At 40.7% G+C, this 143,065-nt stretch overlaps 5 protein-coding genes across 17 annotated transcripts; 3 read left to right on the forward strand and 2 right to left on the reverse strand.

Moving 5' to 3' along the window:
• Nucleotides 1-4,454: 4,454 nt before the first annotated feature.
• Nucleotides 4,455-20,691, forward strand: CFAP206 (cilia and flagella associated protein 206). 4 transcript variants are annotated; one of them, XM_032105013.1, is made up of 12 exons: nt 4,455-4,685; nt 6,001-6,084; nt 6,381-6,471; nt 7,530-7,718; nt 7,989-8,147; nt 8,614-8,822; nt 9,542-9,661; nt 12,139-12,337; nt 13,061-13,198; nt 15,160-15,353; nt 16,376-16,519; nt 18,964-20,691. In XM_032105013.1, the coding sequence occupies exons 1-12, from the start codon at nt 4,578-4,580 to the stop codon at nt 19,192-19,194; spliced, it is 1,866 nt and encodes a 621-aa protein (XP_031960904.1). In that variant the 5' UTR covers nt 4,455-4,577; the 3' UTR covers nt 19,195-20,691. The 4 variants fall into 4 exon arrangements, with proteins under 4 accessions (XP_031960904.1, XP_031960906.1, XP_031960907.1 ...); XM_032105015.1 differs by lacking the exon at nt 6,381-6,471 and having other exon boundaries at nt 4,644-4,685; XM_032105016.1 differs by lacking the exons at nt 6,001-6,084; nt 6,381-6,471 and having other exon boundaries at nt 4,666-4,685.
• Nucleotides 19,493-37,467, forward strand: SLC35A1 (solute carrier family 35 member A1). Of its 2 annotated transcripts, none has more exons than XM_032105024.1 (9): nt 19,493-19,580; nt 20,792-21,081; nt 24,283-24,460; nt 28,769-28,928; nt 29,293-29,445; nt 31,172-31,238; nt 34,560-34,736; nt 35,138-35,272; nt 36,609-37,467. In XM_032105024.1, exons 2-9 carry the CDS (start codon nt 20,826-20,828, stop codon nt 36,737-36,739), a joined length of 1,257 nt encoding a protein of 418 aa, XP_031960915.1. In that variant the 5' UTR covers nt 19,493-19,580; nt 20,792-20,825; the 3' UTR covers nt 36,740-37,467. The 2 variants fall into 2 exon arrangements, with proteins under 2 accessions (XP_031960915.1, XP_031960914.1); XM_032105023.1 differs by lacking the exon at nt 19,493-19,580 and adding an exon at nt 19,667-19,755.
• Nucleotides 37,468-38,560: 1,093 nt separating this feature from the next.
• Nucleotides 38,561-70,129, reverse strand: RARS2 (arginyl-tRNA synthetase 2, mitochondrial). 5 transcript variants are annotated; one of them, XM_032105018.1, is made up of 20 exons: nt 70,027-70,129; nt 69,278-69,351; nt 68,571-68,676; nt 65,178-65,261; nt 63,752-63,849; nt 62,570-62,625; nt 60,956-61,039; nt 57,410-57,486; nt 55,758-55,913; nt 54,192-54,298; nt 53,503-53,598; nt 51,444-51,504; nt 46,949-47,025; nt 45,524-45,648; nt 44,181-44,248; nt 43,972-44,081; nt 42,862-42,957; nt 41,044-41,118; nt 40,071-40,134; nt 38,561-38,709 (listed from the first exon to the last, which is right to left on the reverse strand). In XM_032105018.1, the coding sequence occupies exons 1-20, from the start codon at nt 70,063-70,065 to the stop codon at nt 38,623-38,625; spliced, it is 1,740 nt and encodes a 579-aa protein (XP_031960909.1). In that variant the 5' UTR covers nt 70,066-70,129; the 3' UTR covers nt 38,561-38,622. The 5 variants fall into 5 exon arrangements, 4 of the variants coding, with proteins under 4 accessions (XP_031960909.1, XP_031960912.1, XP_031960910.1 ...); XM_032105021.1 differs by lacking the exon at nt 70,027-70,129 and adding an exon at nt 69,714-69,827 and having other exon boundaries at nt 38,569-38,709; XR_004239449.1 differs by lacking the exon at nt 38,561-38,709 and adding an exon at nt 40,472-40,597.
• A 140-nt stretch (nt 70,130-70,269) lies between these two features.
• Nucleotides 70,270-108,932, forward strand: ORC3 (origin recognition complex subunit 3). 4 transcript variants are annotated; one of them, XM_032105009.1, is made up of 20 exons: nt 70,270-70,377; nt 72,783-72,837; nt 77,370-77,467; nt 81,394-81,538; nt 82,794-82,898; nt 83,652-83,806; nt 84,743-84,879; nt 86,536-86,695; nt 87,524-87,637; nt 89,040-89,173; nt 89,662-89,725; nt 92,667-92,783; nt 93,685-93,764; nt 97,545-97,678; nt 100,064-100,149; nt 100,626-100,723; nt 101,621-101,762; nt 106,014-106,130; nt 107,174-107,253; nt 108,371-108,932. In XM_032105009.1, the coding sequence occupies exons 1-20, from the start codon at nt 70,354-70,356 to the stop codon at nt 108,474-108,476; spliced, it is 2,151 nt and encodes a 716-aa protein (XP_031960900.1). In that variant the 5' UTR covers nt 70,270-70,353; the 3' UTR covers nt 108,477-108,932. The 4 variants fall into 4 exon arrangements, with proteins under 4 accessions (XP_031960900.1, XP_031960901.1, XP_031960902.1 ...); XM_032105010.1 differs by having other exon boundaries at nt 100,067-100,149; XM_032105011.1 differs by lacking the exon at nt 106,014-106,130.
• A 4,563-nt stretch (nt 108,933-113,495) lies between these two features.
• AKIRIN2 (akirin 2) lies at nt 113,496-130,448 on the reverse strand. 2 transcript variants are annotated; one of them, XM_032105025.1, is made up of 5 exons: nt 129,811-130,448; nt 119,111-119,254; nt 118,283-118,432; nt 114,489-114,560; nt 113,496-114,178 (listed from the first exon to the last, which is right to left on the reverse strand). In XM_032105025.1, exons 1-5 carry the CDS (start codon nt 130,013-130,015, stop codon nt 114,168-114,170), a joined length of 582 nt encoding a protein of 193 aa, XP_031960916.1. In that variant the 5' UTR covers nt 130,016-130,448; the 3' UTR covers nt 113,496-114,167. The 2 variants fall into 2 exon arrangements, with proteins under 2 accessions (XP_031960916.1, XP_031960917.1); XM_032105026.1 differs by having other exon boundaries at nt 118,283-118,417; nt 129,811-130,432.
• Between the last annotated feature and the right edge of the window lie 12,617 nt (nt 130,449-143,065).

Below are 143,065 nucleotides of genomic sequence, written 5' to 3' on the forward strand. Positions count from 1 at the left end.
CCCTGCACTTAAGTGTATCAACTTTGAAGAGCTTTAATCGGTGGATTATTGGAATATTTATGGCAGCAGAAGACCTTCAGGCCAAGGAGCTGGTGCTCATTCACCAGCAGGGCATCCAGTCAGAGGAGGTCTGAGTGCAGAGAGAGGCTAACTGAGCTGGAAGGTCTCTTTCAGATGCGCCATGAGTAGGAATGACTATAGGGTGGTTGCAGAATCCCTTGGTGAATGTGGCTGTGTTAATGGAACTCAGACAGACTCTCCCTCAGCCCAGCATCTCCACTGGGCACAGGGCAATGGGTGAAGCTTCAGAAAGCAGTGCTTTTTGCCATCCTGGCAGTCATTATCTTCTGGGGTGCAAGCTCTCTGTTCACCTAATGTGACTCAGGCTGTGCCCTGAACTGGACTGCTGAGTCATGTAGCTGCTTCTGGGTTGTGTCCTCTGCAGCTCAGTGGTGTAAGAGCACCCAGCTGCAACTTTGTCCCCACTCTAGCAAAATGAGGGTATGAGCTCAGACTTGAGCAACCTGTTAAGTAAATCCCATTTTCTGTATGTAGCTGGATAAAGGGGTGACTTCCTAGATGTCAGTCTATCTTCCTAGATAGCCAGTCTAATGCGACAGCAAATTCATCAAACAGCTGATATGCTTTCCCATGAATAAAGCACTAGGGTGTCAAACTTTGCAGAGATTTTTAAAAAACTGTGTATGTTGTTTTTAATGTCTCTTCAAACTAATTCGGGAATTCCTCCTACCCCAAAACCAGAAACTTTTTACTGACTGTCTGTCAATGGCTCAGATACGCCGCCAGGGGGAAGAGTTTATCTGTCTTTCAGGTACCAGGCCTCCATTCCTGGAACTGTTTAAAACTTGATACTAATTCCAGGAGAGGAACCCAACTGCTTTGGTTATAACACAGTGTTCTGCAACCTAAAGTCTTCGGTAGGTTACAAATAAGTTAAAGTAATCTTTGTGGTTTAGTACAGATTACATACCTTCCCTGAAAGTACGTTTTTCTTTGGAAAATAAATCATTCCCTTCCCTTCCTGTCCCCTCCCCATGTTGCAGGCAATTTGTAATTTTTGGATTCTAGTGCTATCTGAAATACAGGTTAATGCTACTGAAATGCTTAAAACAGTAAAAGAATTTAAATTCTCAATATGCTAAACTGAAAATATATTTTTCTTTCCTTCCAGCCTGCAGCCTAAAAGTGTACAGGCAGTTGGACATCTCCTACTGGGATTTATGGGTGTGGGCTAGCACTGGTAGCTTTTCAGAAGCTCCATATAATTCAAGTTTTTGCAAAAGGAATGCAGTAACAGTGTGATACAGTCACTCATATTTATTCCCAATATTTTGTCTTTTGAATTAAGTTCTCTTCGGCATATAGGTGTCCTACTGACAACAGCAAAGTTGTATTTTTCAAAGAATGTCAGTTATTTCAATTGAAGTAAGATGTTCTTATATCTTATTTTTCCCCCAGGAAATACTCAAGCAGACTAAAATGACTGTGAATATTGAGGCAGGGGGAAGTGGGATGTTAAGGTGTGTGGTTTTTAAATTTAGGATCAAGCGTGTGTTTACTGAGAGACTCTCTACATAGTCCTCACCTGCTGTGCTTTGGTTTGCACAGTACAGCAGGCTTTGAGCACGTGAATATTTTGGGTGAAACTAAGCTTGAAGGAGAGCTCTGGCTCTTAATGCACTTAATGCACTTCAGCCACAAACAAAGGATCAGTCATTGGGACCAGACTAAAGTTAGTCTGAAGGAACAACTGCTAAAGTATGTGTGTTGTGACTATCAGGTCCTCAGCACCAAATGTTGTGCAGAGATTGTGCTAACTGCAGATATAGACACAGACACACATTGAAATAGTCTGTAAATCATCTTTAAAAAGTCCTTTAATTGCTAGGCCAAAACTGCACAATTATACGGGCTGTGCATACATACTAAGAACCTGGTCACATCCTACCTGCAGATTCATGCTCTCTCTGAAAGTATTTGTTTACTAAGCCTGTGAATGTGTCATCAGAAAGTCTCACTGACTGTTACAGGATGGAAACTGACTTTCTGCATCGGCAAAGCTGCAAATTCCACCTCCATCTCTACTGCAGACAGTGTTTGGTTGAACTCTGTAAAAGTGCCCACTTTTAGATGATAATCTTTTCAGGAGGAAGTGTTACCATCACTGCTTTGAGCACCAAGTTTTAGAACTAACTTTTAAAATTTGCTTTTGTAGAAAGAAAGTTGGCACTAGCACCTTCTCTTTTTCCTTCTAATCCCAAAAACTACGTTCTTCTTCTCCTCTTGCTCCTCCCCATCTGCAACTCCAGAAGAGCTGGTTCTTGTGTGATTTACCACAAAACACAGAGGAAAATCTCTATGACCCTAAGCTCACCAACAGCAACACGCTTCTGCTCCAGGAAGGACCCCAAAAGCTTCTCGTCCTGCAATTTGTAGAAAAAGAAAGGGGTTCTGTAGATTTTTATTCTCTTGATGAAAGCCTTGCTACAATTACTGAGCTTAAGGGTATTGAATTTTTAAAATGTCAATGCAGAAGACATATTAAGAAGCCCCATTATCTGTGCTACTAGAATGAAACCTAAGACTTCACAATGTCCGTTGCAGGATTGTTTTGATGCCTGTTCCACAGATCTTCCCAAAACATTTCCCATGGTGATGCTGGCACTCCTTGCATTGTACCTTTGTACACACACTGACAACATGGATGTAACCCTGCAGCTACTTGCCAGGTAGCATAGTATCATCTTAATTTTACTGATAAGAGTGACTTGTCTGAGGTCACAGTGGAAAAAAATTATCATTTTGATCTCATTGTGATTCTCAGTGGAGTTCCCTATGTCTGACAGCATAAATCAAAGGGAAAAAAATTAAATCAGTGGAAAACTTGTGCAGCTTTTCATCTGTTATCCCTGCATTCCCTGTGCCTTTTGAGCTTATTTGATTGCCTTTCAGGGACATAGCTTTTAAATTTAATTAGCATGTTATTGCTCTTTCCTCTATCTGATATGGAAAAGCTGGAATTAATTGCATATTGACTAACTGAACCAGTTACAGCAAAGCATTGCATTCATCCAGTGGTGTGCCCACTGGTGTGTGCAAGAACTTGGGGGTCACTGGGCTGCTACTTGCAGGCACTATATCTGGAGGAACTGCCACCTCCAGCAGCAGGGATGAGACCTGAAAGCAAAGATGGCTCTCTTCCTTGTGTTGCAGAGCAAAGTTGCCTCGTCTGTATCGCCTCTGCCTGCAGCACTCACTGTGTACCACAAACACATTTTGTTTATACATGTATGTGTGAATTTATCTACATATTATATGCATTTATAGGTGTGTAAATACATTTATCTGTACCAGGTCTGGCTGGGATGGAGTCAGCTTTTTTATCAGCATCCCCTGTGGTGCTGTGCTTTGGATTTGGGGTGTGTTGTTAACACACAGGTGTTTTAGCTGTGTGCTTGCTTGGCCTGAAGGTTTTCTTTTTCCCACTCTACCTCCCCCCACCCCCGCAGACCATTCATAGAATGGTTTGGGTTGGAAGGGCCCTTAAAGATCACCTAGTTCTGATCCACATATACTCATACATACAATATATATATCCCCCCTGCTGCCATGTGGGGTATATATATTGTATGTATGAGTATATATGGGTCCACAAAAAAAACCGTTTGGGATCTGGAACATCTCTCTCATAAGAGAGGCTGCAGGAGGTGGGCCTGTTTAGTCTTGAAAAGACTGGGAGGGGATCTCATTAATGCACATAAATATCTCAAAGATGGGTGCCAAGAGGATGGTGCCAGACACTTTTCAGTGGTGCCCAGTGAGAGGGTGAGGAGCAACGGCCATAAACTAAAACAAGAAGTTCTACCTCAACATGAGAAAGAACTTTACACAGAGCGTGGCAGAGCACTGAACAGGCTGCCCAGGGAGGTTGTGGATGTCCCTCCGGAGATGTTCCAAACCCACGTGGACACATTCCTGAGTAGCCTGCTCTAGGTGACTCTGCCTTGGCAGCAGGGTTAGACTGGATAATTTCTAGAAGTTCCTTCCAACCCTAACGATTCTGTGGTATTAAGGTATGTATACCCACGGACGGTATGCATGTGTCTTTATACACACGTATGTATGTATATTTACGCGCACCTACATACAGCCATAGCCGCAGACGTCCACGCACACGGTTTGTGTGTGCACTGAGATGTTCATGTACCCATACACACCTACACTCCTGTGCCTCTAGAGCTGGGCATATATGCAGGCGTGTATGTTCTGCACGCACACCGACCCATGCATCCTGTACAAACACGCGTCTCCCTGTGCGCTGTGTGTCAATTCACACCGCCGCGCGCCCCTCGCCGCTCTCCCGGCGGGCCGGGCCGGGCTGGGCCGCGTCCCCATGGCAACGCCCGGGGCTGGCGCTCGGCCGCGGCCGCTCCCGCCCCTCGCCAGCGGCCGCCGGCGCGCTCTGGGGTCGGGACGGGCTGCCCGGCGGGGCCGCGCCGAGAGGAACCCTCGCTGAAGTGAATGTAACCCCGCTAAGGCGTGTGTGCTTGGCCAGCATGTCCGGCGAGCTGACCCAAAGCGTGATCAAGAGAATAATCCGCCAAGTCGGCCTGGAGTGCGCTGCCCAGGGACAGACCCTCTCTGAAACCTTGGTGGCCTTCATGGTAAGCGCGAAGGGAAGCGTTCAGGGGCTGGCGGCAGCTGAGGCTTTCAGGGCTGACCTGAGCTTGGAAATCTCTTGGTTTCCAATTGCCTGCATTGAGAAATTTTAAAGGGGCATCCAGCGACATCTAGTAAAGGGTCCTGTAAAAGTATTTTATTCCCCTGAAATCCGTGTGAATATAATGCCCCAAGAAGGCTGCAGGTCCTGAGTCTTGGAAACTCTCTGAACTCCCAACTCAGAGCTCTTTCTCAGTTTTGTTATGCAGGCAGATTACCATTATTTTCTTTCAGAAATGGAAAAGAGAAGTGTTCTCAAGTTATAATAACGTTTCTTCACAATCTCATAAATGAATGTGTGATCCATAGGTGAATGTTTAATGCAGCACCTATATTTGTTCTTCGATGTTTACCTCCTCTCTCTATGGTGATGGATAATTTTTTTTGTTGTTTCTCTGTTCACACAGGGCCAGGTAGTACAAATGGGCTGAATATTTGAAGGAGTGGGCTCTGATCCCACTTAAAGTGAAAATTTAATGGAATCAGTCTCAGTATTGTCCTTGGTAGACAACCATAAGTATCGTAAAAACATTTTACATTTTGGCTTCTCTTAGGAGACATAGCACTGCTGCAGAATATAGTCTGAATGCACCTCCAGAGATGTGTCTGAAGAAAGATGGAGCTAGGTTCCTTTAAAATTGTTGATCAGCTCTTGATAAACTTGTGTATAAATATAAATGGTTCACAGCAGTACTGTTAATCTGCTGTTTTTTCCCCTAAAGGTGACACTACAGATCTAGAAAATAGATTGGGCTCAAAAGCAGTATTAATCAATTAAGCAGGAAGATTTTAATGAGTAAAAAATTCATACAAGTGGCTGGCAAGGCACCCAGCATGAACACCAACTGCAAACATGCACATATTTTGCTGCATGCAGAATACTATGGGTTTTTTATTCAAATGGTAAATGTTTATACTGATGACTATAACACCAACAAAGAAGTTTATAAACAACCATGATGGATTTTCAAAAAATGTTACTTAGGAAAATATTTTTCCAAGTAATTTTCAAAGGAGCTGTATTTAAATGTTTTTTCCAAAAAAAAAGGTTTTTTTCTTCATTTGCACCTGAGAACTGAGATTGAAGCTGACTAGATGAGAAATGAAGTGATTTTGTTTCATTATCAAAGATTGAAATGGATAAAAATGAATAGTAAAAGAAATACTGAATGCATCTGAGATTTTTCAGAAAATAAAAGGTGAGGTGTGAAGATGATATTTTGAGATGTAAATTAGTATCTTTGTTTTGGCAATCTCTAGGTGAAAGCTGTTGTTTTAGATCCAAGAAATGACTTTAATATGGATCGAATCCTTACAGAAAACAATATGCAGGATCTTACCCAGGTAATTCTGACATGATGTTGAGAGTCAGTATTTAGCTAAGACTACAGCATTATTTTCTACCTGTTCCTGTAACTAAAATGACATGCACACTTTCAAAATTCTAGTGCTACTTTATTCTCATGGTTCTGTTGCTAAAGACAACAGTTTCTGTGAATAAATGCCTTAGAAAAGCTTTATATGGAGAGAATGGTAGCAAGGGGGCTCTACAGCTGTTGTGAAACCTGTAGTAGATCCCTGTCAGTTCAGATGTTTCCCCAGAGATGAGAAAGAATTCACTTCTCTGACTCTCTTTTTAGCGCTGTGTTACCAGACTGCTTGACACAACAAACCCATCCCTAAGCACAATTAAGATGCAAGTTTACTTTGATATGAATTATGCAAACCGAGGTAATTTCTAATATGTTTTCATAGAAGTTGATGCTGAGTTTAGAATTTAATAATAGTAATTACTGTTAAATGAATGCTGGCAGTAAAGCAAAATAAAAATCCCATGAGAAATTTACTGTACAGGAGTCTGATGTTTCAGTATGGGTATAGTAGGGAAAAGTCTACATAAAATTTGAGAGTACACTCTTCTCATCCTGTCTGAGAGATTTACTGAATAGAATGTATTAGGTTGCTTGAGGACAATTACACTTTCAGGTTCAGTGGTTAGCTGTTTTCAGCAAGAAAAGCTTGCACCTGCACCTGTGTGTCTGAAGGCACTCAGAACTCTGCTCATGTATCTCAAAGAGAACTCAGTGTTTTATCAATATCCCTAACTGGGAGATGTGAGTAATCTTGAACAATCAGTTACAGTTTTAATTGAGTACATTTTTGTCTCATCAGTAGTAATTTCATATGGTCTGAGAATGGGAATGTGAAAATAAAATGAGATGGGGAAAATGCCTCTGCTGTAAATGTAACTTCAGATCTCAATGGGACAGTGGAGGCTGGCTGGGAAATAGAAGACACAGAACAAGTACAGACATGAGAAAAGCATTTCTGTGTGGGGAGATAATGAAAATATTTTCCTGGTAGCATGGATTAAACCCAAAAATTAGCAACACTGGGAGCTGCTCCTAAATCCTCTGAACTCTATAAGCTAAGTAACTCCAGCAAGTTTTTGAGATCTTGAGTAGTGTTCAAATTTGAGCATGTAAGTTCTGGTGTGTTTGAAATACGTCCTACAGTCAGAGGAGTCCAGAGAGCCAGAGACTTGCTGTTTAATTTGGCCTGAATAGTTCTCAGGACTCTACTGGCTGATGTTAATCATGCTAATTATATTAATGTGTAACTCTTCTGTATTAAATTCTAATGGTGTGGTACTATGAACATCTCTTCCACATACCTGTGCTTCAGAAACCTTAAGAGGGTGCTCTGACTGTGGAAATGAATTGTACCCTCTGTATAAGCCAGATTTCAAAGAATTTAGATAGCACTTTCTAAGCGTCCTTGTTTCCTAGATGATTTACTCAGTGAGCAGCAGCGTGTTCTGGAAGGAAAACTGGCTCCTATGGTCAGAGCTATCACAGAGGCTGGTGCACGTGCACAAGAAGAAAAAGAGAATATGTATCAAAAGATTGTTACCTATGTGCTGCTGAGATCTGGCCTGGCAGCCCCAACAGATATTGAGGCTGTCAGGGAGGTAACAGGTCAGTAAACTCCCAGCTGTGAAATTGGGCTTTTCTTCTTGAAAAATAAAATTTCACCTTCTCTTTGCTGACATTTAGATACAAACAGGGTAAACTGTGATAAATGCTTACTATCCAAACTGTCATTGCTCAGCCTTGAAGTGTAAATTTCCTATGGATGGGTTTCCTACTTTTTGCATTTGTTCAGGAGAGGGTATTTTTTCTTATTTAATGATTTTCTTTTCTGTTCCCTCATATTGAGGGTTTTCTCCCACTTTGTAATGCTTATAGCTGCCTTGCAGAGTGTATTCCCCCAGGCAGAGATGATTACTTTCATCTCACTCAGTAAGAAGGACAAAGAACAACAGCTGAAAGATCTTGCCATGCTAGTCACAGGAATTCGTTTGTACAACAAGCAGTGCCAGAAAGGAGGAAGCGGCATTGAGGACTGTAAGTAAACAACTGCATTTGATCTGGGTATTCCCAATTCATTCTTCCCGGCCTTCTTCACTGGAGCTGCTCCAATAATTTCCCATCCCAGGGAGGCCTGTAACTGTTATTAATATTTTACAAATTAGGAAACTGAGAATTCAAAATTGTGCAGATTCTCTCAGGAAACCCATGTCAGTTGTAGCAACAGAGTTGCATCTAATATAAAGCAAGCTTTCTCACATTCCTTGACTTCACTGTGATATTTCCACACCTGTAATTCTAAATATTTGAAACAACCTGACTAGTGAGATAGGGTGGTTGAATCTGGTTCGCAAGTATTTGGAAATGCATGAATATGAGGACAAAATTTAGAAATTAAAATTTTATTAGAGGATCATTATGCTCAAATATTGCACTTTAACCATTCGATAATGATTTCATTATTTCTTTTTATACATATTTCGTATTTATTCTACGTGAATAGTGCCAGCCATCCTGAATGAAGCCATTCCGTCAGCTACACAGACTGTCGATGAACGTCTGAATTCCTGCCAGCTGCTAGCCCACCAGTACACAGCCCTGCTGGAATCCATGCAGGAAGACCCCCACAGATACTCCCGGCTTAGTACTTTTAAATTAAAAGAAGCACTGTTCAGTGTGAGACAGTACGAAAGCTTCCTAAGCATCCTTCTGGTGAGATATCATCGTGTTATATCCTGTGGACTTTTATTGCAGATGGAATGTCTTCAGCTTACCTACTTGTACAGGACAGAAATATAAGAGAAATTATTCGAAAATAAATGAAATAAAATAAAATATATTTTTAGATAAAGAACCATAGATTGTTTAGGTTGGAAAATACCTTTAAAATCATCAAGTCCAGCCATTATCCTATTAGTCTGGCACTGTCAAGTCCACCATTAAAGAGTTGTTTGCATAATGATTCTCTGCCCCAAAAGGCATGAGAGAAAAAATCTCTGTGATGAATCCATAAATTATCTCAATTTTAGTCTGCAGACACCCCCAAAATACATGGAGTCATCAAAAATCTTTGAAGAATACAGCTTAAATGCTTGTTAATGAAGAGCTTTTCATTTGTGTTTTGAGAAACTGCAGGCATTTATTAGCCTTTCCTATATAAGGCATTGAAAAAATATTTTTTATTTTATTTTGTTCTCTTCATTGGGAAAATGTAGAGGATTTTCTATAAAAATTGGTAGTTTATGTGTGAGTGAAGTGTCTAAACACCTGAACATTTAAGGAAAAATATATTTTGTAGAAAGCTAGAGTACATTTTGTTCCCTAAAACAGTTGTTCTGAAAATAGTTGAATGAAGAGATCCAAGTAAATACTTATTACTAAATACTTGATTTTTTGAGTATGATGCATCTTACCTGGAGTTCTCTTTCCAGTCTGATGCAATTACAAATGCTCAAGAAGTTGAATCATTGGGTGTTCAGGTTGAAGCAACAATGATGGTACTGAAAAACAGAATGCAGGATAAGACTTCCGTAGAGTCCAAAGACGTTTTTGTAAGTATTACAAATGGAAAACCCATTACTTCTTCAATAGAAAGAAATTATTAAAGTAAGATACTTTGCTGGTGTGTTTTTGACTAGTTTATATTAAGAAAGGGGCTGCATATTTTTTCTCTATATTACAGTATCATCTGTGATTTTTGAAGGGACAACTAAAAGACTTGCTCTTAAGGCATAAAAAAGGCAAGGTACAATAAAGGAGCAAAGGAATTAAATGGTATTTTACTGTAAGTGTCTTGAGTTATTTGTCAGTATTTGTAGATTTACAGTGATATTTTCCTTTTTTGTGTGTGTAAATATTCTTTCCTGTTCCTTGCAGAAACTGTAAGAACATAATGGTTGCAGAAAACAGCATATCAGAGTGTGATTCTTTAAAAGTTCCCTTAGATAGCAATCCTTGTAATTACAGTATGAGTCACTGATATAATTTTTCTGAAGAAACTGGGTTTCTGTGATAGGGGTGTCAGCCTCTTTTCCCCTCACAATAGCTTCTGAACCTGTTGGCAAGTTTCAGTCACATTTGTCAGAGTCCAAAGATCTCAAAATATGTCATTTTCTGCAAGTTTTGTGAAAAAAAAAAAAAAAAAAAGAGCAACTAGAAACACACAATTAGAGCCTTACCAAGATCAAGTCTGAAATGGTTTATGTGCTGCCTGGCCAGTGAGCAGCCACTGAAGGTAGCTCTGCAGGATTGATATTCTGTACTGTTGCACCCTTGGTTGGGAGCTACAGGACATGGGAGGGAGGTATTGGGGGGAGAGGGAATGAGTGCTGTGAACTACAGGTATTATGGGGGAGGCTGCTTGATGAGCCTGGGAAAACCTGGGATTATTATGCTGGCATGTTATAAAGGAAACGGGAGAGAAATATGCTAGAAACCAGCTTCATTTAATTTGCTTTTCATGTAACAGCTCGTTATTTTGTGTGATTTGATTACCATTCCAATTCCTTGTGGTTAGCTCCTGCACCAGCATGCAGTTTCATCCATATTTTAGGTTATTTTTTAACATTCTAAGCTAATTATTAGAAAGCAAAATAAAGCCTACTGTGGAGGAAGAGGAAGATTATGACCTCCACCTACTCAGTTTATTTTTTACACTTTCCATAAGGGCATCCAAGCTGGAAACTCTTAGGAACAGCACTTTAACTCAGTGATCCAAGCTTCAGTTTATGTATGCTTTTGATTTTATAAACCAGATGTTCTCATTTGGAGAACATTTTCCCCTCTTGTCCAGCTGTTCAAAGCAGTTTTTTCTCTTCTGTATCTTTGTGGGGCTTAAGTGACTGATATACCTTATCCCTTTCCCTAAAAGCTGACTGTTGTTGTTTGCTGCCTTCCTAGAATTTTTTTTTGCTCCAGGTTGGTTAGTTGTTTTGTCTTCTCTGCTGAAGACAGAATATATAATGCCTTTTGATTTCAGATCCTTTCCAGATTTTTATATTAACACACCATTTAAATAACTTCTCTTGTCTTTGGCTTGTTGTTGACAAGCTGGATCCTCTACAAAGGTAGAGAAGCAGGGCATTCTGTCTTTTAAAAGCATAGGATAAGGCCTATATCTGTAGTAAATATTTGTTTTAGGAAAAATAGTACATTTCATTAGTATTCCTTGTTTTTTCTCTTAAGAATGTTTTTGATCTTGCTGCCCTTCCTTTAATTTCTTCCATTTTTGTAACCATAACATTTCCACAGCATTAGCAATGCTGATGAATTCCAGAGCTGGCTCTGTTGGCTGTTCTTACGATAATGTTGTTAACATGCAAAAAATGTGTTGTTAAGTGCACATTTCAGATTGGTTGAATCTCTTCCTGTAAATGCTCTCTGTGTGTTTAGATGTAACAGGGCACTTTTTATGTCACTGTCATTGAAAACAGCATTTATACTTAAAGCTTATAGGCTGCCTCTTTATGTGCCTACACCTGTACACCAGCGTCACTGCCAGGAAGGGCAGCTTCCAGTTTTGCCCTGAACCATGGACCACTCTGAAGAGGCCTGCACCCCTTCCATTTGGCACACGTGGGGCTGCAGTACCTAGTCACTCTGGAAACAGGGCAGACAAAATAAAAAAGCCTGATAGTTTGTACCTAGGTGTGGTTTTACCTAGTTTGGTAATTAATCAGCTGTGTTCCTTCTGGTCCTTATTCCTGTACACCATATTTTCAGTTATAAAACTGTATTGTCAATGAAGTGCTCAATTCAAGGCATGGTCACAGAATACATTTATTTGGAGTAAAATACAGAAAAGTACTATTCTTGCCTGTGGGATGACATGCTGGATATACTTGCTTTAGGCATATGTGGTGGAAGCTCCTCTTACAGTGTCCCTGAGTTCCCCTTGAATTTATGGTTGCTGAAGGTCTTGGAGATCAGCCCTGCTTTGTTCATAGCGGAGACTTTTGTGCACAGCGCTTGGGTTACACTGTAGACATAAAACAAATCTGCAGTTCGGATCATTTTCTTTATGTTCTAGCCTCTGTTTATGGAACTTTCTAAGCTTTGGACCGGCTTTCAGGATGCAAAACTACTGCTAAGCTTCCTCACAAATATGACTGACAATCTGCAACAATTCTTGGAAATCCAATCACAGCTTTTTCCAGAGGAAATGCTAACATCTTTTCTGGAAGGAGTGACTGTGAAAAGTGATGAGGAAAGGATAAAAGAAACCATGGGTATGGAAAGTTAATACTTGTTTGTTTTCCCTCATTTTCCAAGATTTTGTAGTTGGAATTTTCTTTACAAAAGGTGCTTTACAGAAGGTGGTATATATTGATTTTTTAATACTCAGAATTTGCACAGTAAATTAAAATAAGCATTGTAGGGTATAGATTTACACTTTCATGTAGTGTAGCTTGGAATTTTATTTTTACATGTAAAATTTAAATGTAGCTTCTAGATACAAGCATACCTTACAAAAATGGCAGAATGATCAGAGAATATATATAATATTTTAAAAGACTTTAAAGTGTATTTGTGTCTTTTTATACCTTTCAGAACTTTGGAAATGGAGGGGTAGGTGATAAACAAGATAATTTAGCAGGGTTTCAGTTACCAGAAGTGTTTGTTTGTAAGATGGTATCCCTAGGAACCAAGTGTTATGCCAGGGAGTTTGTAATACATGGGTGGGTGAAAACAAAATGGAAGAATAAGATATTACCTTCCTGTTGTTGTCCCCTGTTTCCAGAGAAAACTAATGCTACTAAAGAAGATTCCTGCAGGACTGATTTTTCAGTAGGTTCTCTTTCAAGGCAGGACTAAAGTTTGGCTTTTGGGATCTGGGCACTGCAGGTCATCCTGTGAAAATCAGAATAATCTGGTCATCCTGTAATATTATTATCTTTTAAACATCTGATATTTTAATATTGAAATCCTTCCTTTGTTTTATCTTTTCTTAGAAACCAGAGTGAATGTTTCTGATTTCAAGAACCAAGAATGGCTTTTTCCAGAGACTACTGATGATTTTGATGAGTTGCTAATCCAGTACCATGGTTTCTGTGCACATTCAATTGGTGTGAAAGGTCTCACCCTAGTAGGTATGCTTTGTAGTTAGACATTTTCCATACTATATATTTACACAAGGACTAGGGAAAATGTAAAGGCATTCTGAATGCATCCTCTTATGTCAAAGCTGGAATACTGTTTTTCCACATTTGCAGTTTTCACCTCAGCTAACTTATTTCCCTTGTTAAAGTATGGTTCTTTAAATACATGAATAAACTGCCCTTAGTAGAAGGTAGGAGGGCTTGAAGAGCAAGCAGGGGCAGAAACAAGATGGGATGGAGAAACGTTTCTTCCTGCTGTGTGTGCATCTGTATCACCTCCACTGTAGCAGAATACAGTTTGTTTACTGTTGTTAATGTGCTATAATGCAGGCATAGGGAAATGACCATTCCTTCTATTTTGTGTATCTGTATGTTGCAAATATAGCCATTAATGCCTACATCACGTGTATTTTTAAATAGTCATGAGAAAGTACTAAAAATCTTTCCTGAAAAGAGTGCAAAAGTGCACTTGATTAAGTCAACTAATTGTAGGAATTTTTGTCTCTCTAGGCTCATTTGTCTTGAAAGTAAGCCTTATTTCAGCTACCCTAGTTCATGTTTTCTGTCTCCCTATCCTTTCTAGAACCTGTCCATATAGAATTTTTTTAAACCTACTGGAGTTTGGGAGGAAAATATGGCCATTTACTTGTCAGTATTAAAGAACAGCTGTTTCAATGGCAATGTAGTTTATTTACACTTATTTAGTATTGCACGTGAGAACATCTGTCCTGAGTTGGGCTGAAGGTCTCTCTAGCCCTGTATCTGATTACTGCTCATGGACAGTCATGAACACTTTAAAATTACAAGAATTCCAGTCAGAGTGATCCTTCCTTTATTATATCTTTCCTTGTTCTAGCAGTTATGGGATTTCCTCTGATTAATGTTGAGTCTGTAACCTTCTGTTAAATAATCCTTCAAAGAGGTTTTTCATTTATCTAATTGATTTTTGAATCCATCTAGAGTTTGCCATGGGATATTCTTATTCTCAAGAGCCCCACAATTATATATGCTATGAAAAGGTACCTCTTCTTGAGATGGTTTTAAGCTCTGGCTTGATAATTTCAACAAAGACTTGATAGTCCTTCTATTAAAGGAAAGAAATCTAGTAAATAGTAATTTTATATTGCACACAATTTATGGTTTTATAACCCGCTATCATATTATTTCTTTTTTTTTTTAATGCTGAGGAGGCTTCTTCTTTAACCACTCCTTCTATGAAAGGTATCACAAGCCTTTGATCACTCCTAGATCCCTTTTACTTGTTCTGTTGTATTGGAACAAAATGTATTATTACAAATGTAGCCTACAGGTTGTTATAATGTTGGTTTTCTTCTCCTCTGTTTGCATACTAATAATTCCTTTTTTGACTGGGTATTTTCAGGGCACTGTCTATGATGATTCTGGTCTTTCCTGGGCAATGACATCTGAAGCACAGCCTGCCACTGTCCTTGATATCAGTTTGTGTTTTCCCATATAAGTTATTTGGCCTTTATTGACACTTCATTTTCTCTGTTAATTTATTGTTCAGCTTCCCAGCTGCTTTATCTGCTTCTTCAGTTATTCTCAGTGTTATGCTCTTTGGTATAAATGCACTGCTGATCTGCAATCAGATATTTGCTGGAGATTATAGGGGAAACATTTGAGAGTAGAGACTGGTTTCTTATGCCTTTGCTATATGTGTTTGATTTGTTGTTTTTCCGAGACATGCACTAAGGCATGCTGGATGTGAACTGATCAAAAGCAGTTTTACTGGCCTAACAAAACAGACTTTTCTATATTTGAAAAAGCTTGCTTTCAAGGGTTTATACTGAGTTCAGAAAAAGAAGGAAGTGAAACTAACTTGAGGGAAACACAGAATCTTGATTACAAATGTCTTTTGTATTGGATATCATACTGTTCACTATTTTAATTTGTGGAGTTTATTTTGGGTTGGCTTTTCTTCTCATTTTTAGGAAATCCTGCTATTGGAATTTTGAAGCACAAGGAGAAATGTTATGTTTTCAGTTCAAAAGAAGCTGCATACATCTTTGCGCAAGATCCAGATAAGTTCATTCAATTGAATGTAGAAAAAGCAAAAGAATATCCAGAGCTAATTCAACTGCTTGAGCTCCATCATCAGTTTGAATACCTTGTTCCACATGCACAGGTACACACTGCCCATGCCTCTTGCGGAACAGCTGCTGCATCACTGATTGGCCTGTCCTTTCTAAAAGAGAATAGATGATACCTATCTTTAGTGAAGAATAAACTCTTCTGCCTGTCTGAAGGTCCATCTTTTCCAGGTCTTCAGTGTTGAAAAAATGTTCCTACTTAATGTCATTTTCACCTTATCTCTTCATAGGAGAATATGCAGATCCAAAGCATTCTGGCAGTGATAAAAGCTATTAGTCCACAGCCTAGGCAGGTCTTGTGTCTGATGTTTATTTTCCTCATTTTTGCAAAAAGTAGCTTAAAAGAACAGTAAATAAATGCAACAGAAGATAAGTCAGATATCGTGTTAACTGGAGTTTTAGCTTAGCAGTCCATCCATGTGTGCTGGATGAGGGTGTAGTGATACCTGGGGACAGAAGTTATGGAACATACTACAAAATAACAGACAAAGTAATAGGAGAGTTATGTGATGGTCCTACTATGTGAAAGTCAAAGACTTGATTTGGATTTATAGACAAGATTCCCTGTGATCCACTTGTGAATTTTAGGTCCCTAGCAGTGGAAAGAATGTAGTCTTGAACTGGCCCTTGGTGTGAAACATAGTTTATATCCCAGCTGTAGCAGAGATGTGTGCATTTCTCCCAGTTATGATTTGTGATACTTTGTCCATTCATAAAGACAAACTGAGGTGCCTGCATCATAAAATACTGGTGGTAGTGGGACCCTTTTTTTTCCAAAAGCCAACAATTAAGTACTCACTAGGTATCCAGGAGCCTGCAACTCAGCTGTGGCCTCTGCCTCAAGGGTTTTCTGTCAGAAATTAAATCTATCAGATACTTAATGTTTTCCTTTTAGCAGGGGTATGGGGAACAAAAATATTGTTGAATGTAAAAATCATTATCCACTTGTGGTTTGCAGGTCTCTACTTGCTTTTAAAGAGTAGCATATCCATATGCTATTTCTCTGTATCCTTCTCATTAATGCCTTGCTTGGCTTTGGTTGTTTTTTTTCATTCAGGCCAGAAATGCAAGCAAATATTCGATGAAACCACCCCCAAAGCGTGACAGTGGTACTCAAACTGATACTCATATCTTGCCTCCAACTATTGTGAGATCCTATGAATGGAATGAATGGGAACTGAGAAGAAAAGCTATAAAATTGGTTTGTACTGTTATTACCAGATTTTCATTGTTATATAACAAAGTTGAGAATAAATTATTCTTAACTTTTGTTCCTTGAAACATAAATCTAACCTTTTATTCAAAGACATACACTTCATTACAACTGGGTCAGTTTTTTTTTTCTAGGTATTTTCTCTCCTTATTTCTAGACTTCTCTCACTTCTTCCATATTTTTCCCTGTTTTTTGAGCAGTGCTTCCACTGCTGTATCTATTAATTTCAAATTTTGCAGTTGCCTTCCTTATGTAATAAGAGTTTGTTGTTTTGAATTGAATTGCATGGAATATTAAAGTTGTTCTACATTCAAATCGATTTAATGGGTTGAAGATACTATATATAATTTATTTGGGAAAAAAAAAGCCAGAGCAAATGTTTGTCATACTATCATGATGATTTTCTGATGGATTGGAAATCAGTCTGTCCATAGAAGGTTGACCACATACGTACATAAAAACTTTTCAATCAACAGCATATATTTCAGAAGCTTCTTTCTAAGGTTTGCCAGCACAAGTAGTTGTCAAGGTATAGCACCTGATTTTCACAATTCAATCAAAATGAACAACTTGTGAGTACAGGGAATATTGCAGTTAACAATATCAACTGAACACAGAATATTTAAAGGGATTTTTTTTTCTTCTGTGAACAGATGCACTGTGAAGGCCTGTGGTCCACTGGGCAGCCTATTTCCTTTCTGTTTTTCTTTTTGCCACGAAATCTCTAACATTATAAAAGGAATCCAGAATTTTGAACTGAGGAGTCTTGCCAATGTTGATAGCTTATAAAGGATTCTAAGAAATAGTTGTTACTGAGGTATATAAAAGAAGCCAATTAGGTGTACAAGAAACCTAGCTAAAAGCCTCTTTTGCTTCTGTAAAGGACAAAAGTACATAAATAAACATAAGATGTGGTCAATGGCTCTTCAGCATAAGCAGAAGTGGATATCTTCCAAAATCTGGTCATGAAGACCATTCACAAACAAATTTGTAGCTTGTTAGTTTGAAATATTTAGAGAAAGTACTTTAAAGTACTAAGGGTGTTTGAGCCTCAGCTGTCCAAATAGGAGATTAGTGATGTGGAGCTGAAACCCAGATGCATGCAAAAGTGCTTTGACTATGCTCATTTGTAATATGGAGGTGATAAAACATTTAATATCAAGGTGATAAAATGACAGAAATAGTTTATCAGTGCATCAATGAATTTGATACTTCAGGAGAGCATCAGACATATTTGTGGGTTTTGTTAGAGGATGAGCTCAGATGCCTTTAGGGTTTTTTGTGTTGTTCATACTTAACCAAAGCACTTGTAGTGGTATGAAGTGTAAAATATTACTTTGTTAGAACACCTATATGCTGTTAGAAGTAATATTTTTAGCTCACATTTGTTTCTCTCTGCAAGCCCAGTTCCTTGTAATTCAGTCATTAAAACCCTCAGAAAAAGAAAAGACTTAATATATTGTCTTTCTTCCCATGCCATCTCCTCTGTAAGTTCCTTATTGTTCTTTTCTGGATTCTCCTTGATGACTCTGTGTATAAAATTTGGTTGTAGATTAAGGTACCAAAATGTGCCTACATTTACATGCTTCACCTAACATTCCAGCAGAGAGAGACCTCAGTGGTGGAGTCTGGAGAATGTTTTAACTTGCCCTGATACAACATTTAGAACATTTGGCCAGCTGTATCACTCTCCAGCTTCCACTGACTCCAATCTTCCCTGACTGGACTGGACTTCAGGGACTTTCTCACTTACATGGAGGGGTCTGAATTCCAGCACATGAGACTGTATTTTGTATATTTTGAGAAGAACATTATATTATAATTTACAGTGTTTTACATCGTTGCTGACATAGAAGGCTCAGTCATTTTTTTTGTTTCAAGTGCTGGCTTTAGAATACTAACAGTTTGTGAGAAGTGGTTTTGTTGTTGTATCTACAGCAATTTCTGTGAATAACCAGCTTTAATCATAAATTGCCCTAACTTTTACACCTTGTCAAGGAGTTAGTGAGCAACCTGGTGTAAGAAGGCATTTTTTCACTTTTATCTAATACTTTGTGGCACCAACCCCTAAACCTCATCACATTTGGCAGAAACCAGACAAAGACTGGAAGCACTTGCCATGAAAACATTTTTTTCTAACAAAACAAAGGTGAAGCATTTAAAAAAATTTGAAGGACAATGACCAATGAAAAATATGAAATTATAAAGAGACTCACTTAAAACTGTGTGGGCTACCTAAAGTGCTGTTCACACATCCTGTTAGTTCAGGAGTTACAAATCACAGTCGCAACCGAGTATTGACAGGAGGGTAAGGCGGGCCGTGTTCCAGGTTTGTGAAGCCCATGGATGTAAAATAGACAAACACTCCTAAGTATATACTAGTGCTAAAATGTTCAAAGTTTACCTTAATCTGATTCTTTTTGTGTCTTTAGGCCAATTTGCGCCGCAAGTTAACTCATGCCATGCAGACTGATCTCAGCCACATGAGAAGAGAGAACGTCACCCAAGTGTACTTGCCAAAAGATGTCGGCACCCAGACTAAGCGTGACAACTCAAGCAATGTACCCAAACCCCAGATTTTCCTGAAGAGTCTCCGAGGAGGATCATCTCCCACTACTCATATGGTTGCAGTAGATTTAACAAGACCACTGGATGAAACCTAAGTGAAAATGAGAAACCTGAAGATACATCTTCAATGTGTATATAAAAATCCCTGAATATATTCGAATTTAGACACTAAAGATTTTTCTGTGTCTGTTGATTCCAGGAACAGTTGGTCTGTTTCATTTATCTTATCTGTTGGGGCTGCTGACTGGCATTAAGTGACAGAAGTGATAAGACTGAAGCACAGATTTTAAATAGCAATTTAGAATCAAGATGTTCCCAAGGACTTTCACTTCTAACATTTAAATGCATAGCATTGTGGGATTTTACTGAAGTTTTAATGCAATGGTTGCTTGTTGAAAATCTGTCTTTAAGTGAAAAAACTTAGCCCAGGAGAGTCATTCAAGTGTCACAGCTCCAGCCTTAGAGCAGAACTGTGAAGAAGGTAAAACCAACAAAATGAAACCAGTCTGGCTGCTTGGGCCTGTCCATTTGTGATGGCGTTAACCCAACCCAATGAGTGTAGGCCAAGGCTGGGAGGTTGAGAAGAGGGAATCTGTCTTGGATGGTTCTGGCACCCTTTTAGGTCCCTAGTAATTTCTTGACAAAACAGCGTACAGGTGAGCACACTGCAAACCGTAGGAGCTTGACTTCAGGGGACCTTTTTGAAAGCTCTGTTTTGCTTGTGTTTGAAAAACTAAAGCACAACAGAGAAAAGGTTTCTAGCTTTATGTCATTGTGGCAAATATGTACCAGGTCTGACCAATGCAACTGCGGATAGCATTTCTGTTTGTGAAACCCTGAATCATTTGAGCTTTAGGATGAAACATCTTCTCAAATGGAAGCAGGGGGTACTTTAAAATAGATATTCTTTTCATGACAGTAAAGACTTCCACAAGCTGCTACCTGCACAATGCCCAGGTGCACAACTCTGATTGCATAGGGTGTGCTAAGGTTTCTAAATCTCTTTTTCTTGTGTGCCTTGTAATGCAGTGTGGTTTCCTGGCTCGTTCTTAGACAAGCTTGTGACAATGAAGCTCAAAGATTCAAGCTGCTGAATGATTTTTCTGTGGCATTGTGCAGGATAGCATTCTCTTGTTGTTTAACTGTTTGCAAGACACCTGACTTCACTTTTAGAAGTTATACAATAGGGATTAATCCCCAAAGCATTATTTAAAAAACAAAGGAGCGTGAGGGGAGCACTAGGAAAGAACTTTGCTAAATGGTTTTTGACTAGGTGATTTTCTCTGTTGGGAAAATAAACTAGTAGCAGCCAGATGTGCTGCTCCTCCATGTTTTTAAATCATGAGCAGGCACCAATGATTAGATTTATTAATTAAAATATCAATTCAATTACTAGCTGCAGTTTTATTTTTTTCCCCAGAGAAAAATACCCTGTCACTTCTTTATTAATAAACACTTTTTCTTGCTGTGATCTTTCTATATTATCATCATTTGCTTTGAGGCTTTTATGCTACAGTTCTTACCAACCAACTGGTATTTCAAGAATCCAGAAATACATTTCATTTAAAAGTAAACTGATGATTGAAATTTCATTTTATCCTACTTTGTTCTTTTCCACTGGAGAAGGTACTGCAGTGCTGTAAAATACTGGAGAATACAATTGTAACCTCCATCTCGGTTTTGTCGCGGCAGAAACGTGTCGGTGGCTACGAGCTTACTCCTGGCAATGAGAAATGCGTGTGAGATTTCCTGGATGTTTGCTGCCAGTAAAACAGTTCCGAAAAGCGGCCGGGTGGAGCAGGATGCTCTCCAGGATATCCAGGCAGGACGGAGCTCGACTCGATGGTTCGGCGCGGGCGGCGGGGCGCTCTGGGCGGCCGCGCTGCACTCTATGGTGCGATGGGAGGAGCGGCGGGGCACGGCGGGCGGCTCCGGCCCGGCGGTCCTGGCGCCTTCGGCGAGCACCATGTCGCCTCCGAAAGGTGAGGGCGGCGCCGCGGGGCGCCCGGCGGGTCCCGCGGCTCCTGGTGGGCGGCACGGCCGGAGAACGGGAACAATTCCCACCCGCTTCCCCAAGAGGAAACGCGACCCGCGCGCAGACTCCCCCCCGCCTCCCCCCTACCAGGGGGAGTGGAACTGGCCTCCCCGCTGGGGAGTGTGGCGCCGGGCGCCACCACCGCGGGAGCGAAGGGGGGGAAGGGGCTACGCGGGGCCGCGGGGTCGCGCTGGGGAGGGGCTCTCCCCGCCTGCTTTCCCGCCCTGCCGCTCTCCTCCCGCCGCCCGGGAGCTTCTTCCCGCGATGTGGCACCGCTGCGTCCCCGGCGTGTGGGCGGCGGGTGCTCCCGGTACGGGGCTTGCCGGGTCCCCGGGACGCCTCCGCCTTTAGGGTCAGCCACAGCCGCGTCTCTCCTGCTGCCAGTTCCCCTCTGAAGGCGTCTGACCGTGGCGTAGCATCTTTGGGGCTTATTTTTTGGGGCACCTTTGGCGCAGGTGTTCAGTGCATGGGGACATCCCCTGCACCCACCCTGTTTGCGCCGCAGGTGTCCCTGAAAATGCCGGCGCGCCCGGGTGCCTACTGGAGTGTGTTTAGATTGGACATTAGGAGGAATTTCTTCACAGAAAGGATGATTAGTTGCTGGAATGGACTGCCCAGGAAGGTGGTGGAGTCACCATCCCTGGAGGTATTGAAGGAAAGACTGGATGTGGCATTTAGTGGCACGGTCTAGTTGACTTTGTGGTGTTCAGTCATAGGTCAGACTCGATGATACCGGAGGTCTTTTCCAGCCTAATTGATTCCGTGATTCTCTGTGATTCTGTGTACAACGAGGCCAGAGCCCACACGGTCCCGAAGCCAGAAGCTCGGGCAAGCCGGGAGGGTTTAAATCGGCCAGGAAGGCGCCGCCTGCCCCTCTTCCAGCTACCCCATGGAGGGCCTTGCCCAGGGCTCCCCAGCTCCCGGCAGTGCCTTGGCGGGGCCTGGAAGGGTGAGGGGCAGGAGGCTCCCAGCGGTGTGTGCCAGGTGCGCAGCACCCCGGATAACCTGGCAGGGAGCGAGTTGTGATCCCTATGCCAGGCTTGGCCCGCGGCTGCCTTCCAGGAGCCCTGGCGGGGAGCCCTTAGATGAGCCGTGGAAATGTGTGGGAGGCCCGCACTTGTAGCCCTTAGATGAGCTGTGGAGATGTGTGGGATGCCCGCACTTGTATCCTGAGGCTTTTGGCCTGTCTGGTCCCTTTTTGCCAGAAATCATTTCATCCAAGTGGGATTTACTATGAAAAAACCAAAAGCTTCTTCCAGTTCTTCTTTTCTTTAGGCGAGTATGAGTTCAGATTTACCAGCAAAAGCTAGAGATGCCCCAGCTATGTTTTTCTTCTGCTCCCCTCACTGCACTGGTACTAATGCAGACATGTGAGCCAGGCTGGAGAAATGTCCAGGCTGAAAATAATTACAAATACTTTTTTACATAATGCTGGAACTATCTAGTCTAGATACTAGATTCATTATGTCTTGCTGCATTTGGTTTACCCAAGTTTCCAAACCATTGACAAATTGGGGCGCTTTTTTTTTTCCCTTTTTTTTTTTTAAAGGGTAGTTAATAGAGGCAAGGATTAAGTTTAGCTTTAGTTTGGTGGTGCATAGACTTAAAATCTTCACGTGTCAAATCGCAGCATTAGTGTAATTTTTGTCAGCACTGAAACATCATTAGAAAATACATTTTTGTAAAACCATATGGGGTTAATTATATTTCCTGGTTGTTATGCCCTTGGATTCCCTCCCCACAATCCAAACTTAATTTAAAAATGGATTACAGCTTGTAAGTCTCTTCTAAGCATTGTTAGTCCAGAAACTAACTGGCTCTGCCTTATGAAAGTGGTTACTGACGTGGGTAAGATTTTTATCTATAAGGAAGTAGCTAATTTAAATTATTGCAGTGGCAGGAGGTATTAACTGTACCTTGCAGAAATGTTACGCAATTGAAGACATCTCTGGCTTGAAAGAAACATGAACCAAAGCATTGGGCGCATTGGATTCAGCAACTCATTCCTATATTAAATAGCAAAGTTTTTACAAAACTACTTATCCTGTATCTTGTTTCCTAATCAGCAGAGGAACACAAACTTCCACCAATTAAAGCACATTTCTTTAGGATATTCGAAACATGACAGTGGCCCTAAAGGTGCTGCTGAATGACCAGTATCCACCAGAGAGATGCCAAACATAACAATCTACCAGTTTGAAAAAGGATTTTGTAGAAGCCACACGTTTGCTGATGTCTCACGTTGGGTTGTGCCTTTATGTAGAGAAGTCCCGTTTGGAGTTGTGTGCTGTTTTCTTTGCTGGTTTAGATGTTTGCTTAGCCATTCCCTGACCTGGGAATGCACTGGAGTGGCCTGATAGAATTCTCAGGCCTTAGAGGAGTGCAGATTTATGAAAAACTTCCTTGTGCCAGGAGAGCTTGGACAGGCTAACTCCCAAATTTTGCAGGATAGTAGTTGGTCCAGGTCAAAACTGTTACAAGAATTGTTACTGATGTAGGAGTATAGCAGTGGGGAAGACAGAGGGCATAACGCAGATGATACACAGTCCTTGTGGTGTTTATTTTACTAGGAGAGCCTTAACCTTAGACCTTTATACAGGGAGTTTTTCAAGAAAGCCCTTTGTGTGAAGTCCCATCACCATTCAGAGCAAAATCTTCTTCTTTTACTAACTTAGGTGGAAAATAGGGCTGAAGGAAATTCTGCCTTATTTATTAAGATTTGCTAGATTTCTTTGCTGATACTGAACTTTTCTTCTTTCTGCTTTTGCTAGTCCGCCAACGCTCTTTGTGTCAGAATTCAGTGTATTATGTGAAGAGGATCAGCTGCCATTTCAGTGTGAGTGCCTAGTGTCAGCTAAAGAGCAGGAAAGCATAGAAAGACTTTTTGATTTTTATTAGATAAATATTAATGTATGATTCGTTTTTCTAGAGCATCTATTTTCAAACAGTTGGAGTTCCTGTACCAGCTTCTTTGAGAAGGCTGTAAAATTTAATGAAAACTTCTTTATGGGAAGTGTTTCCTAACATTGTAATTGTTGTCTGCTGACACAGTGGTGTTTGATACAGCCCTCCAGCTGGAGAACACACTGTTTCAGTTTGTAAATTAAAATGGGGGTCACGCTGAGTCGTCTCCTCTGTTTTGTTTCAGAAAATGTCAGCTTACTGTTCAAGCTGTACTGCCTCACGGTGATGACCCTGGTTGCTGCCACATACACGGTGGCACTGCGGTACACCAGGACAGTGGAGACAGAACTCTACTTTTCAACGACAGCTGTGTGCATCGCTGAAGTTATCAAGTTGTTCTTGAGCGTGGGCATCCTGGCTAAGTAAGTGTGGGAGTGCTGATCAGTGTTTTGAAAACCAGTCCTTGCTTCTAACCTCAGGTTCTCAGGTACTGAAGTGCAGGTACATTCGAGAATGTGGCTGGATAATCGTGCTGTGGAAGGGTAATTTTAGAGCGGGTTAGAGTTTGTGAGTCCTCATCAACTGAAACTGCTTTGTATACAGCATGATATTGAGGTGTGTCCTCTCTGCATATTTTCTATTTTTGTATGCTTTGGAATCAGTTCAGAGTGTCAGCATGGATTATCCACGATGTTTTGGGTCCTTAAAATGTTGGTGTAGATGAAAGTTGGACTTTAATCATCTGCTGTGAGCCATTATCTGCTGAGTTACATAAAATTCTAGTGTTCCTACTAATAAATTTTCCCAAACAATGTTGCAGACAGACATTTTGCTGTCTCTAATAATCTGCAAACCAGTGCTGAAAGACTGTGATCAAGAAATACTCGTTTCTGTAATCCCAGACTGCTGCTAAGAACTAGAACTTGTCCATGCATGAGCCCTCCCTCAAGTAGGGAGGCTGTCAGTCTGGTGCCTTTTCTGTCAGCTTCCCTGTGCTACATCCTTCCTAGGAAGAATCTTCATATTCTGGACTTTTCCGAAGCCCAGTTCTTGCTGTTGTGGTAGAATTTGTTCTTTTAGGGTCTCTGTCTCTCTTTGTGGCTTTTGGTACATCAGAAGGCTGGCTGTTATCTGCCAGAGGATCGTGGAGTCACATGATGTACTTCAGATTTTCATCAGATCTTTTCCTCTTAACATACAAATGGCATTTTATTTGAAGTGAGGCAATATTTGAGTGTGATCAACTGCCTTTTTTTTTAACCTTTCATTAAATGGAATGTGTTAGAGTAGGCAGGTGTGAGCAGTAGGGAATTTCTGTTTTTCTCTTCATGCACCCTGGGCTTCTCACTCTGTCAGCACAAAATGCTGGCAGAAATGACTCTGCTGACACGTGCTGTGGTTCTCACTGTTGTGACCGGTGAGGATCCCACTGGCTCTCTGGAGACTGTAGCAGCCCATGTTTCCCAATAGTGAGGGACCTCTGGGTAGCCTCACCTGTGTGTAATTTGTCAAATCTTGTGCACCTGGGACCCAGGCTGTGTATAGTACACCTAGTGCAGCGGGGTAAGCCATCCCTTTTGTTAAGGGTCTGTAATACTGTGTTCATTAAATGTATGAATGGTCTTTTTTACTTGAAATAATTAAAAACTAAATTACTTTTAACTCGGAAAGGAGTCTTAGCATGTTGTTGTTTTTAGAGCAGCCCTGCACAGCCAAAAGTCTCTGTAGCCCCTCATCGTCCCTTTATCAGCAGAGGATGTGTAGAATAGAAGTGTAGCCAAGGGGGCAAGCATGGGCTGAGCTTTTCTTAGCTGATGGCAGAAACATATGGATTCTGTTGTCTTGTGTTGGCAGATGTGATGAATAATCTTTCTTCCTTCATTTTGCTTTTCATATCTCTACGGATTTGTGTTTTCATCTCTAATTTATTTTCTAAGCTGGGAGTCCTTGTTTAATTTTCTGTGATCATTATAGTTCCCATCCTTAGAGCATTTCCAGTATTGTTACATCCCTTTTGAAACAGGATCCAGAGCTGCATGCTGTATTCAGGATGTGATTGTGCCATGACATTAGGCAGAGGACTGAAGGTGCTTTTTCTCTTGGCCTCAGTTCTTTTCCTAAGGATTCTGCTCATTTCTCTGAAGCTGAGCCTTGAGCTGGTGCCATCCAAGAGCTACTTGCATCTTTTTGTCAGGTGCCCGTGACTAGATTAGAGAGGGTTGCTGTATTTAGGGGTTGTCATTTCCTATGGTTCTTTCTCCTTTATTGACACCTGAGCCTTATTTACCAGTTAAAATGGGAAGAATCAGATTCACTGAGCTGTTTGGAGGTTATAATGTCTATTCTGATCTGGTCAGCTGGTGGGGTTTTTCTCTCCATAACTGAGAGAGATATGGGCACCTGCAGGCACCATTCATCAGGCCATGCTCACCTCTCCTTGGTAGGATGTCTGGCATGCTGATGGGTCCAAAAGATGCCAACTTTCTAGTAACCTCCCTTTTCAGATCACTTATGAATATGCTGAACAGCATCAATTCCACGTAGCTTCATTCTATGTCTCCTTTACATCTTCCTTCAGTTTTAAATCCTAACCAATTTGTCTCACCCAAGGCAAGGTGCCTTTGTAGTTCAGTAACCAGTCAGAAGATAGAGTACCATCTCTTTTTACTGTACAGCAGGATACATTTGTGTGGGTACCTTTTCTTTTTGAAAGAGACAGCATTGATAACTGCAGTATACAGGATACAAGAGTACAACTCCCGCGTTGTTCCAGCTGCAGAATTTGTTTTCTTACACATTATTATATGGTGCCTTCACTGTTTACTCTTAAGGTATCTCCTGGAGGGCACATTGAATGGATAAATGCCAAAGAATTGTCTTTCAAAAGTGAAGCTTACAATAGTTTAAACTGTGCTAAAAATTAAGTCAACTGTACCCTCCATTTCTCATGCTTATTTAAAGTCCTGTTCACCATCTGGTAATAGCATTTGCTACATTCTTAGCTGGTACATAACTACTTAGCAATGGATGAAGAAAAGCAGAGGTGTTTTGCAGACTCTAGTTTTAACTTCAGCTTTGCTAACAAATGCGTGTTTCTGTTGCACAGATGATAATTATTAGTATCTCTCACCTCTTCATACCTAGGAATTGGCTTTGTGAATGGGGTAATGAATTTATGAAAGGAGAAATGGCTTTAAAGTGAAAGAGAATAGCTTTAGGTGAGATATTAGGAATAAATTCTTTATAGGAATTCCTTTATAGGAATAAATTACCCAATTTTCTTGTACATCTTATTTCCCAGTCCTAGACAGTGTAATAAATACATTCAGAAATGGAATAAACAAAAAAAAATTGCCCATAATATCAATGACTCCTAACATTTTGTACAGTTCTGTATCTAGTGCAAGTTACCATGGTGAGCTGTAGCATGAACTCTTCCCCTTTTCTTGTATTGCAAACTTCACTTTGAGTGCTACTTGTCCGTGGATTTTTTTGTCATGGTTGTTGTCTGTGGCCAGACATGTCTGGTTTTTTGTGTGTGCTTTCTGTTATGGAAAAATACAAAAAGAATCCTTTGCAGCTGCCTGTATAAAGACTGCTCTTCCTACGGGGGGAAAAAAAGCCAGGAAAAGGAAGTATATGCTTGGTGCAAGTAGGTAGGAAGGTAAGGAAGGGGAGAAGTTTGAATGGAAGGATCATGAGAGGGTAAAGCCTCTAATTCTTTGTAGAGGAAAAGTTGAAGAACTGGAGTACAGAGTCAGGAGTTGATCAGGAAAGGAAAATATGCTGAAACGAGGTGGTTAAAGCTATTTATTTATACAAGTGTGCAACAGAAGCACAAGGAGAGTTAAATTTAAGAGCAGTACAGTTTGCAAGTTGAAAGGCCTGTGGGGGGGGCAGGAATTATTTTGGATGTTGGTATTTGTCAGTGCTAAGCCAGTGAAGATTGGAAAGGGGGGCTGTGGGAGAACTGGGAAGAGGACTGGAGCAGCAGCAAGAAGTAAGCAGCAAATGTCAGATTGATGTGCAAGTGATAAGGGAGAGCCAGTAATGCAGAGGTCAGCTGTGAACAGCTGAGTAGCAAACTGCAAAAGGGGGCAGCAGCCAGCAGCAACGCGCTCTTCCCCATTGCCTGCTCTTTCACACGCTGTAATTACTTGAAGGAGAGGTGTGAAATGCAAGGACAGGGACAGGCACAGGGAGCTGCCACACACCTGCCAGACCTCTTCACGTGTGTGCTGGTGCTGGTCCAGCATCTCCCACAGCACAAGTGAGACCGGGAACCCATGGCTGACTGAGGAATGAGAGGTTTTTCTAGGTAAGTAGTGTGCAAGGGTACAGTCCTTTTTTGGCTGTACTGTGAGGCCCAGTTTAAAGGGGATCTGGAAAATCATGAGCATTTGACATCACACACAAACATTAATACCCAGTAAAAAAAGGGAGACACAAACAACAGCCTTCTGTTCCACTGCCTGTATTGACCCACTGCTACACAATAATGCATCTAACTTCCTGATTCTAGAATGTTTCTCTCACCTTCAGGGCTTTCTACTTGTTGAAAATCTCACTTGTTTTTTGCCAGTTAACCTTTTTTTTCTTGTATGAGCAGAAAGTACAACTGATTGTGGAGAACAAAATTTCAGGCCTCCCAAAGGATTCATTGATTTGATTTCTGTTGTAAAATACCAGTTTAAGAATGCCCTCAGTTATGCTAATATTTTATTTTGCAGAGAAACTGGAAGTCTGACAAGGTTAATAACATCTTTAAAAGAAAATGTATTTGGAAGTCCTAAAGAATTGCTAAAATTAAGTGTTCCATCTGTGGTGTACGCTCTCCAAAACAATATGGCGTTTGTGGCTCTTAGCAACTTGGATGCTGCAGTCTACCAGGTAATACACGTTTCTGTCAGTAACAGATCTGGAAATATATTTCTCTTTCCTGATTCATGAGGCACATGTATCAGGTATTTGTCTGCTGTGCACGCAGCACTCTCTTCAGCCTCAGTGTTAAAAGCCAAACTGTGCTTTGTTATATTCAGAGCATACACTCTGCTGCAGAGCTCTGGCTTTCTGAGCTAAGCCACTCACTGCTAGAGTCACTTCAAATTCACTTTGTTGTAGTTGGCGATGGATCTGTAGGAAATCAATGAATATAAAAATCTATTGTTCTGTAGTTGAATTTTCTATTTTATTTTCTTGTCTTGGAGGAGTTTCTAAAACCATGTCCTCTACACTACATTCCCATCTTCTTTAGGTGACGTACCAGTTGAAGATCCCTTGTACAGCTTTATGTACAGTCCTGATGCTGAACCGTACCCTTAGTAAGTTGCAGTGGTTCTCTGTCTTCATGCTCTGTGGTGGTGTTACCCTTGTTCAGTGGGAGCCTGCTCAGGCTACAAAAGTACAGGTAAGAGTTAGTATTTTGCCTCTTCAGCTAAAGAATAAACGATCATTGATCACTGGCTTTCACATTTATTGTGTACCAGTTCAGGCAGGCTTATGGTATTGCTCCAGTCTCACTTGTTGGAAGCGCAACTGATTGCTACAATTAGTAAAAATTACTACAGTCATCATAATCAGTCTAATGCACCATCCTAGGAGTGTCTGAGTAATAGATTGTTTCCAGCAGTTGGCCTTGGTAACATCATAATTGTTGGAACAGAGAATTTGGAATCAAAGCACTGGGAGGAATTAGGAGCTAAGCTCCAGCACAGTGTGGGTATGTCATTTAAACACACCCTTCAGAGGTACTGACCTAATCCGGTTCTAGGGATGAACAAGTGTCTTCTGTTTCTTAGGTCATAGCTGCTGCTCAGCTGCGTTAGTGGGAAAGGCAGGTCAGGCCTCTGGGAATACCGGCCACAGCCCAGTAGACAGTGCCTCTGAGCACTGCATGAGTACCCACAGAAAATGAAACACCACACAGCTACACCGAGCTGAGCTGAGGGACAGCCCTAGATAAGCAAGTGCATGTTGTACTGCAGTGAAATGCTGATAATTTTGCTCCACTTAATGAACTACTTCTGTGTCCTGATTTTGGCTGGGATAGAATTAATTTTCTTCCTAGTGATGCCATGAAGATTTTTTGCCTTCTCTTTTATACCCCTGTTATACCTTTTTTACAAGTTCTATATTCTTAGTGCTTTTTGCCTACATTCTTGGACTTATTTGTCCAGCTAGAAGACTAAACATTTTAGAAGCTTCATAGGTAGGGGTTAGTGTGCCCCAGACCCCAAGGTCCTCTCCAGAACACATTCTGTAAAGTAAGATAGAACCATCCAGGGGAAGGCTCCTTGGGGAGGGGGGCTCATTCAAGCCTCTCATTGGGGAATTTTTGATAGATATGCTAATTAGTAAGACCTATAATGTTATACCAGATCTTTTGGGGGTGTGCACTGTGGTGTGCATTTCGGTGCATTCGACCTGGATGTAGTGCACCTAAGGATCCTTAAAATAAATACCAAGGTAAAATCCCTTTTCCCTTCTACCCATGTTTGACTCTTGATTTTAAGATGAGGAAAAGGCATCACTAGTAGCTGGTTCAGTGCTGTGTTTTGGATTTAGTATGAGAACAATGTTGGTAACATTGGTGTGTTACCACACAACACAGTTGTGGCTCAGTAGTGCTTAACCATGAGTCCAGGTCTTTTCAGTGTCTCCTGCTCTGCCAGTGAGGAGGGGCACAAGAAACCAGGAGGGAACATGGCCAGGACAGCTGACCTGAACTGGCCAAAGGGATATCCCATACTATAGTATGTTACATCCAGTATTGAAAATCAGGGAATTTGGCCAGGAGGGGCTGATTGCTGCTGCAGGATGGGCTGGGCATCTGTCAGCAGGTGGTGAGCAATTGTCTTGGTTTTCTTGGGTTTTATATCTCTCTCTCCTTTTGTCAATAGTAGAATTATTAGTAAATTTTATTTTGATTTAAGTATTAAACTGTTTTTACATCAACCCACAAAGTTTCCCTTTTGTTTTCGATTCTCCTCCCCACTGTGGGGCTTGGGGGGGAATGAGTGAGGAGCTGGGTGGTGCTTAGTTGCCAGCTGGAGTTAAACCGTGGCACTCTGGAACTGATTACTGTGAATTACTGAAGTGTTGTATCTTTTTTAAAGTAACGGCTGATGTTGCAGGTGGAGCAGAATCCATGGCTAGGGTTTGGAGCGATTGCTGTGGCTGTTCTGTGTTCAGGATTTGCAGGTACAGTATTATTTCTGTTCACGGGCTGCATCTAAAGGACTGGAGAACTCACAGTGTTTAAAACTGAACACTCTACATTTGTTAACTGTCTTCCTGTAATAGTTTATTCCCTCTGCCCATAATTATCTTCTACTTCTGGTAATTATGGCAGATTCATAATATGATTACTCCCATTGTCAAGCAAATGATAGGAGCATGTGCCATTGGTTTTACATGATGCAACATAGAAGGCTGGTTTGCAAGTGGAAGTGTCTTTCAAATGCTGTGAATAAGACTGTAGGGAGCAGCATAATGACTCACTGTGTACATTTAATTAATGTACATCAATTTTATAAAGTTTACTTTGCAGTGAATAGCTCCTCTATGGTGATCACATGAAATAGTTGTATTTTTTTAACACAGGGAACTGAGCTCCTCTCTCAGCTCTTGCACCAGCCCGGAAATACACATTGCCATAGTTCTGTAGGTGGAAAATCTAACTGGGATGCAGAGGGAGCATGAGGAAAGCAGAGAGGTAGATTAGTAGCAGGAAGTCTGGATAAACTCAGTGAAGGATTTTTGGTTTTATTTATTTTTGCTTTGTTCTAAAGCCAGTGTCTCTCCTCAGGGTAGTTTTTTCTTTGTCTTCTGGAGAAGGACACCAAAACTTTAGGACAAGTGAACTGGTGCTCAGAAATAAAGAAATGCAAATTACTTCTTAATTTGAAGTTTGGCTCACAGGGGCATTTTCCCCTGGCTGTAAACTGGATTCTTCCCCCCTCCTCTGTAAAAAACCAAGGTACTGTCACCCACCTCTAGTACTGTAAAATCCTGAAAGAATAATCTTATCCTGTGCATAGATGCTCATTACTCATGGAAAAACATTCTGGTGGGCAGAGGAGGAAAGGAGGAGAGTGTCATTCTTATTTGGTGCTGTTTCAGTGAAATGGGCACTTTGGAGCAGAAATACTAAATAAAACTGTATAGAGCTCAGTCAGCTTTTCCTGGAAGGTTATGAATTTCCTCATTTAAATAGATGCTCCCAGGCCACAAGACAAAATACAGCCTTCAGAGTCTCCTGAAACTCCTGCTTTCCCCAGTAATGTGGGTCAACAGCTGTGCTTCCAGAGGTCTGCAAATTCAGAGCACTGACAGGCTGATGCAGACAGCTTGAGACACTTAGGGCTTTCTTCTCCTGCAAAAGGATTGCAGCTTGGGTTTCCTTGCTGACAGCTGAAGCTCTGGGGCAGCTGGGAGGGACAGTGTGTTTCATCCGCAGAGCTCCTTATGCCCTTGGGGCTTTACATGTTGAAAACATAAATCCTATTCAAATTCCCTTCCTCTTCTTCCTTCCCACGCTCACATGAAGCAGTTATTTTGGCATTAGACCTCCAGTTTCTGGACTGACCATGTTTTACAGTGTGTTTTATTATTCAAGCAAAAGAAAAAAAAGGTTAAGTGTTTTTGTCACTTAGAGATCAAAAATAAGGTTTTTCTTCGAATTGCTGATCCTGTGATAATTCTCAAGTATCTGGGGCCCCAACAATGCTTTTAAAAGTATTGGACAGATAATTTAATGGCAGATCCTTTATGACTTACAACAGTTCTGAAGAGTGAGTTCTCTTATCGGCCCCCATACTTTCCTTCCTCTTGTCTAGTGGATTTGTGAACTGTATATTCACAAATCTAGAAGCATAGTTTTATTGGTTTGCCTACTGTTTTCTCAGTTTATAAAATTTGCAAATATGATTCATACTTGCAAATTTCATGCCAAATTTCTGTTACATTGGTTACACCTGGTTGTGCTCTGTGGGTCTTCTCAGGGGGCAGAAATCTCAAGGTAGTTGTTCTGAGTTATTTTAAAGGTTGCAGTCAACTAGTTTGTTGTTGTTTACACTTCAAAAATTTATATTCCTATGAGGTAATATAGTATCTCCTTGTTTTTGTAATTATTTGAACCCCTGAAATAGAAATCTGCTCTGTCATTTATTCACCATAAATACTCACTATATTAAATTATAAATTGCATTTTTTGTCAATAAAAGAGTAGCAAGACCTTCCTTGAAGCTAACTTGGGGATTTTAGAGGGGGATGTGCCTAGGCCTTCTAACACATGGGTCTTTGTGCCACCTGTGTTGGTTCCATATTATTTTCTCATATGGTATGAAGGATCTTGTGTGATATTAATCACCAATAAACTTCTAGTCAATAGGGCTCTCACCAGAAGGTCATGGAAGTGGCTGGTAAGAGTCCTGCAAACTGCTCTCCCTGTTTTGAAATGTGGAGGAAATTCCAGAACTTGACAGAGTCGTGATGGGTGAGCAGTGGTTAAAAAGGCAGGTGGTGATGGCCTTGCCAAATGTCTGCCTTTTAGTCTGACAAATGCCTCCCAAGTAGGATAATGAAGAAGTATTTGGGGAGTTTCAGTAATGCAGAACATAAAAATAATGCTCTTCAGTATGAGCTTTAGATTAAAATGAATTCCACTTCCTCAAAACCAACCTGTAGTTTCAATTAGCAGAAGGCTTCGATTTTGATTTGCTCTGTAATCCTCTGTGGTTTCAGAACGAGCTGCTCTGCCAAGTGCTCTGTGAGCACAAAGCTCCTGAGGAGTTTTCAGTTTCAGTGCTGAGGTAATAGAGATCCTCCCTTCCTCCCCTACCCCCCAAGAAAAATTGGACTAAAATCAATCAATCTAAAACTAAAATCAACATTAAATTATTTACATGGAGGCTGTGGATTGAAAAAGGGCAAAGATGGGAAAGGGTAAGGATAAAATGGATTGAGGGAAACCTTCCTGTTGAGTCAAAGCAGATCCTCTTGCTAGACTGAGCCCCAGGGCCTGACCAATGGTTTCGGCCTAAAGGTTTTAACTGCACTTAAACTTAACAGCCTAATTTGAACAATTTAACAAAAGATTCTGTAAGACAACAGTAACTCGCTTATAGGCCTAAGTTAGTTACGAATCTGAAGTGTTTGAGAATGTAAGAGAGGACATCCATAGTCCCTTTGCTGTAGCATATGCATGCTCACACAGATGTAAAGGAGTTTGTACAGGGCAAAGAATGCCCCTGGAGTTCAGTGAAGGGCTCACATGGATGCCTTTTTCATCTTCTCAGCGGGCCAGGGGTTGAGCCTGGAGGAGTGGGGGCACCAGCCAAGTATCCATCATTGGCCTTCAGCAGTGGTCTTCCAGGGATAGTGAACTTGAGAGTTTGCTGGCTCTAAGCGGTGTCCCACTCTGAGCGAGGTTGTCTGGTTTTAAAATGCAGTAAACCGTGAATCATTCTTCTCACTGAAATGTTTTTGGTTTTTTGTTTGTTTTGGTTTGGTTTTTTTCAGGAGTTTATTTTGAAAAGGTGTTAAAGAGTTCAGATACTTCCTTGTGGGTGAGGAACATTCAGCTGTACTTATCTGGGATTGTGGTGAATTTATTTGTTGTGTACATGTCAGATGGAGCCCAAGTTCTAGAGAAAGGGTTTTTCTATGGCTACACATACTACGTCTGGTTTGTCATCTGTAAGTATCTTGTGGTTTTAGTCTTTTGGCATTGCTTTTCCTCTTTAACAATGATATAACTGATTGCAGGAAGCTACAAATTCAGTCTAACACTCCTTCTACTGTGTTTTGATGGATTTTATTTAAAAGTATCATTTCCTTGGAAGTTACTCACTTACTCAATTTAAAATTGTGCTGAAACAGCAGCCTAAATAATTGACTAGCAAGTAGATCATCTTTAAGTGAGTCATATCTTATTTACTGGATGCCACATAGACATCCCATTCCACTGAATGATATGTTAAATCACTAATTAGGACAATGTAGCCCAAACCAGGAGCCACACTAGTGGAGTAAAATGCATCATTTCAAGAGTAACCAACTGCACCTGTACTAATGGTAACACCTTATCTACTTCCTAGTTCTGGCCAGTGTAGGTGGCATCTACACCTCGGTGGTTGTTAAGTACACAGATAACATCATGAAAGGCTTTTCTGCAGCAGCAGCCATTGTTCTCTCTACTGTGGCATCAGTCATCCTCTTTGGCCTTCAGATAAGTAAGTGCCTTTTTGCCTTTGATTTGATGGCCGTGCATGTTTCCTGCCTGTCCAGCCTGCTATACACAGCCCATACCAAAGCCATCATTTGTGCCCCCTCTCAGTTTTTCTGGTTTTAGCTTCAAGTCTTCTCCAGGACTCCTGTGCACTAATGCATCATTGTCTCTGTTGTGGTGCACAAGGTGCCTGATGACTCTGTGCTTTCAAAGGCATCGGTGGTTTGTTCTTTCAGAAGCATCTACAACATCAAACAGAAAGGTTCTTTTGGTTTAAACAGCTTTATTTTCATGCATCACTTTCTGATGCAGTTTAGTGTGTGATACAGCTGTTTACCTGGAACTGCTGTTGATAGGTTATTATTTCTTGTTTGGTTTAGTACAGCCAGTGCCAAATTAATTCCTCAGCTATTTCTTCAAAGGGCTTTACACATCCCTGTTGAGTTACACCCACTACAGCATTAACTTCTACTTTCCCCGTCTGCTGTGGACACCATGTCAGAAAGTCAAAGAGCAGCTGAGGTTTTGACTGACTGATGTGGTGGATATTTTTGAGGGCAAACAGCAGATGGCTCTGGGCTGTTCTGCAGCTACAAAGGATTTTCTCCCCAGTCAAGTCTGCATCTGGTACTGTGCCCAGGACTCTTACTCAGTCCTTCACTGTTTAGTTGTGGGTAGTTTCCTACCTTAATCCAAAGATGATGTGGCAAAATAGTGGAAAAACTAGCTTTCTGATGTAGTATTAGTGAGGCAAAACTTAGAGAAAGTTTGCATAACGAGAAGACAATCAGTGTTTTGCTGCAAAAGAGCATCATAAAGCAAGGGATGAAAAAAACCCCACTTAATTTTAAAAACTTACTTGGGCAGAGTGTTTTACTGACAGTTGACACAAATCAAACCTGGACTAATGAGTTTCCTTACTTGTTAATAGTTTCTTAACCCTGTCTAGACATGGAAAGGCAAAAAAGATGCGTCATCACAGGCTACTTTATTACATTCACTGCTTTTTATTAATTTTATCAATAAGCAGTTAAGTTTTTGTAATGTAAGCCTGTCCAGATGGCACCTGGGACTGAAGGAGATGCTTCACTCTTGCTTTTATGACCACCACCACCACATTCTTGCTGATGAGACTAACGGGAGACGCAGGGATTGTAAACACTCAAGAGTTCCCAGTGACAGAGGATGAAGCTAAATGCTGTGACTTACCAATAGCTTGCTGTCCTGTTTAGTTATGGGTGACTTCAATACTGTCATTCAGATCTCATCATAACTTACACAGCTTGCTGAAGGTTTCTTCTTACATGAATATTTATTTAAGCTATTTTGTCTCCTTTCAGCTGTTACCTTCTCCCTGGGTGCTCTACTGGTGTGTATTTCTATTTACCTCTACGGATTACCTCGACAAGACACCACAAAAATCCAGCCCTCAGAGACTAAGAGCTCAAAAGAGAGACTTGCTCCTGTGTGATGTTGTCCATAAAAAGGGACAGATGGACAAGAGAAAAAACAGACTTTAAAAATGATTTTTTTTCCAAAATTAGCCTTAAGCTAGTCATGAAATGGTTTAAGTGGGATAGACTAAAAGCAGAAGTTAGTTCTGTTTTATGTGTGGAGTTTCCAGTGGCTGACACTGAGGCTACACTGCAGCTGAGGAGCTGGCTGGGTATTTTATGGAAGGTATTCTTCATTCACATTACAATGAAGAGTCTGATTTACAAGGAAAACCCAATGAAGGAACTGATCACTCAATTGTATATAATGTATATAACAAAGGGAAATCGGTCCTTTGTGTATTTGATAAACTGTCTTGCTCTTTGAGGGCAGAAATGCCTGAAAGCTTCATAAGAAATTATTAAAAAAAGCAACTACTGCCAGCATTTTCTCTTAAAATACTTGGCAATTGTAGTTTGATTAATGACAGGAACTGTTTCTCTTCTAGGCAATAGGTACAAGATGACACAACTCTACAGGGACTACCCCTGCTTTGAGCATCACCTACCTCAGAGTGATTAGAGGCAGCCCTTGCTGTCTGGTTTAAAAAGTCAGAGAAGACTCTGAAGTTGTGGATTTCCTTCTTCTCTTCAAATGTTTTCTATACCTGCTGTAAGGGGTAGAGGGATCTTCTATGTGTAGTACAGGGGAACATTTGTATTTGTTCCTGTACCTCTGGCTTAATTATGAGTTAGTCAACACAAAGTTTCTGTCTACAAGATTTTTTCTCTCTAAACTTCTCTGTGCATACAGAGTGATGCTTGAAAATGGTTCCTGTGCATGTTAGCCTTTAATTTATTAGTGCCAACTCTGTAATTTCAACCTCCTTCCTCACCTTGTTAGGCTTTCTAGAAATTTCAGCTCTACATTGGGGGAAAACTGACCCTGGTGCATTTGGGCAGCTTGTTGACATTCACAGTGGAGTTGTAACATGACCAAGTTCATACTCTTGGATATATTCCTTCAGACATTAATTAAGCAGCTGGGTTTTACTTGAAAGTGGGGCACATTAAACACAGCAGTAACAAACATGCTTAAATTCTCTTCCAATGGGAGAGGATGTTCCCCTCTGCCTTTTACTGACTGTTCTGTGTATCAGAGCAGCCACCACAGTGCTCCTCTTGGGAGTCGAGGCTTCCATGGTGGAGGGTAGTGCCAGGCACCTGCAGGAGCTCGCAGGTGCTGCTCCACCTCTCTCCAGCAGTGTGAGGCTCAGGGCTGCCAAGCAGCACCTGCCACGTGGGTCAGTGTACACAGTGCTGAGGGAACACTGCGCTTCCTGTTCCACCAGCTGGCCAACAGTCTCTTCTTGCTGGCCATCACGTCAGCGTGACAGAGGAAGGGCTGAGGAACAGGGTGTGGTGTGACAGCTGCCAGTTGGGCTTGGCTGAGGCTTCTGAAGGGGGAATGCAGCACAACACACAGGAAAAGGTCTCTGCATGGTCTGAGTAACTCTGTTTGTTAAACAGACAGAGCACCTTGATCCATTGTGGCATTAGGCCTTGGTACACAGTGGCAACCACAGGAATGGAGAACTTTGCTTAGGGCAGCACAGTTAACACCACTTCCTCTACCAAAAGGATGTGATATTTACATGGCAAATACACAGCGAGTATTTTTATGGGAAGTTCCAGGTAGAAGTGCCACCAAATGCCCGAAGAAAGTGATTGTGACAGCCTTGCCCCCTGCAAATGGCCATGCAGCACCTGCTCTTCTGCAGTTGGTAGGATGGAGAACACAAACTTCCCAGCGCAGATGGAGTTTTCAGCCTGCAGGAGCAGTGACACACAGGAGAGGATTCATATCATTGTGGAGAAACATTTTACTAAGAGATGTGACTTTACATCGCATATGGCCTCGTTACATTTGAGTTATGGGTGTAATGCCAAGAAGTTTCATTCCGTTGGCTAGAACCAAGCGTGCAGCTTGGAAGAGACAGAGCCGTGCCTGGAAAACAAGAAAAAAGTCATTTTAGGGTAGTGCTACAGAATAGGGTGTGGTTCCTGGAACAGCAGTTTGAAGCAGAGGTGAGAACACCGTGTGCAGCCTGTCCCTGTGCAGTCTCAGCCCCTACCAAGATTCAGATCTACACATAACCTGAGCACTAGGGAACACACCAATGCTGCCAGAATTCACATCAGCTGCTGGCAGCCCATTATTGCACTGTCAACAGAGGGACACTTTGTCAAACAAAGGAAGCTGGAGAGGAATGTCCAGCCCAGCCCTTGTGGCAGAGCAAGCAGAGATGCCTGAATAAGAGTGCAATGACTAAAAACTGAAAATCTTTCATGCACCACGGGCTAGTACAGCCTGAGGATACTGCTGGAATCCCTCCCCTCGCTGTGCCTGGGTGACAAGCTGTCAAACAACTACGGGCTGCTTTGAAAATTTCACTCTCCCTTGTCAATGTCTTGGCTGTTATACAGCTGGCTGTTGGGAAGGGCTCTATCAAGCTTGATCCAAAAATCATAGTTCTTGAAAGCTGTCACATTGCAAGATATTTAGAAATATTTTTATTTACAGGATAAGGTACTGAAACTTTCCTTTAAATCTGATGTAGTCCATCTCCAAAGGCACAGATGCCTACAGTATCTAAGCTCAAACACAGACTGCAGCTCCACCATTTCCACTGAATGCTTTTCCCCTACAGCACAACTCAAGACTTAAATGTGACTTCCTACCAAAATCAAATAGGTAATTCCTTTTGAAATAGATGAAAGAAAACAAGAGAGGCAGTGTAATTAATATATCATTTACTGAGTCATTAGGAGGTCAAACATTGCCTTGGAGATCAGTAAAAAGAATTTGCATTTATAAGGAATGGCACATTAACAGTTGTCAGCCTATGTGCTTTAGCTAGAGAGGCAATACCGACAACTTGGGATATGTAGGTGGCAAGAGGGAGGAGACAGATTCAGTTCTCTCCTAATTCTCTATCTTCCCACATAACCACTAAAGGAAACCATCAAAAGTCAACCACCAATTAAATGCTCAAATGTTTACTCTTAAAATATTTAGAAGGAAAGGTGATGAGAAGGTGTTTGACTGGGTCTGGAGCAGCTGTCCTTAAGGAACGTTGTGTTTTGGGAGGATCAAGCAGAGCAGCCCTTTCCAGGAGGCACAACTGTGAACAGCAATCCCTGCATTCCCTAAGCAGTGCCGGCCTTGGGAGAGCCTGACTGTCGGCTCCTCCACCTGTGGGTGCGTATTCCCCCCAGTGGTGACACAGCTGGGCTGGCAAAGCCCTGATGGATCCTTCCACGGGGCTGCCTTGCCAGGCTCCAGCCCCCAACCCCGCGGTGCCGTACCTGTGCCACGTCAGGCGTGCTGCCTTTCACGGGAAGGGTTTTGTGTGCCACGGCTGCCAGGTGGCTGAAAGGGAAAACACGGGAGAACAGTGAGAAGGAGCAAGTCACTTGACAAATGCAGTGCTGTGGGCTACAGAAAGCAGCAAAACTGGAAGAGCCACCCACAACTGCAGCATGCCAGAGGCTGATTTCCAACAGCTTCTTCACCTGGCTGAAGGAGGGCATGGTTTTTTGTAGCCTGCATAGTGTTGATGGCATGCCCTGACAACTTAATTCTCCTGAAATAACCCCAAAATAATCTCCCTGCTAAACACATACCCTCCCACTCCCTGCCCTCCATCCCCCCAAAAAACCCACAAAACAATCTCAGGACTGCTCTGGGAAGATCCTTGACAACCTACCCTATCATTCCAAGATGCATGATTCTTTGTACAGTTTTCCTTAACTTGTTAAAGCCTTCCCCATACACAGGCTCTACAGCTTCCTCCACCAAGCCTACTCCAGCATTTCATGGTGCTGTCCAACCCCTATGGGAATCAGATACACAGTAGAACTTACACTAATAACAAGCTTTGTTCATGGGCTGAGATAGTGGTTAAAAGCAGTTTGGATAAAATTTCCTAGCTGAAATGTTGATATTGAGAGGATGTTATCAGCTCAAATCTGCTCCTTAAGACATCATTAGTCCACCATGATTTTGGGTTCAGATACTGTGTTTCAGCCAAGTGATTATTTTTTCTTAAAAGCTGTTAAGCTTCTGAGGAGGGTCCTGGCTCCAGCCTTGATCTCTACTATTTATTACATTATTTGCTATCCTACTTTATATATTTCCTGCTTCATGGAAACTGTCCCACACATTTGCATCTTCCTACTATTTTTACTCTTCAAAGCAGTGCAGATATGAGGGCTGCAGAGCCAACTCAGGAAGACCTGTCCTCACTGGAGACACCACCAGTATCAGCAAACACCTTACCTCAGTGTGAGGAGGTAGCTGACAATGTGCTTGGGTTGCAGATCCTGAGAAGATCTATACAGGACCTCGTCATACCTGTGAAGGAAGAAAAGGATTGTTTGGTGCTGAAGTGGTACAAGGTGTACTCAGATAGAAGGCTCGTCAGACTTGCTTAAGTCAGAACAAGCACACAACCACAGCTGTAGAATTAGCACAACTAATCTTCTGAAGCAGACCTAAGCCATGTCATTAGCACACAGCTGATTATTCCTTCCTTGTTCACTTGTTACTGAAGGAGACTGTTTCTGCTCCTCATCATGCAAACACCTCGGAGAGGCAGGCTATAGCAAAGAGAACACGAGAGCTATATTTGCTCCTGGAACATTATGTCTGGTTTTACATCTCAACACTAATTGTAAGTTTCTAGGAGCAAAAAATGTGTTAAATAACCAAGGAAATCAAAATAGTCCGTTAGAGAGCATTGCCTTTAGTAAATGCAGCTTAGAATTTTAAGTAGATAAAAAGAATATTGCAACATTAGAAAAAGACAAATCCTGGAATACAGAATCACACAGAATGGGTCAAGTTGGATGGGACCACAGTGGGTGGTCCAACCTCCCTGGTCAAGCAGGGTCATCCTACATCACTTACACAATACAGTTAACTTTGTAAGACAGTATTAAACAGGGTAGTGCAAGCAGAGGCAGGAGATCTATGTTTTTTCTTCATGTGTTTTGCTGTCCTTTTTCACAGCCTGCAAGAAGGTACCAACACCTCTAGGGCTGAAGAGATTTCAAATTCAAAGTGGGGAGTGGACTTCTTGATCTCTGCTCAGCTCCCAGGCCCATCACTGCCAGCATGCCCAAGCTGACCTGCCATGGAACCTTCCTCTCTTAAAGACAAGCTGCAGAACTGGGGAGTGCACCCTGATAACGAGGGCTCTGCAGTCATGTAAGAGTATAAAAAAAATCCCAAGAAACAACTCACATGTTTTCTGTGAAATACAATGGCACTGGATAAATAAGACACTACTGGTTTTACTGAGAGCTGTCTGGTCCTGCTGTTGCACAAGAGAGCAGGCAGCAAACCATGGACTGCAGGCAGACCTCTGGAGGCAATTACAGTTAATGGTAGGGCTCTGCAGCCAACATGTGCAGGTCAAAGGAGCCACCTGGTGCCCTGGCATGAGTTTTGGAAGTCCTAGTTTTAAACAGATGGCCTCAGGAAGGTCTTAGTATGGTCAAAAGAGTTAACTTGCTGGCACTGCACAGTGTGCAATGCAGTACATAGGAATTCTGAAAGCTTTGGTCACCTCCAACTCCCATCACAGGCTGCACAACATGGACAACTCCCTTGTCTCCATAGTTTAATTATACACCTATGAAATAATGAAAACAGAAACTGCTACACTTTAGGACTGAATTAATGAAGAACATTACTGCTATTAACAGGTACCAATTGTGCATGTTCAGTAGCTCTGAAGAATCCATTTACCTCACCTCCTCTCTCTTTTCTCACATGACAAAAACAGAACATGAGGGACCAAGCAAATCTGCAGCTAATATTTATACAGAGCTTAGCACACTTTTGTGAAGACAAGAAATAATTAGGAGGCTCATGTACACAGAGTACGTTCCGAAGACTGCTTTTTCCATCATATGGCTTCTAAAGCCACAAACACTTCAAATGTTGCGATCCATGTGGCACAAAAGGCAAGTCATTGCCCCAAACAGCCATTTTTTCTGATGATCATGCAGTCTGTGCCTTCTCAATAGGTCAGTGGCATATCCAGATATTTATTTTAAGGGAACTGGTATTTGGAAAGAACACTAGACAAACCTGAGAAGATGCTGCAGAACAGAGATGGCATCTGGCTCTTGCAAGCACGCCACATTAACGTCAGTTAGCTCTGCATTCCCATGCATCTGTTCTAAACTAAAATGTAAGAATGGAAAACAAATGCTGGATGTAAACCACCTCTTAACAATGCTGAACAAAAAAACCAGTAATCTGTGTTTTTAAGAGAACAGAGTAGGCTCTGCTCAAGCTGAATAGAACACTGAGACAGACTAGCTGACTGCAACCTAAGATAAAAAACAAAAAGATTTGTGCTGGCCATTCAGTTAGCAACACGGTTAGAGACATGCATGGACAACAGGTCCAGAAGCTAAAAGGACTAGGGAGGTAGTCAATCCCCCACTAATGGTACCCTGGCACCACCAATACCTACATGATAAGGGAGTACAAGAGGAACAGACCAGAGAAAGGGATCAGGCTTGCATGTTCTCCCCGAACACCATGTCCTGCTACCATTGCCTCAGAACATCAGGCTGCTACACACCTTTGGCCTGACCCAGGAAGGAATCTTACATGAAAACACATATTGAGGTCCGCTCTGGCAGTTCAGTAAAATTGATTAAACTGTTCAAACTGGACTCTTCTGAAACTCTTTTAAAAAAATAATTAAACATGTCAGGTGTTTGACCTAAGCCAACAGGAAGAGATCTCCTTTTAATCTTGGTTACCAACAGTGGGAAATAACAATGTTAAAAATAATCCAATAGTTACTGTGCTAGCTAAAACATCTAAGTTCTGTGATGTGGTGTATTTTACAAGTTTTGTAAAATACATTTTGGCTTTTACATCAGTTTCCTTAGCTCTAGGCTACCATTCCTCATCACTGACACCAGCCACAAAGAGGCTGTTCCTAGAACTGAGAAAGTACATGAACAGTTAGCTCAGTTCCGTGGAAACGAGGTAGAAAATTAATTTTAATTGGCCTGTTCTTCTGGGAAGTCTCAATGATTTCCATCTTAAACTCACACCTCTGCTGAAAAAGTGAGCATGTGTCATATTTAAGGAGTTAGCACTACTACTACTTAGCAAAGCAGTAAGTTAATAAGGTTAAAATTCATGTCAAACTGTACTGTGCAGAAATGCTCCTCTTACCTATGGAGTCTGGCATGGGTGTACTGCAAGAACACACCTGTATCTCCCCGACTTTGGAGAGCTCGATCCCAGCTAAACTGGTAATCAGATGACAGAAGGCCCCGGAAGTCCTGCAACAATAAATTGGTGTCGCCCAGATAGGGCTCTTCATCTCAATTTGTAACTTCTCACAGATGATGCAAACACCTCGTGAGGCAGCTCAGACTCACCTGAATTATGAGTGCTGCAAGACCAACCTTCTCTGCTGTCTCCACAGGATCTTGTACCTCTTTGGTTGCTGAAGAGAAACAGAAAAAAATCATTAAGTCTGCAGTATCATAATGACCTCTTGCTCAGACCTGGAGATGCCAATAAAAGAGCTTATCTTCCATAACTGTAAACTAGCAATATGGAAATTGTCAGCATGCATGCAGCAAGGAGTCTAGGATATAAATCTCTCTTAAAAGCTGAAAACAGCTGTTTCACATGGGCTTTTTCCCACTTTCCCAGATTTTGAGGTAAGAAGGGTTCATTATGACAGGCCACACAGGCTACCCCGAATTCCTTTTCACAATTCTGACAGCCAGTCTCCAAGATCAGGGAAATGCAGATTTTGCTGAAAAACTGACAAAAAGCTCCAAGTGATAGAAGATACATAAACAAAAAAAGGAAAAGTTGTTCTAATGGCTAATGGACCATTTGGATGTACGTTTAGGGAGTATTCACACCATCCACTGTAGATATCTAAACTGACTATACTAAGGGCATCTGAACTGGGAGAATCATGGAATGCTCTGGGTTGGAAGGGACCTTTAAAGATCATCCAGTCCGAACCCCCTGCCACGTGCAGGGAACACCATCTCCTTGTCCAGTTTACAAGGAAAATCATCAGTTTTAAAAAAGCTGAGAAGGCAGAGCAAGGAAGATACATACTACTTAAGATGATCACATTGCTGACTCAATCCAGCACCTAACTCCAGAGAGCACAAGAGGGGGCAGCATTTCACTGGGAACTGCCTGAATCTGTACTGCATCAGGAGGAAACGATCCTGGAACCACAGCCCGATCGAGGTGCAGGCAAACTCTCCCTTCAGTACAATCTGGGGCAGAGCAGTGACCTCCCGGGCACTTGGAACAGCCACGAGGCTGGCAGGGTGACAAGGCAGTAGTGGGAGGCAAGCAAAGGTCACTCTTGCCAGAGAAAGCTGTCAGAGCTATAAATCCTTTGGCTGAAATCTGACTGATCCCTGAACTCCAGCCCCAACCCCACTATTGACTAGTTTGTCTCTCCAGAAAAAAGAGATTGTTGTCCCCAAAGGCAGGTAGTTCCTTCCCAGGGTATGATGAAATAATTTCACTGAATGTGAATTTGCAAATCTGTAATTTAGGGGAGTTCACAGAGTTGCAAAGAATTATTTTAACATTGTTTATATTATGGGAAGTACTAAAAGAAAGAAAAAGGGTGTATCACTGTGATTAGTGCAATGCAGGGAGAAGTGAAGGGTGGAAAAGATGACACAATTTGATCAACACAGAACATCAAAAGAAACTAATAAGACCTGAAATAGCTAACTTTTTGTGGAAGTCATGTTTTCTAACATCCTTGAGCGAACTTCATTTAAAACATCTTCCAGAAAAATTACTTCTCCTCTCCGAGTCTTCATGCCTTGAACTAGACCAAAAGACACATGCTGGCACCTGTGTTGAGAAGCAGCAGGACCAAAATTACATTTCAATTGAGAGAAATGTTTGTGGTGTTTGTTCAGAGCTGGATTCTCTATCAGGAAACAGCAATAACAGCTGAATAAATAACACTCCAACGTGGGAAGCTTAGTGATATAATCAGCAACTCTCGTTTCAGCAACCAAGCTCCATACTTATTATATAATGAGAAAATTATGATCAGAATTATGATAGCCTGGTCATTTGTGTGCTCTCAGGAATCTCTCTTGCTACTAGCTTTAGTACAGAGGCCTCAATGCAATAATTTGCAATAAATTGAGGAGAGGCAGGATACAGACAGATCAAATTACTGTGGCAACAGAGATCTGTTAATATAATTAGAAAAGGAGTCATAATAATTCTATTGTGGCCACATTAAACTAAAAGTATAATTAATCATTGCTAATAATAAAGTATTCATTGTTTCTGCTCATAATAATCCCAAGTATTATTCATGATTGAGAATCTAAGGTAATTTTAGCACAAGCTTAAGCACTGTGAAAGGAGGCAGGTTGGTATTCCTGAAGGCTAAAACCGTTTATTTAACCACAAAAGACACACAGTCTGGCAGAGAAGAATATGATTTAGTCTGTAGATCCATTACTGACCTTTGCTCAGATTGCTAACAAGGTTGGTAATTACAAGGAATTACAGCAGGGATACAGTTCCCTGCAATAGATACTTCAAGCCTGAAGCATGATTCAAACTCTGATTCTGATCTCTGCTGAAATAAAATACTTCAAGAGCTAATAATTTTATATGTGACCACACAATATCCCAGAAGCTATGCCACAAAGTCTCTTAAAAATTGTTTACCTTTTTCACATCAAGCAGTTATGAAAAACCTGTTAAATGAGAGACAGGGCTGTTTTTCCCATCCTAAACACACGGCAATGACTCCATTCACAAATAAATCAGACCAGCAGGAGTGGACACATAGAATGAAAAGGCTGCTCATGAGGACCTGAGGCTCAACTGCACATAATTCTGAGGGTTTGTTTCTCTGCTGGACTAGTATTAGTTGGGTCCTACAGACCAAATGTCTGCTTGTACCCTGGAGTCCATTACTTGCACACCAGCACCACATCTTGTAGCTTAGTTTCATCCAAAATGCCTTCATGATGTGTGCTATAGCATGGTGGTGGATGGACACCATCAGAAGATTCTCTTCAAAAGAGCACTCCACTGAAATTTCAATGTACATATTATACACATTCTTGGGGGAAAAAAAATTAACCACCAAACCCAGTATATAATTAAGATTTTTAGTACATACCTTTCTGCCCAGTCATAACCCATGAGCTTCAGTATTTGGAATAAATGTTGAAAGTGATTACTTTGACTTTTATCTGTCTAAGGAATAGAATTGATGCATATCAGAAAACACTACGAGTCTGATAAGGAGTAGCTTTTAACACACAAACACACAATACCACAGTGCCAGTAAGTCACTGCAAGCAAAATTAAGACCTACAAAGACAAGCAAGACTTGAAAATTGTGACAGCTGGAATCTATGGCAACGGGACTTCGAGTTATGTTAGAAAAAGAAATCCACCTTTTCAGAAATTATTATTCTCAGGTCATGAAGGCAAAGACACAAAGTGAAAGGAAACCTTGATGTTCTTTAGTTTCTCATGATCTGTGAGTTGCCCATCAAACAAAACATCTCCATTTTCACTTCAGAACCTTGCTGCCCATTATACCCCTGTGTTACATCACCAGACTCCAAGGGTCTTCTGGCTTAGATACAGAACACCTCTTTAAGCTCTCTGCCTCCAGAACCCACTAGTTTCTATCGTCTCCAGTGTGATTTGTAGTTTTACATCATAAGGCAGGTACATAAGTTTTTTTTAAAAAAAGTACACATTATCACAATTTCATAATGATACATCTTGTGCTCTCTTCTACTTTCGGTTACTCTCCTACGAATTGAAGTAGTTTCTGACTGTATGTTATGTCTAACAACAACCACCATATGGGTTTCTAGCCACAGCTGTTGCTATGAGGTTCATTTTCCTACCTAGTTGTTTCGACTGCCTCACTCAAACTCCTTTTTATCCCTCCTTAAAGAAAAATGCAGAGCTAACCAAATAATCACTATTTCCTCGTTTGTTTGGTGTTCTGCGACAGGGAGTGAGCAGTGCACGAAGTGCTTATCTTGTATTCATTCTCAACTCTACCACTGTATCAAGCACCTGCCTCCTCTCTCCTAGCTCCTCATAAGCTGCTCTGCTCCTGGGAGTCACCTCCCCATGCCAACTCACAAGCAAGGCTGATAAGTGGACAGCTGATAAGTGGACAGCAGTGGTCAGTGCTTCAAACAAGGCCTTCCTTTTCCATGCACCCTACAGATGAGGGGCATCTCTGCACAAAGCCAGACCTCTCTCACTAAATGGCTGGCTTTAAGGTAGAAACCTGCAGTCTGACAGCATGGATTATATTTAATTGTTCATATATAAAAGCATTTTCATCTCCTTCTTGAGTGCAACATTCAATGGAATCTGAGTACTTCTTTAATAATATGCCACATCTTAAAATGTTTTGAATATTTTGCTCATATCACTGCCTTTTTATGAAATAAGTAGGATTGTTTTAAAACCTAAATTGGTGAATGCACTGATTTACAGCATTACAAGTAGTAAACCAAATTAATGTTCTTTTAAACATGTTGATCTGATGAAAATAAGATCATCTTATGAAATAAGACTCTAGAGTCTCTAAATAATTTTCTTGTAACAAGATTAGGATTCTGAAATACATTTGTATTTAATTATTAAAGACTAAAATCATTAGCATTCTCATTTAAACCCATTAAGTCCTCCTGCCTCTGGTAACACTGAATAAAGTCCTAACTCACCACAAAGCAGTGCCACAAAGCAGCAAAGCTCAGCAAGACTGGCAGTTCCCTCACCAGGTTGTCTGTCCCACAAGAGTCTCCTAAGAGTTTGTTTCGCTATTTTAGGACCCACTTTCTCAGCCCTCAGAAAGTCAGAAATGATAAAAATACTAACCAGGTCCTCTGAAAACTATACAACCTGAGCAAGGCTGAGAGGACAGGCCAAGGCTGATCTGTCATTTCCAACTTGAATGAGACATTGGCTATGATGGACAAATCAATCACATCACAGTCTGGATGTGCTGTGCATCTCTTTGGACTTGAAGGAGACCAGGGAGGCCCAGGCAAGGAATTAAATAGTGACTGATGTTCAGGTACAGCAGCAGTCAGCTCGAGACTATTGCTCCTATGCTTGCTCACTCCATGAGCTGAACATTCAGCTGACACCCCGATTTGTGCAAAGTAGACCCCCAACTGTTCTTTTTCCTAACTGTTCCTTCTCCCTTGCTCCCTGCTACCTCCTGGTATAATAAACACAAATAATTACCTACCCACATGAACTAGACAGGAAACATCCTGAACATCTAATGCACTGAATTTTAACAGCCAGACTGCCCTTTGATGCCAATGAACCCCACTGTTCCAGCCAGCAGGGGCAGAAAAACTGCCGCCAAAACCAAATGTTGGGGTTTTAGGAGTTTCCCTTCTGTTTTCTTTTTCTGTTAAAGAATTTTCCCCATACATGTTTCCAGGGGGACAAATTACTTGGTGCTTAAGAAAAACGAAAGACCTGGCCACAGGAGGAGGGGTGCATCTGGCTACTCTCTTTCACCTGGGCTGGTGGGCAGTTAGTTCCCGGCATTTGGACAGAGAGAGAGGCTGGAAGGAATTCGTCAGCATAGCAGGCTTCTGCTTTTTCAGCTGCCTTCCTTCTACCGGAGAAACCCCGGGATCCCAAGCCCGCCTTTCCCTGCCCCACTGGGAGCCAGGCTGCGGCTGCCCTGCCCCTGTCGCTGCTTTGAGCCTTCACTATATCGTAGCCCCGCACGCCCTGCCTGCCGAGACCTCCGGGGGTTCCCGCTGCAGCTCTGGAGTTCGATACGTCTCGTCTGCCACCCGGGATTTGTGCTTGTCCCTGCAGTTCCAGCCTGCCGTTCCAGCCTGCTGTTCCCGAGGGTCCGGCCGGACACCGGGATCAGCTGCCCAGGGGTTTGTGAAGCCTTTGTCCCATCCCTTCCCGGGATCCCAGGGCACCGGTGCCGCGTGCTCCCCGAGCTCGCTCCGGAGCGCCCCCTGCAGCCGCGGGGGAACCATCGCACCTGCCCTGCTCACCGGGAGCCGCCAGCGCCCCTGCCGGCTGCGAGCGGAACTGCACCCGAGGGGAAAGGGCCCGACAGCCGAGAAGGCTGGGACTGGGTTTGTGATTGTTTGCTGTCACTGCCATGGTTATTGCTGTTTGTCTGACTGGTTACACACATATAGATATATAATAGTAAAGAAGTGTTATTCCTAGTCTTCATGTCTTTGCCTGAAAGCCCCTTAATTTCAAAATTATAATAATTCAGAGGAAAGGGGGTTGCAATTTTTTTTTCCTTCCATTTCAAGGGAGACTCCTGCCTTCCTTGGCAGACACCTGTCTTTCAAACCAAGACACCAAACGATTTTCCCCCGAAATAACCAAAAAGTTCCTGTTCTATGACAACATGTAAGAATAGTAAGCGATGGGAAACTTCCTGAAGACTGAAGCTAAAAGGAGGAATGTGGTTTAACTAGAAGTTGCACTTTGAACTATCTCTCTATTTACTGTTTTGCTTACTGATCTCCCTCCCTGCATCTTGCTATGTGTCATATTATATTGACTTTTGAAAAAGCTGTACAGAGTAGGTACAAAGACATTACCAAACACATCATGACCACATACAGATTTTTTCCACGTTACTAATTCTGGACTTCATATAAAAGAACATGGCTTTCATGATTAATTTTTTTTTCTAAATATGAGAAGAAGAAGATTTAAAAGCATCACATGATATCTCCTTGTTAATATGAGATCAAAAAACAGTTTCAGACAAGTAAGGAGATAGTCCTGCTATTCATATCCATTACTGATACTGCTAGAATTGTTAAAAAACAAAATAATGAAACCAATAAATATAAAAAGATTCCCTGTCTACAACTGCTTCATTTGGATTGATTAAATAGTACTTTATGTGCAATTTCTACATAATGAAACTAAGGCATTGTTCAAAGCCATAAAAATGTACATTTCAGATAAGATATCAGGACTTCAGAGTAGACTGAGAAATTAACGGTCTAAAATTAATCTAAATTAGCATTTTAAAACCTTTTATAACACTAACAGCTTTTTCTGGTTTGTTTAATTATTAATTACAACATTTATACAGAAAATATGTCAAATCAAGTAAAAGTTCCTTTCAAACTAATTGCAATAAATTTTTTTAATAGAGAATAACTCCAGAGCTTATTTCCATAAAATCATGGAAAGGCTTGGGTTGGAATGGACCTTAAAGATCATCTTGTTCCAACCCCCCTGCTGTGGGAAAGGACATCTTCCACTAGAAAAGGTTGCTCAGAGCACCATCCAACCTGGCCTTGAACACCTCCAGGGATGAGGCAGCTTTTCTGGGCAATCTGTTCCTATGTCTTAGCACCCTCACAGTGAAGAATTTTTTCCTAATACCTAATCTAATCCTACTCTCTTTCAGTTTAAAGCCATTTTTCAACCATTGTAGGGGTCATGCACTGAAACAGAACCAAGAAACACTGCCACACAGAGGCACAGCTGCTGGGCAGTAAGGGTATCTATTTTACTGCCAAAAATACTGTGTGTCAAAGTCGTATTTCAAGCCAGAGGCCCCTGGGTTACTGGAGAGAGTCAGCACAAAAGTGTGTGCTGAATCTAGAATTACTTACCACATAAATCATGGTATCCCAGCTGTGCTTGTTCATTCTGTCTATGGCAGCTGCGAGATCTCTGAAAGAGATAACGAGAAACTATTTGGACTTTCACTCAAACATACCTCACTATTTGCCTCTTAGAAAAATAATCTGCTTTTTATGGAGGGGAGAGGACTTCCTGAATAGAAGGATCCATGTATGCCTTACACATAAAAAAGGATATGTATACTTTGCTGATGACACATTTGAAATGTTTTTTTAAACCACTACCTAATAAAATAACTGAGAAAATAGTTCTTTGGTGCAGAGTAAGTCCAGTCTCTGTCTGTCTATTGGGATGTGAGAAAAACAACCCTTCCCTGGAAAACTAACCCAGTGTTCAGCAGCAGCTGAAATAGTACAAAGCTCACCTTCACACACACACACACACACAGAGGAGTGTCACAGGAGAACCATCAGCCTTGTATTCCAGACTAAAACCCTCCTCAGGGGTCACCACAGCAGCCCTCCAGACCACCTGGCTGAGGAAGGGTACTTCCTAAGGGACATGCAGGATGAAAGGGAAGAGCATTTGCAATTGCACAAGACTTGTTATGGGATGCTTAGGGGAGGAACCAAAGGCAAGAAAAGAGAAGGAGAAGATGGTAACCGGGATGGGTGGCTTTGATTGCTGGTTTTACGTTTGCCTAGTTCTGCCCTGCACCTCATCAGCACAATCTGTCCTCTCTGCCCATGAAACTCCATTTCAAACTCTCCTGGGGTCAGGGGGCTCTCTCCTGTGTCTGCATGCGTGTTTGGAGTGTCAGCAGCTGGACCTGGGGACTACAGCTCATGTAGGCCCTGCATCCGTGGTGCCAGCAACTGAGGGAACTGGGCATAAGCAAAATGAAGTGATAACAAATGGAGTCTGACCAAGGGTCACAAGGCATCTCTGCTGCCAACAGCTGGAGTGAGGGCACACACATCCACGCATGACTGACAGCAAATATCAAGCTGAATAGCCAAGCAAGTAGGTGAAGTATCCTGGGAAGTCTCCAGGTGTGCCTTCAAAGATGAGGTACCCAGAGGAGTCTGTACTGTTGGCATCAGAGGGTCCAGGCCAGCTGCTGGAGAGACCACAGGGACCTCCAGCTACTGGAGGGATACATACTGCACATACAATACATATGTATATGACTTAAATTATTAAATAACATATATATCACATACATAATACAAGTATATATCTCAATATATATCACATACACATGTGTATCTATACACATACATATATATATGCCTATTTCTTCACAGTAATAGATACTCATCCTGATCACCCAGAGGGCAACAAAATGCCCAATGTGCTGAGTGGTTTTGGCCCTGTGCATGGGCCTGCTGAGATCAGGGGTTCAGCCTTATTCCTGGCTGACCGGCAGACATGGAGCTGTGGCATCTCTGTCTCTATTTGGCTACAGGATTCAGCAGCTCCCTCATGTGCAGGATTGACTGTAGCATCTCTCTAATACCCTTGCCCTGAAAAGCTGTGCAGAGTTTACCTTGAGGGCTAGACACTAGATTTATTTACGTTCCTGGCACAAAGAAACTGTTAAGGCTTCCATATTAAAATACCCAAGAGGAATTTTAGGATACTGATGACATGGCAGGAAAACAGCAATAAAATTGATGTTACAGTGCTGGTGGGTCCACTGAGTCAATGAAGACATGGCTGAACAAGCAATTTTTTTCTGCATCACACTGTCAATAAATATTTTAAGCAAAGGTCTTTCTAAAACCTTCATCATTTGGCAACTATTTATTAGATCCAGAGATCCCAGCTTTGTTTTCAAAGTTAGTAGCTGGAGAGAGTATTATGATTTATGCGAAGAGGAGATTTACTAACAGATTGCTTAAGGGGAGGAAAAGTATTTAAGAGCCATTTTCATCCCACCATAGTTACATTGCTAGTTTCACTTACTAGCGAAGGTGTTCCATCCTAGAAATAAAAAGCTTCAAAATCCATGCTATCAGTTACAAATGCGCTCATGTTCACAAGTTCCCTGGCAAAATAACTGGCAACGAACAAAGATGGGCTTGCCTTGTTATATAAAGAGATGTCCCATCACTGCGCATGACAGTGGAAACTGTTGAGAGGTCTTTCTTCTCCGAGAGATCCACAATTCCTGTCCCTTTTCTGTAAGTTGAGGGAAGACACTGATGTCACTGCAAGCTAGTACATACACAGGTATGTTCAGGTAAGACTGAGGTCAGAGCCGAAACAAAGGCCTCTTGCCACAAGGAGGCCTCCCTCTAGACACTCTCATACTTTTTCTTTGAATGGTTGTCTCCTTTAAGTCTTTTTGTAAGTTTGCTGTCACCACTGCTGATGCCAGGGAGCAGCCTGCCCACATTCTGGTGCATTCCACGATTACAGCTTCCACCCCAATTCAGCCAGGCACCTCTTTCATCAAGGCAAGGGTCTCATCCAATTCCGCTCATTAAATGGCACATGCAGCTACCCAACTAATCAACAGGCTAAAACACCATTAGGAGTTGAACATTGTCATTGTACCCAGTTTGTCACAGCCAGGCTTCTGTGCTGGTCACAGAAAAGGAAAATGTAATTTTTAGCTGTGACTGCACAAATCCTGACGGTCTACCAGAACAGCTACCAAAACCATCTAGAGAAAACTCTTCCCCTCAGATTATGTACAAACCTCACTCATCGTATCTTGAGTGCAACTGAGATGTTAAATAAGCTAACCAATAGACTGCATGAGTTCATACATTGTTTTCTGAAGGAGTCCTTTATCTTCCAACATCTTTAGAACTTCCTGGGCCTTCTCTTGGTAAAATGATTCTCCAGAATATTCATCAAAGTGCACTCCTAGACGCTGATAAGTTCCAAGAATATCAAAGAAGGGTAACATCGTTAAGATTAAGGCTAATCATTTTTCTTCAGACTAAGTCAGATTATAGGTGACAGATCAGATACAGTGCAAAGTTTAATTTTATTCCAGTAAATGTCACTTCATTGTTAAAACAAAGGGATGCTTGAATTTTGATTTAATCAATTTCTGCATTAGAATGAATCTCTCCCTGAGTTGAATACAGTGTTGGATATAACATTCATGAGAAATCAGGCATAAACTGGTTAGAGCAATTAGTACACAAATTCTGAGACAGGTTTCTAACTTGCTGTGCCAGAGGTGAAACAAGTGGGTTTGGACATGAAACCAACCCTATTTTAAAAGGATGCTAAAAGGAATTTTAAAAAGTAAAAGCTACTCACAAACATTGCTGAGCATACAGAAATCACTATCATGAAGGCTAAGGGTACACTCAAGAGAGACAAGATGACCTTAACTGTCAAACCTGGTCAGGTCATCAGTTCAATACTTTTTAGTTTGAATGAAATTGGGAGAGAAAGACCTAGCTGTACCAGTCATCATGTGATCGATGATGGGTGACCTTCAAGATCCAGCCCAGCACCTACTTGCCCTCAGAGGTCAGCTTTCCACAAGAATTATCAAGTGTCTTGCTCAGGAGATCTTAACTTACAGTACTTTCTTGGCTCCAGTGATATGTTTCAGGGAAGAAGTTAAAATACAGCCAGGTTATTTGGATTATAAACTGTTTCCCAATTTTTTAAGATTAATTTTTCCGTCAGGGGCACAAACATGTCCCATGGAACAGCAGACACTGGCTCCAGTCATGAGATCACAGTGTGCAACAGATGGCTGTACGTTACCTCAACTCCACCAGCAGTGAACTCCTGCTGCTACAATTTCTTACACCCAATTTAATATGCAACATTATAACATTAGATCAGAAATGTGAAAACAGAATTATCTTCTAATAAAATTTATTACATGGAAACTATTAAATTTGGTGGGTTGTTGCTGACTTCAAAGATAAAGCAAAACTGAGCAATATTTATCCAGCACTGATTTGCCTTGCTGCTTAGCATCACACTCTGAACTTCAGGACTTCTGAGAAAGGAGAATTAGTCTAAAAGCCAGTTACGTGGACACCATTAGATAAAACGTATCTAGGATGTCAGCAACTAAAGTAACAGCCTGCTTGGATGAGAAATCAACTACTGTGCTTTTTCCAAGCAGAATGGGGCTTAACTGGGCATACTGAGAAAGAGCGTCCCCACAACATTCTAAAGTTTATGGGAAAGGCAATGAATTGATAACATTAGAGCAATCTCTGATCCCAAGTCAGTTCACTGCTTGGCAGTTTCCTGGATGAAAAGGTGCTGTGCACTGTCAATTATATTGATGAAACAATGGAGAAACAGAGACCATTTTACCAGCAACACAGAACAAACATTTGGATGATTTGTACCTTGTAAATCCGGATGTATTCCTCAATACTGAGGTCTCTAAATAGCTTCCAAATTGACAATGTCTGCTCATCATGTTCCTCCAGTTTTCTAAAGAAATCCTTAGCCAGCTTTTTTGTGTTTTCATCTTCTGCTGCTTTGTTAATCTGCACATACACCTAAAATATAATGACACTGAAAATGTTGAAGTAGTATAATCCTCTCCTCCAATAAAAACAGTTCTACAAGAACAATACAAATTCATTTAAAGATGACATTTTTAATGTCAAAATTTTAAAGACATGTTAAAGCAACACATTTCCCATTTAAAGAATGAATGAATAGCCCAAAGCCCAATAGGAAAATGTTCAGCTTATCCTGAAAGAAGATGAATGTCCTAATTCCTTACTGCTGTCACTATCATCCTCTTCATAACCTTGAAACAACTGCAGCAGCAAAATATGGAAGAACTAATTTATGCATGAAAGGGAACCTATCGTGGACTTTTAAACCACAGACTTGTCTTCAGAGGACCACAAAATTGACATTTATAGCAACTGCACTGCCTAAAGTTGAGATAGCAGTTGAAGCAGCAAAATCCTTGATAGACTCAGTATTTTACAAGCTCATATTCATAAGAAAGATTGATTTCACACAACAGCAGAAAAAGCACCATTTTGAAACACATCTCAGTCTTTGATATAGCTAGGGATACAGCTGAACAAACACTTTAAAACTGCGAATAACTGAGAAACTAATTTGGTCTCAAACAACTACTGTTTTAGAATCTTTTCCGTCTTGACTGAATACTGTTCTTTACACTTAAAGACAATTTTTTTAAGGTCATAAAGCCTACATGCTACTGCAATAGCTGGTATTTTAAAGCTTTAGTGCAAAATTCAAGTATTAAAAATTTAAATTCTAAGAATGGACTGAAATTATAAACAAAAATTAAGTAATACACAGTGACGCACAACCACAAAAATATGACTGCTTCTTGTTTTCTCTTTCAATCAGTCCTACAACTCTAGAACACCTCAGTGTTGAAAATCTATCAATTTAAATCCGCAGGGCTCAGGGACAAGGGAACAAGGGAATAGAATTTACCTGTGTCAAAGAAGCTGGCAAGCTCAGAAGAAGCTACCCTGCCACATAAACAATCTGACTAACATGCATTCAGCTGTTGCGTGTCCAAGTATTCAAACACGGTTTGCTCCTTTGCCAGGAGACAGATTTATACTGTCGTGTTTGTGACACGCTGCCTAAACACCAGAATCAGCCATAGCTCCCATATCCAGCTCCAAGGGTGAAGCACAGCTCAGCTTTGCGATAAGCAAACACTGACAGTGCCACACAAGAACCCTGACTGACAAAGCCCCATTAACATGTGAGATCTTTCTTTTAGAGGACGAGGGCTTGAACATCAGCCATTCATGAAATTTTGCTCATCTCTCCTCATGGTTATTGGATCTGTGCAGGAAAGTACATAAATCCCTTATGTGCATTGTTACACCCAGCACCGCTGTCACACAAAGATCACTTACAAGTCCCAAAAGATCAGCAAAAAGTAAATAGTAACTCAGATGGTATTAGGCATATTTGAATGAAGCATGCCAACAACCAAACCCCTATTAATCCTGGAAAGACAAATCTAGTTGGTCTTCTCTGAACTTACCTCAAAAAGGTGTTGTAAAGGACTGGATTTTAGTTTTTCTTTGCTGCCAAAGGATTGGAAACCAACACCCAATAAGCCTTGAATAATAATTAGATACAGAGTTAGACAACAGACCAGAGTATATTGAGAAGTTATTTTTGTAAGTCTAGTCTTAACACTGTAACCAAAGCCTTACACTTTAAAACAATATAATGGGTGTATGCTAAAAAAAAAAAAAAATCAAAAGCATAACCTATTATTGCACTGCAAAAACACCCCCTCTCCCCCACCCCAACCACGGAAAATATAATAGCTAGAAAATAGTCAGAAATACTATGTTGATTTTTCAATTCCTCACGAAAGGAATTTGTGTTTCTGGACTTGTACAGAAAATTATCTTTTACACAGCAGCAAGCAGTAAATGAGAAGCCACACAGTGGAAACTGTCCAGCAACAGAACATACTCAAAATTCCTTGTTTTGCTTCCTCCCTTATTAGTATTACCATTTCAAGGACGGTAAGAACTGGGATACAATGTGGAATTCCTCGTATCACTCATGCCATGTTTTCAAGGGAAATTTTTGCTGCCTGCTTAGAATATGCAGCTTTTTTGAGCATCCAATTTGGCTTCAGGACTTTCCAAAAGCTATCCAAAAGGGCAAGAAATCCAAATCCCAATCTTTTTGCCTAAATGAAAAGACCCCATTAACTCTGTCAGTAATGTAGCAATATTAACATGTCAGTCTCTTAGATTATCTGAGGGTGGCTTTAAGGTCAGTTCATTCCTCTGAGCTGACAAGGACCAGGACCGATGTAGGAAAAGGTATGCAGGTATCCCTTTGGAAAACTCTCTGCAACTAAATAGCACTGTCTCAAGAACTTCCTTCTTAGAAACACTGAGTACAGAAGAAGATATGGCAGACTTAAAGAAGAGGAACAGGTTAGGTTTTAGGAAATAAAATTAGTCTAATCCAACTGACAGGGAGTTTAGTTAAGGACAGCTTGTTCTATGGGCAATCAGAGCTCGGTTTCCTAATGATCTCTTTTAAATATTAGTGTATCTAAACATTCCACTATTCAATGTTGACTTTACACTCCAATCTCGAGCACAGCTGCCAGTCTTTATTCAACCCAAACACATCCTTCCACACATTTGCTGTCTTTCCCAAATTATTCCCAGACCTTGTTACACTCACTGGTTAATGGCAAGATGCAGCACATGTTGGGACTGATTGTGACTTAGAGGTGCTGACTGGTTAGCCAGCAAGTTAAACACAACAGTTAACGTTCTCTCTCAGAGGTTAATACATTGTATTTCTACCCTTACTCAACTGCCAACTGCCATTAATTCCAAAAGAAATTCACTCTCTCGGAGATATCTTTCTTTGTCAGATCTGGCTAAAGTTGCCCAAAGCATTCAAAATTTATTAGGAGCAGAGTGACAGGAAGACAGATGGACAGATAGTGTGACTGCATAAGCATTGTTACCTTAAGAAACCTGCCCCAAAACTGCCTAAAGGCTGAGGGCTTCTTTGCTATGTTTCAGGAAAATATGTTTTCAATTATTATATTTTAAAGCTTCTGACAACAGCAGTTGTAAAACCAGCTGACAGATCGTTAATTACAGCACTGCTTCTGAGAAAGGACCCTTACAATAACATTGCTATGCTATAATTCTGCGAAGCCTGAGTATTATTTGTTATAATACCTGCCATATATTTGAGCTGAGCCAGCCCAAATAGAGAGGGGAGTACCTACTTTGAAAGAAATAGTTGGAACTACTAGGTCAAAAGCATGATTGTAAGAGCTGTGTGCTGCACAAATGGCACACATGTAAATAACAGGTATTGTGATCTCATACCTTCAGGAACCTTTTTATTAAAATACATAAAACTCCTGATATTCGGACTTCAGAGTGCTATTTAGTATCTTCAAAGGCAGACTGAATGAGGTCAGCTGAGAAGCCTTTTATCCACATAGCATTTCACTGCTTAACTGTCACTGCCACATTCATTATACAATAGTGCAGTGATAAAATTATGTCTAAGGGGCAAAAATGAATGAAATATGCAATGATGAAATTTACCAAATTTTTGGTGAACTCATTCTGTATTCAGTTCTTATGAAACAAATCATAAGTGAAGCAAAGCTGTGCTATAAGCTACTGTTTCATCAGAAACAGGATCAGGAAAGACAAGCTGCAGGGGAAATAATTTAATAAGGAGCATTCTATTACCGCTCTCACAGTCCTGAGAATGTTATACTGCACTGTCTAAAATCCAGGAATTTAGTCTAGAAGGACAAGAGGTAGAATAGAAATATTCTCGGCACTCTGGGTTCCTACAGAACTGAACATATTTTAGTTTTCTACACTTACAAATCTGAATATAAAAATGGAGTGAAAGTAGGGTATTTACATTCAATTTTTAACCCAATTCTCTTCATAAAATTGATTCCTTGATGTCCCCATAAACAGCAGTACCATTGAAACTTGAGGAGGCAGCATAAGGGCTGGAATAAACAAAAGTGACCATTTAACAGACACTGCACTTTGTGTTTGCCATTTAAACATCAATAAATGGATGGTTTCCAGAGCCTACTGCCAAAGTGGTGGGGATTTTTATAGTTTACAGAGGTGTACCAGCTTTCAAGAATGAGGAAGTGGGCATGACTGCCTTTTTTTTAATGCCTAAAAATATTCCAAAACCAGCTTTTTGGGGGAAATTGGAAAAGTAGAAGAGAATATAGATCAATTTCTAATGCAAGATTAACAACAGAAGTCAACAAAGTTGTGAATGCTATGGATGGGTCAGCTGCCATAACAGAAGGATAGCTACAGATCCAGCAATGGGACATAAATGATCTCTGGTCAGGGAATAAATACCAAGCCATGCATCCTCAGGCTACACTTGAGAGGACTTTTCAGTCTCTACTGATCTAATGGACATTTCAGAAGAGGTAGGGGTGTCTATGTGTGTGCACACAGGACTGATAGTCTTCCAGGCCCTATTCACTTGCACATTCTCCACCTACACACCTCTCTTTTGCTACATTTTAGGGGGAAACAGTATTTTGGGGAAAGTGCAGGGGTATCTCTAAAGATACAAACTCTATGGGCCCCAACATGCCAAAATGTGGTTGTTGCGGAAATTAATTATGCTCTATGAATAATGAGAAAAGGAACAACAACCACAAAACCCTCAAAACCAAGCAACCAAAGAAAAAAACTCCAAGCCCAAATGAAAAAACCAAACCCCAAACCACAACATATAACCCCCAAACTACACGTTTAATCTGAGAGAGGAGCTACTGAGGGACAGAAGGACAGTTGGATAAATTTGGTCCTGTCTTGTACATCAGTACAGGTCAAACTGCTGATGGATCAGTCTGGATTGTTTTCTTCAGAATTTTTTAAGGAGATGAACTATACATTACATCCATGGAAACAAGATATCATTCCTTATGAGTGCAGAGTGAATCCAACGGGCCTACAAAAACTGAAGCTGGAAACCTAGATCATATCATACAGTAGAAAAGGGCACAGAGTAAAAAAATATTGAAACGTACCAAACTGCATGCCCCAATCACCAAGGTAATTTATTCTTACTACTTCATGTCCCAGTGCAACTTTGAGATTTGCTATAAAATTCCCTGGTAATGAAACAAAAATGGTATTATTCTTCAGTAGTAGGTAGTCTCTCATCTCTATAGAACAGTTTTCTGGTTTTGTATGATCAGTATTCAAAATGAAGAGGAAAATACTCCATAGAATTTGCTAAAATACCTGACAACCGAAAACAGCAGTAGCAGTAACAAGCAAGTTCCTTTCTGAGCAGGAACAGAAAGGCTGGGCATCTGAACTGTGCAACAAAGTATCTCACACAACAGGTATAAAAACGCACACAGGTGTATGTACTGCAAAGTATAAGATCATGAAAAACCTTTTAAAGTCTTCTTGTATTCTCACAAATATGTGGCATTATACGCAATTCCATCACAGTCAGGCAACCTCATACCAGGTTAGGCAAGCACTCAAAATTCACGAACTGCTGTTAACTGTGATGCCAAAAAGAGAACATCAAGTCCTGAATCTCTGTAGGCTGTTGGAGCACTTCTGAGTTCTACAGTTAACACACTATGCTCCAAACTTGTCATATCATATAAGGACTTCTTACTTTCAACTGCTTTTACAACAAAAACCCTTCATCTCTTTCCTGAGCTTAGTTATAGCCTTAGAATTTACACAGTAGAAATACCCACATCCCTTCCTCTACTTTCCTGTGCTTCAAGGGTACCTTTTAATTACAATACTGTTGTAAAGGATGCAGAAAGCTCTCTCTTCTGCTGCTGTTACAACACCAGATTACAGCTTGCAGTTACTTTCAATTCCATTCTCTGTAGTTAATTAATTCTCTTACTCTGGGACAAACATAGATCTACAGAACTATTTTTGAAAGTGGTTTTCTTTTGTAACGAAGGATCCAGAAATGGAACATAAAAAAAGCTCAAGATATGTCATTTCACTCAACTATCTGTCCATAGAAGAGGCAATTACTTTATGCAATTAATAACTATACATGATGCATTAAGTGTAATTAAAAACTAATACATTATTAGATACAGAGATTTTGTAGGATCTTCTGCTATAACCTACTAGTTTTTATTGTGAGATCAGGAAATGAGGGAGAAGTAAAGTTTTCCACTTACCATTAGAGCACTGCACAAGAAATTTATTAATTATTCTATTAGAAATTACAGCAACTGTGTCAGTAACACTGGCATAAAGTAATTAGCATATAAAAGCAAGCTTTCTGCAGGACAGCCACCAAGACATAACCATCTGAACTGCTCTGCAGTCCAGTGCAAATTGAGAATTTAAATTTCAAAGGACTCTCATAACACCTCAATGAAAACTGCCTTGGGTGTCTTTGAAGACCAATTTTTAACTACTTCATTTAATATTCACAGTCATAAAACTATATTATGTGTGACTTAATAAATCTGCCAGCAACACACCATGTTCTTTTCTTCACTGCATAATGAGCAGAAGGGTTTTAATTAGCAAGTTGAGCCTGACACAGCCACTCACACCCAAGCAGTGAAATGCTAGCAGTGCTCTCCTGTCAAGGGAAGCAGGCAGACAAAGCAGCCCTCCCAGGAGACAGTGAAATGCACACTCACCTACTATGGTGGAACGCAGATGTCCTATGTGAAACTTTTTGGCAATATTAGGGGAGCTGTAACAGATTTTTACAAATAATGTTTGTTCACTGTACAAAACTGCCAGATCACCAAGTTAAAAGAATTCAACTCATGCATCTAGCAGAGCTGAAATAAAACCTCCATTTTCAATCTTCCCATAAGATTCCCTGATTAGCTTCTGTCCTAGACAGCAAGTTTTCCTATCCAACCAGCTTTCCCTCCAGTATCAGATAACAGACAGGGTTGTGGTTAAACCACCCCACAAACCAACCCAACAACAACAAAAAAATCTAACCAAAGCCCAGCTGTGCTAGTGAGAAAGAACCGAAAATATCTCCTCCCTTTTTTACATGTTTAGGACATATGGATCATTCTCCTCTTGTCTTTATTAGAGATAAATCTGATACCAGGATGAGAGACCTTGTGTACAAGGATCAGTAAGCAAAATTAAATCTTTCCAGCAATGCCCACCCCCACAATGAAAAAAAAAACCAACAAAATCCAACTCTCTACACAACTGTTTGCCCAGATTAAAAAAAAGAAAGTTCAGCTATGAAAATTCAACCTCCAAATTAAAGCCAAGTTCTTACTTTCTGTGACTATGGAAGCCTGTAGAGGGAATATTACTAAACAAAAATATTTAACCATAAAAAAATCTGAGTCAGCCACTTTTCATTCCATGAGTAGGTGACAGTCAACAAAATTGCACTGGAAAAAAATTTAGGGGGCGGCAATTAACAAGATTTAGCCAGACAAATGCCTGTCTGCTTTAACAAGTCAGGGAGGAAGGTATTAAGGTGAAAAAAGAAATGGATTAGTGGCTGGAAATTCAGATTTTGTTGCTTCATAACAAAATAAAAAGATGCTTTCTTAAAAACTGAATGCTATTAGGCATTAAATGACAATATTCTTAATGGAGGGCAGTGTAAGGCACAAGCTCCTTAAATACCACAAGCATGTTTTGGGAAAAAGCCTCAAATCCCCGAATATAATTTATATTCTACTTGGTGAATATATCAGTGTCAAATACAGCTTAATATAATCCTGTAAAAATATGGTTTAACATCACAGGCATGACACTTTACAGCAATGAATGTCAACCGGAAAATATCAATCAGCAGACAAGGCAATTACCTCAAAGGACCCCTCAAATGGGCTTACCTGAACTCAATCACTGCCTTTTGTCTGGGAACTGTAGAGAAAAGTTCACTTTTTACTCCATACTCTGAGCCATCTTTCCACACCTGCTGCAGCACGGTCTAAATAAAGCACAGTTGGAAAAAAACAAAAACACACACAAAAAAGTTTCATCAACAGAAAGTATCACCAAGAAAACTGTTTACCAGCCACAAAGGAGACTGATCCCACATCCTTTACTCACATTAGTAATCAGATTGCTGGTTTGCCAAGCAAACAAGGTCTCATACACAGATGAAAATGCCACCAACTTTTGAAAGCTGTATCTGATCAAGTAAAAAATTTAAGAGAAATTGTAGGCAGAATTTTGGTGAAAATAAAGGCTGAATTTTGTGGAAACCTTCTACTTTTTCAGCGCCAAAGAAAGCCAACTCTTCAATTCCCATGTGTCCAAACACCCCTTCTTTCTCTCTCCCATCTGCAAGTCTGTAAGGCCACTATGAATGATCTGTACTAAAATGTGTCTACTTTGCAAGTCTGGAGACTGTGTAAAATGACTTAAAAAATTCCTCAAGACAGTTTGTGTGAGTATTGTCAGTAATGTGTTCACAGCACCAAGTCAGTCCCTACATAAACTGAAACATGTAAGATCACACAGGCCAATGCTCTACAGACCTAATCCACAAAGCTGTATGCACTGGACAAGTTTCCTGAAGATAACAGAAGCCTTTAACAAACTGAAATAAAGTGGAAATCTCACTTCATTCAGTGGAAATTTTTCTTATTTTTCCCACTCAAAAAAGCACTTTAAAATTTTTCTGTAACAGCTATTGATTTTTTTTTTTTTAAGGAACAGCATCTGTAAAAAACCCTTTAATTCTGTTCTTACTATGACACCTAAGAAGGCAAGCTAGACACACATACAAAAATTACTTATAGATCTATTCTCTAATAGCCATTGACTCGGTTACAATGTATATGTATACTTCAGTCAGGATATTGAGGAATATATCTTCCCTTTGGGTTTTTTCCCCCTTGATTTTTTTTTTTTTTTCCAGTCAAGTGTGTAATGAAGGATCTGCTATCAAATACTTCTACTTCAGGTAAAACCAAGAGTATTTACAAGATCAAAACTTTTGAGCTGTATACTGTAAGCACTCAAAGTAGATGTAACCAAGCCTGCCTTTTAAAGCACAGAGAGAGAGGAAAATAGAAGAGTTATGATTATCAGTGAACATTGGATGCATTGTTTCCTCACAATAAGAAACTTTCTTCAGCCTCATTCCAAATTCTAGGCCCACATAGCAAACCAGCAACAGGGATCCTCAGGGAAAACTTGTGAAAGACAGTTTTACATAGAAAATACCTTCCTAAGACAATAATAGGTATTCTATAGTTTTATACTGAGAAATTTATTTTTACATTAAAGCACTTGAAAGACACTACTCACCTTTGCTAATAATTCCCTGTTTATTGTAAAATTCACTGTTCCTGGACCAGCGCTGATTTCACTCACTACTGAATCACATTTTAGCTAAGAGAATAAAACAAAACAGAAACTGTAAACGAAAACAGGTAAACTGGAAAACTGTAATTCAATCCACTGTAAATATTCATTTAATCCCCTGTAAACATTAAATGTGATTTATTGGTTTGAAGCAATCACAAATGGATCATTTCATCAATGCTGTCAGAAAAGGGATGATTTTATTATTTCCCATACATGCTTAATAAGCTCTGAATACAACTCAGCTTGAAATGTCACACATATGTTCCACTTCAGACCCTTCCTGTGCACAGTCTGCATTTTCTTTTGATTGGGAACAGTAGCTGAACTCTTTGTACAGACAAAAGCTGAGATACATTTGACAACTTACATGGTGGCTGCCAGCAGTTAACAAAAAAAAAAAAAAAAAAGTTTAGTGACAACATTCTGCAATACCCAGTGTCACAAAATAAAGATATGAAAGGCCAATTGATTAAAAAGTTCATTTACAATTTCCATAAGGCACATGTCTTGAAAATTCTGAACCCATAAGGAATATTTGGCCAACCAACACCTAATGTCAACACAAATTTGGGTCTCTTCCTGTTGAGAACATTGGATCTCAACCTGTCAGCATTGAGAGTTTCTTATTAAACTAGCTGTCTTTCATAGTCAAGAAATTGTCTAAAAAAAGGAAAAAGAGGGAGGGAAAGTATATAAAATTATGACACAATCACCTTATCACTCAGTTAATATCTTTGAGAGAGGCAAGCTATACATTCCTACTGAAGCACATCACCATGAAGAGGAAATTGTACCCCCATGCTAGGTCTCCAGCTTAAAACAGTGACTTAACCAGGAGAAATCACAGCTAGCTTTGAAATTCCTTCATTTTCACAAGCTCTGCTGACAACAAATTCCAATGCTAACTGACAAGCTACAGGAAAAAAGCATTTATTGTGTTGACACTCAATTTCTTACCTTACTGTTTTACAAATGGTCCTTTGTACTTATGGGGCAGAGAAAAAATAGAAATACCCACTGGACTTTCTCCATAACATTTGTTCTGATAAAGGTTTTTCTACATAATCTGTTATTTGTCATTAGCTTTTATCTCTCTTTAATATGAGTGCTCATTTGTCCTCTCCACAACTTTAACAACTTCTTTTCCAAGTGCCCTGTGGCCCTTCAGTAACCAGATGTCCCCATGCCCAAGGCTTGGAGTAGGATGCCACTGTGCAGTACAGAAGCACTAAAAAACCCAACACAATGTGCCCTCCACAAAGAACTAACAGTACAAAAATGAAACAAGAATCAGACAGCCAGATGAAATCAAAAACCCATGGAAACAAGACCCTTCTGACCTTTCTGACTATTTTCAGTACTTCAGAGCATATTGCTTCAGTTATTGTCTCACTGCTCTACCATTTAGGCTATTTTAGTCAACTGGAAAAACTTCCAATTTTTTTTGCCTAGCCTAAATATCTGTATTTCAAATATTGTGACCCATTTCCTCAGAAGTCACTAAGAACATTCTGTTGAACCCTGAGGCACTCCATCAGCTGTTTATCACGACAAAAACTGGTAACTGCCTGCATTTTTCTGTCTCTGCTAGTTTTTGATACGTGGTTATATTTTGCTAGTTTATACACTGCTTATTACACAGTAGTATTATCTTCTTTGGAGAAGACATGACCAGTCTAAACAAGTTAAACTAAATGCATCTCCTATATTCACCACCCAACAAAAACACATTCTGAAGAGATTACGGATTGATTTTTTATTTTTCCCTTTGTCTAGTTGGCATGGTCTATTCATTTTGGGGGCTTATACTGATGGTCTATTCTTTACTGTTAAAATTGCTCTTCCATGTAAAGCTGTCCGGCTAAACGGCTCAGGATTATTTACTGAGCCACAAACAATAAAGAAGGGAGGAAACTTGCAGCTTCCTAAACACAGGGACTAGCAGCTGAGTTTAAAATGACACACAAGGAAAAAAAACCAAACTTGTTACTGTGATGATACAATCATTGAAACAGATTGAGAGGGAGGCTGTATAATCCTTGAAGGGCTTCAACACCTAACTGGATTTCAAAAGTCCTCAGCAACCTTATCCAAAATACCTGTGCTGAGGAGGATATGTGAACAGATAACTCCCTGAGGTACTTTCCAACCTGAATTATTTAATGTTTCTACATCATCTTTAAGTTGTGTCAGAACTTTTGGTTGTATATCTGTGCATCAGCAGTTCTTCTTCCACCTGAGTCAGAATATTTATCTTGCTAGAAGAACAGGTCCAAGATATGGATAACTTCAACACCTCAGCAGTGAAGAATGACATGAGAAATAGTTTAGCTTCTCAGCAGTATTACAAATGGTTTTGTCCTTTTTTTAGTCTTAAAACCTCAGCTACTGCCATTTCCCAAACTAACACACCTGAAAAAACTGCTGTTCTAAGAAAACTCCATTTCAAGCAGTTATGGATTTGAAAGTTTGGCCTGTTTGTCCCACGGGCTAACTTTATCCATTGCCTTTCCAGAGGTAGGTTTCACAGTCTTTGGTTTTCCAAGCCATCACTCACTCAATTTCTTCCTCAAGTGCTGGACAACAGCACAGACCATGGTACACCCTTCAGATACCCACCGAACTTCACCAGTACTATTCACCTCAAACTGTTTGAAGACAACAATTTCACAAGAACCTTAACCAAAGCTGCTTCTCCTGATGCCTTTTCCTCATCTTAAAATCAAGAGTCAAACACGGTTAGAAAGGAAAAAGGGATTTTACCTTGGTATTTATTTTAAGGATCCTTAGGTGCACTACATCCAGGTCGAATGCACCGAAATGCACACCACAATGCACACCCCCAAAAGATCTGGTATAACATTATAGGTCTTACTAATTAGCATATCTATCAAAAATTCCCCAATGAGAGGCTTGAATGAGCCCCCCTCCCCAAGGAGCCTTCCCCTGGATGGTTCTATCTTACTTTACAGAATGTGCTCTGGAGAGGACCTTGGGATTTGGGGCACACTAACCCCTACCTATGAAGCTTCTAAAATGTTTAGTCTCCTAGCTGAACAAACAAGTCCAAGAATGTAGGCAAAAAGCACTAAGAATACAGAAGTTGTAAAAAGGTATAACAGGGGTATAAAAGAAAAGGCAAAAAATCATCATGGCATCACTCCAATTCCCTGTGAAGAATTCTGTGTACAATTACAGAAAGTACAGTCATCAAACTACTTTGACCCAAACAGATGCTTGAAGAAAATAATACTTTTTACCTTATGATGCCCCTTACACCTCTAGTCTGTAAGTTCATTATTGCATAAATATATAATGAAATCATTAGCATACCCTTTCAACAAGCTGCTGAGCTTGAAGATGCAGGTCTTGTGCTAAGCAATTACTAGAACTGTTTTCTATTACAGAAGCAATGGAAAGCTGGAAGTCAGCAACATGCCTGAAAAAAAGAACATATGAAAATCAGGAAAAAACCTTGGTGAAATGCTGGGGAGATTTGGCAGATCCAAGCTGACTCTGCATATGACAGCTGTAAGCATAACCCACAGATATCTGGAGATTCAGTACATTTAGAAAGCTGGACAAGAAGGCCAAATATCACCTTTGCTCTAATACAATCAAAAAGTAGATATGGTGAGAACACCATCTCCGAATAAACAAAAACTATGCTCATGAATAAGCAAAGTTTACTTGCTAACGTTATTGCAACTCTTGAGCACAAGACTGAAAAAAAATCCTTTATAATTTCTACATTGGCTCTAAGCAGTTTCACATTCAGGTCATCAATGCTGAAGCATTTGCCATCCATGCACTGCCTATAATTTGCACAGGCTTGTAAGCAAATATATTTAATTTGAACTTGCTTGAATAAATACAGGGATTTAATTCGATTGAACTATCTTATAATTAGATTGGTATAAAAGGTTTGGGCTTTTTTGGTGTATTTTTCCCCCATAGTTCTGTTAAGCATTTGCAGTAATAGGTATGACATGAAATAACAAAACATGACCAACATTGTAAGATAAAATGTAAACAACTACCGTTTTTTGGACACAGGAACTGCAGATATGGACTTTATTAAATTCTCTGGTGGCAGATCCAAAACTTTTGAAAGCTAAATTGAAAATAAAGAAAAAATTGGCTTAAGCAAAACGACAAAAATCCAATGAAAAATACGGCTCCCTGTTTAAATACCCACAGGGGATGCATCCTTTATATCAGAAATCTAATTTCAGCCCAGGTAAAAAAAGCACAAAACCTTCATAACTATTATGAACAATACAATAAAATACTAGCCTAAGAGATGTTAAAGGACCCTTAGAAAAAAGGCAAGGGGAAACACCACAGAGGGTTGGGGGGTTTTTTTCCCCACGAAGGATCCCATCGAACCCTCGCGTGCCATTATGGACTGAACTCGCCATGGAATGTCAGAACTGTTTGGATTGGCAGGCACTTTACACATCCTCTCGTTCCAACCTGCCATGTGGAGGGTCACCTTCCACCCCAGGCCGGGTTGCTCAGAGCCCCATCCGCCCTGGCCTGGGACACTTCCAGGGATAGTCGCTACACCTCCCTCAGCTCCCCCCGACCCCAGCGAGAACCCCAGCGCGCGCCCCAGGGACGGGCGGAGTGGGGCGGGGCGGGGAAGCGCGCGCCCAGCCCGCGGCTGCGGGTCGCGCCCACTGTGAGACGCCCGCGTAGGGGGGACCCGTTGTGAGGGCACGGAAGGGACGTCTGGCTCAGGGTGCACTCCCGCTCCGCGCCAGCCGCGGGAAGGAGCGGTGCGTACCTGGGAAGCAATACTCCTCCGGAAGGAACCTGCTGCCATGGCCGCACCGCCCAGCGGAAGCTCCACGGCCGACCCTTACCCCCCCCGCCCCCGCTCCTTTCCGCCCGCCCAGGGGCGGGCTGGGCCGTACCACTCTCAGGTTACAGGGGGAGGAGGAGGCCATTGGTTGTCCTAGGAGCGGAGGAATCGCGCAGAGAAGGCTGCACCACTGCTCAGGGAGAGGGTGGGGGGGCAGCGGCACGGGGACGCGCGGGGAGGCGGGCGGCGCGGCGGGAGCGCGCGTGCGCGGTTGCTGCTCCTCTCCGGTACCGGCGGGCGCGGGGCGACATGAGCACGTGCTCCGTATCCAAGGTGAGGAGCGGGCGAGAGGGAGGGGGCTCCCCAGGGAACAGCGCGGCCTGTGCGGGAGCTGGACCCGCGGCACTGCCCGCCGCGCCCTGTGCCTGCTCCTCTTCCCGTCTCCTCCAGCTGCTGCTTTTCCCTCCTCCCTGGTGCCCAGACTCCCGGTTGTCCTGTTCCGCTGCCCGCCCTTTCCCAAAGCCTTGCTGGCTCTGCGTCCATGCCCGGACTCGGTTTGCCCAAGGCGCTCTTTGTCCTCACTGCAGTCCCACAGAATCATGGAGTCTCCTGGAAGAGACCCACAATGACCGTGGAGTCCAGCCCTTATCTCTGCACAGGGCAGTCCTGGGGTCACACCATGGGTGTTGAGTGACGCTGCAGTGTCACCTGCCCGCTGCCTTCCTGGCACAACAAAACCCATTCCTACTTGGAGTAAAGCTCACCCAGAACAGAGCCAGGGGTGTTGTGGCTGTAGGTTTTGTCACTTCCAGCCGAAGTCTGGTGCTATCGCTTGCTGCCACACTCATTGCTTCCACTCCACCAAGTCTAATTAAACAAAGAAATGGAAATAAATATGCTGTCTCCCACACGTAATGTTAAATATTTGTTATTGCTTTGATATTTCCGAATTGAAAGCTTTTATATGGGCTGTGTTCAGAGCTGGCTGTAGGGATAGTGCATTCATCAGAGCGTCAATGCACAGTGAGACTTGAAGTGTTGGATTGAAACATTTAACTTCTTACTTGATCGTACAGTGACCAACAGCAGTGGTTCACAGCGTGTGTTTTATCATCAGAGGAAAACTCCTGCCCCTTCTATTGTTTTTCACTGAGTTGTGATGTGCAGCTGCATCCTTTGGTGTGGAAGGCACTGTGCAGTTTATTACTTCCAGGAGTAAAGTGCTTCCAACCAAACTTAAAACTTAATCCCGAAACAGCTGGATTTCACTTTTGACAATGGCTGTTACCTGATAGTTTTGCAGTGAATCATGTCCCCTTACCTTTCCTCCCACATCTTACATGTAATACTTCTTTGCAGTTTTATGTTCTGGTCTCAGCTATGTTCAGTGGTGTGGAAAAGCCAATGCTTGTAAAGCATTGAGCAGTATTTGTGTTTGGTTTGATTAAGCATACATTCTTCTTTCGTATATATGATTTGTAGTTACTGTGGCCAATTCCATTTGTGCATGCAGCAGCACAAATAAATCCAGAGGATAGATTTTTGCAGTGGAATTGTTCCAGAGTGTTTAGCATCTGTAGAATAACCACAGCTTTTGTCCAGCTGGTTTTAAATGGCCCTTAATATACTCGGTAAAATGGAATGTGTCTGAAGGCATCTCCAGTTCATGAGGCCGTTTTTCAGAGAAGGTCAATATAAATTGGTGTTTTACTGCAATTTCAGTTCGAAGTAACATGTCTAAAGTCACTCAGACTGGCAACTGTGATCAGAATTGAACACATCTCTGGTGTTTGATTTTCACTACATCATTCTTACTCTAGTGGCTGAACTATCCTGGGTTGAGTTCAGTAATCCTTGCTTGTGTAAGCATCTCCATTGAGAAATACAGGATTGAATCAGTCTGTTTATCTATTTCCAACACTTAGGTGTTTCCTTCCCCCTTGCTGCAGCACAAGAACCTCACAGTGAGAGTTGGGCAGTGCATGTGATTTCTGTTACACAGGAAATCTTTATAACTCTTTGAAAGAGATGAGCTTCTGTAGAGAGGATGGGGGAAGAAATTTCAGATTTTCTAGAAGAAAATGAAAAAAATCTTCAAGAATTCAAAGCTTAATACTTGTGTGATGAAATAGGTCTAACTGGGAGATGACTTCTCTCTACAGGAATTCCTTGGAACAGAGGGTTTTATATGAACCTTTTCCCAACCATTTGTCATTCTGCTTCTAACCATCTACTTTTTTTGAGTTGGGATGCAGTTCACTGTGGCTTGGGCATGTCATTTCCTTTTATAAGTGACTTAATAATACTCATTGCATTATTCTGGATTGTTTTCCATTCATCTCAGCCTCTTGCCTTTTGTTTTGTTTTTAACTGTACTGAGAAAACCGTACTGATGTGTCCCCAGGGAATAGTTTCCTTTTAATTCTAAACCTATTGGAGGTTTTGAGACATTTGAAGAATCTGCTGCTGGTCCAGTTAATGGTTGAGTTGCAAAACATAGTGGAAAAATGAAAAATTCCTAACAAGTGTGCTGGGTTACTGCTTCCACTAGTGTTCTACCTTGAAACAGAAATATAAAGGGCCAATATGTAACTTGATATTCTTAAGAGGCTGGCAATTCAGTTCAAATTATTTGTTTAATGGAGCACTGAAATAAAAGGACAATAAAGTGGCCTCAGGAGCCAGTCAGATTGATGCTTGTATTGAAGTCTGTTTGGGGTTTTTTTGCTGTTCTCTAGGGCTGCTTTGTTTTTAAACCAAGTACCAAGAAGAGGAGATCGTCTGAGAAAGCAGGTTAGTGCATTTTCATTTGTGTTTCTGTTTGAGAAGGGTTAATCCTGAAAGGTTCATCACATCTGATTGACTTCATATGATGAGTTCTGTAATTGCTGTGTGATGTTTTCTCTTGCTCCTTGATTGCTGAAAATGCATTTCTTTGGAGGAATGCAAGCAAATTATTGGCTAGACTTTTTTCATCTCCAGAAATCAAGATTGTGTAGCCATCTTTGTCTTTGCACTTTTTTTTTGCAAGAGAACTCCTCATCATGCTACCGTAAGGTTTTTACTCACTGACAAACAATTCACCTGAAGGTCTGAATGAGCCATTTTTAAGCTGTGGGAGTCAGAAATCATATCCCATCTGTAAGTCTCACATTCTGGGTATTTTGCCCAAATTTCTTGTGGAAAAGAAGGAAGAAAAGCCATTTGTGGCTTCTGTCCACTAGTATTTGCTGCATACTTTTTCTCTAGATGTGTATGCAGGTTTGTTTTTGTTTGAGGACTGACTCTTCTTAGAACCAGAAATAATGCATCTTAAATAGTTGCTATTTGAGACTCAGTTGGGAAACTGTTTTTATTCCTTATCATCACTAGAGCTGTCAAAAGATGTGACAATTTGTATGAAAAAGATGGAGAGGAAGGTAGCGAGGCCAGATGTGTTGGGTTGACCCTGAGTTGATGGACAGTCTTTAAGACCAATTACGCTTCTCACAATTTACATATTTAAACCACACAGAAAGGCGGGACTTGCCCTTTTGGTCGGAGCTCGCCTGCTGGAAGGTGGGGGGGCTCCGAGCCTCCCGGCCCCGCTGGGCCGGGCCGGGGCCACTGCCCCTTTCCCCCCCTTTCTCAGCACCACGGCACGGACCCTGGATCACTGGGGGGGGGCTGTCCCAGAGCCGCAAGCAGCTCAAACCAGCCATGGACTGCCACAGCTAAACCCATCCGGCGCGGCTCCCTGGGACCGGCGGGTCCCTCTCCTCTCCATGCGGAGCCGGCGGAGCCAGCGGGAGCCGGCAGAGCCTCCTGTCTGCAGCCAGCACACTCCGTGCTGAACTGAAGAGGACACCACGCAGCCAGCAGCACAGAGGGAGCGAGGCTTTCCCCACCGTCAAGCCCGAACAAGAACACCCTTCAACATGGCGGTTTCAGAGTCAGAGAGAAAGAGAAGTGAGTCACGTGGGACGGAGCTGGAAATGGCGACAGGAGAGAAGAGGGCGGTGCCGCGATTCTGGCGCGCAGCTTAAAAGAAACCTTCTTGCATGCCGTGGTAAGAAACTGTAATACCACAAACTGTTTGTCTCTTTAATCCATTTGAAGAACATGGGGGGATGGAGTATCCTCGTGTGCCTATGAAGTTTGTGAAGAGTGCCTATGCCAGGCTATATAGAAGTAGTGAGAGGCTGTTAGAGACTTGTGGCGAAGAAAAGCCTTTGTGTGCAGGCCAAAAGAACTTATCCTTAAAAAGATGAATAACCCCATGTGATGGCCCATGTTTTGTAGTATGAAAGAACTGTGAAATTCTTCATGGGAGAGATGTTCTACACACAGCAGACTGTTTGTTTCCGGGCGGGTCTGCTATTGGCAGTTTGGGAACCACGTGCAACTGAAGGAAAACCTTTTCTTCCTTAAGCATAAGAGAAAAGACTTTTCAAGAACTGCAACACTGACTAACATCCCATGTTCTGTTATCCCTTGTGTGAGCTGGATAAAAGGAGAGAAGTGCTGGAAAGGGGGGGGGGGGGGGGGGGGGAATTTACTTTAATTTTGTTTTGTTGTTTTCTCTTTACTTTTAATTCTGTTAGTAATAAAGCTCTTTCATTGTACTGCAACTGTTTAAAGTTTGTGCCTGCTTTGCTTTTCTCCTAATTCTTATCTCACAGAAGAAAAATAAGTAAATAATGGATATTTTGAATCAAAACCACTACATTTAATTGGTGTTTCTGCCCGGTTTCGAACTCAACCCGCTACATCAATGGTAGAGAATGCGGGCACTTAATGAGCGCTGTGAGATGAAGATTAATTAGGAGAAAATAATAAGCAGAGCAAGTAGAAAGTTATAACATTAAGTAGAATAATAGAAGAAATTTGCTTTGTAGTAGTGGTAAAAATTCTAGGGGTGGAAGTTTATGTAATTTGTTTTCTTTTAGCTCTGGTTTTGCTATTTTAAGTAACTTTTGGATATGTAAATTTTAAGAAGCGAGGGGTGGAATGTGTTGGGTTGACCCTGAGTTGATGGACAGTCTTTAAGACCAATTACGCTTCTCACAATTTACATATTTAAACCACACAGAAAGGCGGGACTTGCCCTTTTGGTCGGAGCTCGCCTGCTGGAAGGTGGGGGGGCTCCGAGCCTCCCGGCCCCGCTGGGCCGGGCCGGGGCCACTGCCCCTTTCCCCCCCTTTCTCAGCACCACGGCACGGACCCTGGATCACTGGGGGGGGGGCTGTCCCAGAGCCGCAAGCAGCTCAAACCAGCCATGGACTGCCACAGCTAAACCCATCCGGCGCGGCTCCCTGGGACCGGCGGGTCCCTCTCCTCTCCATGCGGAGCCGGCGGAGCCAGCGGGAGCCGGCAGAGCCTCCTGTCTGCAGCCAGCACACTCCGTGCTGAACTGAAGAGGACACCACGCAGCCAGCAGCACAGAGGGAGCGAGGCTTTCCCCACCGTCAAGCCCGAACAAGAACACCCTTCAACATGGCGGTTTCAGAGTCAGAGAGAAAGAGAAGTGAGTCACGTGGGACGGAGCTGGAAATGGCGACGGGAGAGAAGAGGGCGGTGCCGCGATTCTGGCGCGCAGCTTAAAAGAAACCTTCTTGCATGCCGTGGTAAGAAACTGTAATACCACAAACTGTTTGTCTCTTTAATCCATTTGAAGAACATGGGGGGATGGAGTATCCTCGTGTGCCTATGAAGTTTGTGAAGAGTGCCTATGCCAGGCTATATAGAAGTAGTGAGAGGCTGTTAGAGACTTGTGGCGAAGAAAAGCCTTTGTGTGCAGGCCAAAAGAACTTATCCTTAAAAAGATGAATAACCCCATGTGATGGCCCATGTTTTGTAGTATGAAAGAACTGTGAAATTCTTCATGGGAGAGATGTTCTACACACAGCAGACTGTTTCCGGGCGGGTCTGCTATTGGCAGTTTGGGAACCATGTGCAACTGAAGGAAAACCTTTTCTTCCTTAAGCATAAGAGAAAAGACTTTTCAAGAACTGCAACACTGACTAACATCCCATGTTCTGTTATCCCTTGTGTGAGCTGGATAAAAGGAGAGAAGTGCTGGAAAGGGGGGGGGGGGGGGGGAATTTACTTTAATTTTGTTTTGTTGTTTTCTCTTTACTTTTAATTCTGTTAGTAATAAAGCTCTTTCATTGTACTGCAACTGTTTAAAGTTTGTGCCTGCTTTGCTTTTCTCCTAATTCTTATCTCACAGAAGAAAAATAAGTAAATAATGGATATTTTGAATCAAAACCACTACACCAGATTTTTGTCATTGCAAGTTATTGCAACAAGCGAGGCCTGTGTACTTAGACCACATTGAAATTTTACCCCTTACTGGATATTGTGGGGTTTTTTTGCAAGATTAGAAATGCTTGGATAGAAATGCATATTGTCCTAGTTAGCAAATACTTTGAGGTGGAAAAATAAATTTGGCTGGACTAGCCCTAAAAGAGAGAGGCAGAGGTGAGCTGGTTTGGCTTTTCACAGCAATTGGTTAGAGTGTTGTTCTAAATCAGTACTTGGATGTGCATCTGTTCAGTCTGGAAGCCCAGTCCTGTCCAATGTGAAGTTTTAGTTGTGAAACTCCACAGCATCAGTAGTTGATAATACTGTCACATCTCACAAAAGGCCTTCTGAGAACATTTGCACCAATAGTTTGACTTTTGGTAGTGAAAAAAGGATATTATGCCTTGGAATGTTATCAGTAATATGGTGGCTGGATTTTCTTCAACTAAAAGCCTAAGATCTGTGTAATCAGAGCTGGTTATGTATTTTAAGTGATTTCTCTTAGGGATACAAATGAGGTGATAGTTAGGGGAGACAATGAAAATCGAGGCAGAGGGATGTCTCATTTGTCATTTACAGACCTGTTTTGGGTGGGTTTAGTGCTTTAGGAGATGGTGCTCATCAACTGGCTCTTTTCTAGAGATCCACTAGAAACCACTGCTGGTGTTCCACTGAATGGCAACCAGGTGGACCCACAAAACTTTCTGAAGCAAGAGAAAGTTGTTTTTTTTTTTTAAATTATTGTTTCTTATTTTGTTTATTTAATAATAAAGGCTGTTTGCTCTGATTTAGTCTTTAGCTTATCTGGGACTTGAGATAGAAGCTACTTCTTTACCTTTTGCCTGCATACTTGGGTAATAGATTCTGCTTGTTCCCTTGCTTATTCTACCAAATACTAGCAATTAATTAACTGCTTAAGAGAAAAGTCATCTCCCTGAAATATGTATGTACAGTTGGGTCCTTTGTTTTATTCTCAGGGAAAAAAAATGTTTTGTTTTCATGAATTTATTTGTGCTTTCCTTTGCTTTCTTTGTTTCCAGCTCATGATTTCAGAAGCAGAAGTGATGATGCAGAGGATACTGAGTTACGGTTTGTCACTTGTCAGTCTTTATGGAAACAGATCAAATCAGAAACAGAGGTGAGTCTTGTGCCTCATGCTGAAGGGGTGTTTTGCATTTGTGACAATGCTGCTTGCTTCTTTGTTTCTGGGGATCTTTTTGACATGCTTAAAAGTGCATGGCAGTTAGTTAAAGCAATAGGAGGGCCAGAAATACTGGTATCTGTCCAGAATATAAAATAGTAGTAATAAATGCATCAAGTACACCTTACTTGTAACCACAGAACTGTACACTTTTGAGGTTTCAAGCTGCTGCTTTTAAGCTTCTCTTCCTACTAATTGTCTTTTTTATTAACTCCTGGCATACTGCTGTTTCCTGCCTTCAATTCAGTTAGTGCTTAGGTGGCTATGAGGATTTTAGGCTGGTCTTGACCTTAGTGTTCCAGAATTCATACACAGCAGCCCAGGATTCATAGTGGATTTATGTGAACACAGCTGCATGGATGTCAAATTCAGAATGATACTGCTGCAAGTACGGTCTATTGAATTAGTATGGTTAGTGTGAATGGGGTTGTCTTGTGGGGGTCAGAGTTAATTTCATACTGAACTGTGGTCTCCTGACTGCTGTGTGTTACATGGCATGCTGTTGTTGTGTCCCTATAGCCAGCTGGCTTGCATTATAGTATGAATAATTGCTTCCATACAGCAGGAATTTCCTCCTCTATTCAGTGTCACAGATTCTGGGCAAGTATTCTGTATTCCTCTGCTTGCTCTTGGGCTCTAGACATTATGAGAATTTTTTCCCCAAAGTTTGTTTTGGGATGTGCAGTAGAAGCCAGATGGATGTAGCTTAAAATCTGGACCCTTGGGCTAAGCTCATAAATTCCTCTAATTCTGTTCCTACCCTTGTTTTCTTTGAGGCTCTTAGGAGTTTGCCAGATACTTTTTTCTTGTCTTACTCCACCTGATGGAATACAGTTCCTCCTCTACTGACATACTGATGAGGGCATTTCCTTAGAGTTTTAATTGCCCAAGGGCAGATTACCTGTAGTTATTTCTGCTGCTACACAAAGAATTTTCTTCGTACTGCTTCTGAGATATCTGTGATATTTTTCCTTCTGAGTTTTGAATCATCATCCTTTTATCCCACTGTTGGCAAACGTGGAGCTGATGGTGGTTCTTACATATAAAATAGTGTGATAATTTGGATTGGAAGGGACTTTAGAAAGTTTCTAGTCTGAACTCCTTAAAGCAGCATCACCCATGAGGTCAGGCCAGGTAGGTGAGGGCTTTAGCTAAGTCAGGATTTCATTTCTTACATGCTTTCAATCCCTAGTGCAGCAAACCTGATCGGTGGCAGAGTATGTGGGAAGCGGGTGTCTTGCTGGTTTGGGCTTCTATTCTAGGGGTTCTGGTAGTGTGCTAAGGGAACCTAGCAGGACATTCTCCAGAGGTTTTGCCTGTGCACTGCTGCCTGGTGATTTGTTGGCAGACCTTGTGCTTGTGCTGGTGTTTTCCTGGTTCTCTGGTATCTGCTCGAGGTGTTGAAAAGACAAGAGGATTTGCCCCCCAAGGCAGAGCACTTTTGGCCTTTATATGTCCATCAAAAACTGTGGTGTGGTTGTGGCAGCACCATCTGTCATCTGGCATTGACATCCTTTCATGCTTCTCACAACTGGAAAGCTGACAAAAGTATGGCAGGAACTGCCCTTTGTTTTTGGAAGGTGAATTTTGGGCTTCGTTTTTCTTCAGTATTGCAACGTATCCCAGTTTTGACCCCTGCTGTCAGAAGTGGCCTTGCAAATGTGCTTATGATTAACCTCACCAAGGGCTTGCAGAAATATTCTTCCCCTGTGAGGTGAGAATTCCATTCTACCAAGGTCCAGGCTAGAAAGAAAAAGGTGAAGTGCAGGGCTAAAATACAGTAATTTTAGCTCTAATATGAAGATAATGATTTTCAGACCACATAACAAATAGTCATAACAAAACCTGGTGTCATGGCAGTGACTGAACTTCGAGTTCCTGTGACTTTTCCAGAGTGAGCAGTGTCATGCAAGCAAATTACTTGGTCACTTAGGATGCAGAGCAGCCTGGTGAACTTTCTGGAACATTATCAAAACAATGCTATTAGCAAAGTTGTTTTGACAGGAAAAGACTGATGGATTTTAGGAAAGTGAAGTAATTGTGTAATGCTATGGCAGACCAAATTCCATCATTACAAGTGCCCAGTGGAAGAAATAATATATACTGTAATCGTGCAAAGTAAGAATTGAGGTTCTTGTTAGGTCATCTTAGCAAAAACAGTAGTGATCACAGGAAGCTCAGGGTTTGATGGAATCTGAAACAGAAGCTCAGAGGATTGTTACAGGATCTGTGATAATACAGGAGTTGTTACAATGATGTTATAACACTGATGGTGTAAATTCTTTCAAAAATGTCATGTTACAATTTGTTCTGAGTTGCATAGAATTTATCAGGTGGGAGTTCAGAGCTGCACAATCAGAAAGGCCAGAAGGACATTCTTCAATAAGTAGAGGATGAAAAGACTAAAATTACTCTGTGTACAGTTTTATCAGTTGTTTAGGAGACCAACAGAGGCTCTTCTGTATTATGGAAATAGAGTTCAGGCTATTGAGCAGGGAGCATCTGACCTTAACTCTTTTATAGTGGCCTCTTCTATGCTGCTAGAGATGACCTTTGCCACCTCGCTTAAAATCAAATTCACTGCTGTGTGTGTCACTTTTTGCTGCTAATAAATCTTGATGATGATTTTGTTTGGGACAGGGGTTTAATCTTGTTTCTAACATCTGTGTTCTAGAGTATATATTGATATCCTGAACTTCAGAGTACAGGAGGGTTTTTTGTCTGTTCCAGCAGAAGGCATATCTTGGTTTAGGGACAAAGACACACAGATCAAGAAAAGAAATACAAAATGCTGCTGATATACATATATTTGTCTTTAATATTTATATGTTCCTGCTTATAGAAATTCTTGTGTGAAAATCATCCTGAAGGTCAAAAGACAGTGTAGCAAACATGGCAGTCATGTGGTTTAGTATTTTTTCCTATAAAACATACTTAATGATTTCCTTTATTACTATTTTTACTTCTTTCATCCTGAATTCGATTTGGAAGAGCAGAATATTTTCTTTCATTTAGCTCTCTCAGAAAAATGTTTACAGGTGTTTTGTGAGGTGAGAAGGAAGAATAAGAATTTCTATGAACATTGTTCCAGAAACTAATGATACTGTTTTATATTGCCTACATCACTTCGGCTTTGTCAGTGTGTTGGTTTTTTCTCCTTCTTTAAAGTGTGTGATGTGACAACACAGTTAAGCTCACTTGCTTTCCAAACTGTTGTTGAGGCACTTGACCAGAAGTTCCAAGATGGGAAACGTGATGCCTTAGGTTTTAACTTTTGTATTTTTTAAATCCTGTACTGCCTGGTGTGTAACTCTGAAGTTTCTTGTAGCCTGTTAACTTCTGCTCTCTCCTGCTAGGTAGACATAACAAAGCCTCTCCAGGCTTTGTCTTCAAGGACACCCAGACCGTCCTAGGCCCAAAAAGTATAAACCAAAAGCCTTTGAGAGGGGGGCAAGCAGAGGGGAATTACATCATTAAACTGAAGCTTTAATTGGAGAATTAACCCTGATATGCAAATGAACCAAACCTATAAAAGTGTGAAGAACTCGTGACCTGTTGTCCATCTTGGGGTCCATCTTGGCAGCAGCCTCTGGCTCCCCAGGGGGTTCCTTTGAAGGCCCTTCAAATAAATACCTACCTTTATTCCCTTACTCCTGTCTAGTCTCTGTTTTTAGGTGGACTCTCAAGGCATCAAATGTATGTTTGCCACACAATGAATAAGTTAGTGTGGTTTATAGATCACAGTAAAATTTAAACCCTGGAGTTTTAAGGGTTAAAGATTATGCAGGAAAGGAGTAGAAAAAGGAAGCTACAGTGGTGTTTTCACATTTTTATAGATAAATTCTCTCTGTGTATGTTTGCAGCAAATACAAGAAGACTTGAATAAGCAGTTGCTTGATAATCTGGTGAGTTTTTTGAGCCGGTCTCATTCTGAGTTTCAAGAGAAGACAACAGAATGGACTTGCAGGATGAAGTTCAGAGAAATCCCTACTGCAGCTCTTGTCTTAGGTAATTTTTTTAAGATATTTTTTGTTATGTACATCTGATTAAAACTCAGACAGATCAAAGAAATTTACATTGCTGACTCCTAGCAATTACTGTGAGTAGTATCAGCTTCAAACATGTCAACAGAAGAGATTGGGCGGGGAGAAGGAAGTCAGATAAAGCCTCCTTCCCCTTTTGCCTATGTTGCTTAATAGTCCAGTAAGTCAACAACTCCCCTACAGGTCTGTCTTAAGCAGCTGGTAGTGATTTGAGGTTTTTTTGTTTGAGGCACTGGAGATACTTTGATTACATCCGTGTTTCTGCTACCAGCATGCTTGGTGGTTTCTACGACTTAACCCTGGAATTATGTAGCTTCTGTATTTCTGGTCTGTGTTCTTGCAGAGCATCTTTACATGTAGGAAAGTAGTGTCTTTATCTTGGGAAAAGAGCAGAGGGTGAAGAAAATAGCTGGAGATGAAATTAGTGAAGTTCTTAAGTCTTTTTTTTTTTCTTCCCTTCTCCTTTCTTTCAGAGGTTTGCAACTGTAAATCCTAAACCTGATTCAAGGCAAGTTGATTACATTTTCAGTGGATTATTTTAGGGAAATTAAGATCAGGCCTGTGCTTCAAACTTACCATGTAGCCACTAACAAAGAGTGGAAGGTACTCTACTTTTGTAGGTAGTATATTGAAAAACTACTGCTTCAAATATTTCTGTGGAAGCAGCTCTGGATTGCCTTCTGGAGGGGTTTGCTCTTTTTTTTGGTTGATTTAAGGATATTAACAAAGACAGTAAATACTACGTTGGTCATAGTGAATTCAGACTGTGGTTCACAGTAATTTATGGTAATTTTCCTCTTTAGATGAGCCATGAGAGGATCCAGGTATGGTTACAGTATCCTTCTAGAGAAGGTGAATTTAATTTCTTGTCTGCAGGCCTTACATGGCTGTGGGTGGATTCTGAGGGATGTTAGAAAACCAGTCCTGGTTCTTGCAGGTTTGCACCTTGAGAAGACTTTCTTTAAAAAGCCCCACCAAACTATATGATAAAGGGTCTTCACAGTGGCTCCCTGTTTCTCTTAATTAGGGAGTGTCAACATGTGTGTCTAATCTTTTGCTAGTTTTTCATCTTTCCTCACAGCTGATGTGATACTTTTCATTCTTTCCTTAAATATTTGAGGTATCTTCTGGTTTTTGTCTACTGTTCAGTTTACTGTTCAATCATTGTGCTCATGAGTCATGGAAAAATGCGCCTTAAAATTTTGTCCTTTTCTTTCTAGGTGTGAATGTTACAGATCACGACTTGACTTTCAGAGGTCTCTCAGATGCCCTTCAGGATAACATTACTCCTTATATAGCCTTGCTGGAAGCCAAAGATTGCCCAGGTAAATACTGCAATAGTATTGCTGCTTCTTTTGAATAAGATATCAATTAACTAGGAATTCTAGCTTTTGACCCTAAATGTAAGAATAATGGACAGAGGGATCTTGAAGACTTTCTGAAGATTTGCTCAAACCTATGTCACCAGAGCAGTAATGCCTAGTGTATTTTGAGAGGTAGCCAGTTCTGTTTAGAACAGTGAAGATTGACATGCTAGTTAGCTGTAGCATAAGTGTTAAGAACATGCTGCTTAGTGTATTGCATGTTGATATTGTAGGTTGGTTTTCTTCTTGTCTAATTGGACAGTGTATGTATGCATTCCACTTCTTAAATGCTTACAAGTCACATTATTTAGTGAGAGAATGGGTAGAATAAAATTGCCCCACCCTCCTTGCTCCTTCTTTATTTTTTAAGTAAAAAGATTAAAGTCACTTATGGCAGCATCTTCAGTTCTGTGGGTTGGCTGCCTTACTTATTCTTAGGTCACTCTTAAAAGCATATGGCTGGAGCTCAGGGAAAGATGGAAGACCAACATCTTAACCTCAGTTGTTGCTATCTAGGCAAATTGCATTAACAGCATACATATCATTAATGCTTTCAGGAGCATGAGATGTGCATTCTGGAGAGAGAAGGAGAATAATCAGAAATGTGAAAAATAATGACTAATAACTTCGGGGTGGTTTTTTATAGTATGAGACGGAGAACTGTTGTCAGATAACCAAATGTTTTTACCACGTGTCTAAAAATGTTTTGTGAAGGCATAAAAAACCTGATGCAGAAGCTGATGGGGCAGCTGATGAACTGTGATATAGATGTGGACTCACTGGAAGATGAGGACTGTGTGCAGGTTTCACAGAATAGAATACGTTGTTCAATGTCTTCTCTTATCAGCTGGTATGAGAGTGTAACAAAGGTATGTTGCTGGCATTTTTTTATCCCCAGTTTATGAAAATACCTGACCTTTAGATGTTTTTAAAACAGAAATTTAATAACTCAGCTTTCTGTGAGAAAATGCCAAAGGTTAATTTTTAATGTAATGCTAAAAAATAATGTGATATTGAGGTGATGTGACTATAATATGTGACACATAGAACAACTGTGGAGTTAGTTACTGATAATGTATGAATGTCAGAATTCTGAAACACAAGCAAAAAGTACTTTTTTTGTCTTATGTTTAATTGGTAACTGGAAGCTTAAAATGCAATATCAGCTTCATGCCAAATGCTTTTCTCCCAGGAGCGCTGAGATATTTTGTGTATTAAAACAAAAGTTTACAGAAGAGCGGCCATCCAGGGCAAAGGTACTGTATTAGTGCTAATGAGCCATGATGTCATCTGCAGCCCACACTACATTGGCAAGCAGTAAGGAAATAACTTTCAAGATGTGTTTGTATCTTTGTGTTTGCTGAAGCTATTGAAGTTTCAAGTTGTGCTTCTGTCATGAATACAAATTACAACTGATTTTCTGACGACTTCGTCGGAGCAGTGTGATAAACCAAAGTGTACTGAGTACATGCTCTTTTTATTAGTGGGTAGAGATACAGAAAATAAGCAATATCTGTATACGCAACTCAAATCTTCTCCCTCAATCCCAGCAGAACTCCACCAGTTCTGCCTCTCAGAGCTATTCTTTTCATTGTTGGGAGTGTGTGTTTAAAATCTGTTTATTCTTTGTACTTCATGCTGTGCCAAACAGAAGGAAGAAAAATGGCAGTTCTAGATGCTAATAATAAATACAGCTGACAAAAAGTCAGTCATGTCACTTTGGAGTACTATAGTATCATAGATATGATTCAGTCTTCTTATTTTGCTGGCTTCTGTGTGTTAAAGTTTAATTAATGGCTTTAAAGAAAACAGATTCTGAAACTCCAAGCAAAAAAAGAAATTCCTCCTCTAGACACTGGCAGTCTCCTCCAGTTATAGTAATATTCAAAGACATGGAAAGTTTCACCACAAAAGTTCTTCAGGACTTCATAGTCATCAGCAGGTAAATGTGACTTGAACTTTAGTTCTTCCACTTCTTTACCCATTTTTTTTTTGCAACTGTTTTGAAATGTAGCAGTGAGGCCAGTGGAGCATTGGAATCAAATATTGGTGCTGCTTCTTTGCAGCAGTGATTGAGCAAAAACTACTTGCTGGGTTTTAGGCATAAATTATGCTAAAGCTAACTTGTGGCTGTGAACCAGAGTGCATAAGGGCTAGGTTGAGATAACGGGTGGTTGATTTAATTTTTCACACAGTAGAATTTATTGGTACTAGTTGTTACAGAATTTGTGAATGTGAAACTAAGCTTTTAAGATGTGTATATCTTTTAAAATTGTTTTCAGGGTGTATTTTTTGTGTGACTACTGATGTAATGCTGTGTAAAGGTCACTAGCTTACTAATAGGGGTGTATATGAAACTTCCCCAGTTGGCCAGGATCTGTAATCAGCAGCTGACTACTGTAGGTGCTCCTGTGCTTCTGTTCTTCTTTAGCCTGTCTTCAGGCATGCTGATCAAAGACTCATGCTGCTCTCCAAAAAGAGCATCTTGCACTTAAGTCCCCAGGTTGGAGCTACAGTTAAAGCTGTCAGAATTGGGGCTGCAGTTGTACAGTTAATTCAGCTGCAGTGTGTGCACCTGATATTACCTCTAAACAAGGTAGGCAATTCACTTGCTGAGACACAGGCAAGAAATCGTATAGCTTGTATTACTCTCTTCATCTCAGTCTTAAGCATGTTTAATAAAGTTGAAGTGGGTAAATATGAGAGGTTCCTCTGATTTGTTAATCACAAGTTCTGATTCCCTTCTAAGATTATCAACAGTGGACAGTAATATATGAAGTTTATTAGTTTTATGTTTAAGTCTTCAGTAATTTCTTTTGAGGAGTTAGAGAAATGAAGTAATTGTGGGATAACAATTAAAATATAAAGTCAGAAGTTTGCCATGGCAAAAACAAAGGAAAGAAATAAATTTACAATTTTAACCTAGACGGTATTTAAAGTAGCAGAATTTATACTTCCTTGAAACTACTAAAAATGGAAAATAATGATGAAATGATACTGAAAACACTATATTTTGTATAAATTGTATGCTGTCCACAAGGAATACACATTCAGTCCTGGTTTTCAGTTCTAAAGCAAATACTAAAAAATTACCTGAAGAGAAAGATAATCTGGGGAAGTCAGAATTTTTTTTCTTACATGTGGTTGGAACATAGAATGTTGGAGATGTTTCATACTTATTTTGAATTTATTAAATGGTGTAAATCTTACAAATTTTCTTGACTGTTACCTATTTAATGCATCTTCTTATTTTTTCTCTTTGAAAAAATTCTATTATAAGACTCAGTTCTCTGGATATAAATTTTTGGGAAGGTAGGATCAGCACAAGACTTTATCTGAAATGATGCTTTTTGTGCCACTTTCTGAAATTTAATCCTAAAATGAAATTTCATTTTCTTATCTACTTCAGGGCTTTAAATAGCATCCTTTCTTTTTCGTTTTATTTGACCCCAAAATTCTTTTGGTTTACTGGCAATGAATCTTTTAATTTACCCCTCTCTGCATCTAAGCTCAGTGCTGTAGTAGGAACACAATGCATTTGTTACACAAGCTTCTATAATGTAACTATTACTTTTTTTTCCCTTCCCCCTTTATCCAGTCAACATATCCATGAATTACCTCTAGTGCTGATTTTTGGAATCGCTACATCACCAATGATTATCCACAGATTACTTCCTCACTCAGTTTCCTCTCTGCTGTGCATAGAGCTTTGCCAGTCCCTTTCTTGTAAGGAGCACCTGTCTACTATAATTGACAAGGTAATTCCCTTTATAAATAGAAAGGAGGAATGTGTGTGTGTTGAAGCACAGTTTGCATGTGTTGCCTTTAAAGGCAGGTTTGTCTGAAGGTTTTGAAAAGGACTCTGCTCCTGAGATCTGTGGATTTTGGATATTTCTACTCGCAGCTGCAGAGCAGTGTAATACTGAGAGCTCTCTTCTCATACTGAGACACATACACACACACACCTGCTTTCGTCTTGCATTTGCATTGGCTTGTGCAATTACACTTTGACATTCACACTTCTTCATTAAAGTCAAGCTGTGATTTCAGTTTTACTTTGGTCCAGAAAAAGATAGCTTTGAAACTTAGCCTAAACTTTGAAAAGTAAAGTTCAGCCTGAGTCTTAACCACCTGTCAAACATTAGCTGAGTTATCCATATGTTCAGGCCATATAAGTGTTGTGTCTGTGGATTCTTGGTAGAGTGTGCTGGATTTGTGCTGGATTTGTGCTGGATTTCCAAAATCTGTGTTACACATGCTAAAAGTAGTGGTATCAGTGTTTATTAAGCAGTCTCTATCCTATTTGTAATTTTACAGAAATAGCATTAAGCAAAACTAACTTCAAACGTTATATTAGTGGAAGATACTTAGGAAGATGTGGTAAAATAATAAACTGAAAATCAATCTTTGTATGGATGTTTTAGTAGAAATACTATTTTTAGGAGTTGGCAGTGTTTTTAGTATGTCGTTTAGTTGAATGTTAACACATACTAAGAGTTGTATCAAGTTGTTTATATAAGTTTTGCTAATTTGAATTCAGGAGAAAATTTCTACTATGGCTGCTTTTTCTTTTTTCTCCCTCTTAGCTGCTTCTGACACCCCGGTTTCCCTTTAAACTGGGTGAGAAAGTTCTGCAGGTGCTCATCAACATATTCCTGTACCATGATTTTTCTGTCCAGAATTTTATCAAAGGATTTCAGGTAGGCAATGGTAACAAGAATTCAAATTATGGTTGTGAAAACAAAGGGTAATTACAAGGCACTGAAAGATGTCTTAGGTTCTAATATTGCTGAATTGTATGAAAAAATATCCTTTGGAAACAGTTTGGATCTGTGAACAGATGGGTGTTTTAAAACCTTTACTGATAAGGGTTTAAGAGCAAACTTGTAGGACAGGTATGAAGAAGCACATAAAAGCTTACTCTGCCACAAAACCCGTGATACTTTAAGGTTACATTTAAAAGGGTGACCTGGCTTAAAGAAAGTGGGCAGAAAGAGCTGTGTTTTGCTATAGATTAATTTGTAGCTTTCTAACACCCCTGGCAGAAGTCTCCAGTTCTGATCATCTTTATGGGGTCCTTGTACTCTGGTTTGTCTTGGTGTGAATAGGCTACAGGAGTGTCTCTTCCCCACTTGAACTCCTCTGGCAGTTCCTACCTTTTCAGGGAAACAGGAGCTGCAACATCATTTACTTGGTGCCTCAGAGTAGGTAATAATTGTGCTCTAAGCAGCCATGTAGCAATGTGGGAGTTACATTTACCCTCTCTCAGGAGGCAAAGTGGAAGAGCTCAGGGTTTCCAAAAAGAGTCTCTACCGAGCGCAATAGTTAAATTTTTATTGTCTTATATAGTTCTTCATATCTAGATATATTTCTGTGTCTAGGTCTCCTTGTAGCTCTTGTGGATTGCAGACAAGAGTTCTCTGAAGAATTTGTAGCCCCTGTCATATGTTTTAATGTGGGACTGTGAAATTGTTTCTTTCTTGCCTAGTTCCATGTGTGAACCTGAAATAAGCCCTTTTAATGTCATAGACATTTAGAATTTCATTTAGAATAGATTTTTTGGTACGTAAGATTCAGTGATTACATGTGGCCAGGAGAAGTATCCTGGCCATAGTACCTCTTCCTGAAGACAGAGCTATGTGGGCTCTCATAGGTCTCAACTCCTCTTATGTGAAAGAGTCATCAAAATTTAATACTTCTCCATTGGCCTGACATACAAATACAAGTTTTAGACCTGACAGTGTATAGCTGTGTCCTTGTGTATTAAAAGTATTCAAGGATGAAGCAATTTCAGATCAGATTTTCTAAGTGATAGATACAAGAGATCACCATCATGTCATTATATCTACGTGCGATGTTATGTAAGAGGGGGGAAAAGCTGAAAATGAATAGCACATATAGCAAAGAAGGTAATTAATGTGACTGTTTACAACTGTGTAATCAATGTCCTGTAGTGACTTATGGAATATTTATGAATTGTAATTTTTTTTTAAAGGAGTATCATTACTACCATTGTAGTATGTGCAGTGTAGTGGTAAGAAAGCATTAAAAGGAAGGAGCTGGAATTTTATTAACATCCCTAGTTCTTGGTTTGTTTTCCAGCTCTGTATTGTGGAACACTTCTATTCCCAGCCTCTAAGTGTACTGTGTTGCCAACTGGTAGATGTTAAGAAGAGAGTTTATTCTTTATCACATGGTCAGTGTGAAAACATTCGGAGACTGCCCTCTTTCAGAAGGTAAAGGTGGAAATACATTTTCTGGACAATCATATACTGAGTCAGCTTTAAAAAAGATGAAAAGAATCTGTAAATGTAGTTCTGTGAACACTGTAGCTCATTTGTGCACATGTTTCTGTAGCAAAGGTAAATTGATCAGAGGACAGTTCTAAATAATTTCAGGAAGCCTTAATATTCTAGTCTAGAGAGTACAGCTTCTGTGATGTGTAATCACTTGAATTGATTTTTTTTTCTTCTTGTTCTTAATACAGAAACAAGTTATTCTGACAAATAACCGTAAATGACTTGAACTTGTTAAACTGATTTGAAGCATAATCTCTAGGGTTTTGGAGTGGCCTTTCAACTTGTTGGATTTGACTGTCCTTTTTGAATCTTTCCAAAGAAAGATACATATTTCTTACAGCAGCATAAACATTTTAAATGTTTCTAATCCTAGAATCTTCCTTTACATTATAATTTTATGTTGTTTTTTTTTTCCTTGCCATAAGGTATGTGGAAAAGCAAGAGTCAGGGAAACAGGTTGCACTGCTGACAAATGACAGCTTCTTAAAGGTAAAATTTTAAGAATATCCTTGGAGAACTGAAATAACTTGCCCGATATATCACTTGGTGGAGGATAATAAAATACAAGACCAAGATGTATAGTTCTGTATAACATCTTTCATACAGAACATACTGTGCTTTGTGACCAGTAATGACAAATTAGGATTGGCAGGTCAAAATTCCAGATCTCTGGGGTTGCCAGGTCAGCCTTTATACAAAGCTGCTCAACTTTATTACATCAACTTTTAGTTATATCTAGAAATATAACTGCTTAAAAAGAAGGATACAAGGTTTATTTATGGCCAGGTCTTTCCATGCTTACTCAGACTGCCTTTCTTGGAAGGTCAGTTAAGTGTTTGAAGAATGTGTAAGTAACCTTGGAGGTTATTTCTTTAGTTCTTAATCCTTCATAGCCTCACTTTCTGTTTGAACTCAGTAGGGCAGAGTCTGTGTCCCAAGGCACACATTCACACTAGACCTCATACAGGATTAAAACTAATTTGTTAGATGTTTATCTGAAGTTTTGCCAACTGATTGAAGCCAGACTACTACTTTTGTGAGTCCTTTAGGAATTCACCAACAAAAATCTGTTCGTTATTTTCACCATCTGAGCCACTCCCAGTAGAAACATTGCTGAAGGTAAAGGGTTTCTCCTGACTCTTCATTTCAAGTATTTGTAACCTGTCAGGCAAATGTGTGTAAGGCTTTCTCAAGTATGAAAAACAATGGTAATGGCTGGAGGGAGGTTAGGAACAGGCAACTTTGCAAGTGCAGTTACAGTTTTCAAGATGAGACATGATTTTACATCATTTTATGATCCATTATCTTCACTGGCAAAAATAGCTTAAGCTACTACTATTCCCTTTTCCTTTATCCACACCTGCTTTGGAAGTTGAATACTCATGCGCTTAAACTTTATATGTTTTCAACTTTACATGTTTAATAATACACCCCTTATTTCACAAGCTTCACCCTGTAAGTTTGGGAAGGAAGCTGGAGTTCTCGTGTTTAGTTGCATATCATGCTTCTCACAAATTTTAATTGAAGACACTTGTTCTAATCTCTACAACAGAGGTAGGACCATTACTGCCTTGCCAAGCTGGCAGTGTATTCTGCCTGGGAAGAAAAGGTGCTACTGCTGCATTAATGAGGTGCTGTTTATTCTGGTGTCACGCTGATCTACAGTATCACGCCCAACTTTGGAAACACTTTCAGAGTCACTATAGTAGTCTTCCATATAAACTTACTGTTTGTGTTTCAGCACCAGGTCACTTGAGTCTTCCATCTTAGCCCCTAAACCTGCAGTACACTTTATCAGATGCATTTTTATTCCATGTTGTTACCACTTCTTTTAAGAACTATGGGAAGAGTTCTTAAAATAATGTTTAAAATAATCAGTTTTAAAAGTAATTTTACATCCTAATTTTTAACCAATCTGTCTGAAAGGTTTCATGGCAACTTTAATTTGAAACTATGTAAATGTGGCAATTTGTGTCTTTTATCTCTGTTCTGGAAATAATATTGCATAGTCTTCTAATAACATTTTCAAACTCTTCTAAAATGGATTATGCCTTTTCACTTCATTATTTGGCAAAATACATTGCTATTTACTTATATTAGCTATATCTGTCTTGAGCTAGGACCAAGATGAGGGAAATACAGATGTGTTAATAATGCTTGGGGTTTGGGGAAATAAGATTGATATAGCAGCATTAGAGTGAACTTGCTTTCTTTTCTTAGCTTATTTTGTGGTGGGGATAATTTCTTTCTTAATGATCCTACTTAGAATTAAAATACGAACTTGTGAGTGTCTACCCTACGGTTTTGGAAGTTGCCTTAACAGTTGTTATATCAGTGACTCTTAAATTTCAATATATAAAAAGTCTAGGGGGAGAAATATCATTCATGTTTTTAATAATTTAAAACTTTTTTTAACATCAGAAAGCTCTCTGTAGCACTGTCTTTGTTACTTTCAGTCTTTGCAGTATGATACCTTTTCTTTCCATACATCTGTACTTCCTTATATTGCCTGCAGACAAGGTTTTGCTTTTCTTTTATTGTTGATACCCTTTGTTTCAGTTTAACTCTGGTAAACTTCAGTGGCTTATTTTATTTTCCTCTTTCCATTTGGAATAGTTTGCTCAGAGTTAAGCAAAAGGGTAATGTAGAGGATCCTGTGGTTTTTTCCTCTTTATTTTTGTCTGAAGACAGGGGAGGGAAGATCTTTTGATTCACAAACTTAAATGTAAGGAGCCCAAAGTACTTTAGTACAGTTACCAGAATTTTCAAGTGTGGCTTTCCAGAAGTGTCAGTATGTGCTTCCATGGGAGGCCAGTGATAATGTGGTGCCATCCAGAAAATTCAGTAGAAGCAGTCAATAATTTATTTTTCCTAAATGTGATTTTTTAATTTCTGTAGTTTTCAACCCATGAATAAACAAAAGTCAAATTAAAAACATGTAGGAGCAGCAACTGAGTATCTGCTTGTTTTCTGTGAACTGGTCTTTTTATGTACACGTAACTAATAAAAACAGCAGCCACCCACAATATAAGAAATAAATTTTTAAATGCATTTGTAGTATAAAAATGCAAGTTTTCAAGTAAAAGTAGCTACATAACTTCTCACTGCCTGATAAAGGGATAGTGTATACTCTTACTTTTGTGAGATGACATTTCAAATCTAAAGGCCTAAATATAGCTGAAAATGGTAAAATAATGCTAATCAGTAGCAAATCTCTACTGAGCTGAAGGAAGAAAGTAAAGGTAACAATATGCAATGTGAATGCAGTGAACTGTTAAAATACAGCTTGTTTGCTTAGTGGTCTCAATTTAAGATGGGTGATTTAAATCATAACACACTACAATATCAAAACTTCAGAGTCATTTTAAGTGCTGTATGAGAGTTTTAAATGGATGTCAGAATTACTTCAAAAATTGTTCTATCACTGTAGGAAGAAACAGAGAAGTTGCTGGAGGACTTACATGTTTACCATGAAAATTATGTTTCAATTCTGAGATGTCTTCATGTTTTCACATCTTCTCTTCCGAAGTATCCTTTGGGCAAGCAGGTGATGTACTGTTATATGTGCTTTTTGTTGTTTTTGTGGTTTTGGTTTTAGGGGGTTTTTTTGGCCTCAAAGTATGACATCTAAATAAATATTTACTCTTTATTTACTAAAGTGCTGTTTTGCCCCCTGCTTCTTAAAATGGAGACAGATGCTTTCTTGCTATGGGCGGAGGACAGCAGCGTGTGGTTTCTTTACTGGCAGGGATGATACCATGTCAGTCAACAGGAAGGAGTTTCCAGGAGGAGGCAGGTGCACAGATTAGCAAAAAAATCCACACATTGACTTTCCCACATCTGGGATTATCTGTATGCATTGCAGACAATGTACACTCTCCTACCATCTATTAGATCACTAGTCAAATTCAGATTAAGAGACTGAGTTTTTAGCAACCTTCTGTGCAGAAAAAAGCAATAGTAGGAGGAACAGTGATAATTGCTCTTAATAGTCCTGTTGCTCTAATGTAGTTTAATCCACCTTCTCATGCTAAGTGATTTCTTCCAGTAGAAGAGCAATTATATATTCTGTGCATGTGCACTTGTCTCTCAGTTCTCAATGTATTCCACACTGTTGCTAGAATCTGTCACTGACTACAAAAGCAGCATGAACTGTCCCAGTATTTGAGAATAAAAGGATGTTTTAGTTGGGGCATTTGATTGGAGTTCCTTTCTGCTCACTGCAGTTCTCTTCACCTGAATGTTGTTTGCAACTTGGTGCAGAGCAACAGCCTCCAGCAGAAGCTTAGTTCTGGAAGATACTAAGTGCTCTCATTTCTTTTGCAATCATTCTACATCTTTGGAAAACAAGCTCTAAAGGAATTGCATATTGCTTTGAACAGCTTGTTGTAAGATTTCCACATTACTTTGTAAAACACTTTATCCTTTCTTCACCTTCTGCATAACAGATCAGGGAGTTGCACTGTGCGTGTTTGGAAACCCGAGTGTGGGAGACAGAGGAGTATGAGTCATCTCTTCAGCTAGCAAGGTGATTTTTTTTCCCCCCATTTTGTTTTAATACCACTGTACACATGGAAAATATCAGTCATCATTTCTTCTGGAAGTTAAAGCTGAGGATATTGCTTGTTCACAGCTAGTTTTAGGGTTGTTTGCAAGTGTAATTGGCTGCTGTTTTCAGTTTGGTTTTCTACTGATTTCTGTGAAATTCAGTCAGGTTCTAATATCTCATATGCCCTGAGTAATTATGCTGAAACCACTGAGATTACTTTGTGTGAATGAGAACGAGTTGGGTTTTGCCTTTTAGAGTATAATTGCAGTAGATATTATCAATCAAATTATTAGTCTTAGTTGGCTTAAATTTTAATCTGTTAATGATAATTAGAATCTGTTCCAAATGAATAGTAGCTGAGGCCTTTCTTTCTTATTTTACTGTTTCCTTCTCTTCCTAATTGCCTTAACAGTTTTTACAGGGACTGAGTTAATTTTTTGTGATACTGTGAGCGTAGGACTTTGGGAGAGCCTGTACTTGTGTTGTCTGTCAGTATTTAAAATGCCAAAATTGTCAAAGCCAGTTTTCTTGATAGAAAACCTTTCAGTTGCAGTGTTGCAGCTACAGACTTCTAAATGTGCTTTAAACAGACACATGGCAGGTGTCTGTCTCCTGATAGTTGCACTCATTCAAACAATCCCTTGGCTCTGTCCCACAGGGAACTGGTGTGACCCCGTTACTGTAGCTGCCTCTTCCAGACCCCCTGAGCTGGTCAGGTTTGATGTGTCTGACAGTAAAACTGCACAGAAAAGCCGTACCAGTGCTGGGTGGAGGGTAACTTTCTGGGCTGATACACACACAAGGAAACACACTCCTCACACTGTACCTTTGCCATACTGAGTGGTTCTTACACACAGCCACTTTTCTGTGTTCTTTCACCCTCATCCCTTTGAAAGGATCACATGCTTGAGTTGTCATTTCTGCAGTCGTTCCTTTGTGTTCCTTCTCTGACTCTCCTGAATCTTGACAGCACTCAATCACCTCTGAGCTCTTGCCCACAATGTGTCGTTCTGCTTTCCTCTACTGTCTGTCTATAATCTCTTACTAACTCTTGGCCAATTTTCCCTCTCCTTTTTCTTCTCCTGTGTTAAATTTGCTTTCATCCTCTCTGAATTCATCTGTCACTACTCCTATCTCAAAGTTGATGCTGCCATCAGATTCTGGCTTGCTCCCCTTTTATTCTTATCTGTTCATCTCCCTCCTGTTGTTCTTCTGGTCCTGGCTCCCACTGTGGGAGCCTCTGATAGAAATACAGTGATCATGGTTGCTGCTTTCACTGATGATGATTCTATGATTTTTTTTTTTTTTTTTAATCCAGAAATTTTGTCATTTTCTAACAAAACTCCTCCAACACAGTTTCTTCAAATACTTTGAATTCTAGCTGTGATTATCATTTTTTCAGCTTTTGACTTCTGTTTGTCTTTTGACAAATACTTCCTCTTGTCTCTGCTTTTTCTATATATAATCTTGCTGCTGTCTTTTAGAAGAAAATGATAAAATGTAGTCTTTCCCCTTCTACTCACAATCTTTTTTTTTTCCCCTTTTGCTCAGGTTTAGAAGTTATTCACTGTTCCTTAATATCTCTGCCTTCCCAGGAGCCACATCACCTGTTGATATGTCCTTATGTTCACCCCTCCCCATCCCATATTCGTTTTCAGCGTTTTTCTGGAATCCATCTTTTTTCCCCTTGTATTTAGAAAGTAAAAAAATAGAGAAGCTTTAGGTCAGCTTATTTCTCATTCTCTAACGAAATCTCTCGCTTGCTTTTTATTAATTATGTTTGAATATGTAGGGTTTTAAGTTGCTGAACCACGTTTCTTACATGATCGGTTTCTCTACTTCAGCCTTTCCCTGGACAGGCTTTTATCCCTTCTGCTAGAAGTGCTCTTCTCAAAGATGGTGCTTCAGGTAATCTAACTTGAGCAATCTAGACAGTAGTTACTCTACCTGAGTTTTCCAGAGTCTAAAGATACCATGGGATGACAGAGAGAATGTGTGAGCTTTAGTTCATTTTGCATTAATTCCATCAGAAGAGAGAGATCAAGAAGATTGGAGAGTGTCTCACTTGATTGGTTATGTAGAGTTAACTGGCTGGGACATCTCATCAACATTTTGTGTGGCAAAACTTCAGGGACTGTCTGCCCTATTGTCTTCTGTCTAGATGTTGTACTCTGGTTTTTGTCTGCTAAGTATGGATGGCTTTTCATCACATGCTGCTTATCACAGTCCTTCCCTTTTGTGACCAGTCATTTTGGTGCTGACCAATCTGGTATCGCTTCTTCAGGTGATTCCCCACTTCAGCATTCAGCAGTTTCTGTGGACTTCATTCTAGCTTCCTTTTTTCTCTTTCATAACTTTTGTCTGAATAATCAGAGACATTTATTTACTGCCTTTTGGTAATTTGAGATCTTCCTTTCTGCTTTAACCCTGACTCCTCACGAAATTAAAATCTTAACCCCACTGATACCTGGCATACTTTGCAGTAATCTAAAACCTAGAAGGTTGAAAAGGATCCTTTACTGATTTCTCATTTGTGATAACTGTCTTCTTACCTGTTCTTTGGGCCCTGTAATCCCATTGTTGTAAATAATTTTTTCTAGAACTTGCAATTTCCTTTTGAATAATACTATGGAAATAAATTTGTTCTTTCCCATTCACAGATCTCCAGATCTGGTTATCTTCTCTCCATCTTGGGTGTTTAGCTGCAGTGTTTTGTCTGGCCTAGAACAAGCTATCTTATTTACCCATTATATTATACAAGACAGTTTCAAAATGTTTTCTAGCCTTTTGTGTGGTCAAGGGCATCCTTTCTGTTGTTAACTCTTTATGCTTTTCTGTATAAAACAAGTGTATCTGAAGGCAGTACTTGACTTGCAAAAAATCTGTAACCCTGAAGCAGATAAACTGAAGTTCTAAATTTTAACCTTTATAAGCATTTAGTATCAATTGCCAGTTAGAAACTAGAGCTCAAATTGCAATTATCCCTCCAGACATCCACAAAGCTTCCCCAGCCTCTTCTGAATTCTTCCTTAAAATCTTTGTCAGTTTTTAGGTAGCTGATATGGAAACCCACTGCCTGAGACACTGACCACCATCACTGCTTTGATATCTTTTAAAGTAAGGTTTTGAGACTGGGCAGTGCTTGGTGACATTTGGGAAAAGCCCTAATGACAAAATAGTAAGTAAATGCCGAGCTGGAGGCTGGCTAGATGATTTCGAGAGATCCCTTCCAACTTGGATGGTTTTGGGATTCTAGTGATGGTTAGATGTACAGCAATTAAATACAGAAAACAGCATACAGATTTCTTTTGAGAGTAATTTTGAGTCACATAGAGTAATTCTGTGGATGTGTTTACATAGTGGGGGTTTTTTTACCATTTTATTTACCGTTCTTGGGAATGAGTTCTCAACCCTACCATGATTGGGTTTTGGGTGTTGGGGTTTTTTTGTTTTGTTTTGGTGTCTGACTCACAGTTTCAAAAATTGCAACTCCTGCGTCCAGCAAGTGTTTTTAGATAATCAGAAAAACTACTGTTTTGCAGGAAAATGTGAAGGACATCATCGCCAAGCCTAATTGGTTTGTTTCTTTCTGTTAGTGACAGCAGGAAAAAAATTGACTTTGCTTCAAGATTGAATGCTTGAAATTGTGGAGATTTTTTCTATTAAAATTAATTTTTCAATTTTTTTAAACTTTTTTCAGCTAAGAACACTTGTTTCATCATTCTGTGTTTCAACTTCAGCCAACAATTTATCTTTTAGGATGTTGAATAAGACTGATTTGGTAACCATGCTCCAACAGTGTGTGGAAATTTTGATGTCATCTTCTGGAAAGGAGTTTGATAAGACAGTAGAAAAGTTGAAGGAGTTCTTGACCCAGTTTCAGAATCTAGAAGGTGGGTGTGAACCATCATGTATTCCATTGGAAATTATATAAAAGCTGTTTTGTAATCTGACCAATGAGTTCCATTTTCCCTGAGATAGCCTGTCATCATATTAAACCATCATATTTGCAGGATTTTTTTTTAAATACATGGACAAAATTAGGAAATGTTTGTATTCTTTACTGATGTGTGGTTTGTGTTTTTTATAATACAGAAGAGTGATGTAAGATAAGAAATTGGACAGATCAGCAAACATTATCCCCTAAATCTCTCATAAATGTATTTTGAGCATTTTAGCAGATGTTGCAGTCGTTAAAAACGAACTATTTTGAAAGATAAAAAGCAGCAGACTTCCTTATGACATGGTATTTAGCCCAAATGTGTGTAAGTTTCTTTCCCCTGCACGGTCAGAGCTAGGACCCCAAGTGCAGGTTGTCAGGGCTCTGCTGTCAGGCTGTAACTCATCAAGCCCATAGACTTGATTGTTCATGGTAGAGGACATATTTCACAGCTTAGCAAGGCAAACGAGTAGCAGCATTGTGTCTGTCAGAGGCAGGTTAACTGCAACTGCTGCATTCTTTCTGAAATAGGAGTATGATGTATTCCAGCATTCTTGGAATAGGAATTTCCTTGCTTTCCCTGAATTATGGAGAAGCACTGCCCAAAGATTGGCTTTTGAAGATTAATTGGTTATCATCGGGTCTGTTTTATGCATATTAATTAAGCTCATGACCAGTGTGGTTGCTACCCAGCATTTGGACAAGTAGGCAACAACCCCCAAATGCAGTCAATATTAATTAAAGTAGTCATGTAACACTGTAGGGTTAATGGAGGGTTGTCTAAAAGAATCAGCTCTTGTCTGTAGCATGTATTTTTTAATAGTTGTAGTAAGAGCAGAGCTATGGTAGAGAAAGTAGGTCATCACTCTGAAAAAGCTGTGTGTGTCACTGATGGTACCAGCACTGAGGAATCTGAACTATGATGGAAAACTAAAGGTTTGTCTAGTTTGGAAAAAAGAATTGAAGCCAAAGGCTTTTAAGTAGTTGGATTTTTACCTTGAGGAAATAAATAAAGAACAGCTCTGGGGATTCAGAACTTGCAGAACTATAAAGCAAAGACAGTATTTATTTTCACTTAGGACTTGAAGATGGTTTTAAAGTGGAGAAGGTCTGCTGTATGCATGAAAGATCTTTGTTTTCAAAGTGGATTTAAGCTCCAAAGGAAAAGTGAGAAGGGGAAGTTAAGATACACTGTACATTAATAGATTGCTGGGTTAGAGAACTTACTTTATATTTTTGTGATGGTATTGATCTTCAGTGGGAGTTTTCAGAAGTCTGCCAAGAATTTGATGTACTCAAATTGCCGACAGAGCCCCTAGAGTGAAAGGATAGTCCAAAATACTATTTTTTTATAACAAACAACAAAGTCCATTGTCCTGACTGCCTAATGAACTGAAAAACATAAAATGAAGCTTGAACAAACAAAATGTCTTCACATTCAGTCTATTTTGAGCTGAAGGATTTGTAAAATAAAAAAAAACATATTGGTGTACTAGTGGAGAGGAAGTTCTCTGATTTGAAGTCTTCAGTACTCTCACAAATGTCCACAGGACCCTGGAAGATACCAAATTGTTCTCTGCAGGTCACCAAAAAGCTTTTAAATATCATGATTGTCACTGCTGATAGAGCTTTACCTGTGATGTGTGGGTGAAATCTCCATCTGCCATCCTCTTAAGTAAGACAAGAAATCTAGATACCTTTTGTTTTGATTATCACTCGTCCTAGCATTGATTCTGCTTTGGGATTCTGCTTCTTTGTTTTTACCTAAAAATTACTAGTAATTGGTGCAATTGATCAACAAACTACATGTCCATGAAGATGAAATTTTGTTCTAAATTAAGGTGATGACAAAACGGCGCAATGAAATACCTCAGCATGTTTCTGTTTGCTGCTCTGGTTGCATTTTCTGGGTTATGTAGGGGGAACTCGTTTCTTACTCAGTATTTTTCTGCACATGAGAAGGGAAAAAAAATGCAGCATGTGGGTTTTTGGAGACACCAAAAGCATCAGTAGTACTTAGCACTAATCTGTCCAGTTTATAAATGTTGAGAGTATGACTTAGGAGACTTAGGAAGGCCTAAACAGAATTAAAGCGATGTGCAGGGCTTGTGCTGGGCCTTTGCTCAGGGCTGAATTGATTCTGTTATTTAATCGCTGTTGGCTAAGTTGCACTGCAGACTCCTTTTTTAACAGTCTTTTACAAAATGCAAGACCCAAAAACTGCCTGTGGTTGGGTCTATGTGAACAAGTAACTACTGAGTACTTCTAAGATTGCTTGGGTTAGGAGGTTTATGTAGGAAAAATTTACCCCACATATCAAACATTAGTTTTGTTCTAGTAGCAGAAGCTTCCCAAGAACGAGATGTGTCCGTATCGTCACAAAAGGAGCTCCAGAAGAAGACAGACCTTTATCACCTTCAGAAGGTTAGGCCTGCCTAGGCTTTACTGACTGGTTCCTTAAATTAATGTTTTAAAATGTTCATGGTTAGTTCTTCCCAGCTTGCTGGAGCTCTAAGTAAAGGGTTGTGTGTGAGTGTCTCATCTTAAAAATGAATGAATAAGTACCAACTATGTATTTCAGGCCTTCCTGACACATAGAAAATTACAGAAAATATCTATCATAAACCAGGATTTTAAAATGCAAATTAGATGGGTTTTCTTTTTATTTAACTTGTAATTTAGACATTTCGCCTAAACATATTTCTTTGAAATTCTCAAACTCCTACGGGTTTGAGAACTGAATACATTGGCCTAAATAAAAATAACTGCGTGATTACATTTCAAACATCATCAGTGAGAACATGCCAGCAAAAATTAATTATACATGCTAAACATGTAGATTGTGTTCTCCAGAGAATAACTGCCTCCCATGTAGTCTTATGCACCACTTTTTTTTAAAGACTTTGTTGGAGTTGAAGGAATCAAGAAGGTCTAAGAAACTGACAAAGTTTGAAATGCTTCGTTTTGAAGTTGTTGACTATATAGACAGTCTTGTAAGGTGAGCCTTCCTGTTTTATATTCCTGCATTAGTTTGCACCACAAGTTGCAAATGAAATTTTACTAACATGTTAATCTTCTCGAAATTGTGTCTCAGTCCCTGTGGCACACTTTTTCTTTCCCTTCCTATTCTTTCTTTGAGGATTCTAAAAATAATAACTAAAAAAACCAAAAAAAACCCGCACCTCTTTTTCAATAGATCAGTTGAAATAATTAGGATACGAATTGACCAACCTACTTTGGCTACTGAGACAGTGTTGAGGGAGGAGTGGGTGTAAGTGGCAAAATAAAGTCAAAAGTCTTTACCCTAATCTTTGCTGATCTGTTCTACTTATGAAACTGTACAGATGTCAAGTGTGATATCCTGTCCATTTTGGGAACTGTTTTGGTGAGCAACCCATAGCAGATACAGTTTTGGAGGCAGCTCTGTAGTGGAAAATGTGAAAGGCTTGTTGTGGTGGGGGCAGAGATGAAGGCACTTGTTAATTATAGAGGGTGGGGGGGAGGCAGAGAAGCCAACAGAAGTATGACTGTGCCAAGCAAAAAGCTTCAGATAGGAAGACAAAGATGAGCAGAGACTCATGATGAGTCCTTGAGATAGATAAGCAAGATCTGTGGAGCACTTGACTGGGTTAGCACTGTAGCTGCTGCCCTTATTTTTAATTTGTCAATGTCCCAGCTAGAGTTCTATGCTAAGTCCATTAGATGTAGAGTTGATAATAACAGACTTCTCTGCTTAAAAGTTTATTTCAGTGCTGTTCATCTTGTTTTGCAGAGATTTTTCAGTACTGATTGGGAAACATGCATTTTTGTAGTCTGACTGCAGCAGACTTCTGTTGTTTCCCTTAAGCTGAAGCTTGTGTCTCCACCACTCCCCCCATACCTCCTGCTTTTCCAGAAAATACCTTGTTCCTGCAGACCACAGGACCCTGCATGAGATCATGTATTTCAACGCAGCCACCGTTCTCCGAGGGCACCTGAATGCTGCCCCCAGGACGGCGCTGCACACAGCTTTAAATAACCCACACTGGTACCTGAAGGTAAGAAACAAGTGGGCTGTTTGTGGTGCCAGGGTGGTTCTGGAAGGCTGTGTGAGGATGGTGTGCAAGGCTGAGTTTTGCTGTTTCATGAAGCTTGGCACGTATTCAGCTGTTTTGCAGAGAGCTAGCAAATGCTGATAAGCAACTGGGGACTTTGTTCAAAGAGCTGGGGAATCTGTCTGGCTGAAATAAAGAAGGTAATTCTGGAAAGAATTCTGTAGGAGGAATCCATTTTCCAGAGCGTATTCTAGCCATGATATTTTCTTTCTTCTGTAAATGTATCAGGAAAGTAATTTTGTCCTCCATTACAATTGGGATGACTGTCCATGGGAAAAATACAGTGTCTGTTACTCTTTCCAGAAACTTTCTTTATGGGGCTGGTGCTCAGTCCTCACTATGTAGATTAGCTGCAAGGTAAAGACTGTTCAGGTGGAATCATAACATTAAAATAGCTTAAATACAGCATATTTAACTGAGTCCTTTGTTTTTCTTGGTAATTTTATTTTCATACTTGTTATGTATTGATATCCTATGTTTTCTGAGTCCAAGAAAAGGATTGTCCTTGATTCTATCAGCCTAACCCTTCCCTTTTCTAGAAGAGAAAAGCAGACTATATTCCACTTCTTTCGTAAGTCAAACTGACAGGATGACCAAAAGAAAAAATAGACTAGGATTTGGAAAAGGAGTGAACATACATTTCTTTTTGTCCTTTATTATAGGTGGTACTTGAAGTTGTTCTTATGCCCTAACATTTTTCTTTAAAAACTGATCATAATTTTGAAGGAAGTATTGGTTGTAGCTGTATCTGAGTAATGTGCTACTTGAGTCAAAGCCAACACTTACCAGGAACCATACTTGATAAAGATCAGCCTCTGAAATCTACAACCTGATTTGTATTGGGTTTGTTGGCACTGTCCTTGATTTGAATGAGGGTTATCAGTTTTGCTGTGTGCAGGAGTTATTACTGAAACCACTTACAGAGCTTATTTGTGAAAACAGTAGTTAGCAAGTTACCATTAAAGAAACCTAATATGAACCTCAGTAATTTATATTTTTAGAAGACGCGTAAAAATATAGACTAGGACAGCTAGGAAGATCTAACTACCGATGTGTTTAATAAGTATTCTTTTCTCTGTGATGAGTTGACCAGATTTAAAGCTCTCTGTCATCCTGTACTTTGTACTTGGACATGCTTTAACGTATTTCCAATGTTTTCTGAGAAGACTGTGAATTTTTGGCATAGTTTCTAACAGGAGCAGTATTGGCTGAGTACCTTGCTTAGCATTTTAATCCATGTGAGTCAAGTATTTTTTCTGTCTATAACTTTTGTGTGGTTTGTATTTTTCTGCGCCGTGACCAGAGCAAAGTTCTCCAGAACTGTTCCTTCCAGAGGGCCAGTACAGAAAAGAGCTTCAGTCGAGTACCATAATATGTGATGCATTGCTTTACAGGAGTCCAGTCCAGTTACTTATTTAGCAAAACATGAACCAAGGGTTATATTTATGGAGGTGGGGGAGAGGAGAACCCAAAAAAACTGCACCAAACCCAGTATCATTCTGTTTTCACTGATCCCTTGAAAACTGAACAAGCTGAAACTTGGGATACCAGCTCCCATATTAGGGAAAGAGGATTTGGTCCTTGGGATCACAGCATTGATTTCAGAGCAAGGTATGAGTGTATCCTCTGTCTAGCCTTGGAGCAGGGTCAGGCAAGAGCATTTCCTCATCAGCAGTGTTCTGGGTTGCTCCCACTCCTGTTCTGTTCTTTTGGGAGCAGCACCTCTGTGCTGTGCAGATGGTTTCACAACTGGCTGCTCGTTCTAGGGCAGCTTCCTGCTTGTCAGCCTGGTTATTTCTCTTGGGACCACACGTGTGCTGCAGCCTCAGGAAGGGGAGGTTGCCCCGCTGGTAGCTGCGGCTCCCTCCGGCTGCACTGCAGAGGCTTGGCCCAGTGATCACAAGGGAGGCTGGGTTCTCTCAGGTGCTGGCACAGACCCCGCAGTGCCCATCAGGAGTATCTTCCTGGATCACTCTCAGCACTTGTGTGTGACCCAGCTAGATACTAATTTCTACAGATGAACCTGTTCCAGGAGTGTGCAGTTGCTCTGGAAGTTGCATCCTGTCTTGGTTGTGATAACTGTCTTGACCTTAAAATTAGAAAATCAGTGCAAAGTGTCCAGCATTGCCAGGGTGGCACCTGGGTGAGTAGTAGGAAACCACAGAGCTGGGTGCAGTAAGAGAGGGGAAAAGAGAAGGGCGTAGTGTTGTCCTTCTGGGCAGTGGTGAGCCACTAGATCTAGATCAGCCAGAAGTGTAACCTCATGTGTGCCAGGTACTAACACAGGAGTATTTGACACTATTATGGTACACTCCTGAGTTACAGTCTGATAAACTAATGTCTGCATTGTAATATTTTGAGTTAGCCATATTGCTCTGAATTTTTCTGGAAACCATCTTGTAATGAACTGAGAGATATTAACCTAAGGTCTACAGCTTTTTATGTTCCTTGTAGAGAGTAAATAAACTTGAAAATTGCTAGGTGTACTGGAAATTGTGAAATATCTCGTAAGTACCAGAGTCCAAACTGGAGCAGAGTCTCAAAAATTGCAGGGATTGAGATCTATGGGTACACTAGAGATTCTTGAGCAAAGTTACATTCTTTGCCTAGCCTTCTTTCCTATCTTGAAAAACATTTTTCTTTTGAAGGTGTCTGTCATTGCTACAGCTTAATAACTTCCCAAAAGTAGATTGTATATTTTACTAGCATATGAAAGCATTTCAGAAAAAAACTTACATGAGCTGAAAGGAATGATCAGTGGTTGTTTTCATGTTAAGACAGCTGACTTCTTAGAGTGCATGAAACTGAAATGAAATGCCGTCAATTTCTCCAGCTGTACAGGGGGTTTTGCCTCTGGCTCGAGTGGCTTTTTAACTTCCCAAGTAAATGGTTCAGTGCTGATGACCTGAATCCAAGGGGCTGGAAATCTGCCCAGCAGAAAAGGACCTGGGGATGCTGGTTGAGAGCGGCTGAACATGAGCCAGCATGTGCCCAGGTGGTCAGGAAGGTCAGTGGCACCTGGCCTGTATCAGCAGTAGTGTGGCCAGCAGGACCAGGGCAGGGATTGTCCCCCTGTACTCAGCACTGGTGAGGCCACACCGCGAGTGCTGTGTTTAGTTCTGGGCCCCTCACTTTAAAAAGAACATTGAGGTGCTGGAGGGTGTCCAGAGAAGGGCAACGCAGCTGGTGAAGCGTCCTGTAAGGAGCAGCTGAGGGAGCTGGGGGTGTTTAGCCTGGAGAAAAGGAGGCTCAGGAGGGACCTTATCACTCTCTACAACTGCCTGAAAGGAGATTGTAGCCAGCTGGGGGTTGGCTTCTTCTCCCAGGGAATCCATGACAGGACAAGAGGAAATGGCCTCAAGTTCCACCAAGGGAGGTTTAGGTTGCATATTTGGAAAAATTTCTTCTTGGAAGGAAGCAGCATTGGAACAGGCTGCCCAGGGAAGTTGTGGACTCACCATCTCTGGTGAGATTTTAAAAGACATGTAGATGTGGCAGTAAAGAAAATAGTTTAATGGTGGCCTTGGCAGTGCTGGGTTAATCATTGGACTCAGATGATCTTAAAGGGCTTTTCCAACCTTAACAATTCTATGAATTTCCTGCAGTGTAGAATACTTTGTGAGAAATTAGATTTTTGCCTTTATAGATGCTGAGTTTGCCAGAGATAAATGATTGTTACATTTCAAAGATAAAACTCTTGAGATGAGAGAAGCAATTATGATTTTCAGGACATACAACAGATCTGTACTAAGTCTTCCTTTCAAGGGAGCAGGGGGAAAAGGATACTTTCCTATTTTCTACATGGCAAATCATGACTTGTATCTTCTCTTGAGTCCATAAAACTGACTATTTCTCTCATATGTAAATAGAACTAGCAAAAAAGTGCATAAAAGCATAATCAGATAATCACTCATTCCAGTAGATACTGCGTAAGTGTATGAAGTTACTGAAGGAACACCAGGAGTGAAGTAGGTGTGTGGGGTTTTGTTGGGGTTTTTTTGATGGTATGCTTTCTTATTTTCCTGTTTGTTGGTTTTTTTCTTTGTACCATCAACTTGCCATTAAACACACAAACAGTAAACATTTGCTTAAAATACCTATTATCTGAATTACCTGAAATAATGCTTTATCTAGCCCTTAAAATTGCTCAAGATTAAACACTGACCATTACTGCCTTCAATTTTTTTTCATCAGAATCAAGCTTTGAAATGTGATGGAGGAGGCATTTCTAATAAAGCCCCTGACATATGCATAGTGTATAAGCTTCATTTGGAGTGTGGCAGATTGATTAATCTCGTTGATTGGTTAGAGGTATGTGATGATGCAAACAGTACCTTTACCTGCTTTCAGTATTCTGATTTATCTTTCTGCTGCATGTCTGCTTTTCTTTAGTGCCCCTTTTGACAGCTTAAATCATTGCATACCATGGTCCACAGTACCCACAGTAACTCAAATAAGTCATGCTCTATTGTGAATCATTTATTTCCAGCTCTGTTATTGTGTGGTGACACTGTTTCGCTTCTGTTTTATGCTCTGCACAGATCAGATTTTGTGCTTAAAAAAATGGCATTTCTTTTTTGTTTTTAAGTATTCTGTGACACTTTTACAGAAACAGGCAAGTGGGGCTCTTGGAGAGAATGCTTGTGCCAGGGAAAAGCACGGGTCATTCTAGCTTGATAACCTGTCTCATACTGTAGCCAAGAGAAGAGGTAGTATAGGAAGAGAACATACATTAATATGATAAAGTCTCCGTGGCTAACAATCACACTTCGGTTCTAAAGTTTCCTGAACTTGAGTGCTTCTTCTGTATTTTGTAAACCTACCTGGATGTCATTACCAGTACATTTTAGTAAACACAGCATCCTCTGCAAGAAACTCTGTAGTTCAACTACCTGCAGTTTAGCGGATACTCTTTTTACTTGTTCCAAGTGTGTTCTGTTTGCTGCTGTCTTGCTTGTGTATTGTATATTCCTATCCAGACTCTTGCTGTCCCTCAGTTTTAAAGATTTCTTCACAGCCAACTTACCTCTATCACTTCCCCAGAATATTTAAGCAGTCTCACTTTGAGAATATTTTTTCAGTTCTGTAGTTTCTCTGAGAATGGGTCAGGACCCGGAACTGTTTGAGATTTAAAATGCAGGCACGTGAGTTCACAGAGTGATGTCTTGCATTTTGTATTGCCATGGTAATATGTACCTTGCTTGCTCTTCAATTGCTGCTGAACTGACACGCTCACAGAGTTCTCCTTGCAAGATCTTACTGCCCCTGAATGATAGCTTTCAGCTCAGAGCTCACTATTTTGTATCTGTCTGTCTATGAACTGGAATAAATCTGTGCTGTTTTTCCCTTTCTAGGCTTTCTCAACTGTGGTGATGGCAGCTGAGGAACCAAATGCAGATGCAGCTTCCTCAGACCAGGTGGATGATACTATCCAGTATCCTTTCTCATTTCTCTCAAGCTTGCCATTGAAAAGCTTACAGGATTTATGAACCAGGGGTTTTAAAATACAGTTTCATGTGCCCTAATTAACTAATTTCAGAAAACTTAAACAGTCTTAATGTACTGAAAGTGTCTAAGAAATAGATCAGTTGAAATAGTTGGGCTGGGAGTGGTGTGGTAAGAGAGCAGCTTTTGTCTATAGGAGTTGTTTGGGTCTGAAACAGAACCAAAAGTTCATAAAACAAGTTGAAACTGATATAATCATCAGAGTTGGTATGGCTGCTAGATAGGGGTAGAGCATTACTGGGGAACAGATGGAAAGAGGGCTGTGACCTAGAGAGCAGATGGAGAAACAGAAGCAGTAGTTCATTATGTTCTAGTACCTTAGAGCTGAGAACTTCATTTCCACAGGACACCCGTTCTGCTCCTTACTTTGTCCTGATCCTGAACTGAGGTCTAAAAAATATTTAATAGATGAGCATTAGAACCAAAACTCATGGCTACAGCAGTAGTGCTGCTACAGAGAAGAAATGAATAGTTGTACCAAAAAAGACTTAACTAAAAGAAGGATGATTATATGCTCTAATACTATACCTGGCTTTCCCGGCTTTCCTTTTTTACAAGCTCCACTGTTAATTGTCACTCACAATAAATTAAATTCTGTAACTCAGGAATATAAACCTGTATGTCAGGCAGGCAGCAAGAAAGGCAGAGCAAATAAAAAGTAAGGAGAAGGTGGTGCTGTGAAACCTCAGAAGAAATCTCCATAATTATCTATCAATTTTTTTGTCAAGGGACATAAAAGTATAAATTCTTGTGAGACGCCGCATAATTGGTATGTTTGTAGGCTTTAAGCTTCTCTCAGCAGTGGGAAAAAGAACTCTTCCTTTGCTGTCACGTTGTATGCATGTGGCAGAAGTACTGATCAGATTGAAAATTTGTGCTTCTGTAGGCAACTCGTGCTCTGCCCTTATTTCCAGCAATTTTATTGTGCAACACGTTGTGTAATCTGTGCTTACCCTGACTTAGAAGTCTTGCCCTCCTAGAAGAGAACAGTGTCTCTGTCACTGTGTCATAAAAAGTGTACTTGGTTTCCTTCACCCCATGTCCAGCGCTCGCTTTATTCGAGCTGTTTCTGAACTGGAGCTCCTGGGCTTCATAAAGCCCAGCAAGCAGAAGACTGACCACGTGGCAAGGCTGACATGGGGAGGCTGTTAATGTGCCACCAAGGTGCCAGTAAACCTTCCCAGCAGAGCGAGGGCTGTGTTCCCACTACACCACTCCTCGCTAACTTTGCATACTGAGTCAAAGTCAGCGGTGCCTGAATGTTGAGAGATACATTCTGAGTGCCTGGACAGGCTTGAATAGAGATGTTGTTTTTTAATGCTCATCTTCCCTGTGTAATGTTCTGGTCTGTTAATGCTCATGTTCCAAATACTGTATTGTTGTGCCAGTTCCAGGCTTCTTTGATGTGTGATATTTAACAGACCCCTGATACAACTCAGGCTAGCAAGCCAAACGGGCAGCACTGGCTGTGTAGGCCACAGAAGTGATGAAGCAGTATTAACATCCTTATAAGCTGATAGGATTTGAGTCATTATTATAAAATGCCTTCTAGCTCCCTGAACTAGATTTAAAAACAAATAAAACAAGTATGCTAAAGAAGACAACAAATTTTGTGTTCAGGCTCTGCTGTGTGTTCTTCCAAACTGGTCCTAACTCCCTAAAAACTCCTTGAGGAAGAGAAGGGGAGAGAATAATTACGAATACATGAAGTTTTGCTCTTTGGTAAGAGCAAAAGTTAACTGCTTAAATAATTTCCTTTTTCTAGTGAAGGTGATGGGTATTAGCTGACTTTTGCTGTTAGGGAAATTTGTGTCAGCATAGACTGAGTACATAGTACTTGTGCACTCAGGTGGAAGATAGGAAAATCCCCACGTAAAGCAGATGTTGTAACCTCCCTCTGCCGAGGGTTTGTGTTGCATGCAGGCACAGGGAATAGCTGTGTGAAAGGCAGTGGAGGCTGAGCATGTAAAAGCAATGCTCATCTGATGATCAATTTTCAAAAAGCCTTCTCAGACCAGCCTTTTTCCTTGACTCCGTCCTGTTTCTCAACCACGGGAAAAGCCTTTAGGAACCAAAAGGGAAAAGCTGCATTGCCCTCCAGAGCAGTGTGTCTGCTGTGCTTCAATAAACCCTGCCGGGGGCTGTGACAGGCGCATTGCAGCACTCTGTATGGGCAGGAACTTCAGGGCAGCCCGACCACCTAGGAAGGGCTGCAGTTAAGGGAGGTGTTCAGACTTCCTCCCTCCCAGACAGCTGCAAAGTTGGGTGGTAATTACTTTATTGTAAAAGACTACCTCCACAACTTCCAGACATCCTCAGTAGACTGAGAAAGGATTACAGGCTTCACTTGCCTACTGAGGAATTGAAGTGCTGCCCTTGTTTAGCCATCAGTAGACTCCAGATGCTCCTACTTAGTTGCACTGGCATTTCAGCCTGGAGCTGTGAGGATGAAATCATTTCCATAAACCAGAGCTGCACTGGAGAGGGGAAGTCATGTTAGAAGAACCAGTAACTTACGCAGCCGTTTCCCCAGGAATGTATGTAAGAGATGTCAGGCTTGTTTTAAATATGTTCAGAGAGGGTAGGAGTCGTGTGTTTTCCAATTACAGTAATTGCAGAGTCACAGCAACACATCCTGCTGTGTCTAAGTGAGAGTCTGGTTCTAAATGCTGCCAGACAGTTCAGGAGAGGGAGGAGGAGGAGCTTATCAGATGCTGCCTGAACACACAACTTGGGAAACAAGGACAAAAACCTCAAGAGCTCAAATTTTTAGGATCACAGTGGAGCACTTGCAAAAGTTCCAAGACACAGGTAAAAAATTCCCCTGTTCTTCCCTGGAGCCCAAGCTCAGGGACCTGTTCAGTAGCATATACAAGCAGCTTTCTAGCAGCAGAGGAAAGCAAGACATTTCAGCAGAGGGGAATGCTGGACACCCCCCATCCTGAACCTCGCCCCATTTATCTCAAAAACACACTTGACAAATGAAAGGCAGCAGCACCAAATGTCTCTGATGTGCAAGAGGAGAGGGAGCCAAGTGCTTTGCTGTGTAGCTGGCCCCTGCCACCCCTCTGCTAACCTCACCCCAGGTAACTTTCACACCCCTGGAGGGTAAAACATTCCGAAATAAAGAGAAACCAGCCTCAACAGTGTGTGGCCTTTAATCCCCAAATGTGCAGGCAACATGACATTAAAACAGTAAAATTAATAATGGCTGTTTCTTCCCTTTAACTAATAACAAGTTTGTAAGGTTAAAGTCACATTTGCTGTGCTACATATGGTTTCTCAGAATCAAATCTTTAATTCTGTACTTGGTGCTTCATCTTCTTCAGCAAGGAGGGTATGAAGGTTGAACAGTTAAAAACACAAACTAAACTGGTCATAAATTTAATTTAGTTCACCTTTCTTTCTTCAGAAGCTGGACTCTGCAATCAGTCCTACCTTCCTGGAAAGAGCTTAAACATCACTGAATCTGGAACCAACATCAGCAACAACTGAGACATCCTCACATACCTTAGCTGAAATACAGATTTCAACTGGAAAATTAAATTCTACAACTGTCTGCACAATAATAACCTTTTGCAGACACTCCAGAAAACCTTCACTGTCTGCAGTGTTCACTTAAAGAAAACAGGACCAAAAAACCCCAAAGTGCCAGTGTCTGTAGTAGTTCTGAAACCCTTTTTACAGTGTAAAGCCTCACCTCTGAACTAACTGTATCATATTCTTAGGTAGCCACATCTTTCAACAGAACTGCTGCCAAAAAACAGACCTGAATGCAAGTTAACTCTTACTAAAATAATTTTCCAACCCTTAAGAGTTAAAGATGCTGTTCTTTGACACCTCTTTACACTACTGCATTACTGGTTTCAAACACCAACTTTGTAATTTTTCTTTTATCTTGAAGCCTACAACAGCAATAAACTCTAGAAATAGGCCAGGTGCCTGTAAAAGCCATTCATTCTCACATTTTTCATCACTGAGAATGACTTCTAACACAAAAGTCACAAGCACTGGTTAACATGAGCATAAACTCAATACTTTACCAGCCTCCATTTTTCTCCCTACTGTGGAATCAGAAAGCTTAAATCCCTCCCAGTTCCCAGCTCGGGAATGAAGAGAGCTTTCACAAAGCAGTTTCTAAGCAGAATCTGTGACTAGTCATGCTGTTCAAGAGCACACAAGCAAATCCCAAGTATCAGCACACAAGATTGCTTGAATCTCCTTCCTTTGCAACCTTGAAAAATGCTGAATCATCTCACAGCTATAAGCTCTCACGCCTAGACACAAAAATCAACACATGCTGCTTTTCAAGTACACAGCAGCAGATCTGCTTGGAAAGACATATACACATCAATACCTTAAAAACAGGTTAACCAAGATCTTTGGTTTCACTCTGTTAAGTTCCAATTAACTGTTCTCAGCTTGCGTGGCTTTTGGGTAAGACTGCAGTTACACACAAATAGCTAAAATATTCTGCACGTGGGCACCACAAAGTGTAGCGTCAGTGCAGTTACTGAATTGTACCCATTTCTCCTTGACTCAAAAGCCTTTGAAAAGGCTCTGCAAAGCAGGTTTGTTTTCAAGCACCAGCCAGCGCCTCACAGCACCCCAATTTCCCTACTTTTTCAACAGCCATCAAGCTGTCAACCATTTTCCTACTGAAGAGTATTACGTGTCTTGTTAGAACAAGCCTTTCATGTGTGATTCATCACACCAGATACTGGCACTGAGATTAGGAAAATGAGCCAGTTTGAAGTCCAAGACAGGTTAAAAAATGAAAAATTTCAAAGAATGCAACCTCGTTTCCAAAACAGGCGCAAATTAGGCATACCACAGCTGTGATACATCAGCACCTACGGTGCCATGCTTTTCATCTGCCACAAGACTGCTTATTATGCATCACTTTAGAGCAGTACAGGAATGGCTAGGTGCTAACATGACATCACTTCTTATTTATAAATCCTAATATCCCAAAGGAAAAGATAAGAACACAGGAAATACATGAGATATATCAGGATGCCAGAATTTGCACGGTGGTCCACCTAGAAGCAGTGGATTTTCCTAGCCTGGGCAACTTAATAAAAGGTCAAAAAGTGAGGAGCAGGAAGGAGAGGGACTGAGGACTCCAAGGCAGACAACAGAAATTGCAGCCCTTGGTAGTTTTATCTTCAGTGACAGAAGACCTGAGAGGGGAGTCTCTGACAGAGCAGAGATTTCTCATTTTTGGGATTCTGAAAATAAAGTAGAAATAATCCAAATATTTAGGTAAGGTAGGTTTCAAGAAAGTGAGCAGAAAATACTCGATACTTTGGCAGTCTGTCCAATTCTGCACCTTCAATCTCACTCCTAACTGAAAGAGTTCACCAAGAACCAGAGCTCAGCACAGGGTTTCTCTGATACTGTTAAGTAAGCATCAGCATGAGCCAATTACTGAGTACATCTACCAGCTTCAACTTAAAACTCCTCTGTTAATTTGAGATGGCACAGAGATCTATCACAGAGCAGACTTCCATTTCACCAGAAGCTGACAGTAAGTTAGAGAAGACAGCAGTTTATAACCAAACGATTACTCTGAAACTGCTTTCTTGTCCCCGAAGCAGGTAACTGAAGGCCTTTGGGAGCAGTACTTCCACCCCACAACACACAGATCTAGACTTGCCATGTAGGAACTTTGCAGTGATCCAGAGACTCAGCACTGCCCAGACAGCAGCAGCCAGCAGCAGTAGAGCAGTCTGTCAACAGCTGAATGCATCCAGCAAGCGCCTCAGCCCTTAACAGACATTACACACCTTCAGCTCCTGCAGTACCTACACTGTTCCAGCTTGCAGGACATGCACCTGCTCTATCTCATGAACAGATTTCCTTTAAATGTGTCATTGAAATCTGACGGAAGGCAAGTGCAGCTGCTGTTTGAGTCAGCTGCAAGTTACATCACCAGTTTCATGTCCATTCTGTACCAGACGTACTTCCTCAACACAAAACAATACAGCTGATCTAAGGAAGATTTCTCTGCCTCTGAAGAATGACCTGAGATTTTAATTCACCTTCTTCTCCTCATCTTAAACTGACCCATCCACTATTGCTAGTAAATAAAAGTTTTCATTTAAACACTCAGATTTAAGTTTATTCATACACAGCAAAAGTTCCACCTGCATATTAAAAACAAACAGATTAGAAGTAAATGTTTTATTCTTCCAACTAAATTCCAGTACTACAAGGGCAGTAAAACAATGATACACTGAAAAATTGCAGCAATAAACATTTGTTAAAGACTGATAGAATAAATAAAAACTACAAAAATGAGAAATCATATAAACCCATTCTTAACCCCCAAAAAAGTCATGGAATACAGAAATGCCCTCCTTCACTATTTCACAGGCAGTACTGTGGGCTATTTGCTTAAAATTGTCCTGGGATTACATTCTAATTTAACTGTGATTACAGCTTTGTTGTAGTGCACAGTTATGAAAACCACACTAACTTCAGTCAGAAGTGTCATTCTACATTTTTATTTACACAACCAGTGAAGGGCAACTTCTAGAACACCAGCTTTAATCCTTTACTTTTTCAAACTTATTAACATAAGAAGCCAAATCGTAATGATACAGCAAATGAGGCCACTGGTATTATTACAGGTAGCAAAGGTCCACATCCAGGTGGTACTGACATCAGGGAGCACTCCAAAACCAGTTGCTGCATAAGAGTGGTTGCCACTGACAAAAGCTTGAAATAACCTGTGTTCACAGGGGGGAAAAATATGGCATTGCTGCAAGTCTTTACTGGGATAGCTTGCAACAATAAAACAGGGTGTATAGGGCAGCCCACATATGCAGAAAGTGTGATTCATGAAACATCTGGAAAGAGAAAAAAAAAGAGTTAGTGACAGAGGTAACAAATGTCAGCTCTATGCAAACCTGCTATGGTAGTATCAGAACTGGTTTCAAAATGAAAACCCCAGCATGCTGTGGGAAAACAGTTCTAGATGTTTTAAACACAAGCTGCGTTTTCTCTCACACATTCCTTTCAACCTCAGTATTCCGTATCATCAATTTCGAGTATTTTACCTTGGGGCCTAGCAGCTTAACAGCAAACAATGGCCATTTAAATTATTGAACACTTGGTAATTCAATGCTACTACAGGGATCAGAAGAAATAGATACTCACAGCTGGCAGGCTGTTCTCCATATCGTCGCATGATCTGATCATGCGTGAACTTCACAAATGCGTCATATTGTTCTGCAAGGATGAAGCATTACAAGTGTGAGTATTAAGTTTAACTCAAGCTGAAAAATACTCAGGGCTAATTTTTATACACAGAAATCATCCAAGTTAAACACACCCCCAACTAGCAGTAGTTTTAAGTAGCGTTATACAGTTCATAGCTGCCGTTTCTTTTTTTTCCTCCAGAACAATCCAGCAAATGTCCCCTTAATTAAAAGACTTTCCCTTACAAACTTCTGTGAATGAGGAAGATAGCAATAAACTCGAAGAGAATTATGCTGCACATAACAAAGACCTCAATATACCTCACACCTGGTGAGTATCACACATTGTATTTTGAACAAATGAAGTCTGCCCAATTTACAGATCCATAACGGAGGCAGAGTAGTTAAGGAAAACATGGCATAGAGGCCAGTGCTAGGGTTGGAAACATAATCTGTCTGTTTCTATCACTACCAGATGTAACAAAATTAATTTAATGAAATGGAAACACAAAAGTACAGGAAAGGGATTTGCTACAGAGTTACAAAATCTTTTTGATGACCACCGAAAAATCAAAAGCAAACAAGAAACTAAAAGGATGAAATGCTAAGTGACTAACTTTTGAGTAATTCCAATCACAAAAGTAGCTACTATGGGAGACACACAGTTGACTGTGGACTGCATGAAAACAGTTACTGTGTCATTTGAAATGAAATTTTGATATGAAACATACTTGGCTTTGAACTAAGCACTGTTATTTCCCAGAAAGGTTACTCTTTCTATACACACATACATACAAATACATTCGCAATATTTTATTCAGTTTTAATACTGCACTCATCAGCAGGATATCACCTTTCAGAATTAGGAAATTGAACAAGGAGAGTAATATCTACCAGATGCCGCTCCTCTCCATTCCCCTTCCTCCCTTGTGGGAAAATACATGTGCAGCAATGTGGGGTGTTCTGAGAAAAGGGCAAGGTCAAAGAAGGCAATCTTCAACCAAAAATGCAGTTAGATTTGTAGTGGTTCCTAGTCCCACAGGTTTGCCCCAATAAAGTCCCCATCCTCTTGCAGGGATGAGCTTCACCTTTGAAGTAAACAGGGTATCAGTAATCAGCAAGTAGTGCAGCAGCAGCAGCCCAAAGTACGGAGCGGACCCAAAGATCTGAGGACATTCATCCCTGACCAAGGGGGAGTGGGATCATGGCAGCCAGCCCCCCTCTGCCCACAAGCAGGACCTGTTTCACTGCAGTTCTGACCAGCGGCTTTTCAGCAGCCATGCAAGGACTTCAGCCAAACAACAAAAAACCACGAAGAGCAGACTGAAGGATCTAGTGCCCTGAAACCATTTCAAAAAATAACAGCAACTGGAACTTTTCCTAAAAGTATGTATTAGAGGCCAAAACTGAACTTGCAAATGCTCTTTTTTAAAGGTGGTAGTCAACATACACAGCTGCTTTTTAACATCATCCTTGTTAGAACTATGGCTTGGCAAATTATTTTAAAATCCAGTTACTAAAAAGTCCCTTTCTTGTGACATTCAGATTCAGAAGTTAAGCAATCCAAAGGTAGGAGCAGCCTATAGTGAACTACTTGAAAATTTAAGTGAACACTGCACAAATATTTACATCACTGTATCATATATAACATCCTAACAAAATATTTTAAGTCAGGTGACTAAATGACATGAACACAAATACAATTACAATACTATAAAAGGCTGTTTTTCACAGATTCTTTAAAACCTTTCAAGCTAGCGTTTCGCTAAGGCGCTTCCAAAACCCAGTTTGTGCTAACACAGCAGTTTCAGGTAACAGAGGCAGAAAGAGAAATCAGGGCATTACAATGATCTGAGTTTTCCATTTACCCCACATTTATTCTGCATGAAAAGCAACTTTGCTTGCAAAGAACATGGAAGAAGGAAAGAATAGGCAGTATCTGGCTAACTACCTACATGACAACTCTGATTCAGAAAATATCCAAGATGCAAACATTAAGTCATTTGAAAGAAGCTATTCAATTGAGATTTATTATGGAATTTCCAGTTACATTTCCTTTGACTTCACTTTCGTAAGAAAGAGTATCACCTTACTGCACAAAGTTTAGAAAGGGATATAACCATTCTGTCAGCACACAATCATAACTGGCCTTCTACGTGAGGAATTTCTAAATTCTTTTGTCAGTCTCTCTTTCTAAATTCCCATATAATGTTGAAAATGTATTACTAGCTTAATATATGTGATGCAGTAACATGATCTTCCTAACTGCTCTTTTGGTGAGCACCATGGCAAGAACAAGTAAACCTAAAAATCATCTCACTAAACCACAACTGCCCAGATAGAATTCAATCCCCTCCCTTTCCCCAAAAAAAACCCAACAGTGCTCCCTTTGGGACTGAAAGACAGTGCACATGTAAGGAACTTGACAGAGGGGCTTCCTGTTTGTAGCTTGTACTCCAAAAGTGTCTGGAACAAATGTAAATCTATCTGGTCTTCAAATGGTTATGATGCCTGTTAAATGAAATGCCATTTAAGAAAATACTAGAAATGACCCAATTCCTAATACACATAAATTAGGAGAAAAAAGTTTTATGGAGTCCTAATTAATCACGCTGAAGCAGATTAAGAAAAACACTGAAATGGAACACCAGGCCCAAAGCAGCAGAAGTATTCATGGCTCTAGTTATAGTTTTAAATAGATGTAGATTTAAGAGGGACATACAACTATAGCAATTTCTTACACAGAAATGGCAGATCAGCAAGTGTAGAACATGAACAGAATCTCAGGTGCAGAGACAATACTATCACAAGCAACCCACAAGCCTGGTGATTTTCCACATGTGCATGCTTGTAAAGGTTTTATTCCCACACCTGAAGAGACCTGCCAACTTTAATTCTGATGTGTTTGCAGGACAGAAGCAGAACAGCAGTAGGTACTCAAAACCAATGCTGCAGAACAGTGTGCTCAGATTTTTATTATCATCACACTAAACATTAAATTAGACTCCAAATAGTATTGTGAAAGCACCTAACTCTGAATGCACAAGAATTTAGGTGCTCAAATGCTAACAAGAGGCTTAGAAGTAAAAGACCTCAAAAACTGAAGAAAGGTCATATTTACAATGCTGACATTAGCATGATCCTTATGGAAAGATAAGTTGGCATCAGGTGCCAAGAATTTCAGCTGAATTGTGAAATACAAGAATTCAGCATGGAGCATCAGAAAAGCAGTTGAACTGACTCTCAAGCAGATACCAAACACTGCTGGCACCAGTGTAATGGTAAGTACTGGGAAGAGAAAGGGAAATCTTAGCTACTGTCATCTTGCCAGATTCCAGAAAAAGGAAGTCAGTTCCCAAGCAGGAAAAAAAAAAAAAACAAAACAAAAAAACAGTCCTTCAAAAAGAGTTCTAAAGGCAGTCTTTCTGGAAGGAGAAAAAGAAAAAAATAAGAAAAAGAAAGAAAAAAAAGAGGAAACTACCAATTCAGACACAATAGCGAGAGAAAGTTCTAACTGAAATAAAACCACTGTCTGCACTGACTAATAACAGCTAGGAGTCATAGTTTCTATCCAAAGCAGCACAGAAGGAAAAAACCTATTAAAGGGAGTAAACATCGTTTTTTTCTGTCATGTATGCAACCCCATTCCTTCATCAGACTAGGTCAGAAAAAAACATACACTGTAACAAAAATAAGAGAAGTTTTAGGCTTTCAAACTCACTCTGACATATTATTCTGAACTGTATAAGATACCTGCAAGTTTTGTGGTCAAAATTTCTTCATACTCTTCACGGATTTTCTCTTCACGTTCTTTCAGCAAACGTTCACAGATCATTCCAACTTGTCTGAGAGTAAACAGGGGCTGTTCTTTTTTCAATGGTGATGATGCTGCAGATGAAGTACCTAAGATTAAATATTTGGGCATACCAATTTACAATTACAAATAGATCAGAACACGTTTTTTATAATCAGTTTTTTCACACCTTCCACATTAAAGGAACTTTACAAAACATTTGAAGACTTTCTCTGCTGTTTGATCCTCCTAATCACTATTGAAGCAGAACTGGATGCTCAAAAGGAAGACATCTGCAATGGACAACAAGTACAGCTATCAAACCCCCAAGAGTGTTACACAAACCATGCGAACACCATTTACATGGCAGTGTCCATGTACAAATTTAAGCTTCTATTTTATATAAAAATTACAGTACAGTATTACAGTGTATTGGTGCAAAGACAGATGCTTTTGCAAAAGCCTATTACAGTATCAGCAACAGAGCAGACAGGATGGTCTCCTGAAAACGATGCCAGCTTTCTGTCCTACCAATTCTTAAAATGAAAAGCTACCATCTTCCAGACCAATGCTATTATTGCCAAAAAAGTAACCAAGGGGGAAAACTATTTACTCAAATGGAATCTGACAAAATAACAGAATATAGCAGAATTACACACAATTTATGGCCAAAAAAACAACAGTAACTGGTGAGAAGGTGCCATAAAACACCAAGTAACTAGAAGAAAATGTTTACACAAGCAGAGTCTAAGAAAACATATGAAAATTACACAGAATTATCTGGGTACCTGGCAAAGCTGGTCCAGTATGGAGAAATGCATGTGGCTGTGCATCAGTAGAACAACAAGGATCTGTCTGCTGGAAGCTATTTTCTAAATGTCTTCTCTTCTGCATGCGTTTGTACTCCTGTTTTATGTTGTACAGAATTTGTTCTAAAAAAAAAAAAAAAAAAAAAAACAAAAAACCCTGAAAGAATCATCTTTACATTTCACCATTTTGCTTGATTTCCATTCAAACATCAAATGCTGTAGATAAATAACAGATGATAAAAGATACACAGACTCTTAAAAAATGACCTGCAAAACCCACAATGTTTTACCTAAGACATAAAACAATTAAACTAATTAAAAGAAAGGTAACCCAGACTGTTTTCACCAGGAGAACACTAGCAAAAGTGCTCTTAGTTAAGGTCAAGTATTGGCACCAGAGTACTGCTAACAATAAAAACCCAGCATCCTAAAATTTAGGAATACACATAGATAAAAACTTGACTGTAAAACTTATACTGGTATTAATTATCTTCGCTTCATTTATTTAATCTGCAATTTAATCTTTCACCCACACACAGCATTTATCACTCATGCAGTTAACAGTAACAAGAGACTCTAGAATAAAACATCCACATGAATTACCATTCCTCTCTGTAGGTTGAGTGGCCTACAGGCAGCATACTGAAGAGGAAAACACAATTTAGGCAATATGCATTAAGTGCCTACTGCTTAAAATATCAAAGAACTGGAAGCTGACAAAATACTAAAGCTTTCCAGAACATTTCTGACAGCCTCAAATTAATCCAAATAAATACAGTGGATGGATCAACAGTCTTTTTCAAAGCAGTATGGCAATATGTAGTGCAGCTTTTGATTGCAATGAATAAAGTACAGCAAATTATTTTAATAATCCCATCTCCATTGTAAAATCATAAAGGAAGAACTAATCCTTGCAACAGAACTACCAATCCTGTGTGCATTCTCTCTGAAATTCCACACCAAATGGCTCTCAGGTGCATCAGTGGCCTAACTCCATATCCTCTGGCAATGTAAAATATTCAAGAAAAAAAAAAGTCATTTTCCATTTTTTACATGAGACCTTCCCATAAAGAAATTTCCAAAGATTCTCATCCTTTATGAAACTCTTACTTTTAATGCTCAGAGGCATTTAAAAAAAAAAAAAATCACCTGCAGGATTGACTTCCACTTAGACTGCTGGACTTTTTACCAAAGACAGCTTTCCAAAACTCAGGTACATACAAATCCATGGGGTCATGTCAGAGTTGCAAAGGACTCCACTCAGAACCTTCCTGTTTCTGGTTCTCATTTTGCCAATACAATACCATGAAAACGTAAACCAACTTTCATGTTTGTAATCCGTAGGCTACTGAAGTTCCGTACCTGAACATTTTCTAGTAAGGAACCATGTGATGCAGGTAACTTCAGCTACCACCTTCTTCAGTCAGTGGCTGAAGCCTCTGCTAGACCAAGTGGAAGCAAACCCTTAACAATTCTCACTCAGTTCAGATGTTTAAATACTGTCATGGTTCAATTCCATGAGTCAATCTAGATATTTCCAATTTATGAAAAGAGAGAAAACTGTTTCCAGTCAACAGGAGCGTCAGCAAAGGAGCTTCTTCGATTTTGTCCATTGATTAAGGACTTAATACCTTTCCAGTCCCATGCCTGCAGTTGTACAATTTTTAACTCTCTACTGGGATGTCAGTAATATGGTTCAAAGAAACAGCAAATGCAGAAGATGTAATAAAAAAGCACAGCATGTAAATTAAGAGAAGGAACCACCAGAAAGTGGTGGGGGGTTGGGGGGAGGGGGGGAAGGAAGTACTCAGAGGGGATAGAAGATTCATACTTTCTGTAGGACAAGATGCACTCCAGTATGGTACAAAAGTACATAAATCATGTTAAACCAAGATGCAGTCAGGCTTCCAAAATTAAACAGAATCCCATGTAGAGTTTGTCATGTGCACACACACATCAGTCACAGAACAGCCTAACAATATTTATCTTCAATGGCATTATGATGGTAGAACAATACTTCTCCTCAAAATCAAGTGCTGTTCTGGCTGCAGTGATACTGCATAATTCTGAATGGGAACCAAATTAGCTCAAAGGATCACATCTGTCCTAAAGCACGTTCACACTATGAAAAACATGACTGCACATATTCACACGGCATTTGTATTAACAGAAGAACATAACAGACCATGATCATCCTTCGCTATGACTACTCTGTCCTGGCCATACTTTCCGAACTCCATGTGAACTGCAAAAACGTCAGCTAAATTTCAGGTGTAACAACTTGGATAAAAATATTTTCTACAGTTCTTTCTTTTATCTTTTTGCAGAAACATTCTCAAACCACATTAACCACCAAAAGCATTAAGGACAAAAAAAGTAAACAGACTCTGGTCAAATGATAAAACTGCAAGAGTTAAATCAACAATCATACGCCATGTTTCCTCCAGTCCTAACAACCCCTGGAAACTAAACAAGCAATAATTTAGAAGAAATGTTAAAATACCAGCCAGAATAGAAGGAGCAAAAGCAATGGGGGCGTGTGTGTGGAAAACAGGGAAAGGAGGGAGAGAAATCAGGTGTGGACTTTGGGAAAACACTAACAACTGGAATAGAAAATTAAGATTTGTGCACCAAAGATACATGATTCTATTCCAAATTATACTGAATTATGGACAAGGAAGTCTCAATGATATCACAGCAATTTAATCTACTTCTAATTTGGCAACACTTTAAACTGCCACCTTCAAATCTTGCTGCCAAAATCACAAATCTCAAGAAGCACTACTGACAGATATTGGGAGATCCCCATCCTAACAAAATCAGTTTGACAGTTTGCATTACTGTGACTTCAGCTAAAGGTACAGAACTAAGCAAAGTGGGCTAAAGGAAGAGACTATTTAAACATGACACTGCCTACATTGCAAACACCAACCAGAAGAAAAAAGCCTGAAATGTTAAGCACTGACTAAACACTTGATAAGCATGTCCAGAACCTGGTTTGGTAAATGGTATTCTTCTATTCGGAATAACTTAGAAGATTTAAGGCACTATTGCCTCACCACAGGACTGGACTATAAGCTGTACTCAGTACCTTTCTGATAGGAGGCATAGAGACTGAAAATGACTCATCTCATACTTCTCGATTTCCACCAGTTATAAAATAGAGATTAACAGTCAAGAAACACAAGTTTAACATAGCACCAAACTTTCAGTGACTTCTCACATGAACGATCAGACCAGGAATGCTTCAATTAAAGCAGGCACGTTTTTGTATCAGCAAAGACTAAGTAGATATTAACTTACAGTACCATAAAATCTTAAGACTTAAAACAAAACTACTTCACTGTGAAGTGAAATGTAAGCCTGTGAATACTTATGACTCATTCTAAATGAAAATCTGAATGCCAAATTAAAATAATCTAGTACAGTAAGAAAAACTGCTTAAATGCACCAAGTTACTTCCACCGCTTACAGTTCTGTTTCGTAATTCCACAAAAATACTTTTAGAGCATCTCAGCACTTGCAGGAAGCCATGAAATATTAAGGTAGTGCAAACCAGACAACTTCTGAACACCACCTATATGGCAGACATCTAACTGTAAAGACTTTTAAAACTCTGACCCAGTTAAACAAAACTTAGAATTAGTAGATCCAACCTAGTATTGCTTCCACAATACATTCCTGCTTTTTCAAGTTCAGTTTTTTAACTTCTCTTGCTTCCAATTAGTTCTGACTATTCTCTCTGCAGTGCGTAACTGAATTAAAGCATGCACTGAACTGGTGTCAAACACAGGACAGTTTTTTTTATGTGCTCCTCAGTGTGGAGGACCAAATTGTCCTTTAAAATGATGACATGCACTTTAATTAACCAATTATTTTATATATAAAAACTCACTCATTAAACAAAATTTAGTCTGTGAGTTTCTCTAAGACTATTAAAATTTAAGTGAGAACTTGAATCACACATATTACAACTTATTACATATTTTAAATAAAAGCTTTCATCCATCTTGAACATATGCTGAAGTTCAAATCAGATATTGTACATCAGACAATGATTTGATCTGAGACGACAAAAGAAATATATTTAATATGATGAAACACACATCACTGTGGCCTATCCTCAATTTCACTGTGCTCAGTGTTTCCTACTGGTTAGAGATGCCTCTGAAGGCACAGAGCTATTTAACAGGAAATACCAAGCAGAGGTGCTAAAAGTGAAAATCAGACTTGCTTAATCTGGTGTAGCAGCAAGAAAAAGCTACACTGCTAACACACCAAAATGAATCAGTACTTCATAAATGGCATTTCAAATTCAACAGGACTACGAATCTCCACCAGCTACACAAGAGTCTGTTTTATGCCCTCTTCTCTTTCAGGTTCAAGGCTAAGATAAAGAATGACAAGCAAAAACTGCTATTGTCTCACCATAACCACCAAAGGCATCAGGGATTCAGTCAAATATACCTGAATATAACAAAAAGCACGGATACTCTTTTTTTTTTTTATCCAGAGCTGTGTACTGAGAGCATAAAGTTCAGTACATAGGCTCATTAAAGTTTGCATTCAAGTCTTTCAGAACTTGAGATGCTGTTTGGAGAAGGAAGATTTCCAGATGAAGAGAGGATGAGATATGAACACGGCAAATTAGAGTTCAAGTTTGATAGTGAAATATGATTGTCACACTAATGGATTACAAAGCCAAATATTCATTTCCAAGGATGATGCAGTCTTCCTACTTCCTTTAATCCATGATAAGAAGTTAATCTTTTGCAAAATTCTGCCATCTAATTGCGTCATCCTGACCTGTAATTACCTAGAAATTATGTACAAAGGAAACAGCAGTTCAATTTAAAAAGGTTACAAGACAAACAATTATTTTCTCCATTCTAGTAACTGCTTATCAACTATGAAGGTGCTGATTGTTTCACCTGGACGATTTTCTTCTTTGGGTTTGATTTTTAAACTATCAATCTCTCATCACAGTTCCTGGCTTCTCTCACTTAGCTAAAGGAAAATTCAGCAAAACACACAGGAAGGTGACTCAATGTACTGAAATCAGACTAGCAGTCTTCCTGGCCTGAAATGGAACCTTTAGCTCAGGTTTCAGTTTGCAATGTCACCATTCAACATATGCATTCCAACTTGAACCATGCTTGAGATTTGTTCTAAGTAATCAATTAGATATTATCCTGATGTCAATGGCATACATCTTCAGAGATTTCAGTTCTGTTAAAGCAAAACTGCTCCACTATCCTAGTTCAAACTAACATACAATATTTCCATTAGGCCTTCACCCTTATTCAACACTAATGTTGAATGATGTTACCATACTCCTACTTTTGGTCTCCCCACCCGACTACTGACAAACAATGTTAATTTTAAGATGCCAGTTTCCCCTAAAGGCAGCACTACAGCACAGCAATGGGTAAAGGTATTCCTCAGGGGGTTTTTCCTACTTAACTAGAGAACCCTAGCAGAGACATAAATTAAAACAACTCTTACCCTCTTGCTTTGGTCTCAGATATCAACCACTCCACTTACACTTTTTAATCAGGCATGTTAAAACGTTAGTAAAACAAGGTATACTCTTGGAAACCATGCTCCCCCTCAGAGGAGCATGCTCTAAGCCCAAGAAAAAACACTGAGAATGGGTACATGCTGACACCTCACAGCCACTGGCTATAGCTACAGCACAGACAGAAGCAGCTTGCCACGGACTGGGGCACAGAGCAGGCCACCTCATGAGACCCTATTACTCCAGGTTCCAGGCTGACAAAAGTTCTGGTTCTCCCACAGGCTGGATGCTCACATACGCATTAGCTAATTCTACAAATGTGTTATTTCAGGCAGTCCCAGTTCTCCTGATCAAGGGACTGAGGAATGAAAAATAAATCAAGCAATGCAAAATGTATTAGGCACAGCAATTAGATCTTTCCCTTCACATAAAAAATTGTCACATTGCATTTATCAGACTTGCCATTAAAACAGAAAAAAACTTCTTCAACATTTTATGACATCTACAACCAAGGGTATTCAACGCTTATAGACACCACAGGCATCTATACAGAATTTCTCATATAAATTAAACTATGAAGTCCAGATGCAGCTATTATGTGACTTCTTTTAAGGGGTGGGAATGTTTTGTTTTGTAAAATCCTAATGATTTCTGCAAAACTGGAGCACAATGAGAAACCTGGCATCTCACCAAGATAATTTAGCAATAAATACACATGTGGATAAGCTAACAAAACAGAAATTATGGAGAAAGAGCAGCACTACTAATATGTCACATTCCAAAGCCACTGGATCTGTTCATTTAAAAGCCAAACCTATGCTTGGCCATTGCCTGACCAAGTTTCAGACAGAAGTAGTTCAGTTTGCTCAAGAGGGCAACTCAAAGGTCATAGGAGGACAGCCCACAGGGAAAACTAACAGTTCTTTCTATACAAAAAGGTCAAAGGCATTTTCTTGCATTAACTTTGAAAAACTGTGTCAATTAGATAAATCTTTTTCCAGACTCTTCTGCAAAAGAAAAAGGACCTATTAAAGGCAAATTTATCTACCTTCTGTTTTGTAAAGAGTCCCTCATAAGAGGCCTGTTCTCAACAGCTCCACCCACTAGGGTTTTTGGTTTGCAACATTAGTTAGTTGCTGGGGAAGTGTTGAGGCAGATGAATGTTTCAGATGGAGAAAAAACTGCATGTCCTAAAGTCTGTGGATTTTTAAGTGATTTCATTAACTGTTTTTAAATGCAACATTCTTTTTGATTGCATGAAGTCCTTACAAGTTAACCTCTGATTTTGGATGGAGTGTGAAAAAAAGCTACTGATCTCAGTTTGTCTTCAGAGTTTCTATGTACCAGGACTTAGGGGATTTAAATCCCTAAGATCAACATTATTTCTCCCTTCTGTCCTCCCATCTCTTTCAACCATTATTTCCCACCGTAGCTTCAATCTCAGAAAGATTCAGACATGCAGGCTTTCAATAACTCACCTGCCTTTGAATTTAAAAAATTTAAGTGTAGTTTTTTCTTTTTTTTTTCCCCACTTGCAAACAACCTGTCTGTCATCAGGGTAAAAACTGCAAACAATGACTCCAAAACATCCACTGGAGAAGAGAGAAATAATATTGCCACTGCCTTCTCCTTTCACCCTTGAATTCATTTAACAGCTTTGAAACAGAAAAGCACCTTTTGGACTTCAGAAGAAACCCAACAAGTGTATGCATAACACACAGGCAGCATCCAGACCCAGGTGCAGTTATTCTGGTTACATAGAACAGCCTCATTTATAGGTAGAACTTACGTGAAACTAAAACTCATCTGTAGTTATTTAAGCAGTAGAAATATTTTTAAGAGGAGCCACTGTTTCAAAACTAAACCAGTTTTACACCAGGCAGGCATGTTCTGCACTGCTTACAGTGAACACAGTTTTAAAAACATCATTCTACATGCAAATAATGCTATTCAAAAATTAGCAAACATATTCATGAGTATGCTCAAGCCAGTAAGCACAATTCCATAGAAAGTAGACTGTAAAAGCCACAATTACAGTTTGGCTGCCAAATTCACCAAGAAACTGGAAGTGACCTAACAGCTGTACAAATAACCACAAAATATTAGAACACTCTTGTGAGAGAGAAATTTCATCTTGAATAAGCCTACCCTCTCTCAAACAGACATTGGTTATTTGTCTATGACCACTCCATGCAGACAGCTGTTTTCTCATCTGACTACCACACTGTATTCTCAAGTTCTCAGTACACCCCTCAATCAATTGGTATTCTGCTTCCAGATAATTCATTTCTGAAATGATAAATGATGTGATAAGAAGTCCTGGTGCTGACATGGTCTCCACCATGTGAAGTTAAACACTACCAGAGTATCAGAAGAAAAATGTTTAAGCATGAACTTAAAATCAAGTCTAAGCACCTGGTCCTTTATATCCAGAGCTCTGATTTCATATGACAATTAATTTTCATTACACAGAATTCAGACAGATGCTTCTTAAGCGCTGGAAATCTAAGCATTACAGTAACAAGCTGAGAAAAGCCTAAGTCAAATCAACTGACTTCTGGCTATTGTTAATAAATTTCCCAACACAAAAACTAACACAAAATGGTGACTCAGTTGGGAACACTTTTTAAATTGAACTGGAATTCTTTTCACACACAGAGCAAGATTCATCTGACCCTAATGGAGACATCTGCATCAGAAATAGTCATGTAAACTCATTTTAGAGTCAATGGAAAGCAAGATATGTTTCTGCAGCACACTAGGCCCCAACCTAAGTCAGAGCTCTAGAATAAACCACCTGATTCTTCTAAGTGACTACCAGAAAAACTGCAAACTATTAGGTCAGATGTACATTTACAAAATTAGATCAATCACACACAATCCTTCAACAGACCCCTATAAAACGATGAGCTCTACTTTGCTCAGTTGAGGGTCGAAATGAAATACACACCATGTCATAATACCCCCAAATTCAATTTAAAGTAAAAGCTACGCAAGCTGATTAACAGATGCATTTATACAGCACAGTATAAAGATTTTATTTCTGTAACAGAAACCACAGAGGGAGCTTTTAAGCAAAAGCCATGTAAACATGCACAACTTATAAATGCTTCAAGTTTTCCTTAGAAGCATTCAAGTGCTGTAAGAGACATTTTGATTTACTGTGCTTCACTCTTCATTATATAAATTTTTTATACATAAAATACATCCTTGTCTGTACAGAAACCACCTTTTCACATGGATTGCCACCTGCACCTCTGGTTTTCTCAGGCGATAAAGGGGCCTGTGTTTGCTCAATTTCAATAACATTTTGGTTTTTAAGCCCTTCAGAATGGTTAGGGTAGGAGCTTAGGTATTACCTCAAATACTGCTGTAGATTGCTGAAAATTTTATTGATTTGTCTCCTTTCAGCAATACATATTTACTGACCAGACAATATCTATATTAAAAATTCATAACCTAAGCTCTCCAAATCCCAAAGAAAGAAACCAAAAGATCATTGCAAAGAAGCAACACTTATCCTTTAAAAGAATCAAATTAATTCTGATTTTAAATATCTATTTCAAAGTACATGTAATGCCTCACTGTACCAGGGAGTGCCATCCATCACAGCTCTCATCCCAGACCGCTGACTCATTCAAGATCTTTTCCTAGAGGTTCAAAAAAATATCAAGGCACTGATGCCAAATTTAACTCTGTATGCCCTCTGTATTTCCTCCATATCAATTTTTTATTATTTGATTAAAACTTGTTAAAAAATGTATTCTATGGTGCAGTTTTCCAAATTAAGAATATTGAAACAAGGCACTGTCCTACGTGGAGATGGCAATTTGAACATTCAAACTTAGTGCTTGGTAACCTGGAGCCAACTTTTGTTACAAAAGGGAGTACCAAACACAACAGCGGAAGGAATTCTGCTGCAACAACTGCAGAGGGCTTTTTTTTTTGCTGCACACAAAGGACACGGATACATCCATACCTCGGCGCTACAGCCGCTCATGGCCGCGAGCTGCACCGTCCCTGAGTGCATTGCTCGAAACTACCCACTGGACTAAGCACGGCACGGGCCAATCAATCCTGCGTGCTCAGCCAAGACTCGTTCCTTTCTTCTCTCCCTACTCGCTGCTAAAAAGAACTCGGTTGATTTTTGACAACCATTACACAAGCAGACCTCGAGCTTTTAGGGCCGCCGGTTGACTCATCTCTCGCACCTTAAGAATGTAAAAGGGTTTCGTTCTTGCCCCGCGTCTCACAGACGAGGAGACCGCCCGATTCCATTTTATCTGCCCTGAAGGCAACTCTCACCCTTGTACACAACCGCTTTACGCTCGGTTTTCCTACAGAACTTTTAAGGATACCACAAAATGGGTTAGCCGGGACGATGGCCCGTATTAAGAGGCTGGGAAGTGGGATTACCCCTTTGTTTTATCCGCTTTTGCCTTTTCCCACTGGCGTTTTGCGGGTGATGGATGACAGACCAGCCTCCCCGCCCTACCCCCCTCGCCCTCCCCTGATGTCTGAGCGACGGGAGGAGGTGCCGCCGACTCGACCCACCGATAATGACTGCGAGGAAGGAATCGACTGGGGCCCCGCCGACTCCCCCACTCCCGACCCCAGCCCCACCTCGGTCACACCCCCGTCCCCTGCCGCCCCAGCGTTTCCGCAGCTTGACTCGCCCCTGCGGCTCTCCTTGCCACATCCAGGCACCCGTGGAACAGGAGGAAAAAAAAAGCCGGCCTCCTCCTTTCCTAGGATCGAACTTCCCCCAAACAGCACCCCCATCCCCCCCTTCCGCCGCTCGGGTCCCTTTCTCCAGTCTCACCCCCCCGCCTTCACCGACCCCTTTCCTATGGCCACCCGCCCGCATCGGCTCAACCCGCCCCCCCTTCTTCCTCCCCGTTCCTCCTCCTCCTCCCCCTCCTCTCCTGCTGCAAACGGCCATTTCTATTGTGTCTCTCGGTGCCAAGCCGAGCAGGGATCGCCCCGGCCGCTGCCAGTCGCACAGCCCAGCAGAAAATGGCTGGAGGGGGACGCCAGACCCACCCAACCCTCCCCTCTTCTTCCTCCTCCCCGCTTCCCGACCGCGTTCCCGGCCCCCTCCCCGCTGAAGTGCCCCCGGGGAGGGGGGGCTGCCGGGCACAGGGGGTGCCGCGTCTCTCACCTGTGGTGAGCCGGGACGACACCTCTCCGAAGGGCGAGGGCTCCATGCGCAGGTATTTCTGCGGGGAGGAGGCAGCGGCGGCGAAGGAGGAGGAGGCGGCTGAGGCCGGGGCTGACAATGGCGCACATCGCCTTCGCTTCGGGGACGCCGGGCTCAGCAGCGGGTCGAAATCCAGAGTCCTTTTCAAAGTGGCGCCGCAAGCCATGGCGCGGAGCGGCCAAGGGGGCTCCGAGTGAGGGGCAGCGGTGGAGGCAGCAGCAGCCGGCCCTGCCCAGAGGCGTCTTCCCCGCTGTCTGGAGCGGGCTGGGGGGGAGGGAAGGGAAAGGAGGGGGCGGCTGCGTCAGGGCCGCCTCCGCCGCCTCCCCGCCGGCCTCTCTCTAGGGAGCGGCCCCGGCAGCGGCAGCAGCAGCCCCGGCTCAGTCCGGCTGGATCTCCGCTCTCCCCGCCCGCTCCGCCCTGCCTGGCCGGGACAAATTCCGCCCGCGGCCGGTGGCGGGGCGCGAGCAGTGCCGAGGGGCGCGGTGCCGGTCCCAGGTGCGCGGTGCGGGGCGGCCGATGCGGGGCGATGGCGATGGCGGGGCCCGGGCGGCGGCGATGGCGGCGGCGATGGCGCTCCCGGCCGTAACCCCCGCACCAGCAATATGGCGTCAACAACAACGCCGCCGGTTCAAACGCCAACCCCCCCCCCCCCGCCGCGGAGGCTCACGGGACTCGTGGTTCCCCTGCCTCGGCCCCCGCCGCTCAAAGGCAGATGGCCACTGTGGAGCTAGGACTACGACTCCCGGCGTGCACCGCGCCGGCAGGGCAGGCTTCCGGGTTCTGGTTTAAATCCCCCCTGGGAGGGTGCGGGCTGGGGTGTGGATGGAGGACGCGGCGGGACCCCGAGGAAGGGTTGGCGGGCTCCCTTTGGGACGCGGGGACACAATGGGGGCGACAGTCCCGCCCGGCCTCCTGTTGCCGCAGGTGTCGAGCGGGTCTGGCGGCGGATGTACGTCCGCGTGGCGCTTGTCTGCATGTGAAATCGGGGGCAAAGTGCGTTTAGTGGCCTCCATGGTGAGGGCAGAGCAGGGAGCGTGCAGGAGTCCGAGGTGACAGCTAGGGATACGCATGGAAAGGCCTCACGATCTCGAGATCTGTCTCACGGCGTAGCTGAGTGGTTTCCTTGCAGTTGCATAAAGCACATTCTTGCTTAAGGAGGGTGGTGAGGGAAGAGGTTCAAAGAACTATAAAGCTGCTGCTGGAAGAGCACAGCTCTTTCCTGTGCAGCTTCCTGGTTTAAACAAACTGTGTTACAGGTCACCACAGTGGGAAAGCTAACAGAGGTTGATAACCCCCAAAATACATGTAACTTCCGGGTTTTCTGTATCTAATACTGTTAATTTAAGCATGAACACAAAAACAGGTTGTCTTTGAAAGATAACAATGGTGAATATGCCCTCATAAAGTTTTAACACTGGTGGTTTTTGATTGTGTTCTGAAGTATAAGCTAGGCTTTCTCTAAGGGCATAAAAATCCCCCACAAACCTTACCATCCTTTTGAAGCAGGATTTGCTGTACATGTTTGGTGTGTGGCACATACTGTTAATTAAGCCACAGGGACACCCAGTCAGTCAGTCTAAACACCAATCTGATTGTGCTGGCACTGTGGTTGTGCTGCTCTTGGGGTAGCCGAGGTTTCAGGTGATGGGGTGACCTAGCAGAGCCTTCCTTCTCAACAAATGATTTGTTTTCTGTGATAGATAGCTTGGGACAATGTTGGAGCAATTAGGGGAAGTTTACCTTACCTGAGTTGCCTTGGCCTAAAATTAGTACTGGAAAATCGCAAAATTAATCCTCTGCTGTGAGCTGTTCCTCTGAAGAGGAAGTACTTAGAGTATTTCCTTGGAAATGAGGATGCTGAAAAGCCTTTCTAAAACTAAGACAAGTTCTGCTTCTCTGCAGCAAGACTCAGGAAATGTATTGATGTTATTACAGTGTTACAATTGTCCTACTATTACTGTACTGGTATAACTACTTCTGTGGACACTCTCCTTTGGAATAATGCTGGCTGGTTTTCCATTTGTTTAATTCTTCATTTCCATTACATTTCCCTAAGCATACAGTTTTCCCTGTGTTTGGGCACTGGTGTTAAAAATTCTTACCAAGCAGTTCACCCAGCAAGACTAGGGCAAAATTCCTCTTGCAGGCTTTGAATTAAGGAAACCCCAAGTGTCTCTCAGTGTGTGTATGATGCACCTGTTTAGTTTGGAGTGCCCTGTGTCCTGCTTCTGACATCATCTGTATGCTGAGAAGTGCCTGTGTTTGGGTGCGGTAGTGGAAAAAAAAGATAAATTTCAGAGTAACCATTGAAATTATTCCCATTGAAATTATGATTTTAGATATATATTCTCCATTCAGCAGCAGCAGCAGCAAAGATTTGGCTACATTAACCATGTATCCTAAGGACCATTCAGGCACAATTTAAGTCAATTAAGACAGTCTGAAGAATCAGGTGAAACTTCATCAAGATAAGCTACCAGAAAGCACAGGCAGCACTGTAATTGTAAGCAATTGATTAGAACTGTGATTGTCCTAATCAACAGAGTTACTTGGCTTTTATCTGACCTTTAATTTGTTGAACTAAACTGAAACAAGTCTGATTTAGGTCAAAATAAGAATTCACACAGCCCTTTGCAGCAAATTAAACCCAGCCAAACCAACATAGCTTTGCATGTAGACAAGCCCTAAGGCAGTGAAATGTCCAACAGCAGTGACAGAGTGCTTGATGGTTGTCAAGGAACATGTGTTTTTACTTTCATTGTGGCAGGAAACACCATAGCGTCAAGGCTGCAAACCACTGTTTATATTGTTCTTTCTTCTACTTACTTATTATATAACCAATTTGCAGTGCCCCATTATGTGCTACATGGGGTGCCTTTAAAATTGTATATTATAATTTATATAGCATATTTTTAAAATAAATAGTACCCATAAATTTTATTAATACTGGGAATGGGAGACCTTATTCATAGCTGTCGTGCTAGATTTTATTGAATCTGTACTTCAAGCATGACACCTGTTAAAAAGGCAAGTCCTGACTCAGGACAATATTTTGACCTCTGTACAGCCCTGATTGAGGTGGGAAAGTAACCCTTTCAGTGTATTGCTTTGGGATGGTGATGGAAATGTCAAAGTGGATCAAATGTTAGGCTTTGTGCATTCTCTTTTCTTCCCTTTCCTTCTGCCATTGCTCCATTTCCCCAGTGGGTTTTTTTGGGGTTTTTTTTTTTTGTGTCTTCTTCTCATTCTCTTTATATACCATCTTGACTTTGCTTCCTCTTCCTTTTCCTTGGGACATCCTATTCATTTGATGCAGGATCCACATCACAGTCCCTACTTTTCTTCTATGCCATCTAACCATATTATTCCATATTATTATATTAGTTCACACGTGGCTCATTTCTCATTAACCAGTCGTGCTTGCCAGCACAGAATCACTGATTAGCTGAACAGTTTCTAGGGCTTGTTCATTTCACCCCAAGTGAACAAAACTCACTTTAAGTGGTGTCATGCCACTTGAATTTGGACATGGGCACTTACTTATGTGTTAGGCACACACTGTGGTTGCCGATTTTGTGAACAAAATGCAGTGGTGCTTATCTGCCATGATGCCAGTGTAGTGTTTGTATGGTGCCAAGTGAGAAGGGATTAGTTAAGTGGAAAAAAATGGAGGTTGGTACAGGAATTGTAAGGTGGAAAAAACAGCTGAAAGAAAACTGGGGCAAATTTCTCAGTCTGCTTTGCTGTACAGGAATGTAGACAGTGCTGGCCAAAGGGAAAGGATACACAGGAACAGGAATGAAAGGCAGAGGTCAATGAAGGTCTGCTCTGCTTCTTTAGATTCTGACTTATGCTGATAAACTGTACCAAAAATTATGATCTGAACCTGCAACATGCACTGACTTTCAATAGGACAAATCTCTTTCTTAGGCCTGAGATACTAAGGTATTTCCAGCAGAAGTACAGAATACATTTCCCAATATAAAAGACATTCAAAACACCTGTTTCCTCTAAAATACGGTGTATACTTCCACATCTTCAGGAAAGATTAATTAAAACCAGAATCTGTATAGGAAAAGGTAACTGAGCTTTATAATAATAATAGAACTATAAATGGAAATAATAATAGAAATCATAATGAAACATTATTATAATAATCGAAATAATAAATTATTAGAAATAATCATAGAAATATAAATGGAAAAATTAGCCCCAGGAAATGAAAGTGTTGTTATTTAAATGTTATTACCCCTACTAATTGTTGAAGTCTATGATTTTTCTCTAAAAGCATAAGGAAGAAATAAGTTCACGAGATCTATTTTAGTGATGAAGACTGTGTTGATACAGGAGCTGTCAGTTACCTCACCCAAACTGGAAATAAGAGGAAGATTTATAAGTGCCAGAGGGATGAGTTTCCAGAACACTCTTCCAGTAGCACTAGTATTGGTGAAAATAAACCCCAATCTTTAGTTGCGGGTTAGGTGGGCTTTAGGTAAGGCTTGGTATTTTTACAAAAAGGGGTTCTAAGGTATTGATGCTTTCCGTGATGTGAGACTATTGAGAATAACCCAGCAGTTTTGTAATACAAAATGACAACAACTAAGTCACAGTGGAAGTAAGCATTTTATTGGTGTGCTGGTTTTGGCTGGGACGGAGTTGACTTTCTTTTCAGTAGCTGGTGTGGGATAGGTTTTGGATTTGTGACTGAAACAGTGCTGATAATACAGGGATATTTTCATTTTTGCTGGGCAGTGCTCACACAGCATCAAGGTCTTTTCTGCTTCTTATCCTACCAATGAGGACGCTGGGGGTGCACAGGGAGTTGGGAGAGGACACAGCCAGGACAGCTGACCCCAACTAATGAAAGGGACATTCCACATCATATGGCATCATGCTCGGCATATAAAGCTGGGGAAGATGAAGGGGGGGGCAATTCATAGTCACACTATTTACCTTCCCAAGTCACTGTTGGGTGTGATGGGGCCCTGCTTTCCTGGGGAGGTCTGAACACCTGCCTGCCCATGGGAAGCAGTGAATCATTTCCGTGTTTTGCATTGCTTGCGTGCGCAGCTTTTGCTTTCCCTATTAAAATGTCTTTATCTCAGTTCATGAGTTTTCTCACTTTTACCTTTCCAATTCTCTGCCCCATCCCACCAGGGGAGGGTGACTGAGTGGCTGTGTGGTGCTTAGTTGCTGGCTGGAGTTAAAATGTGACAACTTGCAAGGATGTGAAGCAGGAATAACCCATTTGAGTCAGTTCACCTATATTCAGAATAATATATTGAAGCTATAAAAAGAAAATTACTAAACTCACTGGTGTATATGCATGAATTGTGCTAACAGACCTGGATATAGAATAATTAGGAAGCACTGAGTAAAATTTTGCAGCTCTGACTACTGCAATTACCTTAATGATTTCAGGAAAGCATCAACTAGCAAAGCGTGGATCAGTACTCTTTTTTATCTGTTGTCAGTCACAACCTTGTGTAGGATCACCAAAAAAAGTAATGGTGTATAAGGAGGGCAGTGTCATAAGGTGCTGGAAATGCTACTGCAACCTAAAGAAAGATTGCCTTACATGACCTTTAACCCCCAATGTCAAACATTTTTATACACTAACATTTACATTGTGCCTATCATTTTTCTTTTTCCCTTTTACTATTGTTAAGAATTTACATTTTTAAACTTCACATATAATTTTCCCTGCCTGGATTTTGGACAAACACTGCACCATGTTAAACTCTGCTTTGCTCTTGATCTTAAAAAAAACCTGGCACAGTGCTTTAGCAGAAAGGAAAACTGTACTTCTTATGAAAAGATTTTTTTTCCAAAATGTTCTCTTATATATTTGTAAAAGAACTTTTCATAATTCATTCTAAGGGTAAAGGAGCAGCATGGTTTGCATAATAATTTGAGAGTAGAATTGAGTCAACTAAAAATATATTGAGCTGGAATGGCAAAAAAAAATACAGGCCAAATATTAATAATGTGAGTAATACTGAACATGTAAATTAAGAGCCATTGAAGTCGAATATGCTGAGCTGTGAACGTCAGTGGACTGGAGCCTGGATCCTCCATGAGCTTACACAGCTGAGATATAGTGAAAGTCAGGCTTTTCTTCTGTGCCAGTATGTTAGTGAACAAGCCAGCACAGGACAGAGTGACAACTGAGCTGTATTAACTAAATGCTGTTGGCTTCCTCATAACTAGGAGGATGTTTGAGACACTGTTCATCCTGTTCACTTGCAATACATAAGAAATGGGCAGGTACTTTCCACTGCAGGCCTGTTGCCTCTTCGGAAATTTTGCATGGAAGCCAGCTGAAATTTTTGCTTTTATTAAGCTCAATTTTCTGCCTAGAACAATGAAGAACTGGGAACTTGAGTTAAAACTCCTGTTTTTCCAGATTGTTTACTAAGGGTTCAACTCCTCTGTCACTATCTTACCTGCCTTATCCATCCTTCTGTTTTCTTCAGATAGTACCTGGCTACATTTTGTTCTCAAAAACTTCCTCCCTCCCGCTGCAGGTGACCTCCAGGATGCTCCTTGGTCTCCCAGGCAGGTGCTATGTATCTGTGCTCTACTGTCTAGACACACTTATGGCTTAACCTACTTTTCCACCTCTTGTCAATCACCCCTCTGTTCCCCTCTGCCAATCCCATACAGTGCTTCTCATTTAGCATACCTTTTCCATTCATAAAACAAAAGACAGCACCCATCTTCTGCTGGCAAATCCACTCATTGTTCTTTCTCCACCACCACTGCTAATTCTGTCATCCTTCAAGCTGATCTGCTCCTTTTTCTCTCTCATATGAAAGCTGGTTTTAGGTCATGGTTGTTCTTCTGTGAAATATTTCCAACAACCTGTTTCCCCACGTCAGACGTGTTTCCAAAATTCTTCCCCAGACTTAGGTCACCTCTAGCCTGAAGATGCTCATAAATCACCAACTTTCTAGAACTCTTTCCCAGGGAATCTTTAGTTTCTCCTTTCCACCCACAGTTCAGAGTCTCTCTGTTCACCATTTCAGGAGACAAAGCTTTCACTGCCCTCCTCACCCTTTTTCCTCACTAACCAGGAGCATCTCACCACCTTTGTGCCCCTTCTTGGACGTTCTTGGGTTGTTCATCCCTTTGGTTTCAGGCCTCACCTTTGGGGCCTGGCATTCTTCTGCTGATGCATTAACTTGGTGTTTGTGTCAATCCCACACATTCTGGTTCAGTCCAGCTTTCCTCTAATAACTTCCTTCCCTCCTTCATCCCCTCCTCCTGCTTTCCTCAGAGGACTTTCACTCATGCTGCCCTTTTTTCTTTAAGCCTGGAACAGCTGCGCTCACCTTGTGAACCAAATCCACAGTGCCTTCATTCAAATCTCCCCATAAAATGTACTTTTGCCATAACACCTATCCAGCTCAGATTCTTCTCCTGAAGTATATCCTCTATAATAAAAAGCAATCCTGTTTCATAACAAAACAAAAAGAACTGAGCAAGAGACTGACAATGCAATTAATTTTTGCTAGTTGCTTTCTGCCAAGGGCAACATGCTTGCTCTTATCCCACTCCTTAGGATTGTCCTCCCCATGTGCCTCCTGTTTGTCCTTTTATTTTGCTATCAGCTTTTGATTCCTTCCTGAGGGCTCCTGGCCTGATCCTGTGCTCACACTGGTGTGAAGTGAGGAGTAGCTCCACTGCAGCAAACAGAGCTTTGCCAAGGCAACATTTCTGTGGAAGGCAATCAACCCTTTGTTTTAATATTAGCTAATAAAGCCTGTGCACAGCTCCAGCACAGCACTCTGGTTTTAATTAATAAGAATTAGCATATACAGCTACATACACTCTTCTTTTTCCTTCAGCTGCTTTGAAGAAAACCTCTTTGTATGTCTTCCTGGTTGTTCTATGTCTTGACTTTAAAAAAGCCCCAAACGAATAAAACCCCAAAACCAAAGTAACATCAAACTCCCACGCAAACAAAAGGCTTTGCTGCTGCCGGTGGCGGGAGTGCTGGGAGCAGTCCTTCCCGCCTGCCGAGAGGAGCCAGCTCCCAGCCCCTGCTCCTCGCCGCTGGGGAGCCGTCCAATTCCCAGCCCGCCGTCCCTTCCTCCGCCTTGCACAATCCCACTGCAGTGACTTCCCAGTCTTAATTGGAGCCTCTGGGCATTATTGTATTATTATTATTTAATAAACAACCACATAAAACACTGGTTGACATTTAAATAAAAGTAAAGAAGGGAAAGCTCTGACTCCTAGACTGTTTTGTTTTCGTGTTGACTTGGGTGGAAAGTAGGAGCAGGTTTCCTATACAATGCCCATGCTCAAAAAACACATGCTTACACTTAATGTTATAGGGAAGTGGGCCTACTGTAGATGAGCAGGCCAGACCTACTGCAGCTGTCAATCCCTGCTGCAACATAAGCTGTAAATACAGAGTCATAACCTGAGCATTCCTGAGTAAAATGCACTGCTTTTCTTGCCTGAGCTACAATTTGCAAGGGTTCAGCCTCATTTTCGGCGTTGTGACCCCCAGCATGTCCTTTTGAGCGGTTATCTGAAACTCACAGCCATCAGGATGCTATTAAAAAATAATAAATGGAAAAGATAGTTTTATTTTTGCTTTTGATTGTTTGAGGCATTCCAGTGTGAGAGTTACCATGACAAAAGAAAATGTGGTATCCTTGAAGTGAACGCAGAGGAGCCCAACTCGTTCAATAAGGTTTTGAAAGAAAAACAAAGAGCTGAAGGCCAGATCTGACTCCTTTAGAAACAAGTCTAAAATGAGACAGGATTCAAAGTGCTTAAAATACTTTGGTGACAAGCAACAAAGAAGCGTCTGTTACTAGAATTGATTGAATTAAGGAAAGGGAGAGAAAATCTTGAGAACTTTTTAAAAAGTAGAGTTTTAATGTGTGGTGAGTATAAGGACAAAATTCTCCCGGGCCACGGCTGGAGGCCTGAATCAGCATAACTCTTTTTCTTGAAGAAAGTGAAAACTAGACAAGGGCGAGTACACGCACCCTTATTATCATTTTTCATTGTGGATCAAAGAGGAGGAATTCAAAGAGCTGCCAGCTCTCCACTTTCCTGCAGTGAGTCTGGAGTGTGGGCTTCGTTTATTTCCCTCGGTTAGGCAATGCTTCTCTATTACTCTAAATGATCAGGTCCTGAAATGGACTTCTTGTGAGAGCTAAATCCTATTCACTTGTTTGTGTTTCTAAAGTATTCAGGAGGAGTGAAACATTCCTGATGTTTATAGAAATTATGTATACATATGCTTTAATTCCAGGGAGTTCACCCCTCATTCTTCCCACCATTTCATTACACATTTGCTTTCCTGTATTATATATTAAAAACTTCATGCAGTGGCTCACTTGCATTTACATATATGGACTGTAATATTTCTGTGATGTTGCTTGGAACAGCTGTATGAACATGTTATATAGAGTCAATGTGGGCATGACAAATGTATTGCAGATTTTTTTGTAGATAAACACAGTCAGTGAATGCAAATATGAGTGAATTTGTGTGCATGTTTTAATATCTAAGCAGAGCTAGTAAGTGCATGACACCTATAACCACAACTGCCAGTGTGAACAGGGAAACTAGTTTTAAGGCATTTGCACTGTTTTAAAGGTGCTGGACTTTGAAATATTTCAGCTGTAATGGTAGAGAAGTGTTCATCCTCCAGCAGGTATTTAAGTGTGTGGACTCTGTTATTGAAAATACTGACTTGATTAGCAGCTGATATGCAAAAGTCCTTGTGAAAACAAGTACCAGAATGAGTACTGCCTTATGTGACGACTGCCTTATGAAGCAATCTGTGGCTTTTAAAGACATTATGGAAATCTTACTGTGAAATGGATTAAAAAGTGCTGTTTGATGATCTTAGGGGAATGGTGTTAAGCATGGAGATTTTTTTGGAAAGCAAAATGGGAACTTATCAGAAAGGTGCTGTATTTCCATGAGCAGCTGCATAGCCAGTAATAGCTCTGGTCTAGAAGCGGGGAGCTTGCTTAGGAAAAGCACGGCAGGAACATATAATGTAAGGAGAAAATGTAATGTGCTTGAATATGGACTGTAGTAATTCCCTAGAGGATGATGGAGTGACTGCTTTTTGTGAGAATACTGAGGCAAAATTTATTAAATTGCTACCAAAGTTGTAGAGAAGTGTGTTCTGTAAAGATTTCTAGTGCATTTTATCAAAACCATTTTATCAAGGCCAGATTGGATGGGGTCTAGTGGAGTTGTAACGAGATGATCTTTAAGGTCCCTTCTGACCCAAACCATTTTATGGTTCTATGAAAGTGTTCATGTCACAAAAAGGAGATACATGCAAGCCCAAGACTTTAATCAACAAAAAGGCAAAATGAAGCTCTTTCAGCTCTTTCTTTATTCATGAATACAAATATTTGCTTGTTTCTGTATTTGGTGGAGGTAAAGTTGTCCTTAACTGGCCTGCAAAATATTTCCTAGAGGTATAGCTCAGATTTAACATGTGCAGGAAATTGTTTTGAATTCACTGGAAGTCCACCAGCTCTTTCTAAATAAAACCATATTAGTGTAGATGTTGAACTGCTACAACAAAAGTTATGTTTCTCAGAGAGAGGAAATTAAATTGTCTTTGTATTTGCATTTCTTTAGAGCTCAGTCCCAGTGTCTTATTGATGGAAAATCAGAAGGAGACAGTCTTCAAAATGGCCAATCAACTGAAGAAACCAGGCTGGGAACATCTGTATCTTCCCGTTTGAAAGCCTCGCCTGTTGCTTGCTCCTACAGAGTACCTGGAAATGCTGGTAAAGAACAAATTACATTAGTGTCACTGTATGTTAGCAACTCTTTTTTCAGTATAGCATTAGAATGATGTCAGGGGTTGATGACATGTTAGGTTGTTCCAGTAAGAACAATTACTTTGGGGGCAAAAACAGTGAAGACCCTGTCAGACACTGAACAATGTTTTTGGTTTTCATGTACTGATTCATCAGTGTTTATAGGCCTCCAACATGTAAATCACCCTGAGGTAATCTGGAAGGGAAGGATATGAATAAGCCAATTAAATTGGCAGAGAGCCTAAGGAACACCCTGTTTAGGGATGAAATCACGCCTGTTCTAGTGCCAGTAGTTTTGGAGAAAGAAATAGACTTAAAATCTTTGCAGAGTTAAATTTTTTTGTAGAGAGAACTAATTTAGAAGACTTTGGTCTTCTTTTGTGTGAGCTTGGGTAACTGAGATAAGGTAGTAAGTGATGTGTTTTCTGCAAGTAACTTTTATTTTGATGACACAGAAGGATGCCATCCAGGTTGCAGAGGGTGTAGGAACTAGTTGCCTCATTTATGGTAATTATTTCGTATTCAGTTTTATGATATGAGCATTCAAAGGACTGAATTGCCCTTTATCTTTCCAAGTACCTCCTCTTTTTTTTTTTTTTCTTTTAAATGGAGGTACAATTTTCCATCAGGAAGCTTCTCCACTCAACTCAGCAGTTACTAGCATACATTAAGGTGCTCTATATCTAAATAATAACAAAAGCAACTACTCTTTTCTTGCCATCTGCCAGGTCTGTGCCTTCAGAGGTGTGGTGTAACAGGGAAAAAGAGGCAGAAGTGAAGAAAAGTTTTCATTGAAAGTTGTACAGAGGGAAAAGTATTTCCATTCTCAGTTTACTTCCTTACAGTATAAATGGATTTCCTTTGAGTTTTCAAGAGGCTTGCTGCTTGCTGGAAGACTGGCTATGCTTTGCTGTCATTCCACTCATGTCTTTGAACTCATAGGTCAATTCCAGTCAGGAAAGTAGCTGTCTCTCTAGAAGAGACATATCCTGTATATGCCTTCACTGGAGGAAAGGCCCAGGCAGACCTCAGATGTGGCACCAGACACTTTACATGGGAGTGGATCATTATGACCTCTGCAAGTACCAGGGAAGCTATAATTGGCATTTGTACATTATTAAGCACCAGAGAATTTAACTGTAAACAGGAATCCATAGGAAATCAGGAGTCACCAGTTACATTGCTCACAGAGCTACTCATTTAAGAGCAGCTTTTGGACATTTTTTAGATGTCACTAAGAATGGGGGAGACGTAACGTCCCCTTTTTTCTCCTCCATCATCTTTGGAATTCTAGAATTGTGTTCATGGTTGAAGGGAAGTAACTTCCTGAAAACAAAAACAGCCAGAAGGCAACAGAGACATGAGATCACTAGAGACACCACTATCAGTCCTCTGAATGCCTTGGAATTGACAGCATCAGGAGATCCTAGATATAAATGCACAGATGGTCAAAAGACCCAGATAAACATAGGTGTTAAGACGATTTCAGTGCCTCTCATGTAACCCCAGCCTGATAGCTCAGCATCTAGCTCATACCAGTCTTCACACCCTATGGAGACAAAGAGATGCCTTCCAGGAACAATTTGTACCAGCCCAAAGTAGGTATAAAAGAGATGTGATGAACCTTCTTTGTCTGTCTGTCTGCATTGTGTGCTGAGGAGGCACAGATGACCACCTGAATTTTTTAGACAGCAGGTGTTCACTGACATGAATCCCAAGTTTACTGTTCAGCTCCTACACAGTTTGACCATACCTTGCTGGCAGCAGATCAAACTCCTGTTACTAGATGAGGATGAGAAATTTTGCACCAGAGGTTTAGTTCAAGGATCCCTTTTGTTTTGAACTGGAACTAGAGATTCACTCATCCTCTTGGAGGTGTCTCTGAATGCTGTTCACTTTCAAGCATTCAGGAACTGCTCAGAGCAGTCAAAAGAAACAGAAATAGCTGCTTTCACTTCTCTTGTTAGTGTATGTGCCCTGAAGAAACAGGAACCAAAGTAAGGTTAAGCTGGGTTTAAAGGAACAAGATAATGTTTGGTAGAGGAAGGGAGAAATGCATAAGCTGGCCGTCTCTAACTTCAGTGTACATAAACTGTTGCCATGTCCCCAGGAAAACAAGGGATTTGGGAAATAGTCTAAATCTATGCTGCATGAAATACAGAGCACATGACACAAGCCTGAGTCCCTTTGTCTCAATAGACAGCGCTCTAGAATCGGTGTGACCTTACTTCTGCCCTTGTTAGTCTGAAATATGTAGCACAGCTGTAGGACGTAGTTCATCATTTATCAAGGGAAAATACAGTTCTGGATGGGAACATGGAGGTGAAAAGTGTTCTGCACACCACGTTCACTTGCATGTTGTAACTTGCTGCTCGGAAAAAAACAGAACGCTTTGTCTT

The sequence above is a fragment of the Corvus moneduloides genome, chromosome 3, assembly GCF_009650955.1.
Source record: "Corvus moneduloides isolate bCorMon1 chromosome 3, bCorMon1.pri, whole genome shotgun sequence".
Taxonomy (NCBI): Eukaryota; Metazoa; Chordata; class Aves; order Passeriformes; family Corvidae; genus Corvus; species Corvus moneduloides.

Coding starts and splice junctions, on each gene's coding strand:
- AKIRIN2 (XM_032105025.1), bottom strand. CDS start 130,015: ATGGCTTGCGGCGCCACTTTGAAAAGGACTCTGGATTTCGACCCGCTG. Junction 119,255..129,810: donor GTCGTCCCGGCTCACCACAG/GTGAGAGACGCG, acceptor TTTTTTTTTTAG/AACAAATTCTGTACAACATA. Junction 118,433..119,110: donor TACTGGACCAGCTTTGCCAG/GTACCCAGATAA, acceptor ATTTAATCTTAG/GTACTTCATCTGCAGCATCA.
- ORC3 (XM_032105009.1), top strand. CDS start 70,354: ATGAGCACGTGCTCCGTATCCAAG. Junction 84,880..86,535: donor GACTTCATAGTCATCAGCAG/GTAAATGTGACT, acceptor CCCTTTATCCAG/TCAACATATCCATGAATTAC. Junction 97,679..100,063: donor CCAGTTTCAGAATCTAGAAG/GTGGGTGTGAAC, acceptor GTTTTGTTCTAG/TAGCAGAAGCTTCCCAAGAA.
- RARS2 (XM_032105018.1), bottom strand. CDS start 70,065: ATGGCAGCAGGTTCCTTCCGGAGGAGTATTGCTTCCCAG. Junction 69,352..70,026: donor GGAGGAGTATTGCTTCCCAG/GTACGCACCGCT, acceptor TTTTCAATTTAG/CTTTCAAAAGTTTTGGATCT. Junction 55,914..57,409: donor CTTTACAACACCTTTTTGAG/GTAAGTTCAGAG, acceptor ATTATATTTTAG/GTGTATGTGCAGATTAACAA.
- CFAP206 (XM_032105013.1), top strand. CDS start 4,578: ATGTCCGGCGAGCTGACCCAAAGCGTGATCAAGAGAATAATCCGCCAA. Junction 4,686..6,000: donor AAACCTTGGTGGCCTTCATG/GTAAGCGCGAAG, acceptor GGCAATCTCTAG/GTGAAAGCTGTTGTTTTAGA. Junction 12,338..13,060: donor AAGGATAAAAGAAACCATGG/GTATGGAAAGTT, acceptor ATCTTTTCTTAG/AAACCAGAGTGAATGTTTCT.
- SLC35A1 (XM_032105024.1), top strand. CDS start 20,826: ATGAGAAATGCGTGTGAGATTTCCTGGATGTTTGCTGCCAGTAAAACA. Junction 21,082..24,282: donor CACCATGTCGCCTCCGAAAG/GTGAGGGCGGCG, acceptor GTTTTGTTTCAG/AAAATGTCAGCTTACTGTTC. Junction 24,461..28,768: donor AGCGTGGGCATCCTGGCTAA/GTAAGTGTGGGA, acceptor TTTATTTTGCAG/AGAAACTGGAAGTCTGACAA.